Here is a 111,924-nt window from a genome sequence, read left to right on the forward strand (position 1 = left end):
TTATTGTAAGTGAACAAACAAGAGCTGTCAGCGGACAGCGCGCTCGACTATTCTCAGTGCTTGATAGTATAATATAAGCAATGAGTAAAACTTTAACTTTGCAATAAGCATATTCTAAGTCGAAAAGAGGCCATATTTCAGTCAAAATGCTCGATAGAGTTGCCTCCTCCTTTTTACAGACTGGGGTCATGATGGTAAACAAGTATGCAAAATATGAAAGCAATATCTCAATGGACTTTGAAAATATTTGGGGTGGTACGCAAACTTTAACATTTGTGTGACGCTCACGCTAACGCTAACACTCACGCCGATGCCAGGGCGAGTAGGATAGCTCCCCTATTCTTTGAATAGTCGAGCTAAAATGGGATTTGTCAAACAAGAGGGTCATGATGACCCTGGATCGCTCACCTGAGTAATATGAGCTACATGTTTCAAATGTCAAACTGATGATTTTTAGAAATTTTTTCAAAAATTTTCTGATGTACAATCAAGTAACCCCTGGGGCGGGGCCAATTTTATCCCGGGGGTCATGATTTCAACAAAGTTTGTAGAAGTCTACTAGGCAATGTTACATATCGAATATCTAAGATCTAGGCATTCTGGTTTATTTTAAGCAAATTTATGAAGATTTCCCTATGTACAATCAAGTAACCCCTGGGGCTGTGTCAATTTGACCCTGGGGGGTCAAGATTTGAACAAATTTTGTAGAGGTCCACTAGGCAATGCTACATGTCAAATATCTAAGCTCTAGGGCTTTTGGTTTATTTTTAGAATAGAAGATGTACAATTAAGTAACCCCATGGGGCGGGGCCAATTTGAACCCAGGGGTCATGATTTGAAGAAATTTTGTAGAAGTCTACTAGGCAATGCTACAGGTCAAATATCTAAGATCTAGGCCTTCTGGTTTATTTTTTGAAGATTTTCCTATGTAAAATCAAGTGACCCCTGGGGTGGGGTCAATTTTGACTCCTAGGGGTCATGATTTGAACAAAAGTTGTAGAGGTCCACTAGACAATGCTACATGTGAAATATCTAAGCTCTAGGCCTTCTGGTTTATTTTTAAAAAAAAATTGAAGATTTTCATATGTAAAATCAAGTGACCCCTAGGGCGGGGTCAATTTTGACCCCGGGGTCATGATTTGAACAACTTTAGTAGAGGTCCACTAGGCAATGCTACAGGTCAAATATCTAAGCTCTAGGGCTTCTGCTTTTTGAGAAGAAGATTTTTTAAGATTTTCCTATGTAAAATCAAGTGACCCCTGGGGCGGGGTCAATTTTGACCCCGGGGGTCATGATTTGAACAAATTTTGTAGAGGTCCACTAGGCAATGCTACATGTGAAATATCTAAGCTCTAGGCTTTCTGGTTTATTTTTAGAATTTTTTTGAAGATTTTCATATGTAAAATCAAGTGACCCCTGGGGCGGGGTCAATTTTGACCCTGGGGTCATGATTTGAACAACTTCAGTAGAGGTCCACTAGGCAATGCTACATGTCAAATATCTAAGCTCTAGAGCTTCTGGTTTTTGAGAAGATTTTTTAAGATTTTCCTATGTAAAATCAAGTGACCCCTGGGGCGGGGTCAATTTTGACCCCAGGGTCATGATTTGAACAAACTAGGTAGAGGTCCACTAGGCAATGCTTCACACCAAATATCTAAGCTCTAGGGCTTCTGGTTTTTGAGAAGAAGATTTTTAAAGTTTTTCCTTTATGTTGCCATGGCAACCAGTTCTGCATGGAATGCAATTCTTTGAACAATTTTTGTAGAGCTTCACCCAAGGAACATTCCTGTGAAGTTGGGATGAAATTGGCCTAGCGGTTTATGAGATGTCGTTTAAAGTAAAAGTTTACGGACAACGGACGCCGGACGGTGATGACTGGTCAGAATAGCTCACCCTGAGCCTTTGGCTCTGGTGAGCTAAAAAGGCAAAACAGAGTTATTGAACCTGTGCAATGTAAGTCAGTTTATCATCATGAATAAATGTATGAAGTTTAAATCCATTCTCAGGAGTGGCTACTGAGATACTAGCTTACATACATAGTCTTAACCAAATTGGGACACAAAAGATTTTTCTATATTTACTGGATTGCATTACCATACATCTCTATTTGAACAAACCTGAAATAGGATGTTATAATGATGCTACAGACCAAGTTTGCTGAAGATCAATCATGCAATTCATTGATAGAAGTAGTTATGGGGAATTTCTATTTTTATCTCTAGTGGCCCCTAAAAGGGACCAGATGCCCCCTATAATGCTACAAACCAAGTTTGATGAAGATCCATCAAGCTGTTCATGAGAAAAAATTGATTAAAGTAATTTTTATTTTAAGCTCTGGCAGCCCCTAGGTGAAAGCCAAGGTGAACCATTTAACTGTTCCCAATTTTTCAAACTTGGTAGAGGATCTTATAATGATGCTACAGACCAAGTTTAATGAAGATCCATCATCTGATTCACGAGTTGTTGTTCAACAGTATTTCTATTGTTTGCTCTAGCAGCCCCTAAATGGGGCCAAATGCCACCACTTGAGCAAATTGTGGAGAACGTTATAATGATGCTACAGACATAAGTTTGATAAAGATCCATCAAGTGGTTCATGAGAAGAGTTTCTATCTTTAGCTCTGGCAGCCTCTATAAGGGGCCAAGGTGAACCATTTGAATAAACTTGACAAGACAGATAGTTTCAGAGATGTTGCTAATGAAGCTACATGCTTTTGTGGAGTATTATGGAATCTGGCTCCGTTAGGTGACAATGCTGCAGACTTGTGTGGAATATTATTGGATCTAGCTCATCAAGGTGATGATGCTGAGACTTGTGCGGAGTATAACTGGAGCTGGCTTGATTGTGAAGAAAGCTTCAGGCTTATCAGAATCATTCTCTAGTCCACTTCCTGGATAAACCAGAACTAGTTATGAGAAGACATAGTCGTGACCCCAGTTGGGCTCAAACCAACACAGCACTGCCCCCCCCCCCTCGCCACCCACTCTGGGCTGAGCAGCCGACACCTTAAAAGCTTTAAGACCATACACCAGTGTTCTTCAATTGAGCAGAAATCATTTTCAGTCTCACGCTGTTGACTTTAACCTCTGAAAACATAGGCATCATATAGCGACCACAGGCAATCATCCCATTAAGTTTGACAACTGAAGGTCAAAACGTAGTTATTGAGGGGAAACTGTTTTCAGTCTCCAGGTTAGTGACACCTTGATCTAGGGACACCAAAAACAATAGGAGTCATCTATTGTCCACTGGCAATCATCCTATTAAGTTTGGCCATTGTGAAACCAAGTGTTCTCTAGTTATTGATTGGAAACCAAATGGTCTACCGTCCAACAGGCAGACAGACAGACATTGAGCAAAACTATATACCCTGGGGCATAATAAAGTGGGACTGTACAAATAATTGCAACAAACTCTCACCAACAGGCTTTAATGTCTTAACCTTTTATTTCTTTTTCCTCGCAAAACATATAAATCTGATATGATATACAAAAAGAATGCACCGCATTGTTTCCTCTTGTTCTAGAAACAGGCAACTCCGCTCAGTCAGGCAAATGAAAGACCAAATGAAAAAAAAACAATTTCCTCCAAATTTATCACCGGATAAACATTAAGTTTTCAAATACAAATTCTGCTTCACTTAGCAAAATAATCATTTATTAACAAAATAATCATTAAGTTCTATTTTAATGTTTCAAACTATAGATAAGATATTCTAAACCCCAATTTTCCCAAAATTACTAGTATCACGAGACTGGCAAAACCTGGCTACACTGCTGAACTCTCACAATTTTGCGGTAAAGTTTTAAAGCCGGGCCAAGTTTGAGACCCAATGCTGAAAGCACATCTTCTCTTCTCATCAATAACAAGGAAGGTCCATCTATCTCCTGTAAGACAAATGAAGAACTTGCGGTCATTGTTGCATGGTAGGAAAGAGAACTATTCTTAAGAGATACTTATCTAAAGATTTACTTCCATTTTTCAAACAAAAAAAATAGCAACTACACAATTTAGGTCATATGGTGATGTTCTAAGCTTTTGATGGTTGATGAAAACCCTAGGTGCCCTCCCAGGCATTGTTTCAGGCATGAGTGGGCACCTGGCTTGGTAGAACCACTGACCTTCCCCAAGTCAGCAGGATGGCTTCCTCGCATGGAGCGTTTTTGACTTGTATACTTGAGCTACAAGCGTGTTGTCATTCCCAAAAGCTCTCAAGTTAACAATGCACATCGTACAAGAAATACACCACAAAAAGGACAAGACCAAATCTATATGCTCCCACCCTTCATAGTGGGGGCACAAAATGCCCTTGTTTATACATGAGGAAAATGTTAAGTAGACAACTGCCAGTACGATCTAATACATTTCAATTCCTATATTTGTAGTCCCAATACATTTCCTAGCTGATGCATATTAATCCCACCTCAAAGGAAGAGCATTTCAGAAGTCACAATACTCAATTGCTTACGATTCATTACCGAAGTCACGTCTGTCATGTAAAAAATGTACAATTTCACCAGAGTTGCCAATGAAAAGAGTTCACTATGGTATGACATTAGAAAATAGCCAGTCCGACAATGGCCATTAAGTAGATGATTTTGTCAATACTTTAAATGTATAGAACACTGGAGTAAATAAATAAATATGAAAGAAAGAGAAAACAAAATTGTAACAAGAGCTGTTTGTAAATCAAATATGCCCCAATGATGTCCTGTCAGAGGTAACTGGATAAGTGCCATTTTCAGTGTCAAGAATACTGTGACCTTGACCTTTGATATCTAGAAACAAAATAAACAAGGGCAACTTAATGATTATATACAATCATGCTAGAGAAAGTTTGATAGCCAAAAGTCTAAGCATTTTTCAGCAGTACATCTTAAAACAAATTTTTGTCTACCGGTCACATGACATTTGCTAAGTGACATTTTGATCATTCTCAGCAGCAATTAACCTTTACCCTGCTAAATTTCTAAAATGGACTGGTCCATCATTCAATTTTGGCAATACCATTTAATATCCGAAGGGGTGTTCAGTGAAAATTTACTGAATGAATAGCGACTAGTGCAGACCAAAGGCAGAATCGCTTGCTGCCAGCAGGCTAATGGTTAATGTAACAATATTTCATATTATATATATCACAACAGAGAACATACTGAATACGGTACCTGATCTCTGAAAATCTGTGATTGTTCTCTAAACCCATTCTCATCAAAAAACTTGACAACATCGTCTACATTCCAGTTGGAAGCATCAGTATATGTTGTTTTGTCCTCAGTAATGGCAACACCTTGTCCCAGCAGTGACATCTTCATCTCATAACTGCAATCAATCAGAATTATGAGATTGTTTTAAACCCTAACCCTGCTAAATTTCTATAATGAACTTGTCCAGCTTTCAATTTTGACTACCATTAACTGTTAAAAGGGGTGCTTACCAAAAAGATACTGACTGAATGGCAAACAGTGTAGATCATGATCAGACTGCACAGATTTGCAGACTGATCATGATCTACACAGGTCGCAAAGACAGAATCAGTCGTGTCCAGCATGATATGGGTTAAGTAAAATGGCTCTACTTTCCAATCTAACTTTTTCTGCAGGGGAAATAATTCTGAAAGATATACTTTCCATTTAATCTTTATAAACATAAAAAATGCAGTTTGTTTGACATCACTATATACAACTTTCAATTTTGGGGAATTATATTGACTTAGAAAAGCTGGTTATTTCACATTCAATCCTTAAATGGCCACATTTGTTTATAATCATCTTGTCACCATATGAGATATATGAATTTAACAAAATGTCAACTATAGAACACTGACAAAACAGCTTGGTGTGTGAGGACTTATAAAAGCACTTGCTCAGTTCAAATATTGTAAACTAGTTATCACCGAACGTGATTAATACACACATGCCACTCTGACACAGAAAAGGTAAAATGTTATGACTATGACATTTAGCCTTCAAGTGTGACTTCTGCCTTGAATCTAGTGACCTGGGTTGTGCACTCTAAATGTCACCTTGGTTAGGTTGATGACATTTTCTTTGCTTTGGGTTTAACCCCATTTCAGTTATGTAATGGCAGGCAGTAACCCTAACCAGTTTTCCTAATTCTGCAGCAGTAAAATACTGTTCTCTGGAAGTACAATGTAACTGCCAACCTTGCCACATGAATCAGTGACGACGACAAGTATTTTCAGACACAGTATCTTTTAGCGTCACAGAGAACAGGAAATGGTGGTCCGAAGAAAACTGTGTTCTCCTACCTGACAAAAGCATAACGTTGGCCTGTTGGTGACTGTTACAGCAGATCCATTACTAAAGTACCCTGATATATTGAAATGTTAGCAAATATTGTACTTTTATTCTATTTACCACTACTAGATAAACGAAGTGTTTGTTGTAATTTTCTCCATGCATCCATGCATCACTCCTGCAACCTTGTCACTGCAAGTAACCAGCAACATCCCCATACAGGGGCAGTGGTCAAATCACTTCAGACATGCTGTTTCTTTTTTGTTTGTTCTTTTTTCGCAACTATGAAGAAAACTATTAATCTAACCCAAGTAGTCTTACCCAAGCATTTAACTAACAAACCCTGGAATGATTATCTGCAGCTCTGTATATCAGCATATATAATATTCATTCTAAATATTTATGTTTTTATCTTCCTTCTCTTTTTATATGGCTACTGTAAGTACATACTCGAATGTATCACTGGGTTTGGGAGAAGCTGTGGGTGTGACACCTGGTGTAGGTAAACTAGGAGCTCCAACAGTTCCATCTGTATAAAATTAAACGTTAGTACTAGTTAGATAAAGTGGCTTAAAGGTGCAAAATAAAGACAGATGAATAGACATAAATCTTAAAACAAGAGGACCATGATGGTCCTGAATCGCTCACCTATCCCAACATAACCCAGTGTTGAACTGAGTATGACGTCGTTATTTCTATTATTTGACATAGTGACCTAGTTTTTGAGCACATGTGACCAAGATATCATCAAGATAAAAAATTCTGACCAATTTCATGAAGATCCATCGAAAATTATGACCTCAGAGAGGTCACAAGGTTTTTCTATTATTTGACCTAATGACCTAGTTTTTGAAGGCATGTGACCCACTTTTGAACTTGACCTAGATATCATCAAGGTGAACATTCTCACCAATTTTCATGAAGATCTCATGAAAAATATGGCCTCTATAGAGGTCACAAGGTTTTTCTATTTTTCGATCTACTGACCTAGTTTTTACCCGCACATGACCCAGTTTCGAACCTGATCTAGATATCATCAAGCTGAATACTCTCACCAATTTTCATGAAGATCCATTAAGAAATATGGCCCCTAGTGAGGTCACAAGGTTTTTCTATTTTTAGACCTACTGACCTAGTTTTTGACCGCATGTGATCCAGTTTCGAACTTAACCTAGATATCATCAAGGTGAACAGTCTGATTAATTTTCATGAAGATCTCTTGAAAAATATGGCCTCTAGAGAGGTCACAAAGTTTTTCTATTTTTAGACCTACTGACCTAGTTATTGACCGCACGTGACCCAGTTTCGAACTTGACCTAGATATCATCAAGGTAAACATTCTGACTTATTTTCATAAAGATCCCATGAAAAATATGGCCTCTAGAGAGGTCACAAAGTTTTTCTATTTTTAGACCTACTGACCTAGTTTTTGACCACACGTGACCCAGTTTCAAACTTGACCTAGATATCATCAAGGTGAACATTCTGACTAATTTTCATGAAGATCCATTGAGAAATATGGCCTCTAGAGAGGTCACAAGGTTTTTCTATTTTTAGATCTACTGACCTAGTTTTTGACCCCACGTGACCCAGTTTCATTTTTAAACTAGATATCATCAAGGTGAACATTCTGACCAATTTTCATGAAGATCTCATGAAAAATATGGCCTCTAGAGAGGTCACAAGGTTTTTCTATTTTTAGACCTACTGACCTAGTTTTTGACCGCATGTAACCCAGTTTCGAACTTGACCTAGATATCATCAAGATGAACATTCTGACCAACTTTCATAAAGATCCCATGAAAAATATGACCTCTAGAGAGGTCACAAGCAAAAGTTTACGCACGCACGGACGGACGACGGACGCCACGTGATCACAAAAGCTCACCTTGTCACAAACCTTGTCACTTTGTGACAGGTGAGCTAAAAAGACAACACATTTTGAAATATAGTACTAAACATTACGATAGCCATGCAATATTCCCTTGAAATCAATACATGTACAGAGAAACAAATGATTGTTTCTGTATTTTCTTAGACTGACATGGGGGGTCATTTTGTCCTACTTTCGTGTTTATCGCTTTTCCGTAATCGGTCGGAAATTTTAAAATTGTTTCAAACGAATATCCATTTAAGACGCGCAACAAAATAACTGTATTTTCATGATGGCAATTATGCACGACTTGCACGAAAAATATGAGCTGTACAAAATTTAAATTTAAAATTGACAGTGACATATATTAAGCCAAGACAATGTGTTTAATGTCTAAAATCTTATTAAATTAATGTAGCCATGTGTACATAAATAATTGTATTTAGGTAAATTTCAATCATACTTTGTTTCTGCAGTGTAAGATAGTTACTCATTTATATTCTTCAAATTATACTGAAAAGAGATTAACTGAAAAAGTTTACAGACGAAGTTGTAAAAACACTTTTATTTGGGAAGGGCCTGAATTGTCCTTATGAAAACTTGTAGTATAGCTGTATATTACCTGTATTATAAGAATGATTTTCATGAAGTTTTTGTGAGTTACAAAATTGTTGAATTCCATGTGCTAAGTTTGTAAAAATCACATTATCGTTTGGGCATATGATATATTTTGCATCTATTTATAAATTATAGCCTCGTTTCGGAGGGTTCTTCCGAAAAAGTCCGAAGATGCTCGACGGGTTCGTAAGCAGTCGGAAAGCATACTTTCGGTTTGACATAGGCAACAGTTTTTGTTTATTTGTTAGTTATTCTTGAACATATTCATGACTATTTGGTCAGAACCGATGCAGTGGGCCATATTTTCAGTAAAAAGGAAGTCTCAGCTACAAACTCCGGTTTTCATATAATACTCGTTCGGGTTTTAGTAATGGACCTTTAAATGTAGTCGCTTAAATATAACACTTTAATCACTAACTGGTAACATCTCTTCACATAATACAAGATTTAGTATGTATTTACATATGAAAATATAGTCATTCAGTTTTCAATATAAAGATTTTATGACTGATTTACTCTAGGTCAGATCTAACTGCTCAAATAAGTTTTACATGCATAACTTTAAATTCACTTTGAAGTTTGAAAGAAGAAAATGTTTAAGATAAAATACTGTAGATGAACAACAGACCATCCCCCTACACTTAATAGCTCACTGAGAGCAAAGTTCAGATAAGCCCATTTTCATCATAAACTTAAAACTGTGTATATCAAAATTAAGGACATGTACCTGTAGTAAAGCTGGTGGCTGCCTTTTCACTGGATAATGGGCTAAGTTTCTGTCTCTTCAGTTTTGTTGAAGATGTCTGGCCACTCATCTTTCTTTTGTTGCCTTTCCTGGATCAGTAGAATAAAACATTCAAAAATACTTTTGGTTGTTACAGTATAAGCATCTTTTTTGTTCCTTTTTTTTATTTTCAGCCGAGAAGTCAAGTATGCTAGGATAAAGAGGAATTAAGAAATAATAATCATGCAACAGAAAACTGTTTTAACATATCCACAAATACGATAAGGTTATATGGTTGCAGAATAATTTCATCAGGGCATAGCCCGAGTGAATTATACATGAGGCATATAACCTATTCAGATTGTTGAGAGTTGATAAAACATGGTTCTGCTAAATATTATTTGGTTTCTAATATGTCATATAGGTAAACAAGAGGGTCATGATGACCCTATATCACCTTATTAAATTTGGCCTTGGAATCATCAAAATAAACATTCTGACCAAGTTTCATGAAGAAAAGGTCATAAATGTGGCCTCAGTAGTGTTAACAAGCTTTTTCTTTGATTTGAGTAGTGACCTAGTTTTTGACCCCACATGACCTAGTTTCAAATTTGGCCAAAGAATCATTAAGATAAACATTCTTACCAAGTTTCATAAGATCAGGTCATAAATGTGGCCTCAAGAGGGTTAACAAGCTATTCTTTTCATTTAAGTGGTGACCTAGTTTTTGATCCCACATGACCAAGTTTCAAACTTGGCCTAGGAATCATCAAGATAAACATTCTTACCAAGTTTCATGAAGATAGGGTCATTAATATAGCGTCTAGAGTGTAAACAAACTTTTCCTTTGATTTGATGACCCTATATTGCTCACTTGTGAAACTTGGCCTTGGAATGATCAAGATAAACATTCTGACCAAGTTTCATGAAGACAGGGTCATAAATGTGGCCTCTAGGGTGTTAATGAGCTTTTCCTTTGATTTGACCTAGTGACCTAGTTTTTGATCCCACAAGACCCAGTTTCGAACTTGGCCAACAGATCATCAAGATAAACATTCTGTGCAAATTGTATCAATTCAAGGAATAAATGAAACCTATACGGCTGAAAGAGCCAAAATGAAAAGTTTTTCCCCCTTCAGGGACAGTAACTCTAGAACCCATGAGGGAATCTAGCCAGTTTTCAGAAGGAACTGAGGTCTTATTGTGACTTAAGTTGTGTGAAAGTGTGGTTAAAATTGAATGTAAAATGTCACTTCTATCGTGTTCACAAAGTAAAAATTAACAAATTTTGGCTCTTTTATGGGTCAATCAGGGGCTGTATCACCTGAACCTAAGATTGGATCTGACAGATTCATCATGGAATCCAAGATCTATTGTTGTTAAAGATATTTTGCAAGTTTGTATCAAATCAAACCATAAATGAAGTCCCTACACGGCTGCAAAGGCCAAAATTGCAAATTTTGGCCCTTTATGGGGCCATAACTCCGGAACCCATGATGGGATCTGGCCAGTTTTCGAAAAGAACCGAGAAATTATGCCAATACAAGTTGTGTGCAAGTTTTATTTAAATTGATTGCAAAATCGTGTTCACAAGAAATTGTTGATAGGAGACAACGAACAGTCGACAGACGAAGGGCAATCACAAAAGCTCACCTTATAACTATGTGACTGGTGAGCTGAACAGTAGATGAACCAGGGAAGTACTACTTCAAGACGCATGTGTGGTGCCAAATATTGTAGGTTGTCGTGACATCAAGGCGTAACTGTTAAAACACAGTTACGCCTTGATGTCACGACAACCTACAATATTTGGCATCAAGGCGTAACTGTGTTTTAACAGTTACGCCTTGATGTCACGACAACCTACAATATTTGGCACCATACATGCATCTTGAAGTAGTGCTTCCCTGGTTCATCTACTGTTTAGCTCATCTTAACAGTTTTTAATTATGGGAAGTAATGTGTCCCATGGAATAACTTAGCATAGTTGTCTAATGAGTTATTTTTTCCACCTAATAACCTATACTGTGTGTGAATTAAGTGTAACACCATTCCAATATTTCATTTCCATTCTGAAAGGTCTTTCATACATAATAGTAAATCAAATACAGTAGCACTCTTTATGGCACCAGACTGTATGTTTTCAAACTTTTTTACACATTTTCAATTATACATTAAACTCTTTCAAATGAAAAATGTTGCCAAATGCTGCGCATCTAAACAGTTACATTTTCCTGTATGTTATTTCTGCATTGTTCAGCCATTACATAAAACTGCATTTTCCTAACAACTGGATAATGCCAAAAACACATGTGAAGTCGAACAGAAAATGCTGATTACTATTACAGAGCTACTTCCTTAATGCAGACAAAAAAAAAAGAATATAGAGAAACCTTGCTGAGGTCTCCTCCTCCTTTCCGGAACCATCACTTGTAGCTTCAGATTTTGCATCATCTGTAAAATAGTTAAACATTTGTAAATCATGCTACTTACAGTCTTTCCGATTTTCATCTTCCTCCATCTCTGTACTCTCATGAACACAGGTAGTGGAACAGTTGCAATAAATAGCTAAGGCAGTCCAAATGATACTGGTAATCTTTCCTTTATAAATATTTCCATTTACTAAACTAGCCAAATACTTATAAAACTTACAATTTGTCAGTTAAAACTTGCAAATATTTATTTTAGTTGTCAGTTAAAACTTGCAAATATTTATTTACATTGTCAGTTAAAACTTGCAAATATTTATTCCAGAGGATACATTCTGCATGTTTCTATCATTAGTGTTTTGGTTCTTAACAGAGACTACAAACTAATCACTTAAAAGCAAAAATCATATTACGCATTGTATCAAAACTGATTGTTAAGGGTTTAGTACTATTTTTCAACAGTATTTGCAATTATGTAATGGCAGGCATTTCATTTAACTGCCAGTGTTCCAAGATTTTGGGTAACTCCTAACTTCTCCAAAATAAGCAGAGGCGGAATACAAAACGACTTCCGACAAAATGTCTATTATCAAATCGTCAAGTGTGTGTGTTCAGGTTCAACATCTTTTTCATAACATAATCATTTTCAGTCATATAAGCGACCGTGTTTACTTGTAGCAATGAGCACAATGCCCAACTTTACAATGCTGCCTCACTGGAATATCACGCCATAGACACTTGACATGATACCCGACCCAGTCACATTATACTGACACTGGGCTGACCAGTCCTAGTACTATCCTCTTAATGCTGAGCGCCAAGCGAGGAAGCTACTTGTACTATTTTTAAAATCTTTGGTACAACGTGGCCAGGGATCAAACCCATGACCTTCTGTACTTGAAGTGGGTGCTCTACCACAAGGCTATCAAGGCAATCAAATCATTCAAATCGTCAAAGAAAACATACCCCTCTAACAGTGAGAAGATCCACAGACCTTATACATCAACTTGCTTTTAGATACAGGCAATCTACAAGTCACAGGCTGAACACTAGAACTACAAGCTATTCAGACTTGTATTAGCTTTTCCATGCAAAAAACGTACCTTTCTTCTTCATACTTTTGTCATTGCCATCTTTAGCTATTCTTCGTTTACAAGGAGAGCATACCCAACTACCTGAAATGTTAAAATTTGAATTCATTTTTTATTCTGAAGTTTCATTTAAAACTGAGCTTTTAAAATTGATGCACTTTGGGCAATACCCTTCTACTTTCCTAAAGATAAAAGTTAATACAGAATCATCTTTGGTTCATAGGTGTTTGCAATGTAAAACAGTTTTATTCTATGATTTCTACTCATATTTGCTTGCTGGATTTTAGATGTTTCTTCTTCTAGTAATGGCTATAACCATGAACTGATGCAATTAAGCTGAATGACTTGCAGAATTATTTTGCATAAGACTATCATCTACAATCCTTCATAAGGTAACAAAGCTTTTTAAATTAACAACAAGTAATGTCCATTTGACCTTTAAACATGAGCAGTAATCTCCCTTGATCAAACTCTTAGCAAAAGTGCCACTTGTCACAATATACAACTCTTACAGCAAATCAATTTAAACTATAAAATACCCTAATTATCAAGTGGACAATGTCAGTTTTTTTCAATTTTGATAAATTCAAGGGCCATAACTCTAAAGATACTACTTTGATGTGGCTGGTTATTTAAATTGACTTTTGATAGTAATACATCTTCAGTGAAAGTATGGCCGACATAAAAAATACTATAGTTATCAACTATCAGTTTTGACCACTTCAAAGGCAATAATTCTGGAGATACTAATTCGATTTGGCTGGTTCTCAAACTTGACCTAGATTTTATAAAGATACACACTTTGTATAAATTTGGTTAAGCTGTGAGAAAAAATATACTTAGACATTTTTAGCCAGTACATTAACTAATTTTATGTAATTTTGTTACTTTCATTTTTGTCATGGGTGTCCTCTGACAAATAAATATGCCCAATTATGCTTTTCTTCTTTATGAAACTGCATGGAAGCAAGAGTGCTAGAATAAGAAACAAAATTTAATGAAAACCTTTGATTTAAACAGTTATGTTAGGTGCGTGTTTTCGGTGTATGTTTTTTAGTGTACTGTTGTTACTGAGCAGGTACTAATAATTTTTGTAAAGTTTACAAATTCAAGGGCCATAATTCTAGGGGTAATATTCCAAAACTGACTGGTTATCAAACTTAACCTAGATTTTTAAAGACTAATATTGTACATAGTAATTGAGCCAACACTCAATTTTAACCAAGGAAAGTAGCTCTTGAGATACTGGTCTAAACCAGATGTAACTGAACTTGACCTAGATTTTACAGAGATACATAGTTTTGTATAAGTTTAGTTTATACTAATTTATTTTAGGCCTACTGTGAAGCAAGTTCTACAACTTATATTAATCACTCTCGATACCTCATTCTTGATGGAATCCATCGCCACAAGGGTACGAGAGAAGATTAGCCAGTTACCCTTTTAATGCTGAGTGCCAAGCAAGGGAGCTACTGGTACCATTTTTAACGTCTTTGGTACGATGCGGCTGGGTATCGAACCCACAACCTCCTGCACTCGAAGCAGACACTCTACCACTAGGCTATTGAGGCTGTTAATAAGTTTGGTTTTAGTTCCAAGGAAAAAATATTCTACATTTGGCATAGAAGAAACAGTATGTATATGCATGCAAATGTTTACACTGAAGCTTTAAGAAAGGTGAAAGTAGTTTATATACTTGAAACATTTGAGCCGCGCCATGAGAAAACCAACATAGTGGCTTTGCGACCAGCATGGATCCAGACCAGCCTGCGCATCCGCGCAGTCTGGTCAGGATCCATGCTGCTAGCTTTTAAAGCCTATTGGAGTTGGAGAAACTGTAAGCGAACAGCATGGATCCTGACCAGCCTGCGCAGATGCGCAGGCTGGTCTGGATCCATGCTGGTCGCAAAGCCACTATGTTGGTTTTCTCATGACACGGCTCATTTAATACCTTTTGGTTTGTTCGTAACGGCTGGTGTATGACAGGTCATATGGAAGCCCTTATCACAAGCATCACAGAACAGTATCAAATCCTGAAAGTAATCAAACACTCATAGAAATATGAGCCGTGCCATGGGAAAACCAACATAGTGGCTTTGCGACCAGCATGGATCCAGACCAGCCTGCGCATCTGCTGTTCGCTAACAGTTTCTCTAACTGCAGTAGGCTTTAAAAGCGAACAGCATCCATCCTGACCAGACTGCGGGATGCGCAGGCTGGTCTGGATCCATGCTGGACGCAAACCCACTATGTTGGTTTTCTCATGGCACGGCTCAATTATCTTAACAAAGTGCCATTAAATGTTATATGTAAAACATAAGCCTTAATATATAGCTGCTAACATATGCTACATGTACGCACTATTGTGCCTTTGTTTTAAATTGCAGATATATCAACTAAACACTCCTTAAATGAAACAAAGTAGAAAACTTATGTACGAAAAGATTTTTTTTTTGGAGTTCATGCAAAATATACGACAGAATAAGATTGGCAAATCCATTAATCACACTAGCGATTCATGTTTAACAAGAAGATCAGAAACCGTCTAACTGTTCCTGGCCAATGTAACATTGACCTTTGACCTAATGACCTCAAAATCAATAGGGGTCATCTGCTGGTCATGGCCAACCTAACTATCAATTTTCCTGACACTAGGCCCAAGCGTTCTTGATTTATTGCCCGGAAACCATTTTACTGTTCCTGGTCACTGTGACCTTGACCTTTGACATACTGACCTCAAAATCAATAGGGGTCATCTGCTGGTCATGACCAACCTCCCTATAAATTTTCATGACCCTAGGCCTATTATTATTAATATTATTATACCAGACTTATATAGCGCCCTTTTCATGACAAACACGTTCAAAGGCGCTTTACAGCAACTGCAGCCACACAGGGCGCGAAATCATCCTCTACTAGTACAGACACAGAGCGATCTGACCAGAGGGACAGAGTGAGACAAAGCCCCCACAGAGAGATCAGAAATCAGATACAGGCTTGTCCGGCTAACTTAGCCTAGCTCGTTGCGAATAGACAGCCTGGTTCTTTAACCTGCCCAGTGTATAGCACTGATACACGCAAGGATTGCCTGGGTTCCTGACCAGTACACCTCTAGCTGGGTGGGAAACACTGAAAAGCGTTTCTGAAAATTCCTGAGTAGCTGCTGGGGATCGAACCCCGACCTCAGGATTGGAAGGCCAGTGTGCCTAAGCGTTCTTGAGTTATCATCCGGAAACCGTTTCACTGTTCAGGGTCACTGTGACCTTGACCTTTGACATACTGACCTCAAAATCAATAGGGGTCATCTGCTGGTCATGACCAACCTCCCCATCAACTTTCATGATCCTAGGCCCAAGTGTTCTTGAGTTATCATCCGGAAACCGTTTTACTATTCAGGGTCACTGTGACCTTGACCTTTGACATACAGATCTCAAAATCAATAGGGGTCATCTGCTGGTGATGACCAACCTCCCTATCAAGTTTCATGATCCTAGGCCCAAGCATTCTTGAGTTATCATCCGGAAACGGATTGGTCTACATTTCGACTGACAGACTGACATCTGCAAAATAATATACCCCTCCTTCTTCGAAGGGGGGCATAATAATTTGCCAATCCTAATATGTCATTCACTTTGCATGAACTCCGAAAAAAATAGTTTCATTTCTTATATTCACAATATTTTTCCTTTCCAATTATGTATTATAAATTGCACACATTTCAAAGCAGCGTTGTAGCCTTTCCATTTGCTGTTCATACAGAAAGAACATAATTTTCAATGGAAAAGTAAAGGACAAATGTAAACGTAATGCCTTACATCATTTTCAGCCCCATCACAAATACAGCAAGTTTTACAATCCATACATTGCCAGGGAGAGTTCAGGGCCCTTTCTGCTAATTCTTCACTATAATCCATGCATGATGGGTGAACTGGAAAATAAATGTAATATACAGCAATTTGCTAACTTAAATTTATTTATTTTTTGGGGTTTTACGGCGCACCAACACAGTATAGGTTATATGGTGCCAAACAGGACTACAAATTTTGGTTTCACATCTCATTTACATCGAAATAAAAACATGAGGTATGGAATCAAAATTTGCATACCTGCTGGAATCACAGAGTTACAGCGAAACCAAGTGTTAAGACCCTATTAGTCGCCCCTAACGATCATGCTAACTTAAAAATGCCAATAAAAATTCTTTGAAAAACGGCATGTAAAAACCACATTTTGCCTATTTCCAATCAAATGCTCACATTCTTTTATTGTTGTTGGGTTATTATCATTTGGTGATCTTTTCAGTAATAGCTGTGAGCTAGCATGTCATTTTGTGCATTATTTCAGTCACTGCAGCAATATATTTTGTTCTTGTGCATTATTTCAGTAATAGCAATAAGTATACTGTGTTTTGTGTAGTCATAGTTTTTATTCCGTCTAAACAGCTGATCGCATGTATTGACATGCTGCCGTTTGACTATTTTAGGCCCGATAGGGATAGCCAAATTTGGAGCTCTATGTTTTGTGCAAGTATCTTGTGCATTATTTGATTCATAGCAACAAGTATCTTGTGCATTATTTTTCATTCACAGCAACAAGTATCTTGTGTTCTTGTGCATTATTTTATTCACAGCAACAAGTATGTTCTGTTGTGAACTGTTTTATTCATAGCAAGATGTACCGGTATGTTGTGTTCTGTGATGTATTTCAATAATGACAGTGAGTTAACATACATTTTTCGGCAAAGGTATTGCGAATATGTAAACCTGTTCCATATAATTATTTCCATTATGACAGTGAGCTAACTTCTGTTCTTGTGTATTATTTCAGGATGACAAGAGTGTTAACTGGTATTCTTGCACAATATTTCAACTATCTGGATGAGCAACATGAGCTCTCACTTCAGTAACAGCAGTGTACCAAAATGTTCAAACAGTATTGCAGACACCTAAGAGTCCCAGTCTCAAAATGATGTTCAGAGAGTTTTTGGATCTAATAGTTCCTGAACTCAAAAATGTTCTGTATAAAACAGTTAAATTGGATATAACCTCATATGGCAGACCCAAACATCACAAACAGATCACACTTAATGTAAATGACAACTTTCTGGTATCTTAGCAACTTGCCACAAAACAAATTGTTCTTGAAACAGCACTACGGCAAAACTTTCTACTCACACAGGCGGTTCTAACCCACAACCCCAGGCAAATAGCCTGGCACATCACCACAGCACTTCACGTCCAAACTCATGACCTACCTTTAGCACTACAGTCTTTACATGTAAGTAAAGGCTCTTGTTTTCCTTCATGATTAGATTGAGCAGTACAGGAGCAAAAGTCACAAGTGATTTCTCCATTCTTTGAGCCTTCTCGACTGTTGAGTCTGCGTAGCTGAAGAGTGTCCTCAAAGTCCGGTCCATGAGTCTTCTTTATTTTCTGCAGTGTAGACAGAAAAAAATTTCAATTGAATACTGCTAAAACCCATCACAAAATTTACCACTTTTAAATAAGTTTTTCCCTGTAATAGTTTGTGTTCAGACCCTATGTTTCATTCAAAGGAGACAACTCCTGAAGCTGTTGACATTTTACACAATCATGCCCCCTTTTCTCTTAAAAAATTATGGTCCATATACATGTGGCTTTTAGCAAGCCAGAATCCTTGCAAATGACCCAGATCCAGGGCCTTGCCCATGAGGCCTGTGACACCTTTCCCCCCTACCCCCAATTGGCTGAGAAGTGGAATATTTCTGGCAAAGAAATAATATTTTCTCAAAATTTATACCAAAGAATGCACCAGCGGTCACCATTTCATACCTATATTTCAAAATGTCCCTTGACCGTCCCCCTAAAATGAGGGTGTATCCCATACCAAACTCAAAATTTAGACCAAAAAATGCACCAGAGGCCACCATTTTATACCTATATCTTATGTAAAAAAATTCTAGTTAGAAAACCCCCGACACCCCTAACACAAGTGAGCTGCAGAGGGGCCCCCTTCTGAACCTATCCTAACCTGGCGCCATGCACCTCGCTGTTGACACCTTCGTTATACTCTGGTGCCCTCCCAATAAAATATTTCTGGATCCGGGCCCGATTCACCTGCTAACAATAATCTAGTTATCAACTGTTATGTCTGGTGTTTATTCCAAGTAAAGATCACTGGTTATAGTGAAACACTTTATTCTGAAATCGAGTATTATTTCATGCTATCATTAAATGAATACCAATATAATATTGAGGTGAAGATATTCCTTAACTTTAACAAACAGGAAATGTTTATAATTGTGAATAAAGCTAAAATTAATGCTGACCATCTCTTGTTATTTAACATAATAAATAAATTATCTAATAAACATTTTTTTTAAAGTGGCACACTTCTGTGAGGTCAATCGAAGATTATCAGACAAAACTAGAACTGTCACAGGAGTGACTCATACCCCCACCATACGGTCTTGTCACAGAAGAATGGCAACCATAAGGAATCTTAAAAATACTTTGGAGTACTTCATCCTGGGCTTCCACATATAAGTCATACAAGAGCTCGTCGAACACGAAATGCCCCCCTTGATGCATTCAGTAATTGCACAAGGAACAGAAATTATATGCTCACTGTAAACACAAATTCCATTTCAGAACACAAAACTATGCAAGTGGTTCAAATTTGAAGCCTGTAGCTTGAGAAATGTGAAAGTAGGTCACTAGGTCAAAATCAAGGTCAAATTTTATTTTGGAACAAAAAACTATGCATGTGGTCCAAATTTGAAGCCTGTACCATCAAAAATGTGACAGTAGGTCACTAAGTCAATAACAAGGTCAAAGTTTTTTTCAGTACACAAACCTATGCATGTGATCCAAATTTGAAGGCTGTAGGTACAGAAATGTGGAAGTAGGTCACTTGGTCAAGATCCAAGTCAACTCATGTCAAGGTTCATCTTGCCACTCAAAACTATACATGTGGTCCAAATTTGAATGATGTAAGTTATGGACATGAAGATTCTAAGTTTTTCCCTGTATAAGTCTATATGAACCATATGACCTCTGGGGCGGGGCCATATTTGACCCAAGAGGGATAACTTGAACAAACTTGGTAGAGAACCACTAAATGATGCTACATTACAAATTACCAAAGCCATAGTCTTTGTGGTTTGGACAAGAAGATTTTCAAAGTTTTTCCCTATATAAGTATATGTAAACCATGTGACCCCCAAGGCGGAGCCATATTTGACCCTTGGGGAATAATTTGAATAATCGTAGTAGAGGACCACTAGATGATGTCATATACAAAATATCAAAGCCCTAGGCCCTATGGTTTTTCCTATATAAGTCTATATAAACCATGTGACCCTAGGGTAGGGGCCATATTTGACCCCAGGGAAATAATCTGAACAATCTTGGTAGAGGACCACTAGATTGTGCTACATACCAAATATTAAAGCCCTAGGCCCTATGGTTTTGGACAAGAAGATCAGAAACCATTTAACTGTTCCTGGCCAATGTAACCTTGACCTTTGACCTAATGACCTCAAAATCAATAGGGGTCATCTGCTGGTCATGGCCAACCTAACTATCAATTTTCCTGACACTAGGCCCAAGCGTTCTGAGTTATTGCCTGGAAACCATTTTACTGTTCCTGGTCACTGTGACCTTGACCTTTGACATACTGACCTCAAAATCAAAAGGTGGTCATCTGCTGGTCATTACCAACCTCCCTATCAACTTTCGTGATCCTAGGCCTAAGCGTTCTTGAGTTATCATCCGGAAAACGTTTTACTGTTCAGGGTCACTGTGACCTTGACCTTTAACATACTGACCTCAAAATCAATAGGGGTCATCTGCTGGTGATGACAAACCTCCCTATCAACTTTCATGATCCTAGGCCCAAGTGTTCTTGAGTTATCATCCGGAAACCGTTTTACTGTTCAGGGTCACTGTGACCTTGACCTTTAACATACTGACCTTAAAATCAATAGGGGTCATCTGCTGGTCATTACCAACCTCCCTATAAACTTTCGCGACCCTAGGCCTAAGATTTCTTGAGTTATCATCCGGAAACCGTTTTACTGTTCAGATGTCACTGTGACCTTGACCTTTAACATACTGACCTCAAAATCAATAGGGGTCATCTACTGGTCATTACCAACCTCCCTATTAACTTTCGTGACCCTAGGCCTAAGCGTTATTGAGTTATCATCCGGAAACCGTTTTACTGTTCAGGGTCACTGTGACCTTGACCTTTAACATACTGACCTCAAAATCAATAGGGGTCATCTGCTGGTCATAACCAACCTCCCTATAGACTTTCATGATCCTAGGCCCAAGCATTCTTGAGTTATCATCCGGAAACCGTTTCACTGTTCAGGGTCACTGTGACCTTGACCTTTGACATACAGACCTCAAAATCAATAGGGGTCATCTGCTGGTCATAACCAATCTCCCTATCAACTTTCATGATCCTAGGCCCAAGCATTCTTGAGTTATCATCCGGAAACCGTTTTACTATTCAGGGTCACTGTGACCTTGACCTTTGACATACAGACCTCAAAATCAATAGGGGTCATCTGCTGGTGATGACCAACCTCCCTATCAACTTTCATGATCCTAGGCCCAAGCGTTCTTGAGTTATCATCCGGAAACGGATTGGTCTACATTCCAACCGACCGACCGACCCACCGACCGACAGACCGACCGACCGACATCTGCAAAACAATATACCCCTCCTTTTTCAAAGGGGGGCATAACTAGTGTAATACTAGTATAGTAATACTAGTAAATATATTAAATCTCTTATATTAGAGATACACTAAAAGTGAATACAAAAAAGTGTCTTACCAACCCATGTTACCACGGAAAAATGTTTTTACTTTTTACATAGGACTTATAATAAACAAGAGGACCATGATGGTCCTGAATCGCTCACCTGTCCCAACATGACCCAGTTTTGAACTGAGTATGACGTCGTTTTTTTTCTATTATTTGACATAGTGACCTAGTTTTTGAACTCATGTGACCCAGTTTTGAACCTGACCTAGATATCATAAAGATGAACATTCAGACCAACTTTCATACAGATCCCATGAAAAATATGGCCTCTAGAGAGGTCACAAGGTTTTTCTATTGTTTGACCTACTGACCTAGTTATTGATGGCACGTGACCCAGTTTCGAACTTGACCCAGATATCATCAAGGTGAACGTTCTGACCAATTTTCATGAAGATCCATTCAAAAGTATGGCCTCTAGAGAGGTCACAAGGTTTTTCTATTTTTAGACCTAATGAGCTAGTTTTTGACCGTAGCTGACCCAGTTTCAAACTTGACCTAGATATCACCAAGATGAACATTCAGACCAACTTTCATACAGATCCCATGAAAAATATGGCCTCTAGAGAGGTCACAAGGTTTTTCTATTATTTGACCTACTGACCTAGTTTTTGAAGGTACATGACCCAGTTTCAAACTTGACCTAGATATCATCAAGGTGAACATTCTGACCAATTTTCATGAAGATCTTGTGAAAAATATGGCCTCTAGAGAGGTCACAAGGTTTTTCTATTTTTAGACCTACTGACCTAGTTTTTAACCACAGTTGACCCAGTTTCGAACTTGGCCTAGATATCATCAAGATGAACATTCAGACCAATCTTCATACAGATCCCATGAAAAATATGGCCTCTAGAGAGGTCACAAGGTTTTTTTTATTATTTGACCTACTGACCTAGTTACTGAAGGCACATGACCCAGTTTCGAAACTGACCTAGATATCATTAAAGTGAACATTCTGACCAATTTTCCTGAAGATCCATTCAAAAGTATGACCTCTAGAGAGGTCACAAGGTTTTTCTATTTTTAGACCTAATGACCTAGTTTTTGACCGCAGCTGACCCAGTTTCGAACTTGACCTAGATATCATCAAGATAAACATTCAGACCAACTTTCATACAGATCCCATGAAAAATATGGCCTCTAGAGAGGTCACAAGGTTTTTCTATTATTTGACCTACTGACCTAGTTTTTGAAGGCACGTGACCCAGTTTCGAACTTGACCTAGATATCATCAAGGTAAACATTTTGACCAATTTTCATGAAGATCTTTTGAAAAATATGGCCTCTAGAGAGGTCACAAGGTTTTTCTATTTTTCGACCTACTGACCTAGTTTTTGAGCGCACGTGACCCAGTTTCGAACTTGACCTAGATATCATCAAGATAAACATTCTGACCAACTTTCATAAAGATCCCATGAAAAATGTGACCTCTAGAGAGGTCACAAGCAAAAGTTTACGCACGGACGCACGGACGCACGGACGCACGGACGGACGCACGGACGACGGACGACGGACGCTGCGTGATCACAAAAGCTCACACTGTCACTTTGTGACATGTGAGCTAAAAAGTTAGAAAAATACCTAAAATATTGAAAATCTAAAAATAGGATTTCTAAAAATAGACTAATTCCTGGAATTTAAGGGGAAGAAACTCGGTACAAAGGTTAAAACAAGAGGACCATGATGGTCCTGAATCGCTCACCTCTTCCCACATGACCCAGTTTTGAGTATGACGTCATTTTTTCTATAATTTGACATAGTGACCTAGTTTTTCAGCTCATGTGACCCAGTTTTGAACTTGACCTAGATATTATCAAGATAAAAATTCTGACCAATTTTCATGAAGATCCATTGAAAAATATGGTCTCTAGAGAGGTCACAACGTTTTTCTATTATTTGACCTATTGACCTAGTTTTCGAAGGTACATGACCCTGTTTTGACCTTTATCTAGATATCATCATGGTGAACATTCTCACTAATTTTCATGAAGATCTCATGAAAAACATGGCCTCTAGAGAGGTCACAAGGTTTTTCTATTTTTACACCTACTGGCCTAGTTTTTGACCGCACGTGACCCAGTTTCGAAACTGACCTAGATATCATCAAGGTGAACATTCAGATCAATTTTCATGAAGATCCATTGAAAAATATGGCCTCTAGAGAGGTCAAAAGATTTTAATAATTTTAGACCTACTGACCTAGTTTTTGACCGCATGTGACCCAGTTTCGAACTTGACCTAGATATCATCAAGATGAACATTCAGACCAACTTTCATACAGATCCCATGAAAAGTATGGCCTCTAGAGAGGTCACAAGGTTTTTTTATTATTTGACCTACTGACCTAGTTTTTTAAGGCACGTGACCCAGTTTCAAACATGATCTAGATATCATCAAGGTGAACATCCTGACCAATTTTTATGGAGATCCATTCACATGTATGGCCTCTAGAGGGGTCACAAGGTTTTTCTATTTTTAGACCTACTGACCTAGTTTTTGACCGCACATGACCCTGTTTCGAACTTGACCTAGATATCATCAAGATGAACATTCAGACCAATTTTCATACAGATCCCATGAAAAATATGGCCTTTAGAGAGGTCACAAAGTTTTTCCATTATCTGACCTACTGACCTAGTTTTTGACCGCACATGACCCACTTTCGAACTTGACCTAGATATCATCAAGACGAACATTCAGACCAACTTTCATACAGATCCCATGAAAAATATGGCCTCTAGAGAGGTCACAAGGTTTTTCTATTATTTGACCTACTGACCTAGTTTTTGAAGGCACGTGACTCACTTTCGAACTTGACCTAGATATCATCAAGGTGAACATTCTGACCAACTTTCATGAAGATCTCATGAAATATATGGCCTCTAGAGAGGTCACAAAGTTTTTCTATTTTTAGACCTACTGACTTAGTTTTTGACCGCACGTGACCCAGTTTCAAACTTGACTTAGATATCATCAAGATGAACATTTAGACCAACTTTCATACAGATCCCATGAAAAGTATGGCCTTTACAGAGGTCACAACGTTTTTCTATTATTTGACCTACGGACCTAGTTTTTGACGGCACGTGACCTAGTTTCGAACTTGACCTAGATATCATCAAGGTGAATGTTCTGACCAATTTTCATGAAGATCCCATGAAAAATATGGCCTCTAGAGAGGTCACAAGGTTTTTCTATTTTTAGACCTACTGACCTAGTTTTTGATGGCACGTGACCCAGTTTCGAACTTGACCTAGATATCATCAGATGAATGTTCTGACCAATTTTCATGAAGATCTTGTGAAATATATGGCCTCTAGAGAGGTCACAAGGTTTTTCTATTTTTAGACCTACTGACCTAGTTTTTTATGGCACGTGACCCAGTTTCAAACTTGACCTAGATATCATCAAGGTGAACATTCTGACCAATTTTCATGAAGATCTTGTGAAATATATGGCCTCTAGAGAGGTCACAAGGTTTTTCTATTTTTAGACCTACTGACCTAGTTTTTGATGGCACGTGACCCAGTTTCGAACTTGACCTAGATATCATCAAGATGAACATTCTGACCAATTTTCATAAAGATCCCATGAAAAATGTGACCTCTAGAGTGGTCACAAGCAAAAGTTTACGGACGGACGCACGCACGCACGGACGACGGACACCGCGCGATCACAAAAGCTCACCTTGTCACTTTGTGACAGGTGAGCTAAAAAGGTTACTTCCCTTTGGCTCTAAGCCAATCAGAATGAGATATAGTGAAAATATATCAAAATTAACCTTAAATTCTAGGTAAAAGGGGACACAATTCAAGAAAAATAGTGTAAGAGTTATGCACCTTGTGTCACATGATGTGGGTGATGAGGTGGAACATCTATTTTAAGTCTGAATCAAATCCATTCAGTAGTAATTGAGATATAGTGAAAATACATCTAAATTAACCTTAAATTCTAAGTAAAAAGGGGCATAATTCATGAAAAACAGTGTCAGAGTTATGCACCTTGTGTCACATGATGTGGGTGATGAGGTGGAACATCTATTTTAAGTTTGAATCAAATCCATTTTTTAATAATTGAGATATAGTGAAAATACATCAAAATCAACCTTAAATTTAAAGTAAAAGGGGACATAATTCATAAACAAGAGGACCATGATGGTCCTGAATCGCTCACCTCTTCCCACATGACCCAGTTTTGAGTATGACGTCGTTTTTTTCTATTATTTGACATAGAGACCTAGTTTTTGGGCTCATGTGACCCAGTTTTAAACTTGACCTAGATATTATCAAGATAAAAATTCTGACCAATTTTCATGAAGATCCGTTGAAAAATATGGTCTCTAGAGAGGTCACAAGGTTTTTCTATTATTTGACCTATTGACCTAGTTTTCGAAGGTACATGACCCTGTTTTGAACTTTACCTAGATATCATCAAGGTGAACATTCTCAATAATTTTTATGAAGATCTCATGAAAAATATGGCCTCTAGAAAGGTCACAAGGTTTTTCTATTTTTATACCTACTGGCCTAGTTTTTGGCCGCACGTGACCCAGTTTCAAAACTGACCTAGATATCATCAAGGTGAACATTCAGATCAATTTTCATGAAGATCCATTGAAAAATATGGCCTCTAGAGAGGTCAAAAGATTTAATAATTTTAGACCTACTGACCTAGTTTTTGACCGCAGTTGACCCAGTTTAAAACTTGACCTAGATATCATCAAGATGAACATTCAGACCAACTTTCATACAGATCCCATGAAAAGTATGGCCTCTAGAGAGGTCACAAGGTTTTTTTATTATTTGACCTACTGACCTAGTTTTTTACGGCACGTGACCCAGTTTCAAACTTGACTTCTAAAGATATCATCAAGGTGAACATTCTGACCAATCTTCATGAAGATCTTGTGAAATATATGGCCTCTAGAAAGGTCACAAGGTTTTTCTATTTATAGACCTACTGACCTAGTTTTTGATCGCACATGACCCTGTTTCGAACTTGACCTAGATATCATCAAGATGAACATTCAGACCAATTTTCATACAGATCCCATGAAAAATATGGTCTTAAGAGAGGTCACAAGGTTTTTCTATTATTTGACCTACTGACCTAGTTTTTGATGGCACGTGACCCACTTTCGAACCTGACCTAGATATCATTAAGATTAACATTCTGACCAATTTTCATGAAGATCTCATGAAATATATGGCCTCTAGAGAGGTCACAAGGTTTTTCTATTTATAGACCTACTGACCTAGTTTTTGACCGCACATGACCCACTTTCGAACTTGACCTAGATATCATCAAGATGAACATTCAGACCAACTTTCATACAGATCCCTTGAAAAATATGGCCTTTAGAGAGGTCACAAGGTTTATCTATTATTTGACCTACTGACCTAGTTTTTGACGGCACATGACCCAGTTTCGAACTTGACCTAGATATCATCAAGGTGAAAATTCTGACCAATCTTCATGAAGATCTTGTGAAATATATGGCCTCTAGAGAGGTCACAAGGTTTCTCTATTTTTAGACCTACTGACCTAGTTTTTGACAGCACGTGACCCAGTTTCGAACTTGACCTAGATATCATCAAGGTGAACATTCTGACCAACTTTCATAAAGAATCCATGAAAAATGTGACCTCTTGAGTGGTCACAAGCAAAAGTTTACGGACGGACGCACGGACGGACGGACGACGGACACCGCGCGATCACAAAAGCTCACCTTGTCACTTTGTGACAGGTGAGCTAAAAATTTATGTCAGAGTTAAGCACCTTATGTCACATCATCTGGGTGATGAGGTGGAACAACTATTTTAAGTTTGAATCAAATCCATTTAGTAATAACTGAGATATAGTGAAAATACAACAAAATTAACCTTAAATTCTAAGTAAAAGGGGACATAATTCATGAAAACTTGGTGTCAGAGTTATGCACCTTGTGTCACATGATGTGGGCACATGATGTGGGTGATGAGGTGGAACATCTGTTTTAAGTTTGAATCAAATCCATTCAGTAGTAACTGAGATAAAGTGAAAATACATCAAAATCAACCTTAAATTCTAAGTAAAAAGGGGCATAATTCATAAAAAAAAATGGTGTCAGAGTTATGCACCTTATGTCACATGATGTGGGTGATGAGGTGGAACATCCATTTTAAGTTTGAATCAAATCCATTTAGTAATAACTGAGATATAGTGAAAATACAACAAAATTAACCTTAAATTCTAAGTAAAAGGGGACATAATTCATGAAAACTTGGTGTCAAGAGTTATGCACCTTGTGTCACATGATGTGGGTGATAAGGTGGAACATGTAGTTTGAATCAAATCCATTTGGTAATAACTGAGATAATAGATTTCGGGACGTGACGTGACGGGACGGGACGGGACGGGACGCGATGGGACGCGACAAAACTGACTCCTATATACCCCTCTCAAACATGTTTGGTGGGGGTATAATAACCAAAGCTAAGACAAGATAATCTTTTTGGTAGCCAGACTACTGTTTCAAAATCTAGATGTTTGTTTTGCACTTGTTGTTTTTAAAAATAACAGCTGTCACAGAACAGTAAAGGTTGACATTAACTGCCTTGTCACTTAAGAAAGTTAAATACATTTGAATGAATAAAGAAGTTAAACTAGAATGTGTCTTTAGGACACAGGGTGTGCCCCCCACTGGTACATATGTCACAAATAAGGGGTAATGATTCAAATGTTTGTTGTCTTAAGGGGATATAGCCTCAACAAAATTTTATATAAAGGATTCGTTATTCTAGCATGTCTAGGCCATATACTTTTTGAGTTATGAGCATCACAACCAAAAAATCAACTATTTTGGCTATTTCAAGGGCCATAACTCTGTAATTAGCATTAAGATTCTCAAGAGAATGCCAAGTGTGCAAGGTCACACCATAATCAAGACTCATGCAGGGTTTCATGAATTTACTTCAAATACTTTTTTGTGCTAGGTGAAAATGTGCATTTTTGACTATTTTAGGGGCCATAACTTAAACAAGAGCTGTCTGATGACAGCGCGCTCGACTATTCGAAGAATTGATTGAAGAATGGTGTCAAAATATTTCCACGGATATTCAGACAAAAGAAATAAATAGATTAGACAAACAATGTTCCTGTATTACTTTGATTTCGATAAGTCTTGCACTAAATGGCAATATATGAGCCAATTTCAAAGTCCAAAAAGGGCCATAATTCAGTCAAAATAGATATGTACTCTTGCCTACAGATGGAAATCATAATGATAAACAAGTGTTCAAAGTTTAAAAGCCATATGTCAAATAGTTTTGACAAAACATGGACTTGTATGGAAACAGAACCAATTTCAAAGTCCAAAATGGGCCATAATTCAGCCAAAATAGATGACAGAGTTATGTTCTCTTTCCTACAGAATAGAGACTATTATACTAAACAAGTGATAAAAGTTTCAAAGCCATATGTCAAACACTTTACAAAAAATATGAACTGGTACGAAAAACTTAACCAAGATTTCTCAGTCAAAAAGGGCCATAATTCAGCCAAAATCCTTGATGGAGTTATGTACTCTTGCCTATAACTGGACATGGTGATGGTAAACAGATGTTGAAAGTTTCAAAGCTTTATCTCAAAAGACTTTGTCAAAATATGAACTGGTACGAAATATTAACCCAGATTTCTAAGTCAAAAAGGGCTATAATTCAGCCAAAATCCTTGATGGAGTTATGTACTCTTGCCTATAACTGGACATGGTGATGGTAACCAAGTGTTGAAAGTTTAAAAGCTTTATCTCAAAAGACTTTGTCAAAATATGAACTTGTACGAAAAACTTAACCATGATTTCTAAGTCAAAAGGGGCCATAATTCAGTCAAAATCCTTGATAGAGTTATGTGCTCTTGCCTATAACTGGACATGGTGATGGTAAACAAGTGTTGAAAGTTTCAAAGCTTTATCTCAAAAGACTTTGTCAAAATGTGGACTGGTACGAAATATTAACCCAGATTTCTAAGTCAAAAAGGGCCATAATTCAGCCAAAATCCTTGATGGAGTTATGTGCTCTTGCCTATAACTGGACATGGTGATTGTAACCAAGTGTTGAAAGTTTCAAAGCTTTATTTCAAAAGACTTTGTCAAAATATGAACTTGTACGAAAAACTTAACCATGATTTCTAAGTCAAAAGGGGCCATAATTCAGTCAAAATCCTTGATGGAGTTATGTGCTCTTGCCTATAACTGGACATGGTGATGGTAAACAAGTGTTGAAAGTTTCAAAGCTTTATCTCAAAAGACTTTGTCAAGATGTGGACTGGTACGAAATATTAACCCAGATTTCTAAGTCAAAAAGGGCCATAATTCAGCCAAAATCCTTGATGGAGTTATGTGCTCTTGCCTATAACTGGACATGGTGATGGTAAACAAGTGTTGAAAGTTTCAAAGCTTTATCTCAAAAGACTTTGTCAAAATGTGGACTGGTACGAAAAACTTAACCCAAGGTGTGACGCCGACGCCGACGCCATGGTGAGTAGGATAGCTCTACTTATTCTTCGAATAGTCGAGCTAAAAATAAGAGGTGGAGCCAGACGAAAAATAGAAGGTGCAAAAGTTCACATCATGATAAAGACCCATGCAAGTTTTCATCAATTTATATCAAATACTCTTTGAGCTATGCACGTCATTAGGTGAAAATGTGCATATTTAACTATTTCAGGGGCCATAACTTTAAAAATAAGAGGTGGAGCCAGACGAAAAATAGAAGGTGAAAAAGTTCACATCATGATAAAGACCCATGCAAGTTTTCATCAATTTATATCAAATACTTTTTGAGCTAGGTGCGTCACAAGGTGAAAATGTGCATATTTAACTATTTCAAGGGCCTTAACTCTAGAAATTGGGGGCAGAGCCAGACTAAAAATAGGAGGTGCACAAGTTCATATCATCATAAAGACTCGTGCAAGGTTTAATCAATTTATATGAAATGCATTTTGAGCTAGGCCCGTCATCAGGTGAAAATGTGCATTTTTGACTATTTCAGGGGCCATAACTTTAAAAATAAGAGGTGGAGCCAGACGAAAAATAAAAGGTGCAAAAATTCACATCATGATAAAGACCCATGCAAGTTTTCATCAATTTATATCAAATACTTTTTGAGCTAGATGCGTCACAATGTGAAAATGTGCATTTTTAACCATTTCAAGGGCCTTAACTCTAGCAATTGGGGGCAGAGCCAGACTAAAAATAGGAGGTGCACAAGTTCATATCATCATAAAGACTCATGCAAGGTTTAATCAATTTATATGAAACGTATTTTGAGCTAGGCGCGTCACTAGGTGAAAATATGCATTTTTTTTACTATTTCAGGTGCAATAACTCCGGAAACAGAGGGCGGAGCCAGACGAAAAATAGGAGGTGCGCAAGTTCATATCCTGATTAAGACTCATGCAAAGTTTCCTGAAACTATATCAAATAATTTTTGAGCTAGGCGCGTCACGAACTTCAGACGGACAGACACACGGATAAGACTCAATCTATATATGCCCCCAATGCCCCCACCACTCATTTGGGGGGGGGGGGCACAAAAAAGCTTATTTTGTAAAACTGCAAACTGGAGTTTTGGAACATGTGCAATGCATGTCAGATCATCTTTGTGAACAAGTGTGACACTAGCTTACATGTACATACAAAAACTTAACCAAAAATTGCTAAGCTGAAAAGGGGGGGGGGGGGGGGTAATTTTGTAAAATTGCAACAGACCATCTCAGTGAACAAGTGCGTCAACTTTCAACCCATTCCAATTAGTTGGTACTGAGGTACCAACTTACATACAATGAAAAACCACTAAAATCTGTTAAGTCAAAATAGGGCATACTTTTGCAACATTAGAGGGCCAAAGTGGTCCTAAGTAGCTCACCTGACCTTGTCTATTTGATCTTGAATACAAGTATGACTTGTACAATTATGACACACTGAATAATGAATGGTAATATCTGTGTTTCCAGCACACAAAAACATGAAACAGGTCAAGTGCCCCCAATTAAACAATTTTGAGGGAGGCCCTTAAAAGTTAAAATGATTGTATATATCAATTTTTATGGAAATCATTTACGCAGTTCATGAGAAGATTGAAGTAAATTTTTTTCCTGTTTTTAGCTCAAGCACCCCCTGAAAGGGGCCAAGTGTCCCCATTTGAACAAATCTGAGGACCTTAAAATAACACCACAGACCATGTCTGATAAAGATCTATCAAGTGGTTCATGAGAAGAAGTCGTTTAGAGGTATTTCTACTTTCAGTTCTAGCAGCCCCAAAGTGTTAAGGTGCCCACATTTGAACAAATTTGATAAAGGACCTTACAATGGTGCTACAGACCAAGTTTGATGAAGATCCATCAAGCAGTTCGAAAGAAGTTGTTTAAAGGTAATTCTATTTTTATCTCTAATGGCCTCTAAAAGGGTCAAGTGCCCACTTCTGAACAAACATGAAAGAGGACCTTTCAATGATACTATAGACCAAGTGTAATGAGGATCCATCAAGCAGCTCACGATAACAGGTGTTTTTTTTTTCAGCTTATTTAATAATAATTTACTTCCTCTAACGTAACATTTCATCTAGACTTCTTATATGTCAATATCAAATTGTCTAGGCACAATTACGTCAGAAAATAACAACATTACAGCATTTTTTAAACAGCGACAGAGACTTCGCATCCATAAGCAGCAGCATTTTTAAACTGACATAATTAAATATTGATAAGATTCTGCTATTGACATACTTAATTCATAAACTAACTGATTACTTAGGATAGTTAGACACTTCCTATATAATATTAAAGTAAAGACCAGTAAAAGGAGTCTGTAGTATTTGATTTGATAAAGTTATGCTTGTTCCTAATCCTCATATCATACCAGTATACCATATATCCAGTAATATAACTGCAGATTTCTTAGTTTTGAGATTACTATCGTATGGGTTATACCATAAATTTAGAAGTTTTAATACCAATACCTACGACTATGAAATTAAAAAAAGCTGCAGAACACATAAAAATCCCCAAATTAAGAAATCTGCCATTAAATTATTTAATATATTTCATGATTTATTAACATTATATTAGTATTATATAAATAACCGTGAAATAAATTTGTAAAAATAGACTGCGGTTTACATACTCTTCCGCCATTCTCTGTAAAAAACCATTTGTTCCCGAATATGGATGTAGGGTATGGGGATTAGAAACAACCTAAAGTTATCACCCGACAGATTTCAAACACAATTTCTCATTAAATTTCAGTACGGTTGCTTTTCAGTTCAAAGACGCTATAGTGCATTTAAATCTGAACCCAGATTTTCTAGCTAGGTAATTCAGTCTTTTTTAATTCAGTTTTGTATTTACTGATCATGCAGCAAGAAATTGGTTACAACTAAAATAATTACAAATTTACAAACTATAGGAGTAATGACCTTTCGTTTTGATAATGGTCGTCCTCGCTTAGGATCGTCTGTATCATTTGATTCATCAATTTCTTCACTTGCATTTATAGTGTCACTTAGTGCAGTTTGTTTGGAAGCCTTGGGCTTATGTTTCAATGTTTTTGGTGAAGCATTTGGTTTTAATTCTTTTGCTTTTTGACCACTTGGAAGACTATCTGTTAAAACATAACAGTGGTCAGAAAGCTTTGTCACCCGCTTTGCATCAATTTCTCTTAATAAAGCTGTATGTAGTCTCAGTTTTACAAGCCTTGTGTCTGGGTTTTTAGAGATGAGCCACTGTTCCAACTCTGTAAACGTTACCCCATCCCCAGTTTGCTTTGTTATTGTTTTAATTGCCTGGATAATTCTGTGACTTGTGGTATGTTTTGCCGGCTCACTAGGCTGATTTGAACGGTTACCATCAGCGGAAGCATGACGCCTGTAACTAATGTTGCCTTTAAAATGTACTTTAAGTATTTTCCCTTCGTTTACAAGGGCCTCTAAACTTTCTTTACTTTCTTTAGAAGTCAGGCCGTGAAAACGTTCTAGCATGCGGCTGATTCGCTCGAAGTCTGGACGAGCTTTCCTCTGTCTTAACAAATCAACCGTTTCTAACACCCATTCTTTACGCTTTCCTGCTAATAATGCCATAGCTGATTCTGCGTTAGATCTACATTTAATGAATATTTAAAACTATTAACGTTAGGTTTTGTTTGCTACTTTTGCGAAATGAACTTCCGCTTTACGTGCGCATGCGTGCGGAAATTCAATCGTGTTGCATTGTGGGTTTCAATTTCAAAAATAAACCTGGTTTCCGACTTATTCTAAATACGGGTACCAATCTAATTAACAAATGCAGACTTACTTCCCTTATATTGAAATACTCCATTTGTAGACCTTGAAGAGAAGACGATTGTTTTTCACAAAGAAACAAGTATACAAAGTACATTACAATGAATTATGCTCGGTTTCTTAATAAAATCAGTCAGGCAAGACAGCCATCTCCAATCAGAGTCTTAAGTAAGTAAATTACTAAAGGAAATGACTATAGGAATCCGGTAACCGTGCAGGGCTGTCATGGCAGTTCAGAGGTCCGGTAATTAATATGAACACTAAATAAGAACGGTATTTATGTCACGGTACGGACATTGTCACGTTAGGGGAGAAGATGTGTCACGCAGCCGGTTAGCTTGGTTGGTAGAGCACTCGCCCTATAAACGAGGGGTCCTCGGTTTGAGCCCCGGACTGACTGCACATTTTTCGCACTGTGACATTTGGCACCCAAAGTGGAGCCATGCCATGCTTGCTTAGTCAGTCTTACGACGCAATCAACATTATCAGGCCCCAGAAAAGTCACAAATTAGCTATATAGCTAAATCTAGCTACATATATCTAGAAATAGCTATAAAACCAATAACAATTGTTTAACATATGTGTATATTAAATGTAAAATAATTATTATCCCATTCAAATGGTTTATGAGACAGAAGACAATCACAAAAAATGGAGATCTATGCAGTTTCAGTTTCAATACATGTTGCGAATTTCTGCGATTAGTCATTCATAAATTTGTCTTATATACTACCATAATTATCACAAGTGAAAAATTCAGTGATGATTTATTGCAAAATACTGCCACAGTTATTGAAAATGTGACTACAAAGATCTTGGATTTGTGTTATTGTCTTTCATCTTATAAACCTTTTGGACGTAATTATGACAATTTTGCATCTTGTTTTCACATATTTTGCATTATTGGTATTGGTTTTATAGCTACTTCTAGCTATATATAGCTAGATTTAGCTATATAGCTAATTTGTGACTTTTCTGGGACCTGATTATGTACATCCAGAACTCGAGAATGAGTTTCCACTTTGTGGGGGTGTAATAATGTCACAGTTCGGACTTGGTCACGTTAGGGGAGAAGATATATTTCAGGCAGCCAGTTATACCTCAGTCGGTAGAGCAATCGTCCTGTAAGCAAGGGGTCCCCTGTTCGAGTTCCAGACTAACTGCACATTTTTCTCACCCTGTGACATTTGGCACCCGACATGGGACTGTGGCATGCTTGCTTGGAGCCTTAGTCAGTCTTTTGATGCTTGCAGTATTATGAACCTTCAGAATTAGAGGATGAATTTCCAATTTGTGGGGGTGTATGTCACAGTGCGGACTTGGTCATGTTAGAGGAGAAGATCAGTCAAGATGTGTCAGGCAGCTGGTAGGCTCATGTAGTTAGGAGAGCACACGTCCTGTAAGCGAGGGGTTCCAGGTTCAAGACGAAGATTGACTGCACATTTTTCTCACCCTGTGACATTTACAAAGAGGAGACATTAATTTATCTTAAAAACAGAAGATGTTGTCATTTTAAATATATTGTAAGCGACTGCTTGAGTAAAGTACTAAATAAATATTTTTTAAACGGTGACTACCGGAAATGGCTGTTAAAACTTCATATTCAATATCCCTCGAACCCGAGTAAAAGCTCATTTATATATAAATAAATAAGATATTTACAAAAAGCAATAATGCATTGTGACTGTTTGTAATATAGCTTATATTTTCTTGTTTATAGCAATTATAAGACTATGGATTAGATGTACAGGGATATTTTTAAGATGTAAGGGATGGTACCCGTTCATACAAGATGGAGTAAATGCATCACAAATTACTGTTTTGGGAAAAATGAATGAAACACCTTGTTTGTTATTCCCAGCCTCTGTGATGCTGCCGAAATTAATCATCGCCTTTTGCTATGTCAGACTTTGGTGGCACATCTTGGACAAAGCAGACCATGGGACAACCCAGACCAGACAATCCGTAACATATTTGGGACAACCCAGATTATGTTTCAGAAAGACCTGGACCATGTTTCTTAAGTTCTATACCACAACCTTTTACCAAATACATGTTTCTTAATGTTTCAGAATAACTAGTACAGCTGAAGATGAACACTGTTCATTTTTAGTAAACCTTTGTTATTCCCCCTTCGTGGAAGGTGGGGTATATTGTTTTGCAGATGTTTGTAGGCCGGTCCTTGGTCCATAGACCAATTGGTTTCCAGATGATAACTCAAGAACGCTTGGGCCAAGGATCATGAAACTTAATAGGGAGGTTTGTCATGACCAGCAGATAACCCCTAACAATTTTGAAGTCAGTAGGTCAAAGGTCTAGGTCACAGTGACCAGGAACATTTAAACTGTTTCCTGATGATAACTTGAGACTGCTTGGGCATAAGATCATAAAAGTTAATAGGGAGGTTGATCATAACCAGCAGATGCCCCTATTGATTTTGGGGTCAGTAGTTCAAGGTCACATTGACCTAGAACAGTAGAACATTTTTTGCCAGATAACTAGAGAATGCTTTGGTCGTAGATTACATTTGATATAGAGTTTACTTAAACTGATAAATGACCCATAATTATTGATTTGATACCAGTATGTCAAACACACAGCACACAGTGACCAGATAATTTCTTTTCCTTGTGCAATTGCTGAATGCATCAAGGGGGGCGCATTTCGTGTTTTACGCGCTCTTGTTATAGGTCAAAGTTATGGACAAGCATTAAACACTCAGTCAATAAAAATAAGTTTTAATTATGATTTTTTTAAGTTTCGAAGAAATCCATCACTTGACCAACATCTGATTAACCATTTTTACAAAGCACAATAAATGAGAAAAGATCCATGATTGAATTGTCACCCCTTTGATATAGCTAAAATGCAACATAGATTATTGACTTATCTCCCTGTTAATATCGCTAAATATACAACACCAATTAAATATATAATTAAAGATACATTTGTCTCACCTTTAAACACATGAAAAGACCAACATAACTGCATTTTAACTGCATTTTAGCAAGTAAATATGCTTAGTAAACACACTATTTTAAAGAATTTAATTACAATGAAAGGATTCTAAACCCTCATCGAAAATACATATATTGAATGATTGTTTATTAGACTATTTCAAACTAAATGGAGGTCTAGAACTTTCAAAAAAAAAAAGGTCTAGGTTGGCTTTAAACATGGTCCAGGTTTTCCCAATATGGTTCTGGTTGTCCCTAATATAGTGCGGGTTGTCTGGTCCAGGTTGTCCTATGGTCTGGGTTGTTCCTGATTCTCTGCAACCACTATCTATTACAAATACTCTTTATTTCCAAAGGACTAGGGTCCTATGGAATAATCATCTACGAGGTATTCCCTTCCAACTCTTGAGCAGTTCAGTTCTGGCAGAAGCAACATTGATCATGCTTCACTACAACCTTGTTATTTGTCTCTGTTTTTAGCTCAACTGAGCAGGAAGTGCTCAAGGTGAGCTTTTGTGATCGCCCTGTGTCCATCGTCAGTCGTCTGTCCATCGTCATTGTCAACAATTTGACTGTTAACACTCTAGAGGTCACAATTTTGGCCCAATCTTAATGAAACTTGGTCAGAATGTTACTCTCAATTAAATCTTGGGTGAATTTGATATTAGGTCATCTGGGGTCAAAAACTAGGTCAACAGGTCAAATCAAAGGAAAAGCTTGTTAACACTCTAGAGGTCACAATTTTGGCCAAATCTTAATGAAACTTGGTCAGAATGTTACCCTCAATAAAATCTTGAACGAGTTTGATATTGGGTCATCTGAGATCAAAAACTAGGTCACCAGGTGAAATCAAAGGAAAAGCTTGTTAACACTCTAGAGGTCACAATTTTGGCCCAATCTTAATGAAACTTGGTCAGAATATTGCCCTCAATAAAATCTTATACTAGATCGATATTAGGTCATCTAGGATAAAAAACTAGGTCACCAGGTCAAATCTAAAGAAAAGCTTGTTAATACTGTAGAGGCCACATTTATGACTTTATCTTCATGAAACCTAATCAGAATGTTAATCTTGATGATCTCAAGGCCCAGTTTGACACTGGGTCATGTAGGGTCAAAAACTAGGTCACCAGGTCAAATCAAAGAAAAAGCTAGTTAACCCTGTAGAGACCACATTTATGGCCATATCTTAATGAAATTTGGTCAGAATGTTAATCTTGATGATCTATAGGTCAAGTTCAAATCTGGGTCAGTAGGGGTCAAAAACTAGGTCACTAGGTCAAATCAAAGGAAAAGCTTGTTAACTCTTTAGAGGCCACATTTATGACTGTATCTTCATGAAACTTAGTCAGAATGTTAATCTTGATGTTCTTTAGGTCAAGTTCAAATCTGGGTCATATGGGGTCAAAAGCTAGGTCACCGGTTCATATCAAAGGAAAAGCTAGTGAACACTTTAGATGCCACATTTATGACCATATCTTAATGAAACTTGGTCAGAATGTTAATCTTGATAATCCATAGTTCATGTTCAAATCTAGATCAGGTGGGTTAAAAAACTAGGTCACTAGGCCAAATCAAAGGAAAAGCTTGTTAACACTGTAGAAGCCACATTTATGACTGTATCTTCATGAAACTTGGTCAGAATGTTAATCATAATGATCTTAAGGTCAAGTTCAAATCTGGGTCTTGCAGGATCAAAATCTAGGTCACTGGGTCAAATCAAAGGAAAAGCTTGTTAACAGTCTAGAGGCCATATTTATGACTGTATCTTAATAAAACTTAGTCAAAATGTTAATCTTGATGATCTTTAGGTCAAGTTTGAATCTGGGTCATGTGGGATAAAAAAACTAGGTCACCGGGTCAAATCGAAGGAAAAGCTAGTTAACACTTTTAAGGCCACATTTATGACCATATCTTAATGAAACTTGGTCAAAATGTTAATCTTGATGATCTTTAGGTCATTAGGTCAGGTGAGCGATACAGGGCCTTCATGGCCCTCTTGTTCTTTTGTTTATTTTGGGTTCAACACCATTTTTCAACAGTATTTCATTCATGTAACGGTGGGCAGTTAACCTAAACGGTGTTCCTGGGTTCTGTACCAGTACAAACCTGTTCTCCGCAAGTAACTGCCAACTTCCCCACATAAATCAGAGGTGGAAGTTGAATGATTTCAGACACAGTGTCTTTTATCAAATCGTCACGCAGAACATACGCCCTGTCCAGGGTTCAAACTCATGACCCAGTGATCCGTAGACCAATGCTCTCCCTACTGAGCTAAGCGGATGGGCTCTCTGTTTTTTCTCTTTTAAATTACTAGCACATTTTGCATTCCTTTTATTTGGCCCAATTTTCTTTACTTTCTACTGTCTTTATGGCTTGATGTGCATGAAAATGTCTACACCCCAGTAAAGGATTAGACAATAATGAAAGATAGATAGGAGCTCTTGCTCTTTAGCAGTCCCTATAATAATAGTAGTTCAAATGATATTGAATGTTGAACTGTATGATTCAAGTACATATATGTGTATCTTTTACAGCTGCTATTCTTCAGCAAAGTAAACCATCAATGATTTCAATGGCTGGAGGCATGCCTAATGTTCGTACATTTCCGATTGAATCCGCATCCTTGAAGTTAAGGTAATGCTCACCTTTAAATGACACATTGTTAGCTTTACTATTTGAATATTTGAGTAAGCTGTTCCAAAATTTCCAAATGTAATAGAGATAATTCCCAAGCAAGAAAGTGATAACCACAGTTTCAGTATAAACAATAATTATGTACATATTATTCACATAGCAACTTCGGACTGACTGTTTTTATAAGGAGATATGTAATAATTTCTGTTATTATCTGCATGTTTAAAGAACAAATACGTTTGTACAGTGCATTGTGTGTTTATGTTTCTTTTGAAGTGATGGTACACAGCTAGAGATGGATTCTGAACTTATGAAGAAAGCTCTGCAGTACACTCAGACACCGGGGTAAGTTATGACCAGCGTGCAATAGACTCAGAACCCATTGTAAGCTATGGCAAGCCCTGCATTATACTCAAACGTCAATGTAAGCTATGACCAGCTCAGCAATACACTTAGACATCATGGTAAGCTATGACAAGCTTTGCAATACACTCAGCCATCAATGTAAGCTATGAAAAGCTCTGCAATATACTCAGACATCAGGGTAAGCTATCAAAAACTGTGCAATATACTCAGACATTAGTGTAAGCTATGAAAAGCTCTGCAATATACTCAGACATCAGGGTAAGCTATCAAAAACTGTGCAATACACTCAGACATCAATGTAAGCTATGAAAAGCTCTGCAATATACTCAGACATCAGGGTAAGCTATCAAAAGCTCTGCAATACACTCAGACATCAGGGTAAGCTATCAAAAACTGTGCAGTATACTCAGACATTAGTGTAAGCTATGAAAAGCTCTGCAATATACTCAGACATCAGGGTAAGCTATCAAAAACTGTGCAGTATACTCAGACATTAGTGTAAGCTATGAAAAGCTCTGCAATGTACTCAGACATCAGGGTAAGCTATCAAAAACTGTGCAGTATACTCAGACATTAGTGTAAGCTATGAAAAGCTCTGCAATACACTCAGACATCAGGGTAAACTATCAAAAACTGTGCAATACACTCAGACATCAGGGTAAGCTATCAAAAACTGTGCAGTGTACTCAGACATTAGTGTAAGCTATGAAAAGCTCTGCAATACACTCAGACATCAGGGTAAGCTATCAAAAACTGTGCAGTATACTCAGACATTAGTGTAAGCTATGAAAAGCTCTGCAATACACTCAGACATCAGGGTAAACTATCAAAAACTGTGCAATACACTCAGACATCAGGGTAAGCTATCAAAAACTGTGCAGTGTACTCAGACATTAGTGTAAGCTATGAAAAGCTCTGCAATACACTCAGACATCAGGGTAAGCTATCAAAAACTGTGCAGTATACTCAGACATTAGTGTAAGCTATGAAAAGCTTTGCAATACACTCAGACATCAGTGTAAGCTATGAAAAGCTCTGCAATACACTCAGACATCAGGGTAAGCTATCAAAAACTGTGCAATACACTCAGACATCAGGGTAAGCTATGAAAAGCTCTGCAATACACTCAAGACATCAGGGTAAGCTATCAAAAACTGTGCAATATACTCAGACATTAGTGTAAGCTATGAAAAGCTCTGCAATACACTCAGACATCAGTGTAAGCTATAAAAAGCTCTGCAATACACTCAGACATCAGGGTAAGCTATCAAAAACTGTGCAATACACTCAGACATTAGTGTAAGCTATGAAAAGCTCTGCAATACACTCAGACATCAGGGTAAGCAATAAAAAACTGTGCAGTATACTCAGACATTAGTGTAAGCTATGAAAAGCTCTGCAAAATACTCAGACATCAGGGTAAACTATCAAAAACTGTGCAATATACTCAGACATCAGGGTGAGCTATAGAAAGCTGTACAATACACTCAGACACCATGGTAAGCTATGACCAGTCCTGCAATACATTCAGACACCAGGGTAGGCTATGACAAGCTTTGCTACACATTACAGTCAAACCCTAGCGTAAGTTATGGCCTTCTCTGCAATATATCAGACACCAGGGCAAGCTTTGCAATACACTTAGACACTAGCATAAGTTATGATCAGCTCTCCAGTACACTCAGACACAAGGGTAAATTATTACAAGCTCTGATATACATTTCAGTGTAAGTTATGACCAACTTTTCAATACACTCAGACACCAGGGTATGTTATCATGTGTAGTATTATGTTTGATAACATTAGGAGTATTCTTAAATCTGTACTAAGGACTGAGTGCTTTACCATTAAACAATGAAGCAAGTTATGAGTCTTACCTAAACTTGTTTGAAGATGTTTGCTTGTACTATGAATTTTGGTTGCTGAGTCTTTTTTTATATGCCCAATTTGTAAAAAAAATGGGACATATTATGTGATGCCATCATGGCGTGTGCATCTGTGGATCCATCTTCCCATCCATCCTTCATAATTCATGTCCATAGCATAACTTTATAACCTTTAAAGGTATTGACTTTAATCTTAGCATATAGGTTGATGGCGTTGAGATGATGTGCAAAGCCCTTGAAGCGGCTCTGGTCAAAGGTCAGGGTCACAAAAATATTTAGCTAAAAGGTCAAAACTCTCCATTACATTTTGTACCATGCAAGATATTGACATCAAACTTAAGGTGTAGGTTGGTGAATCTGCCCATCATATCTTGTGTCCAGAGCATACTGGTAACTTAAAAACTGTTTAAGATATTGACTTGAACCTTTGAATATAGGCAGGTGGTGATGAGACGATGTGCAGACTGCAACACTCTAAATTACACGCCACTCAGCCACTTGCTTCCGTCCTCTTCTGATATAACACTTTGGGCTTATATTGCCCCACTTGGCAGAGCTCTTGTTTTTAAAAATATCTTTCAATAACAGATTTGTATGAAACTTACATTATTTTTTATACCCCAGAGTTCCAGATTTAGTGAACTGGGTGAAAGGCTTACAAGAACGTGTCCACAATCCACCAGCGCAAGGTAGTGGAGGAGAAAATTGGGATCTCCTCATAACAAATGGAAGTCAGGATGGCATATGTAAGGTAAATTTGATTCCCCAAAGAGAAAATAGAATCTTTATTTTATCTAATACTAAATGTCATTTTATCATTAATGAGGTAAATTTACCTTTCAGAAGAAAAATGTGGGGTCTTCTCATCATGTCAGTCAGTGTGGTATTGATCAGGGGTAAATTTTCTGTCAAGAAAAATGGGATCTTCTTATTAGTCAGAATGGCATGCGAACATGGGTCTGAATAACTTGTGAAGACCAGTCTAAATGGCTTGTCAACACCAGTCTGGATGCCTTTTGAACACCAGTCTGAATGGCTTGAGAACACCAGTCTGAATGGTTTTGTGGACATCAGTCTGAATGTCTTGTGAACACCATTCTGAGTAACATGTGAACACCAGTCTGAGTGCCTTTTGTATACCCATCAGAATGGCATGAAAACACTAGTCTTGATGCCTTGTGTACACCAGTCAGAATGCCTTATGAACACCATTCAGAACGGCTTCTGAACACCAGCTAGCCTGTTTTGATGTGGCTTCACTTAAGTCTTATGTGATGTTATATTTTAGTTCAAGTTTTCAAAAACACCAAACAAGTAATATAAATACACTATTTTAACAGAGATGTCTGTTTCTGTAATAATGGTTTATGAGGTAGGTGACCTGTATCAGTCAAGTTTCATGTGTGATAAATGCTTGAAAGTGAAAGTTCTCTGCTGTCCATCAAAAAGTAATGAGATAATCTTTTTCAGTCGTTTGAAGCAATGGTTTCACCTGGAGACAAAGTTCTTGTAGAAACACCATCATATCCAGGTACATTGGCCATAGTGAGTATCTCTGCTCCATCTGAAATACTAACCCTCTGCTACTTAGTGGTTTCATTTATTTAACATTCTGCATATAAACAATTCTTAAGCCCTAAAATTATGCTGATAGATGTTATAGTGAATTGACTTTTTAGCTGCTCTGAGCACATAATCTTTAGGTCAAATTCCAATCTGGGTCATGTGGGGTTAGTAGGTTAGTTAAAAGGAAAATCTTGACACTCTATAGAGACCAGATTTTAAGTTTGAAACTCATGAGAAATGGTCAGAATGTTTGTTTTGATGAAATCTAGGTCAAGTTTGAATATAGGTCATCAGGGATCAACAGTTAGGTCACCCTGTCAAATCAAAGACAATCTCTGTGTGCAGTAGGAGCTGCATTTTTGACTGGATGTTAATGAAATTTAATCAGAATGATCTTCTTGGGGAAATCTTAGTTAAGACCCAATATGGGTCTAACTAGGTCACCTGGGCCCGTATTCATAAAGCTCCTAAGGAGAAAACGTAGGAAAATCCTTAACTTTGTAAAATTTCCTAAACAACATAGCATAAAAGAAAAGGGTAAACTTTATAAGATTTATTGATAATCTTCATTACTATGCCAGACTCTATGAGACAATATTGTTAGACATTCCAAATATCTTGACGATTGTCCACAAAATGCTTTGGAACTTTTCCCTAAGTTAGTCCCTTAGGGAAATTTTTCCCTTAGAAGCTTTATGAATACGGGCCCTGGTCAAGTCAATCAAGTCAAAGGAAAACCTTGTATATTCAATAGGGGCTGCATTTTTCATTTGATGTGCATGTAACTTGGTCAAAATGTTTGTCTCTATGAAATCTCGTGGGGTCAAAAACTAGGTCACCAGGTCAAATCAAAGAAAAAGTTTGTTTACACTCTAGGGACCACATTTTTTTATTTAATCTTCATAAAACTTGGTTAGAATGTTTATCATGAAGAATTGTATGATTTGGAATCTGGGTCACATGGGGTTAAAAAAATAGGTCACTAGGTCAAATCAAAAGAAAAGCTTGTTTACACTCTAGAAGCCATTTATTTGCTACAATCTTCACGAAACTTTGTCAGAATGTTTTTAGCTCACCTGCTTAAAGGTGAGCTTTTGTGATCGCCCTGTGTCTGTCGTCGTTCGTCAGTCGTTGTCAACAATTTGGCTGTTAACATTCTAGAGGTCACAGTTTTGGCCCAATCCTAATGAAACTTGGTCAGAATGTTACTCTCAATAAAATCTTGGATGATTTCGATATTGGGTCATCTGGGGTCAAAAACTAGGTCACCAGGCCAAATCAAATGAAAAGCTTGGTAACACTCTAGAGGTCACAATTTTGACCCAATCTTAATGAAACTTGGTCAGAATGTTACCCTCAATAAAATCTTGGACGAGTTTGATGTTGGATCATCTGGGATCAAAAACTAGGTCACCAGGCCAAATCAAATGAAAAGCTTGTTAACACTCTAGAGGTCACAATTTTGACCCAATCTTAATGAAACTTGGTCAGAATGTTACCCTCAATAAAATCTTGGACAAGTTCGATATCGGATCATCTGGGTCAAAAACTAGGTCACCAGGTCAAATCGAAGGAAAAGTTTGTTAACACTCTAGAGGTCACAATTTTGACCCAATCTTAATGAAACTTGGTCAGAGTGTTACCCTCAATAAAATCTTGGATGAGTTTGATATTGTGTCATCTGGGATCAAAAACTAGGTCACTAGGCCAAATCAAATGAAAAGCTTGTTAACACTCTAGAGGGCACAATTTTGAACCAATCTTAATGAAACTTGGTCAGAATGTTACCCTCAATAAAATCTTGGGTGAGAACGCTATTGGGTCATCTGGGGTCAAAAACTAGGTCACCAGGTCAAATCAAAGGAAAAGCTTTTTAACACTGTAGAGGCCACATTTATGACTGTATCTTCATGAAACTTGGTCAGAATGTTAATCTTGATGATCTCAAGGCCCAGTTTAAATCAGGGTCATGTAGGATTAAAAACTAGGTCACCAGGTCAAATCAAAGGAAAAGCTAGTTTTCACTGTAGAGGCCACATTTATGATCATAACTTAATGAAACTTGGTCAGAATGTTAATCTTGATGATCTGTAGGTCACTTTCAAATCTGGGTCAGGTGGGGTCAAAAACTAGGTCACTAGGTCAAATCAAAGGAAAAGCTTGTTAACAGTCTAGAGGTCACAATTTTGGCCCAATCTTAATGAACTTGGTCAGAATGTTACCCTCAATACAATCTTTGACGAGTTTGATATTTTGTCATCTGGGATCAAAAACTAGGTCACCAGGTCAAATCAAATGAAAAGCTTGTTAACACTGTAGAGGCCACATTTATGACTGTATCTTCATGAAACTTAGTCAGAATGTTAATCTTGATGATCTTTAGGTCAAGTTCTTATCTGTGTTATGTGGGGTCAAAAACTAGGTCACCAGGTAAAATCAAAGGAAAAGCTAGTCAACACTTTAGAGGCCACATTTATGACCATATCTTAATGAAACTTGGTCAGAATGTTACCCTCAATACAATCTTGGACAAGTTTGATATTTTATCATCTGGGATCAAAAACTAGGTCACCAGGTCAAATCAAAGGAAAAGCTTGTTAACACTGTAGAGGCCACATTTATGACTGTATCTTCATGAAACTTAGTCAGAATGTTAATCTTGATGATCTTTAGGTCAACTTCGTATCTGTATTATGTAGAATGTTTGTCTGCATGAAATATCGTATGAATTTTTATCTTGGTCATGTGGGGTCAAAAACTAGGTCACCAGGTCAAATCAAAGAATAAGCTTGTTTACACCCTAGGGGGCACATTTTTTATTCTATCTTCATAAATTTTGGTCAGAATGTTTGTTATCATCAAGTCTTGGACAAGTTCGTATCTGGGTCATGTGGGGTCAAAAACTAGGTCACTAGGTCAAATCAAAGAAAATGTTTGTTTACACTCAAGATGCCACGTTTTTTGGTCCAATCTTACTGAAAATTGGTCAGAATATTTGTTTCCTTGAATCACTAGGTAAAACATGTTTACACTGTTATGGTGTGTTACACAGGTGAGCGACCTAGGGCCATCTTGGCCCTCTTGTTACTGGTTGTAGGGAAAAATCAAGACCACTTTTCTGTGGTGCAACATGCATGTTACATCAATTTTTTAGGTGTATTTTGGGCTATCTCTACCTGGTAAAGAGTTTTTTTGTTGACTTATATTATTTTTTTTTTGTAGGATTAATTTCCTTTTGTTGTTACTATAAATAACTTATATGATAGCTTTTTTTATAATTGGCCAAAATCATTCCATATGAAAACAACTGCAGGTTTTTATATAATTATGCAAATTTTAATCCAAGTGTTTTGTTATAACATACTTGATATATAGTACAAAATGTTTATACATTATTGACAGATATCAGTTCATTATGTTATACTGCTGTAGAGAAACTTAGGTGCTTTCCAGTAGGGGACTTTGTATTGCATGGCAATTCTTTGTTCACTTGTTTTAATGTAAAAGGGCTATAGATTCTATTTTAAGGTTTTCATTTGTTAATCGAGAGCCAAAACAAGACAAATATATTTCTTCACTCACTCCTGATTTTCTGAAAAAAAAAAAAAAATTTAAAATTATTTCGCTTGCCACCTCAATTTTTAGCTCATCAGAGCACAAAGTGTTCAAGGTGAGCTATTGTGACCGGTCATTGTCCGGTGTCCGTGGACGTGCGTTGTCCGTCAACATTTGCCTTGTGAACACTCTAGAGACCACATTTTTGACCCAATCTTTATGAAACTTGGTCAGAATGTTTGTCTTGATGATCTCAAGGTCAAATTTGAAACTGGGTCATGTGGGGTCAAAAACTAGGTCAGTAGGTCAAATCATAGGAAAAGCTTGTGAACACTCTAGAGACCACATTTTTGACCCAGTCTTTATGAAACTTAGTCAGAATGTTATTCATGATGATCTCTAGGTCAAGTTTGAAACTGGGTCATGTGGATTCAAAAACTAGGTCAGTAGGTCAGATCAAAGGAAAAGCTTGTGAACACTCTAGAGACCACATTTGTGATCCAATCTTTATGAAACTTGGTCAGAATGTTTGTCTTGATGGTCTCTAGGTCAAGTTCGAAACTGGGTCATGTGGGTTCAAAATCTAGGTCAGTAGGTCAGATTAATGGAAAAGCTTGTGAACACTCTAGAGACCACATTTTTGAACCAATCTTTATGAAAAATGGTCAGAACGTTAGTCTTGATGATCTCTAGGTCAAGTTCGAAACTGGGTCTTGTGAGATCACAAACTAGGTCAGTAGGTTAGATCAAAGGAAAAGCTTGTGAACACTCTAGAGACCACATTTTTGACCCAGTCTTTATGAAACTTGGTCAGAATGTTTGTCTTGATGATCTCTAGGTCGGGTTCGAAACTGGGTCATGTGGGATCAAAAACTAGGTCAGTAGGTCAGATCAATGGGAAAGCTTGTGAACACTCTAGAGACCACATTTTTGACCCAATCTTTATGAAACATGGTCAGAATGTTTGTCTTGATGATCTCTAGGTCAAGTTCGAAACTGGGTCATTTGGGTCAAAAACTAGGTCACCTGGTCAAATCAGAGGAAAAGCTTGTGAACACTTTAGAGGCCACATTTGTGACTCAATCGTTATGAAACTGGGTCAGAATGTTTGTCTTCATCATTTCTAGGTCAAGTATGAATCTGGGTTATGTGGGGTCAAAAACTAGGTCACTAGGCCAGATCAAAGGAAATTCTTTTCAACACTCTAGAGACCACAATTTAAGTTTGAAACTCATGGGAATTAGTCAGAATGTTTGTTTTGATAATCTATAGGTCAAGTTCGAATCTGGGTCATATGGGGTCAAAAACTAGGTCACCGGTCAGATCAAAGGAAATTCTTTTCAACACTCTAGAGACCACAATTTAAGTTTGAAACTCATGGGAATTAGTCAGAATGTTTGTCTTGATGATCTTTAGGTCAAGTTCAACTCTTTGTCATGTGGGGTCAAAAACTAGGCCAGTAGGCCAGATCAACTCTGGTGAGCGATATATAGGGCCATCATGGCCCTCTTGTTTCAGAAAAAATTCTGATGAACAACTTACCAATTTGGTGTGGCCTAATCTAGAAAATCCCTATCAAACATCTTTACCTTGGCTAAATATATAAACTAACTGTGTAGACTGCAATCACAATTAAATGTCTATAAAGTGACAACCATTTGTTTCAAACAAACTTCCAGATTTTAGTGGCCTAACATTACTTTGCATGTAAGTATTGAAGCCTTACACTCTAACGTTCATACTCACAAACATGTTTATTTTATCATTCCATAAATGATCTGTGATAATTGTTCATATATTCAAAATGAAATTTGGGCATAATATATCTTTAATATTTTATAGATGATGTTCTCTTTATTCAAAATAACATATAATGCTAAATAATTATGTATTTGGGCATAATATATCTTTAATATTGAATAAATGATGTTCCCTTTATCAAAATCATAATTATGTATGTGTACAATGTAAACTACAAAAAACCCTCACTTTTAGCATCAAAAACAAACAACTCTGATCAGTCATTTGAAGATCAAGATAGATTTAGTTCTAAAAAGAATCAGAAGCTTGTGTTACGGTGTATGAATCATGGTCTTGTTTGAACTCTCATCTAAGAACATAGTGCAGCTTAGTGTTTTTCACTGATTAATATTGCTATTCTATTTGATACACTTTTATTTCATCACTTTCAAATCCAATATATAGTCTGTTGTCAGTACTTGAATAGGTGATTGCGTAAGCATACACATCCTCTAAAAGTATTTGAATCTTTTTACAGTCCTCAGTTAGTTGATGGATACTGTCTGAACTTATAACATATACCAAACCTTCACTGTCTACTGTTATATCTTCTGGTGATTCCAGGTCATCTTCCTTGTAGATGGCCTTGACCTGACCATCAAAGGTCATACTTCTAACAGTGTTTTCTCTGTGACTTGCCAGATAGATGGTTTCATTGCTAGGACTTACTGCTATACTATTAGTTGAATACTCGGTGTTGATTGTTGTCAGGGTCTTTCCTTGCATGTCAGTGATACTAACTTTTGTGTTATATGTGTTAAACATAAAGAAATTTCCTCTTCTGTAAGCTAAGCAATGATAGGATTCATCAATGTCTATCCCATGGCCTTTACTGAGGGAACCAGACATTGACACTGACAAAAACTGGATTTTTCTCTGACAGTTAGATGATATTAACACTGCAACTTGATTGTCATTCACAGCAGTTATGTGCCAAACATTGTCACAGTTCATATTCATTTCATATTTTACTTTCATATTTCTTGTGTCAATCATTTTAACTGACTTGTTTGTGCCATCAAGTACAGCAAGGTAGTGGTTTTGTAACACTGCAAGTCCATAAATAAGTCCCTCTTCTTCATCATTGTCAGTACCTATATTTATCTGTGACACAAATTTTGCAGTCAACAGTCTACATATTTCAGTTGTGTTCTTTAACACTTCTTTTAGTTGTGTTGAAGGTCTTAAGACATACCTTTGTATTTTGCTCCCATCTCTTAACTTTTCAAATTCTTCGTCAACAATATCCATTTTTTGTTTATAGTTTTTGATAGCTATAAATAATTCACAGGTCTGTCCATTTTTCTGTTTTATGTCAATAGTAGTTTTCATTTGAGTAATATCATCACCAATTGATTTACATGTGGATTGGGCTGTTTTCAAATTTTTCTTGTTATTTTTATCAATATTTTCAATTCTTCTTTCCATCTCTGCCTCAAGATGGTCAAAGATCTTGTTTATTTCTTCACGCTGCTTTTTCAGCTCTGCTTTTGCCTTCCTTTTCATTTCGTCTGTTTCAGTTATATTTGAACTGAGTTTTTTCTTTCTTTCATTAATTGATTCTAGCATGTTGTCGAGCTTGTTTATAAATTCTTTGAAATCTTCACTTTGTTCTAGATCCTTGGCAATGTTAGGTATGTGGTCAACATTTTCACACTGACGATGATTGATAGTGATGCAAGCATGGCAACCAAGTTTGTCACATGACTTGCAGAAATACTCTATAATCTTTGTCTGGTGAATACCGCACTTTTCTTGGCAAACATCTCTGGTGACAGCTTTTGTTATATCTACAGGCATTTTATCTTTGTCTTGAAGCACATGATGCCTGAAGGCTTTATACCTTGCGTGGTTCTTGTAACATAGTCCACACAGGTACTCTGAACAGTCCACACAAAATCCTTCAGCTTCAATTTGTTTACCACCATTCATACAAGGTTCACAGTAAATAGCCTTCAGTTCATCAGAGGCTGCAGTCACTGATCTGCTATAATCTTTAGATGTTGCCATTTTAATGATTTTCCAGTTATGTTCAATAAGACGTCCTTAATCACTTAAATTCTCCCAGCATGCAATATTATGTCCCAAGTTTTTATCAGTGTTTATCACAAAAGTTACAGATTACAAAGATACTAAGTCCAATGATTTATTTCTTCTTGATAACATTAAATTTCAAAGTTTGTGTTTATCTTTTTTTCCCCTCCTAATATTTCTCATTCAGTTTTAGTTTTCAATTTTACTTCCTTATGAGCAATTCATGGGTCTGTGCATGTCATTGAAATACTTTGTTCTAAAACCATAACCTGTTTATAGGTATTGATTTTTAAAGGTATGGTATTTGTAGTAGGTTTAAACAAGTTCAAATATACCGCTAAATTTTTTGCCAGTGCCGATAGATTAAATGTCAGTACATACAATCTTAATATTTGATATGAGTTGTTGTTCCATTATCTTCCATACTCCTTGAAGGATATTTTTATCTTAGAGAAACCTTAGAGTTATTGCCCTTGATTTAATGAAAAATCCATGTCTGCAGCCATTTCTCAGTAATAAGCTGGTAGAATTTCATGAAACTTGACATAAATATGAACCAACATACTTCGATGATGCCTGTCATTATTTTTAACTCACCTGAGCAAGAAGTGCTCAAAGGTGAGCTTTTGTGATCGCCCTGTGTCCGTCTCCGTCGTCGTCTGTCGTCAACAATTTGACTGTTAACACTCTAGAGGTCACAATTTTGGCCCAATCATAATGAAACTTGGTCAGAATGTTAACCTCAATAAAATCTTGGATGAGTTCGATATTGGGTCATCTGGGTCAAAAACTAGGTCACCAGGTCAAATCAAAGGAAAAGCTTGTTAACACTTTAGAGGTCACAATTTTGGTCCAATCTTAATGAAACTTGGTCAGAATGTTAACCTCAATAAAATCTTGGATGAATTTGATATTGGGTCATTTGGGGTCAAAAACTAGGTCACCAGGTCAAATCAAATGAAAAGCTTGTTAACACTGTAGAGGTCACAATTTTGGCCCAGTCTTAATGAAACTTGGTCAGAATGTTACCCTCAATAAAATCTTGGACGAGTTAGATATTGGGTCATCTGGGGTCAAAAACTAGGTCACCAGGTCAGATCAAAGGAAAAGCTTGTTAACACTCTAGAGGTCACAATTTTGGCCCAATCTTAATGAAACTTGGTCAGAATGTTACTATTAATGAAATCTTGGACGAGTTTGATACTGGGTCATCTGGGGTCAAAAACTAGGTCACCAGGTCAAATCAAAGGAAAAGCTTGTTAACACTGTAGAGGTCACATTTATGACTGTATCTTCATGAAACTTGGTCAGAATGTTAATCTTGATGATCCATAGGTCAAGTTCGAATCTAGGTCAGGTGGGGTCAAAAACTAGGTCACCAGGTTAAATCAAAGGAAAAGCTTGTTAACACTCTAGAGGTCACAATTTTGGCCCAGTCTTAATGAAACTTGGTCAGAATGATCTTGATGATCTCAAGGTCTATTTTTAATCTGGGTCATGTAGGGTCAAAAACTAGGTCACTAGGTCAAATCAAAGGAAAAGCTAGTTAACACTCTAGAGGCCACATTTATGACCATATCTTAATGAAACTTGGCCAGAATGTTAATCTTGATGGTCCATAGGTTAATCTTGATGATCCATAGGTCAAGTTCGAATCCAGGTCAGGTGGGATCAAAAACTAGGTCACCAGGATAAATCAAAGGAAAAGCTTGTTAACACTTTAGAGGTCACAATTTTGGCCCAATCTTAATGAAACTTGGTCAGAATGTTACCCTCAATAAAATCTTGGATGAGATTGATATTGGGTCATCTGGGATCAAAAACTAGGTCACTAGGTTTAATCAAAGGAAAAGCTTGTTAACACTGTAGTGGCCACATTTATGACCATATCTGAATGAAACTTGGTCATAATGTTAATCTTGATGATCTATAGGTCTAGTTTAAATCTGGGTCAGGTGGGTTTAAAAACTAGGTCACTAGGTCAGATCAAAGGAAAAGTTTTTTTAACACTCTAGAGGCCACATTTATGACTGTATCTTCATGAACCTTTATCAGAATGTTAATCTTGATGATCTTTAGGTCAAGTTTGAATCTGGGTCATGTGGGGGCAAAAACTAGGTCACCGGGTCAAATCAGAGGAAAAGCTAGTTAACACTTTAGAGGCTACATTTATGACCATATCTTAATGAAACTTGGTCAGAATGTTGATCTTGATGATCTTTAGGTCAATAGGTCAGGTGAGCAATACAGGGCCTTCATGGCCCTCTTGTTTTTTCAATTGGTCAATTTTCCTTAGAGTTATTGCCCTTTAATTGTTTAAAAATCTACAGATTTGTACATAACAAACCAACCAATTGGTAGAATTTCATTAATTTCATTAAACTTCTTTCAATCTTTTCCATGAAAATTTATTATAAACATGTGAAGTTTTGTACCCACACCTGGTCACCACCTTGCCTTGGTCACATTGTCGCTATTGTGATCGCTCACCGTCCAGCGTCCGGCCATCCGTACATCGTCCGTCCGTCCACACTTTCCTTTAAACAACATCTCCTCCTAAACCACCAGGCCAATTTTGATGAAACTTCACAGGGATGTTCCATGGATGGTCCTCTTTAAAAAAATTTCAAAGAATTGAATTCCATACTGAACTCTGGTTGCCATGGCAACCGAAAGGAAAAACTTTAATAATCTTCTTCTCAAAAACCAGAAGCCCTAGAGCTTAGATATTTGGTGTAAAGCATTGCTTAGTGGACCTCTACCAAATTTGTTCAAATCTTGACCCCGGGATCAAAATTGACCCGGCCCCAGGGGTCACTTGATTTTACATAGGAAAATCTTAAAAAATCTTCTTCTCAAAAAACAGAAGCCCTAGAGCTTAGATATTTGACATGTAGCATTGCCTAATGGACTTCTACTAAAGTTGTTCAAATCATGACCCCGGGGTCAAAATTGACACCGCCCCAGGGGTCACTTGATTTTACATAGGAAAATCTTCAAAAAATTTCTAAAAATAAACCTGAAGGCCTAGAGCTTAGATATTTGACATGTAGCATTGCCTAGTGGACCTCTACAAAATTTGTTCAAATCATGACCTCTGGGTCAAAATTGACCCCGCCCCAGGGGTCACTTGATTTTACATAGGAAAATCTTCAAAAAATTTCTAAAAATAAACCAGAATCCCTAGATCTTAGATATATGACATGTAGCATTGCCTAGTAGACTACTACAAAATTTATTCAAATCATCACCCCCAGGGTCAAGTTGACCCCGCCCCATGGGGTTTCTTGATTTTACATAGGAAAATCTTTAAAAAATTTCTAAAAATAAACCAGAAGGCCTAGAGCTTAGATATTTGACCTGTAGCATTGTCTAGTGGACCTCTACAAAATTTGTTCAAATCATGACCCCTGACCCCGCCCCAGGGGTCACTTGATTTTACATAGGAAAATCTTCAAAAAATTTCAAAAAATAAACCAGAAGGCCTAGATCTTAGATATTTGACTTGTAGCATTGCCTAGTAGACTTCTACAAAATTTGTTCAAATCATGATCCCCGGGGTCAAATTGACCCTGCCCCATGGGGTTTCTTGATTGTACATAGAAAAATCTTCAAAATGTTCTAAAAATAAACCAGAAGGCCTAGAGCTTAATTATTTGACATGTAGCATTGCCTAGTAGTCCTCTACAAAATTTGTTCAAAACGTGACCCCCATGGTCAAAATTGACCCCGCCCCAGGGGTCACTTGATTTTACATAGGAAAATCTTCAAAAATTTTCTAAAAATAAACCAGAATGCCTAGAGCTTAGATATTTGACATGTAGCATTGCGTAGTGGACCTCTACAAAATTTGTTCAAACCATGACCCCCCGGGGTCAAAATTGACCCCGCCCCAGGGGTCACTTGATTTTACGTAGGAAAATCTTCAAAAATTGTCTAAAAATAAACCAGAAGGCCTAGGTCTTAGATATTTGACATGTGGCATTGCCTAGTAGACTTCTACAAAATTTATTCAAGTCTTGACCCCCAGGATCAAATTGACCCAGCCTCATGGGGTTACTTGATTGTACATAGAAAAATCTCCAAAATTTTCTAAAAAAAACCCAGAAGGCCTAGAGCTTAGATATTTGACCTGTAGCATTGCCTAGTGGACCTCTACAAAAATTGTTCAAATCTTGACCCCTCAGGGTCAAATTGACACAGCCCCAGGCTGACTTGATTGTACATAGGGAAATCTTCATAAATTTGCTAAAAATAAACCAGAAGGCCTAGATCTTAGATATTTGATATGTAATATTGCCTAGTAGACTTCTACAAACTTTGTTCAAATCATGACCTCGGGGTAAAATTGGCCCTGCCCCAGGGGTTACTTGATTGTACATCAGAAAATCTTCCAAAAAAATTCTAAAAATCATCAGTTTGACATTTGAAACATGTAGCTCATATTACTCTGGTGAGCGATCCAGGGTCATCATGACCCTCTTGTTTATTAAACTTGAGCTGTATGTTTATTTCAACAAGACTGTACAACACCAATGTTACATTATTGTGCCAACTCAAGGTCAAGGTCACCACTTAAGAGGTACCAGTTCAAAGAATTTACTTGTTTTAGACTGACTGCAGATACTATAATCACACATCATTAATTACTCAAAGGCTCAGGGTAAACTGTTAGTATAGGTGGATACTTTCTTTAGACATCAGATGGTGAACACTTTTGTTTAAAAAAATCTAAACTTTTTGATTGATCTTCACAAAACTTAGACTTTAGCTTCTTGCATGTATTCCTCTTAAATTGTAAACTGGTTTTCCTTCAACATCAAAGCTAAAAAGTTGCGATATGACCTATAATTGTGTTGATGCAATGTTAAACCAAACAAAAACAAAAAAACTTTTCCCTTTATATATAGTAGATCTAGAAATTTTAAAAATCTAATACTGTATGAAACTGCTGGCCCAATTTTTAAACAGTTTCACACAAAAGGTCCTTGTGTGACCTTCTACAAAGTTTGTTCATATTAGTTTGATTTGTAATAAAACATGGCTGCCAATGTGGGGTGGGGGTTGTCTCTTCTTTCCAGCATGTATTAATTGGATAATCGTAAGAGGTGACTAATAGGGTCTTAACACTTGGTTTTGCAGTAACTCTGTGATTCCAGCAGGTATGCAAATTTTTGATTCCATACCTCATGTTTTTATTTCGAGGTAAATGAGATGTGGAACCAAAATTTGTAGTCCTGTTTGGCGCTGTATAACCTATACTGTGTTGGTGCGCCGTAAAACCCAAATAAATAAATGGAAACTTTAAAAAGGTTCTGTCAGAACTAGCAGTCCCTATTTTAGAATAATTTTTCACGAAATGTTTTTTTGATATTTGCATGTGATATCAGGTTTTGACTGTCTATCTTATTTGTTCAAATTATTGTAGGTTAAAAAAATGGCCAGGCCCATGCGTGTGACATGTATATAATGTAGGCTAATATAAAGGAAACTTTGAATATCATCTATATCGATAATAGCTAGAGCCTGGTATTTATAAAAACCTATTTAAACTCTGTACTTGTACCATTATTACTTTATAGAAACACACTTAAAGCCTTTTACACAGGTGAGCTCTTTAGGGTCAGTGACCCTTTTGTGTAGCCATTTATCAGTCTTTTTAGCTCACCTGAGCCAAAGGCTCATGGTGAGCTTTTGTGACCACTCAATGTCCCTCGTGCGACGTCAGTCGTCTGACCGTCAACATTTCCTAAAAAATCTTCTTCTTGAAAACCACTGGGCAGAATTACACCAAACTTTACAGGAATGATCCTTGGGTGGCCCCCTTTCAAAATTATTCAAAGAATTGAATTCCATGCAGAAATCTGGTTGCCATGGCAACCAAAAGGAAAACCTTTAAAAATCTTTTTGTCCAAAACTGCAGGGCATAGAGCCTTGATATTTTGCGTGTGACATCATCTGATGGGCCTCTATGATGATTGTTCAAATTGTTCCCCTGAGGTGAAAAGAGGCCCCACCCCGGGGATCTAAAGTTTTACATAGACTTGTATAGGAAAAAACTTTAAAAATCTTCTTGTCTAAAACCACAGGACCTTAGAGGCCTTTGATATTTGTTATGTAGTATAGTAGTCGCAACTTGACTGCAATGGTTGACCTTAGGCTGATTATTCATATCGATTATTTCATTGTAGAAATATGGGGTACTTTGAGTAGCCGTCAATTTTAAATTTATGAATGCAAAGAGCTGAAGCGTTTTACGTCACTCCTTTTCAATAATAGGTTGTATCTAATTATGTATTATAATACAAAGGTCAACCATCGGGGTCAAGTTGCGTCCACTATATTGCCTTGTGGTCCTCTACCAAAATTGTTCAAATTATAACCCTGGGGTAAAAAGAGGCCCTGCCCCCGGGGGTCTCAAGTTTTACTCATATAGGAAAAAACTTTAAAAATCTTCTTGCCTGAAACTGCAAGGCTTAGGCTTTTGATATTTGGTATGTTACATTGCTTTGTGGTCCTCTACCAAAATTGTTCAAATTTTTCCCCTGGGGTGAAAAGAGGCCCTGCCGTGGGGGTCCCAAATTTAAAATTGACTTATATAGGGAAAAAATCTTTTTGTCTGAAAGTTCAAAGATTAGTCTAAGTGCAATTAGTAGTCACTTGACTGTGACCTTGACCTACTTTCTTGTTTTTTAAGATACCGCCTTGAAATTTGGATGACACGTACAGTTTTGCACACTGATCTTAAAACTGACTTTCAGTGACCATGAATGTGACCTACTGACCTACTTTCTAATATTTTAGCATCAGTTTGCCATTTTAAACATGTGGCTCATATTTCTCAGGTGAGTGATTCAGGGTCATCATGACCCTCTTGTATTGGTTCAAGTGATAATCTGTACCGTAGATTAAGTGGCTTTTACCTATAAGAAATAGACACATTGTTTACTAGTATGCATTATGCTTTCATATGAGGACAGACATAACTAAAACACTGTACATTTAGGGCAGTATTTGGTGAGTTTAGTCCACTATTGATATTTTTATCCCCCGACGAAAGTCGGAGGGATATAGTTTTGGCGTTGTCCGTCCGTCTTTCCGTCCGTCCGAAGCCATATCTATGAAATGGTTGGGAATATTTTTTTAAAACTTCATATACATGTTCACCACTATGAGTTCTTGCGGCCCGTTTCAGTCAGATTGCCCAAGTAACACCAGTGTTATGGCCCTTAGAAGTTTCTAGTGTTAACTTAATAGGGTACTATAAATATGGCAATTTCTGCATCATAACTTTTGATATATTTGACCTAGAACTATGAAACTTAAACAGAATTTAGATCACCATAATGTGGTTGTGTACACACAATTTCGTTCAGATTTATTTGTAAATTAAGAGTTATTGCCCTTTAATTGTATAAAAATCCACATATTTGTACATAACAAACTTACCATTTGGTAGAATTTCATTAAATTTCTTTCATTCTTTTCCATGAACATTTATTGTAAACATGTGAAGTTGTGTACTCACACCTGGTCACCCCCTTACCTTGATCACACCCCTCCCCCCCCCGACACCCCCCCCCCCCCAAAAAAAAATAAATTAAAAAAAAATCCTTATTTTAGATTTTTTTCAAACAAACTTCATATACATGTTCATCACTATGAGGTTATGGGGCCCATCAAGTTTCAGACAGATTGCCCAAGTAACACCAGAGCTATGGCCCTTAGAAGTTTCTAGTATTAACTATATAGGGTACTATAGATATGGCAATTTCTGCATCATAACTTTTGATATATTTGACCTTGAACTATGAAACTTTAACAGAATTTAGAGCTCTATAATGTGGTTGTGCACACACAATTTTGTACGAATTTCTTTTGTAACTTCAGAGTTATTGCCCTTTAATTGTCTAAAAATCCACATATTTGTACATAACAAACTTACCATTTGGCAGAATTTCATTAAATTTCCACACCTGGTCACCCACTTGCCTTGGTCACACACCCTCCCCCTCAACCCCCCCTCCCCCCAACAAAAAATTATTTTTTTTTTTCCATTTCTTATTTTAGATTTTTTTCAAACCTTCCATGATTATTTATTAACATGCAAGTTTTACCATTCCCCCACCTCACTCCTCCACCCAGTCATGCCCACCACTGATCATGCATCCTCTGCCCCCCCCCCCCCCCCCCCCCCCCTTCACCATCACCCTTTTACCCTTTTTTATGCTCCCGAAGGGAGGCATATAGTTTTTGAACCGTCTGTCTGTCCGTCGGTCTGTCGGTCTGTCGGTCTGTCAGTCTGTCGGTCCGTCCGCAATTTTCGTGTCCGGTCCATATCTTTGTCATCGATGGATGGATTTTCAAATAACTTGGCATGAATGTGTACCACAGTAAGACGACGTGCAGTGCGCAAGACCCAGGTCCGTAGCTCAAAGGTCAAGGTCACACTTAGACATTAAAGGATAGTGCATTGATGGGCCTGTCTGGTCCATATCTTTGTCATCGATGGATGGATTTTCAAATAACTTGGCATGAATGTGTACCACAGTAAGACGACGTGCAGTGCGCAAGACCCAGGTCCGTAGCTCAAAGGTCAAGGTCACACTTAGACGTTAAAGGATAGTGCATTGATGGGCGTGTCCGGTCCATATCTTTGTCATCGATGGATGGATTTTCAAATAACTTGGCATGAATGTGTACCACTGTAAGACGACGTGCAGTGCGCAAGACCCAGGTCCGTAGCTCAAAGGTCAAGGTCACACTTAGACGTTAAAGATCATTTTTCATGAGAGTGCATTGATGGGCATGTCCGGTCCATATCTTTGTCATTCATGCATGGATTTTAAAATAACTATGCATGAATGTGTGACACAGTAAGACGATGTGTCGCGCGCAAGACCCAGCTCCGTAGGTCAAAGGTCCTAAACTCTTAACATCGGCCATAACTATTCATTCAAAGTGCCTTCGGGGGCATGTGTCATCCTACGGAGACGGCTCTTGTTTTTTTTTCATTTTTAATTTTCCATCAATATTTATAATCAACATGTGAAAGTTTGTTTCCTCTCCCGTTTCCCCGCTCCCCCACCCTCTAAAGAAAAAAATTACATACATATATCTTTATATATACATATATCTATTTCCATTCCTTTTTTATTTTTATTTACAATGTTCAAACCTTCAACATGTTAAGTTGTGACTGCACAAACCTTGCCCTCAGTCATGTTCAAGATATCTTACCTGTGTTCTCTTAAGGACATCTATTCTTTTAAGTTCAAATGTACATGTTAAACAGCAACACCTGGTGCCAAAGCACTCAAAGACAATATTTCGTTCCAGTTAAACTTCAAGCTCACATTTCAGTTAACTGCATTTAATTTTAAAAGCTAAGCTTATTACAGTAAGCATATCCTATTCAAAATAAATTCTTTAGTCAGGATCAAAGTATCATACATTTATTATGTACTCTTTAATTAAACATTTGTTTTCTGTTAAAATTGATTTTGACTAGTGACATTATTTGCTTCTTATTAACATCCTTTCACTTTTTGCTGGATATATCTTTTTGCCATTCCTCACCACAAACCCTTTCAGCGGGGGATACCAATTCATCGAATTTGCTTGTTTTTCTTTATTTTGTTAGGTTTAGAGTTACTGTACACCAACACAGTTTTAGTCACTTGTCTTCACCTTTGTTGACTCGATTGAGTTAAAATCTGTTATGTGAGAGTCATTCGTTATGTTTTCAGCTGGTTGGTAATCCTTCCCAGAATCTGCCTGTGCCGGAAACAATGTCTACAGGCACATTTGGGTCTCAGTCCACTATTGATATTTGTTTCTTTATTTTGTTGGTTGAGAGTTACACCAACACAGTTTTAGGTTATGTGGGATTTTTCAAGCTTTTTGGTGATTGAGGAAGCCCCCAAGTGCCTCTTCAGGCATTATTTCGTTATAGATGGGCACCTGGGTAGAACCACCGACCTTCTGTAAGCCAGCTAGATAGCTTTCTCTCATGAAGAATTCTACATCCAAAAGAGAAGTTTCAAACTCACATCAGTGAGGGACAAGTATTTCAAAGATAGCAACCGTAACTGCTTGGCCATTGAGGCCCCTCCTCCACTTCTAAAGATAGGAACTCACCATATGGCAGTGTGTGTGACAGTGTGAATTCAAACAACGTTATTGGGACTCATTTTAGATACGTATTATATTTTTGTAAATTCCAGCTAAAGCCCATGGATTGTGAGTTAATACCTGTGAACTCAGACAAGAATGGACTTGACCCTAGTGACCTTGAAAGAGTGATGTCACAATGGGCTGTATCAGACTGCGATATTCCTAAACTATTATATTTAATTCCAAATGGAGGGAACCCTACAGGGCACGGATTGACAGAAGAAAGGAAAAGAAAGATATACAGTATTGCTCAAAAGTACAATCTCCTTATTTTGGAAGATGATCCTTATTTTTACTTACAATTTAATGAGGTATATTATCTTTATGATTTTTACATTTAATGTCGCCTTTTATAGAGACAGAAGAGATTAATAAAGTAAATACATCCTAGTTTTACTTTAGAAAGATCTACTACAAAATATGTTATTTATATTAGGGGAACCAACTAGTGTATGCTGCATAGGCAACAAACTAGCATACTGTAAAATCATTCAATTTCGTGGGCATGAAATTTCGTCATTTTGGTCAAAACCACAATTTCGTGAGGATATGAATTCATGAATTTCAACTTTTGAACATAAAATGGATTAGAATTTTATTTGTTCATTGAGATTAAATTTAGTGGATTTACTTAACCACAAAATCCAGGAAAATTAGTCCTCCCACAAATATCAATGATTTCACAGTATGCATATTGACAGGTTTTGCAAATTTCTAAAGTAGTCTATTAAGTTTAAGGAACACAGACAACTTTTAAGCTATCTCTTAGACCAGTTAATATACAATATATGAGCCACGCAATGAGAAAATCAACATAGTGCTTTTGTGGCCAGCATGGATCCAGACCAGCCTGCGTATCCGCGCAGTCTGGTCAGGATCCATACTGTTCGCTTTCAAAGCCTATTGGAATTAGAAAAACCTTTAGCGAACAGCATGGATCCTGACCAGACTGTGTGGATGCGCAGGCTGGTCTGGATCCATGTTGGTCGCAAAGCCACTATGTTGGTTTTCTCATAGCATGGCTCAATTATATCTGATGTTTTTGAATAAGAAACAAATGAAGATTGAATCAATACTGGCTTGTGATATGTCATGGTGTAAACTTGCTTACTTTGAAGAGGGAACTGTTTTAGACCTTCGTCAGCTAAAACCATTATATCAAGAATATGGTCTAATGAACCATATATCAAGAATATGGTCTGATGAATTATTAAAAAATTATTTTCTTTTTTCTTGAGTTAAAAAAAACTAACTTTTGTTGGGTTAATTGTCAAACCAACATAATTTTAGGCTGTGTGGTGAGTTTCCACCTTTTGGTGGTGGAGGTAGACCTCATGTACATTAATTTGGGCGCATACCAGCACCTGGGTAGCACCACAAACCTTCCATTAACAAGCTTGATGTCTTCCTCACATGAAAGAATACTACACATGAAGCAAGGTTTCAAACACAGCGAGAGGCAAGTGGTTAGAAGTCAGCAGCATTAACCACTCAGCCATAGATACTCCAGATAATAACTAATTAAATGAGCCGTGCCGTGAGAAAACCAACATAGTGGGTTTGCGACCAGCATGGATCCAGACCAGCCTGCGCATCCGCGCAGTCTGGTCAGGATCCATGCTGTTCGCTTTTAAAGCCTACTGCAATTAGAGAAACTGTTAGCGAACAGCATGGATCCTGACCAGACTGCGCGGATGCGCAGGCTGGTCTGGATCCATGCTGGTCGCAAACCCACTATGTTGATTTTTTCACGGCACGGCTCAAATATACTGTTGTTTTTCCAACACTGTTTCCTGTCCATTTTCCTCAGTGTGTTTCCATTGTACATGACAACAGTTGACAGGATTGTTTTCTAAGCTACCTTGTTTTACTATTTCAGCCATATGTTCCAAGTTTTATGTCGCTAGATGTAGACGGTAGAGTTTTAAGATTTGACTCGTTCTCAAAACTTATTTCATCAGGGTAAGTATCTTGATTTGATACATGTAAAAACTTCTGGTATTTACTTCTAAAAGATAGTAAAGGTTGGTTTTAAAATAGTAGATTTACATATATTTGCATGTTTGTTTTAACAAAACCATTAAGCCCACCTGCTTAGCTCAATAGGGAGAATACAGATTGCAGATGGTGAGTTTGAATGGGCCGGGCGTATGTACTCTGTGACTATTTGATAAAAGACAGTTATGTCCGAATTCACTCCATCTACGATTCATGAAGGAAAGTTGGCAATTATTTGCAGAGAACAGGTTTGTACTGGTTCAGAATCCAGGGACACTGGTTAGGTTAACTGCCCTTGTTAGCAGCATGACTTTGTAATCTTTGAAACAGACATTTATATTCTTTTAGGTCAGGGTCACTAAATTGTACAAAAATCTTCCATTCTCTAAAGCAGGTATATTCCTAAAGGACTCTTGTTTGATTAGTAGAAGTTATTTGGGTAACTGTTCATCTTTCTTATCTAGGTACAAATGGAACACGTGCCCGTAATCAACATCATTCTAGATTTGAAATTAAAGGCTTTCACTTTTAAAAATGCAAACTGTTCTTTTTGGTTTGTCATTGTTAAAAATGTGCATACTCGTATTACTGTAAACATTGCAGGAGCATGTGTTTAATAGCCACAAAGTTTCAGTTATACTAAACTTTTATGAAAAAAGTTATTGCAAATTGAATTTTTTGATCCTGTTAAGTCCATATATCGGACTTTAAATGTTGATGCATACTTACTCTGAGCTCAGACATGTAACGTCATAGTATTTATGTACATTTACATAACAAGTGTTGTACACCTGTACAAACCCGCCCACTTAGCTCAATAGGGAGAGCGCGGATCTACGGATTGCGGATCATGAGTTCGATCCTCGGGCAGGCGTTATGTTCTCCATGACGATTTGATGACTTTATTAAAAAGAGATTGTGTTTGAAATCATTTGTCCCCCACCTCTGATTCGTGTGGGGAAGTTGGTAGTTACTTGTGGAGATCTGGTTTGTACTGGTACAGAATCCAGGAACACTGGTTAGGTTAACTGCCCACCATTACATAACTAAAACTCTGTTGAAAAAATGGTGTTAAACTTAAAACAAACAAACAAACAGAACACATGTACAAAAGTATTTCCAGACCTGTCTTTCTAATCGGTATTACTTGTTACACACACATGTTTTTCAGGATGAGAGTTGGTTCAGTGACAGGACCTAATCCTATTCTAGACAGAATAGCATTACACATGCAGGCTTCTGTCATGCATGCGAGCTGTCTGTCTCAGGTGAGTCACCATTATTCCTTCATACTTCATGAGAATTAAACTTCCTGTTTCTGAAGTATTAGGACATATAGGTGAACATTTCCTCTTGGTGTGTTGATTTCCCTGAAATTTTAATTAAGAAATAATATTTAGCAGAACCTTGTTTAATATATCGAGCTAATCCGAAGAGGTTATACGCCTGCAGAATAATGTATTGAGGGTGTAGCTCAAGTGAATTATACACAGGATGTATTTAACTGATTGGTTTTGGCTTGATATATTAATCATTTCTATTCTAGTATGACTTTTATGTAAGCATGTAGATGAAATAGGGAAGAACTATTTCATGGCACATGCATGGTGCCATATATGTAAGCTGGTAGCTCAGTACCCACTGATGGGAATAAATGGAAACCTCATACATTTGTTCACTGTCGTTATCTGACATGCATTGTACAGGTTCCATAACTCTGCTTTGCATTTTTACAAAATTATGCCCCTTTTTTGACATAGCAATTTTTGGTTTAATTTGTATGTAAGCTGGTAGCTCAGTACCCACTTACGTGAATGAATTGAAACTTCACACACTTGTTCACATGTTATTAACTGGCATGCATTGTACAAGTTCCATAACTCTGTATTGCATTTTTACAAAATTATGCCCCTTTTTTGACATAGCAATTTTTGGTTTAATTTGTATGTAAGCTGGTAGCTCAGTACCCACTTACGGGAATGAATTGAAACTTCACACACTTGTTCACATGTTATTAACTGGCATGCATTGTACAAGTTCCATAACTCTGTATTGCATTTTTACAAAATTGTGCCCCTTTTTCCACTTATATAGATGTCATTTATAAGGCTGTTGAATAATTGAGCATTTTTGTCCTAAGACAGCTCTTGTTCAGGGCAAGTGTGTAATCTTCAGATAAGCTTCCTTAAAGTTAGAAATAAATAATTTTAAGAAAACAAGTGACAGCTATCTATGCATGCTGAATTTGATCATTTAGATTAAAACGTGCTGTTTTTCAGATGGTGTTACTGCAAATATTGAATGAGTGGGGATATGAAGGTTTTGATCAACATGTTGAAATTGTCACAGAGTTTTATAGACAGAAGAAAAATATCTGTTTGAAAGCTGCTGAGAAACATCTAACAGGTGCGGTTTCACTGGTTGACGGTGCAGATGGAGATATCTGACTCTTGTAGAAACTGTTTAGGTGGTAACAAGGCTCTGCAGAGTTACCGCAAAACAGATACCCGAGAACCAGATATTTCCATCTGCAACATTAATTTAGTGAAAGATTCTTTTTCTTGCATGCCGTATTCTTTAATTAATATTCTAACACGATGCGCAACAATTGCTATATAAACATATAGTGAAATCGCCTATACATGAATCTACGATAAAATATGGTTGGCTGTTACATTTCACCCCCCTATGATTGTAACATAAGAGATTCTACTTCAGTTCCATTACATACGAATTATTTCAGGGCCAAACGGTTGAAAACAGCATTTCAAAAACATAAATATAATAAAAAGTCATACTGACTTATGTGTAGGTCAGTAAAACACGTTCTGATCTCTACGAGCGAATTCAATTAGCTCAATTATGATTCAGCGGTGACGTCATAAATGTATGACACAGGGTCAACACGCCTAATTTGATGATTCTGTTCATAATTAGTTTGCGAGCTGTTAGATTACTAATTTATGAATACTTCTCAAAATTCTGATAAAAAAGAAACAAATATCTATACGTTCCATTGGCTATGCAACACTTTCTAACCATAGGGGGTAAATTGTAACAGCATATGACCCGAATGACGTATTACGCCTAAAATGTAGTACTGTAAAATGCGAATTATTTGCGTTAGAATCGAAATAATAAATATGTTCCAATAATTTTATCAATGAATAAAACATGGGCAGTCGTTTGGATGTGAATAATTAAATCACTCGTGCTACGCACTCGTGATTTAATTATTACGCATCCAAACTCCTGCCCATATTTTATTAACTGATAAAATATAGGAACATATTTATTATTTCTTAAGTAGAAATGAAGAAAATGAAAGCTTTTTTTAGTAGTCTTTTATTATAGAATCGCATGAATTTGCACATTCATAAATTGCAGCCCCCAAGTCATCTTTACACCCTGGGGTGTAAGAATAGTTTTTCTAGCACCGGCATAAACATGGGAAAATTCTGCCCGGCATGCAAGAATAAGCTATACTTTACTGAAACACAACTGTCATCTGCAGTATCTTTGCCCATTAGTTTCTTTGGTGTTTCAAATTTCTGCAATTTAAAAAAAAGACAGGCTTTAATTTTTTTTAGCTCACTAGAGCACAAAGTGCTCAAGGTGAGCTATTATGACCAGTTATTGTCCGGCATCCTTCAGCATCCCATTTGCCTTGTGAACACTGGAGGCCACATTTGTGACCAAATCTTGATGAAACTTGGTCAGAATGTTAGTTTTAATGATCTCTAGGTCAAGTTTGAAACTGGGTCATGTGGGTTCAGAAACTAGGTCAGTACTCCATATCAAAGGCAAAGCTTGTGAACACTCTAGAGGCTGCAATTGTGACCAGATATTTATGATACTTGGACAGAATGCTTGTCTTGATGATTTCTAGGTCAAGTTCAAATCTTGGTCATGTGGGGTCAAAAACTAGGTCACCTGGTCAAATCAAAAGAAAAGCTTGTGAATACTTTTGAGGCCATAGTTGTGATTCAATCTTTATGAAACTTGGTCAGAATGTTTGTCTTGCTGATTTCTAGGTAAAGTTTGAAACTGGGTCGTGTGGAATCAAAAACTAGGTCACTAGGCCAGATTAGAGGAAAATCTTGTCAACACACTAGAGACCACAATTTAAGTTTGAAACTCATGAGAATTAGTCAGAATGTTTGTCTTGATAATTTATAGGTCAAGTTCAAAGCTGGGTCATGTGGGTCAAAAACTAGGTCACCCAGTCAAATCAAAGGAAAATCTTGTGAACACTCTAGAGGCCACAGTTATGACTCAGTCTTTATGAAACTTTGCAAGAATGTTTATTTTGATGATTTCTAGGTCAGGTTTGAAACTGGGTCATGTTGGGTCAAAAACTAGGTCAGTAGGCTAGATCAAAGGAAAAGCTTGTGAACACTCAAGAGACCACAGTTGTGACTCAATCTCTATGAAACTTGGTCAGAATGTTTGTCTTAATGAGCTCTAGGTCAGATTTGAAACTGGGTCATGTGGGGAAAAGAACTAGGTCAGTATGCCAGATCAAAGGAAAAGCTTGTGAACACTCTAGAGGCCACAGTTGTGACCCAATATTTATGACACTTGGTCAGAATGTTTGCCTTGATGATCTCAAGATCAGTTATGAAACTGGGTCATGTGGAGTCAAAAACTAGGTCAGTAGGCCAGATCAAAGGAAAAGCTTTCGAACACTATAGGCCACATTTGTGACCCAATATTTATAAAACTTTGTCAGAATATTTGTATTGATGATTTCTAGGTCAAGTTTGAAACTGGGTCATATAGGGTCAAAAACTAGGTCACCTGGTCAAATCAAAGGAAAAGCTTGTGAACACTAGAGGTCGCAGTTGTGACTCGATCTTTATGAAACTTGGTCAGCATGTTGGTCTTGATAATCTTTAGGTCAAATTCGAAACTGAATAATGTGGGGTCAAAAACTATGCTAATTTTTCCTGAATAGTTATATGGAATATTGAAAATGTTCTTTATGTAAATCTGAAGGCCATTTTTTAAAGTAGTTTGGCAGAAGCATTTCAATGGCTGTTGAACAAAAATTATGTGATTGTTATTAGCCTGTTGTTGGCCTATTGTTTTCAGGGTTTTTTTCATTGTTGATTTTCACATGTGGCTTCACTTTGGTTTCCTTGTTGCACTTAGGCTTCAAACAATGGAGTTTCAATCCTGTATCCTTGTGGTTAGGTTTTTCCATCCAAGTGACTGCCAAACCATAGATACTTAAAAGTTAATTTGTTAACAGATACTAGTATTCAAGTGACTGACTAGTGAAATTTGTCAAGTAAATTTTCAAGAAAAGCAACCATTTTCTTCCATGTTCATATTAATGTATGTTTCAGTTATAATTCATTTTCCAGTTTAGCATGTGGGAGTTGGGACTTGTCAGATGGAAATTACTGTTTTCTTCAAATGACTTCTTCTCCAGAAATATCTGATCTTTAAACTTTCTCAAGTAGTAGGGATTGCATGCTGTGGCCTTTGTCTTTTAAAGGTGGTTAATCAGATTTCGGTTAACTAAATGAATTTTGTTCAAAACCTTTTTTTTTTTTTTTTTTTTTTGACGCCCCATATGGGTAACCCCGTTTATTCCTTTACATACATGAAACAATAACATACACATAATACTATAATCCAGTGTATATAAGCAATGCAATAAAATGAAACAATACAATGAATAAATACAAGTTTCAGTTTTTCAATCTTATTTAATAAATATGTATCGATTCAATTATAATATTCCATATGTATGTAAAAGGAAAGTTGTTTTTTTTTAAAAAAGGAAGATGTGATGCTGATTGATGAAAAAGGAAGGGGATAAATAAGAGAAGAAGAAAAAAGGGGATCGTTTCCATTTAAATTGAAAAACTGTATTCGATTCGGATTTTGTTCAAAAGTTAACCAATTGATCATTTACACTTATTTCTGTTAAGTTGTTATTACATGCAGGAAGGTCTAAATTATAATAATACGTCAGATTTTCACTTGAAGTATTTTTAAACTTTGATTTTCCTGTCCTGGTTGCAGAAAGTGTTATTTTAGCAGAAGTATAAATTTTAAACACACACTTTTCCTCAGTTGTCAAAGATTTGTATTGACAAAATATATTTTGCCAAAACTCATTAGAAATTCAAGTTTATTAAAGTCCTTGTCTGTCTTGGTTGTGCAACCAAGATAGATTGAAAATAAATATATTCTGAAGCTACACGCTAATAGTTCTAAAACTTTTAGCGCTTTTAAACACTTGTATTAAAGGGAGATAATTACAAAATTTCATAAAAAGTAAAAAATTGTACATTTTTATAAGGGGTCTAACTCTGTATAATGGGTTGTTTTGTTCCTTAAATAAATGTCTTAACAGAATATATTAAAACTGAGAAATGTCAGAAAAGGTTGCTCAAATGTGATTGATCACCTTAATCTACCCATTCATTATTAGGATGAACAACTGAATTTCTTCCGTTTAATATACAAATTTCAATATAAGATGTATATCTGGCATTTTAGAAATCAGAAAATAAGCAAAAGTTTGCACAGTAAAATGCTGACTATCTATCGTGTTTCAAAAACTTCCCAGACTCCTTTGTTCAACTTTGGTTTTTACCATGAAATGAAAACTATAGGTATAATTCTGATATAAGTAGTTTTCTACCAAAGATCACTTTCACAAAATTTTTAGCAAAATTTTAAGGACTAAAATTACTGTATTAAGAAGATTGGCTACATCACTTTCACTTTTAATTTCCTGTGATTTATCTTTGAGGGATGTTACAGATGTAATGCAATTTCCAGTGTGCCACAATTTTATGTATGAGCTATGTATAATTTTGACAATTTCTTTGTTTTAAAAACTTTATAATATTAACATTAAATGAGAGGGCTGATGGGCGGCTGCCCCTGCACCAACTATTAGAGTGATGGAGCCAGTATATGATTTGCTGCACCCCCAACATTTTCAGTGTTGTTATAGCATCTCATCTTCTGGGATCATGGAGTTCATTCAATATCTATGTAATGTAATTCCCAAGAAGCTGGTGCCTGGGGACGTGAGGGCTGTTTCACTTTCCATTACCCCTCGCAAACAGACTCATTCAAACTAAGTGCTTGTTTGCATTCTGTGTTTCTAAAGGATCTTCAGATTTTATTAAGTATCAGAACAGGAATTTTTTAAATGCCATGTGGTGGCCATAAAAAGTCTCCCAGGGCCTCCTTAGCCGAGTGGTTAAAGTCGCTGACTGGTAAGTTTGAGCTTCACTTAGAATGTTAATTCTACTTAGAATATTCAATTCTTCTTGTAAGGAAGCCAAAAGGTCAAGGACACAGTGACTTGGAACAGTTAAACTGTTTCCGGATGATAACTTGAGAACGCTTGGACCTAGGATCACGAAACCTAATAGGGAGGTTGATCATGACCAGCAGATTACCCCAATCAATTTTGAGGACAGAAGGTCAAAGGTCAAGGTCACATACATGCAGAACAGTAGATTTTTTTTTTGCTAAATAACTAGAGAATGCTTTGGTTTAAGATCACATTTGATACATAGGTCACTTATAACTGGTAATTGACCCATTATTATTTATTTGAGGTCAGGATGTCAAATGTCCAGTGCTTAGTTACCAAATGATTTCTGTTCCTTGTGCAGTTACTGAATGCATCAAGGGGGGAGCATTTCATGTTCTACAAACTCTAACAGTTTGAAACACCACTTGTATGACTTGCTTGTAAAATAGTTTCATAAGATAATTGTTCAGCCTTATTTATTCCGCACATTTTATAGAAGCTTGACAGAAACTTTTACAGCTCGTTTTTGGAATATCAGGTTTCTTCTCATCCATCTCAAAAGTAAGTGTACACATTAAATTTTAGAAAGTTTTTTTTTTTCTTATAATAATGTATAATAATCACATTTTTATTTTACCATTATCTGTTATAATGTTATAGTTATATTTATATTGACGCTCGGGTACATTGTGTATTTCTTTATGTTGAACCTCTTCTGTTGTTAAATACAAATGAGCCGCGCCATGAGAAAACCAACATAGTGGCTTTGCGACCAGCATGGATCCAGACCAGCCTGCACATCCGCGCAGTCTGGTCAGGATCCATGCTTTTCGCTTTCAAAGTCTATAGCAATTAGAGAAACCGTTAGCGAACAGCATGAATCCTGACCAGACTGCACGGATGTCTGGATTCATGCTGGTCGCAAAGCCACTATGTTGGATTTCTCATGGCGCGATTCAAATAAATGTAGTAAATGTAATTAAATGATATTTTGTGTTATGTCTGCTTTCCACAAAACATGTCCAAAAACTCATAAATGTGTTTAATGTTTACTGAAAATTCTTATGTATAATCTGTTGGTTATTGAGCTCTATTTTAAATGATTTCAGAATGTTTCAAGCTCCTGGTCATTCCGAAAGATTATCATTGAAATTATCAGAAGCACTCGGTGATATTGATGTGAATAAGAGAACAGTACTGAAGAGGAGAAGGATGTTGTTGTTGTATGAATCTGTATTTAAGGTTAAGGAGATACTAACAGGAGAAAAGTGGTCCACTTATTATTTTGGAAGTCAGGTGGAAGGTTCAACAACTCCAGGACTAAAGTCAGACTTAGATATACTCCACTGCAACACTTCCTACAATGTGATACAGGATTGGAGTATGTGGCAACCAGGTATGGGGAATCTTCTAATGACCAAAGATGAAACCACATCTCCGGGCTACTGTCTTCTCCAATATCTGAGAACTGATGAACCATCTCCTTGCACCTGTAATTACCATAGGACACAGCAAGGTTTTCTTGCAGATGGAAGAGGAAGAACATTTGTCAACCATTTTTACACTGACAAAGATAAGTTTTATGTTGTAAATGGTCCAGCACATTTATTTCCAGTACTAGAAAATGGTTGTGTTGTAAATGGCCCAGCATTTACAATTCAAGGATATGATACTTTCTCAGCTATTGATGAAGTTAGAGCCTATCAATGTAAAACTTGGCCTAAAGAAGCCCAACTCTGGCTATCAAAGCAAGGCATAGGAGGGTGGCCCACAGACGAAATAAAGAGATACTGTGAGACTACAGGGTGTTTTGTTGTACCAGTAGGCAGTAAGCATGGAGTTGATGAAGAACTTGAATGGAGAATATCTACTTCCAAAGCAGAAAGATGTCTGATGTTTTGTTTGAACATCACACAGATAAGATGTTACATCTTGATGAAGATGATTCTTAAAACAGTTATCAGTCGACAGTGTGAAGGTGCCATTTCTAGCTTCATGTGTAAAAATGTTTTATTTCATTGTGTACACACTACACATTTAAATCGATGGCAGGAGCACAATTTACTTGCATGTTTAAAATTTTGCTTGGTGTCATTGCAGAACTGTGTTAGACAAGTAAATTGTCCACATTTCATAATACCTGAAAACAACTTGATGGCTGGGAGGATTTCTTTTCCAGTCCAACAACAGCTTCTTACAATCCTGGAAACCATCATACAAGATGAAGTCAGGGCATTAATGGATATTCCTGTTGATGACCTTGGCATGAGATTTCAGAGGAAGATGAACATGTTAGCAGTGTATCCATGTGGTTGTTATTACCACTCCTCAGCTGATAGGTCTTCTAAGGCTTTAACAATTTTAATATATCAATTTTTTCAAATGGTACGGAAAGTATTTTATTACATAATAATCAAACTTGTTAGAAATGAAATGGTGCCTGTTCTGCTTTTCAATGTACTGTCCATTTTGGTTAAAACATATTGCACAGCAGAATCTGATATATGGCAGAAATCAGTGTGCAGACTTTTAGCTCTGCAGTTTTGCTCTTCCCTTGGATCTGTGATGGCATCCAGAGACTCTGATGCTGGCAATTCTGTATCCCACTTGGCACTTGCTTTGTTTTCAGCAGGATTGAACTCCGATGTGTCATCTAGCAGGCTGAAATTTGCATCTGCATTATACTGTGCAGGAGAAACAGAAAAGACAGAGTATGTTCTTAGTTATGTTGGTGAAAAGTTTGACTTACATGTTGTTACACCTGTGTGTGGGTGCAACAAAAGTTACACATTAACCCTAACACAAGGATTTATCAATAAATGTGATACAGGCAATGAAGAACTTGTAAAAGATATTGCAGCTTTTTGTGTTGTGTTCATGCGTTGTGAAATCAACTGTGTCCCCCAAGAATTGCGATATGAAATGTTTCGATCTACACAAGAAGACTTGCTACAGAGGGATGAAGATGATGACTGGATGGATAGTGCAGTGGTGGATTCACTCCCTTACCTTTACTTCTTACAGTACAAGACTTACAGACACCTTCAGAGAGGAGCAGATCAACAGCGGGCCCTTTTACAACTTGCCACTACAATCGATACCAATCCAGACCTCGCACACAGAGAAACAGCGCTGAATTTACTGGGACAATGTTTTGAACAGGAGAACAGATACGACGCTGCTCTTTGCTGCTATATAAAGTCTCGCAATATACGTCCAAGAAACAATGCTGCAAACATTCATATATGTAAACTGCTGAGTACAATTTCTCTCAGGAGAAGGATACCATAAAAAAAAAACAGATGATACGTGAATCAAAGCATGATATTGCAACAACAAACAGATGAACTGGGAAATGTTAAGCTTCTTGATTAACTACCTTCAGTTTTACTTTATACAGTTAATACAAATATATATGAGCCACACTATAAAAAAACCAACATAGTGCATTTGCGACCAACATGGATCCTGACCAGCCTGTGCGGTCAGGATCCATGTTGTTCGCTTTCAAAGCCTATTGCAATTAGGGAAACCATTAGCGAACAGCATGGATCCTGACCAGACTATGCGGATGCGCAGGCTGGTCTGGATCCATGCTGGTGGCAAACGCACTATGTTGGTTTTCTCATGGCTCGGCTCATATACAGTAGCGTTACTACAAATAGTATTTTAACCATTCATTGAAGGGTACATTTATATATTTACTAAGATATTTTAAAGTACAAAGTATCTTTTATTTAATAAATGTTTGTAAAATAAGAAGTGAACAAATGGCAATAAAAATTAATGTAATTATTTATGAAAATATTTTTGTGGTCTGTAAATTATGTAGAAAAGCTATTTTGTTTGTCACACAGTACAAATTGTAAGAGATATATTTGTATATTATACTTGTAAAATGTAAACGTAATAGTTTCAGATGCTATAATTGTTTTTTGTTGATTTTTTCTTCCACTTTGCTTTAAGAACATGGATTTCATCTTAAATTACTAAGGCAATTTCAACCAAATGAAAGAACTATTTCCAGAATTACCAGTATCAAATTCCTTTAATCTTGTTGGGTTTAAAGTCACACTGGCACAATTTAGGTCATATGGCGACCTTTCCAGCTTTTTAACTCACCTGAGCACAAAGTGCTCAGGGTGAGCTATTGTGATCGCTCACCATCCAGCGTCCGTCCGGTGTCAGTCTGTCCACACTTCCATTTAAACAACATCTCCTAAAGCACCAGGCTAATTTTGATGAAACTTCACAGAGATATTCCTTGGATAGTTCTCCTTAAAATTAGTCAAAAAATGGAATTCTATATAGAACAGCCATGGCAACCAAAAGGAAAAACTTTTAAAAAATCTTCTTGTCCAAAACCACAAGGCATAGAACTTTGATATTTGGCATGTGACATCATCTAATGGTCCTCTGTGAAGTTGTTCGAATTCTTCCCCTGGGGTGAAATGAGGCCCTGTCCCAGGTGTCACAAATTTTACATAGACTTTTATAGGAAAAAACCTTTAAAATCTTCTTGTCTGAAACCACAAGACATAGGCCTTTGATATTTGTTAATATGTAGCATTGTCTTGTGGTCCTCTAACAAGATTGTTAAAATTATTACCCTGGGATGATTGTCTGAAACTGCAAGGCCTAGGTTTTTGATATTTGGTATGTTGCATTTCCTAGTGGACCTGTACCAAAATTATTCAAATTATGCCTCAGAAGAGAGAAGAGGCCCAACCCAGGGGTCACAAGTTTTACATAGACTTATATAGGATTTTTTAAAAATCTTCTTGTCTAGAACCACAAGACCTAGGCCTTTGACATTTGGTATGTAGCATTGCCTTGTTATCCTCTAACAAGATTTTTAGCTCATCTGAGCACAAAGTGCTCAGGGTGAGGTATTGTGATCGCTCACCATCCAGCGTCCGTTGCATGTCGGTCTGTCAGTCGTCCATCCACACTTTCCTTTAAACAACATCTCCTCCTAAACCAACTGGCCAATTCTGATGAAACTTCACAGGGATGTTCCTTGGGTGGTCCCCTTTCAAAATTGTTCAAATAATTGAATTCCATGCAGAACTCTGGTTGCCATGGCAACTGAAAGGAAAAACTTTAAAAATCTTCTTCTCAAAAACCAGTAGCCCTAGAGCTTAGATATTTGGTGTGAAGCATTGCCTAGTGGACCTCTACCAATTCGGTTCAAATCATGACCCTGGAGTCAAAATTGACCCCGCCCCAGGGGTCACTTGATTTTACATAGATTTCTACAGGAAAATCTTCAAAATTTAAAAAAAAAATAAACCAGAAGGCCTAGAGCTTAGATATTTGACATGTAGCATTGCCTAGTGAACCTCTACAAAATTGTTCAAATCATGACCCCCAGGGTCAAAATTACCCCTGACCCAGGGGTGACCTGAATTTACATAGGAAAATCTTAAAAAAAATTCTAAAAATAAACCAGAAGGCCTAGGTCTTAGATATTTGACATGTAGCTTTGCCTAGTAGACTTCTACAAATTTTTTTCAAATCATGACCCCCAGGGTCAAATTGACCCCGCCCCATAGGGTTACTTGATTGTACATAGAAAAATCTTCAAAATTTTCTAAAAATAAACCAGAAGGCCTAGAGCTTAGATATTTGACATGTAGCATTGCCTAGTGGACCTCTACAAAGTTTATTTAAATCTTGACCCCCCCCCCCCCCCTCCCCCCCCGTGGTCAAATTGACCCAGCCCCAGGGGTTACTTGATTGTACATAGAGAAATCTTCATAAATTTGCTAAAAATAAACCAGAAGGCCTATGTCTTAGATATTTGATATGTAATATTGTTAGTAGACTTCTACAAACTTTGTTCAAATCATGACCCCCGGGATAAAATTGGCCCCGCCCCAGGGGTTACTTGATTGTACATCGGAAAATCTTCCAAAAAACTTCTAAAAATCATCCGTTTGACATTTGAAACATGTAGCTCATATTACTCAGGTGAGCGATCCAGGGTCATCATGACCCTCTTGTTAAATTATTACCCTGGGGTGAAAAGAGGCCTTGTGCCGGGTGTTACAAGTTTTACATAGACTTTTATAGAAATAAAACTTTAAAAATCTTCTTGTCTAAGAGTTCAAGGCCTAGGCTTTTGATATTTGGTATGCAGCATTGCTTAGTTGTTTTCTAACAAGATCGTTCAAATTATAACCCTGGGGTGAAAGAAGGCCCTGCCCCAGGGGTCACTTTTTATTAGCTCACCTGTCACAAAGTGACCAGGTGAGCTTTTGTGACCGCTTGATGTCCGTCGTCAGTCGTGCGTTGTCCGTCAACAATTTTTAAAAAAATGTTCCTCTTGAAAACCACTGGGCAGCATTACACCAAACTTCACAGGAATGATCCTTGGGTGGCCCCCTTTCAAAATTGTTCAAAGAATTTAATTCCATACAGAACTCTGGTTGCCATGGCAACCGAAAGGAAAGACTTTAAAAATCTTCTTCTCAAAAACCAGAGCCCTAGAGCTTAGATATTTGGTGTGAAGCATTGCCTAGTGGACCTCTACTAAAATTGTTCAAATCATGACCCCGGGGTCAAAATTGACCCTGCCCCAGGGGTCACTTGATTTTACAGAGGAAAGTCTTCAAAAAATTTCTAAAAATAAACCAGGAGACCTAGAGCTTAGATATTTCACAAGTAGCATTGCCTAGTGGACCTCTACAAAATTTGTTCAAATCATGACCCCGCCCCTGGGGTCACTTGATTTTACATAGGAAAATCTTAAAATATTTTCTCAAAAAACAGAAGCCCTAGAGCTTAGATATTTGACATGTAGCATTGCCTAGTGGATCTCTACTAAAGTTGTTCAAATCATGACCCCGGGGTCAATTTTGACCCCGCCCTATGGGTCACTTGATTTTACATAGGAAAACCTTCAAAATTTTCTTAAAGTAAACCAGAAAGCCTATGGCCCAGGTATTTCACTTGTAGCATCGCCTAGTGGAACTCTACAACATTTGTTCAAATCATGACCACTGGGGTCAAAATTGACCCCGCCCCAGGGGTCACTTGATTTTACATAGGAAAATCTTCAAAAAAAATTTTGAAAATAAACCAGAAGGCCTAGATCTTAGATATTTGACATGTAGCATTGCCTAGTAGACTTCTACAAAATTTGTTCAAATCATGACCCCCAGGGTCAAATTGACCCCTACCCCATGGGGTTACTTGATTGTACATAGAAAAATCTTCAAAATTTTCTAAAAATAAACCAGAAGGCCTAGAGCTTAGATATTTGACATGAAGCATTGTCTAGTGGACCTCTACAAAATTTGTTCAAATCTTGACCCCCCCCTCCCTCCTCCCAGGGTCAAATTAACCCAGCCCCAGGGATTACTTGATTGTACATAGGGAAATCTTCATAAATTTGCTAAAAATCAACCAGAAGGCCTAGACCTTAGATATTTGATAGATAACATTGCCTAGTAGACTTATAAAAATTTGTTCAAATCATGACCCTCCCCAGGTAAAATTAGCCCTGACCCATTGGTTACTTGATTGAACATCGGAAAATCTTCCAAAAAAAATTCTAAAAACCATCAGTTTGACATTTGAAACATGTAGCTCATATTACTCAGGTGAGCTGTCCAGGGTCATCATGACTCTCTTGTATGAGTTATGCAGGAAAAAATACTTCAAAAATGATCTGATCATATTTCCTAGACGGTTTAATTATGTACCCCCATATTGTTTTTGCCCTGTCCGTCCTTCTGTCCGAGCCCATGAATGAACATTTCTTGGGTACAGAAAACAATAGGTAACGGTAGATTCTATTCATTCCGTAGTGTTTATTGGGTACTTTTTGTCGCATATTGGGTACTTTTTAACAAAAGAAATACCCAATAAAGGTCCATCTGTGGGAGCGTCCGTCCGTCACACTTCATTTCCGATCAATAACTGGAGAACCATTTGATCTAGAACCTTCAAAGGGTTGTAGGGCTGCTGGAGTAGACGACCCCTATTGTTCTTGGGGTCATTCCGTCAAAGGTCAAGGTCACAGGGGCCAGAATATTGAAAACCATTTCCGATCAATAACTGGAGAACCTCTCGACCCAGAATGTTGAAACTTCATAGGATGATTGTTCCTGCAAAGTAAATGACCCCTATTGTTTTTGGGGTCACTCTGTTAAAGGTCAAGGTCACAGGGGCCTGAACATTGATAACCATTTCTGATCAATCACTTGAGAACCTCTTGATCCAGAATGTTGAAACTTCATAGGATGATTGAACATGCAGAGTAGATGACCCCTATCGATTTTGGGGTCACTCTGTTAAAGGTCAAGGTTACAGGAGCCTAAACATGGAAAACAATTTCCATTCAATAACTTGAGAACAACTTGACCCAGAATGTTGAAACTTCATAGGATGATTGAACATGCAGAGTAGATGACCCCTATTGATTTTTGGGTCAGTCTATTAAAGGTCAAGGTCACAGGGGCCTGGTCATGTAAAATCATTTCCGGAAAATAACTTGAGAACCACTTGACCTAGAATGTTGAAACTTAATAGGATGATTGGACATGCAGAGTAGATGACCCCTATTTATTTTGGGGTCACTTGGTCAAAGGTCAAGGTCACAGGAGCCTGAACAGTGACATGAGAACCACTAGGCCAAGAGGGTTGAAACTTAGCGGGATGAATGGACATGCCAAGTAGATGATCCCTATTGCAGCCAACCATTAGTGTCTCTTTGACTTTCAGTCCTGACCCCTATTGACTTCTTATCTATAGGACTTTGCATTGGGGGAGACATGCGCTGATGTATGCGATAGAGGCTGTACTTTTCAACTGATCTTCATGAAATTTTGTCAGAATGATCACCTTGATGAAATCTAGGCCAAGTTTGAATATGGGTCATCTTGGTTCAAAAAGTAGGTCACTAGGTCAAATCAAAGAAAACCCTTGTATATGCGATAGAGGCTGTACCTTTCAATTGACCTTCAGATCTTCATGAAATTTGGTCAGAATGATTGCCTTGATGAAATCTAGGTCAAGTTCGATTACGGGTCATTTGGGGTCAAAAAGTAGGTCACTAGGTCAAATCAAAAGAAAACCTTGTGTATGCGATAGAGGCTATATTTTTCAGTTGATCTTCCTGAAATTAAGTCAGAATAATTTCCTTGATGAAATCTAGGTAGAATAGATGAATATGGGTCATGTGGGATTAAAAACTAGGTCAAATCAAAGAAAATACTTGTTTATACAGTCCTCGTCTGATAACTTCGGAGTGACTATTTGGACGAGTCCAAGTCAGAGGGGGGAGGGGGGGGTCATCGATAATTATCATAATCTAAGTGCACACTTTTATATTATATTACTAGCTGGTATGCTTACTTTGAAGTAAAAGATTAGTACCGGCCGTAGAGCATCAGCCTTACATGTGCGATTCTTTTTATTTCCATTGTCGCGTTGGTTCGAATCCCACTGTGATTTATACTTTTATTTATTTTTTGTTTTTTATTAGCTCACCTGTCACATAGTGACAAGGTGAGCTTTTGTGATCACGCAGCGTCCGTCGTCTGTGCGTCCGTCCGTCCGTAAACTTTTGCTTGTGACCACTCTAGAGGTCACATTTTTTGTGGGATCTTTATGAAAGTTGGTCAGAATGTTCATCTTGATGATATCTAGGTCAAGTTCGAAACTGGGTCACGTGCCATCAAAAACTAGATCAGTAGGTATAAAAATAGAAAAACCTTGTGACCTCTCTAGAGGCCATATATTTCATAAGATCTTCATGAAAATTGGTCAGAATGTTCACCTTGATGATATCTAGGTCAAGTTCGAAACTGGGTCACGTGCCGTCAAAAACTAGGTCAGTAGGTCTAAAAATAGAAAAACCTTGTGACCTCTCTAGAGGCCATATATTTCATAAGATCTTCATGTTAATTGGTCAGAATGTTCATCTTGATGATGTCTAGATCAAATTCGAAACTGGGTCATGTGCCATCAAAAACTAGGTTAGTAGGTCTAAAAATAGAAAAACCTTGTGACCTCTCTAGAGGCCATATATTTCATGAGATCTTCATGAAAATTGGTCAGAATGTTCACCTTGATGATATCTAGGTCAAGTTCGAAAGTGGGTCACGTGTCTTCAAAAAGTAGGTCAGTAGGTCAAATAATAGAAAAACCTTGTGACCTCTCTAGAGGCCATATTTTTCATGGGATCTGTATGAAAGTTGGTCTGAATGTTTATCTTGATGATATCTAGGTCAAGTTTGAAAGTGGGTCACGTGCGGTCAAAAACTAGGTCATTAGGTCAAATAATAGAAAAACCTTGTGACCTCTCTAAAGGCCATATTTTTCACGGGATCTGTATGAAAGTTGGTCTGAATGTTCATCTTGATGATATCTAGGTCAAGTTTGAAACAGGGTCATGTGTGGTCAAAAACTAGGTCAGTAGGTCTAAAAATAGAAAAACCTTGTGACCTCTCTAGAGGCCATACTTTTGAATGGATCTCCATAAAAATTGGTCAGAATGTTCATCTTGATGATATCTAGGTCAAGTTCGAAAGTGGGTCACGTGCCTTCAAAAAGTAGGTCAGTAGGTCAAATAATGAAAAAACGTTGTGACCTCTCTTGAGGCCATACTTTTCATGGGATCTGTATGAAAGTTGGTCTGAATGTTTATCTTGATGATATATAGGTCAAGTTTGAAACTAGATCAACTGCGATCAAAAACTAGGTCAGTAGGTCTTGAAATAGAAAAACCTTGTGACCTCTCTAGAGGCCATACCCTTGAATGGATCTTCATGAAAATTGGTCAGAATGTTCACCTTGATGATATCTAGGTCAAGTTTGAAACTGGGCCACGTGCCTTAAAAAACTAGGTCAGTAGGTCAAATAATAAAAAAACCTTGTGACCTCTCTAGAGGCCATACTTTTCATGGGATCTGTATGAAAGTTGGTCTGAATGTTCATCTTGATGATATCTAGGTCAAGTTTGAAACTGGGTCAACTGCGGTCAAAAACTAGGTCAGTAGGTCTAAAATTATTAAAATCTTTTGACCTCTATAGAGGCCATATTTTTCAATGGATCTTCATGAAAATTGATCTGAATGGTCACCTTGAAGATATCTAGGTCAGTTTCGAAACTGGGTCGGGTGCGGTCAAAAACTAGGCCAGTAGGTATAAAAATAGAAAAACCTTGTGACCTCTCTAGAGGCCATATTTTTCATGAGATCTTCATGAAAATTAGTGAGAATTTTCAACTTGATGACATCTACATAAAGTTCAAAACAGGGTCACGTACCTTCGAAAACTAGGTCAATAGGTCAAATAATAGAAAAACCTTGTGACCTCTTTAGAGACCATATTTTTCAATGGATCTTCATGAAAATTGGTCAGAATTTTTATCTTGATAATATTTAGGTCAAGTTCAAAACTGGGTCACATGAGCTCAAAAACTAGGTCACTCTGTCAAATAATAGAAAAAAACGACGTTCATACTCAAAACTGGGTCATGTGGGAAGAGGTGAGCGATTCAGGACCATCATGGTCCTCTTGTTAAGTTTTAATTACATTTTTTTTCAAAGACAATTGAAAATATTCAAAATGCAGAAATAAAGCACTACGGTATACAATGACGAACTGAAATATGGAGAAATGATGTTGCTTGAAATAACCTGCAGAATATTTTGTAGTATGCATTTATCATCATTCGTATACTGAACAATGTTTTTCTTTGCAACAACAGACATGGACGCCTCTGACATGTTGACTACGCAAATACGGGCAATATACCAGAGAGGAATTTAACCTGCACGAAATTTCCGAGTGTTTTCATGACTTTGCGTTCATAATACGTTGTGTTTACACAGAGCTGATGGCTGGTCACCTTTAAATAGAAATTAATTTAATAATATTTCTATCTAAATATATTAATATATTCCAAGAAAAATGAATGATTATGGTGGTTACCCTGAAAGTGAGAGAGAAAAAAACAACACTTACCTAGATTCGAACCTACGGCCCGCATACTTTGACGTTTCAAACATCAATGCTTAACAACTGAACTACAGGGACTGACAGACCTGTTGCAATAAATTATACCCAATATTATTGTTTATGTAAGCTGCTTTACCTATTTTGTTAGTTTTATAAGTCCAGAAAACATAAACGAACATGACATCACTCCAAAGTTATCAGACACAGACTGTACTCAAGATTTTTGCTCCAATTTTAATAATAATTGGTCAGAATATTTTTATCCATGTAATCACTAGGTCAAACATGTTTACACTATTATGGTGTGTTATGGTGTGTTTCTCAGGTGAGCGACCTAGAGCCATCTTGGCCCTCTTGTTTCATTTCTCCTTTCTTTTCTTTGACAATGTACACTGTATATGAATATAAGAGATATACAAAACATTTGAAAGGAAGGCAAAAGAGTCGGTTACATTAGTATCACAGCCTATCCCTAAGAAGTTAACATAAAGAGAATCAGATGAGTTTATATCAAGAGCAAGGCTTGTATTGCATATTGGGCCAGTCTGGCTAAGGTAACTGTTACTTGAAAATTGGGAAAAAAATTATCTATTTACAATATGTGCAAAGATAGAGATAATGAAATGAATCTTAAGCTATACTAGTATTTCAACCTTAAACATGCTAAATTTCTAAAATGGACTGGTCTGTCATTAAATTTGGGCGGTACCATTCATTATTTAAAGGCGTGTTCAATGAAAATTTACAGACTGAATAGTGAACAGTGCAGACCATGATCAGCCAGCTACCAACAGGCTAAAGGTTAAGATCATGGTTAGGAATGCATATGGGACCATCAGGTTCAAGGTTGCTACTAAAAATGTTTGTTAATTAACAGGAAGGATGCCACTTAGATGCAGCTTCATTTCTTCAGAATGAAATTTGGTCTGAAAAAAAATGTTTTCATGAAATGTCTATGTCTCCTGTTGGTATGGTACAAGCTTGTTTATTGTAAACATATTTAAGGTCTGGCTGAGTGGAATGAACCATCAGGTGGAATGTTTCTGTGGCTCAAGCTCAATGTAAAGGATACATATGAACTGATTACGGTGAAGGCACGAGAGAGAGATGTCCTCTTTGTTCCGGGTAATGCATTTCAGGTGGATGCTACACAGCCGTGTCAGTATGTGAGGGCTTCTTATTCATTGTGTAGTGAAGAACAAATGAATACGGTAATTTCTTTGCTTTATTATACCACTGTTAACAAAGATATATACTGGAGTCACCATGTTGGTGCATCCATGCATGTGTCAGTCTGTGTACCTGTGATAACTTGTTTAAGGAAGGTAGGATTTAGTTCATTTTTGGTAGACAGATTTATAATCATAATTATGATACAATCTACTATGTTATGCCAGGTTTATAACCCCTTTATATCCAATGACTTTTGAAAGGATCAATTAACTGAATTCAAGGATTATGAAATCATTATAAGGATCTCTCCCAATTTTGTTCAAATCCGTTTTAGGGGTCGCTAGAGCCAGAATTAGAAATAGCTTTAAAAAAAAAAACTTTATCTCTTGAACTGCTTAAAGGATGTTAAACAAACTTGGTCTGTAGCATCATTATAAGGTCCTCTCCCACGTTTGTTCAAGTGGAGGCACAAGGCCCCTTATAGGGGCTGCCTAGAGCCAAAATTAAATATACCTTTAAACAACTCATGAACTGCTTGGATTTTCATTAAACTTAGTCTGTAACATCATTATTAGGTCCTCTCCCAAGTTTGTTCAAATTGGGGCTCTTTCAGACTTTGTCTCTTATCCAAGTTTTTACAATTAAAACTGTTTTGATAGGTATACTGTAAATTTGATAACATCTGACATGGTTTTATTCTATTAATATCTGTGAACAGCAAGACCTGCAAATTTAACTGCTGTTTGGAATATTAACTAGCATTATCTCCTAAATTTAACTTGACTTTGAGTGTTCCATTCTTCTACTGATGCTGTCCCTTCATCCTTTTTTCCACATTTGGTACAAAACAAAATAGGCAATATGGCAGATATCAAAGTAGCTCAGTCTTAGCGGGTGTCTAGAACTGCTGGATATGGTATCTTCCACCAGTTTCCACTTTTGGAAATCACATGATCAAAATTATCTCTAAATCAAAGTAATTTTATGTCAGTAATATGAGATAATATTGAAGCAAGTGTTGCTTCAAATCTAAAATATAGCCTGTCTCATGGCAATATAGATTTATTCTAAAATATAGCCTGTCTCATGGCAACATAGATTTATTCTAAAATATAGCCTGTCTCATGGCAACATAGATTTATTCTAAAATATAGCCTGTCTCATGGCAATATAGATTTATTCTAAAATATAGCCTGTCTCATGGCAATATAGATTTATTCTAAAACTACATAGATTTCAATCACAGTCACATAGCTGATTATTTGGAACACTTCAAGGAACCATGACTTCTTATTATCATAAGTGTTCATAATTACAAGGAAATTTATCATCAGTGTAAAGTACATAATTGTTTAACAGCTTTCATTAGCCAGATGTTAGGTTTTGTTTAAATTTCCTATTGTATCATGGTAGGATATTTATTAATGTTGATTGTTCTTCAAAATATCACTTTGGTTTAGAGATTATTTTGATCACACTGTTTCACATGACACAAAGGCAAAAGAGTAGCACCCATCTGTAAAAGGGTTCAACACTAAACATGCTGTTTGTCACAAAACAGTTTGGTCATATCCTCTTCTTTTAACACTAGATGAAAGAAGTGTGTTCTTTTAACCTTTCACAGTTATAATTGAGCCATGCCATGGGAAAACCAACATAGTGGCTTTGCGATCAGCATGGATCCAGACCAGCCTGCGCATCCGCGCAGTCTGGTCAGGATCCATGCTGTTCGCTTTCAAAGCCTATTGGAATTAGAGAAACTGTTAGCGAACAGCATGGATCCTGACCAGACTGCGCAGATGCGCAGGCTGGTCTGGATCCATGCTGGTCGCAAACCCACTATGTTGGTTTTCTCATGGCACGGCTCAGTTATAAGTTTTGATATTTTACTTTGTTCTTATTCCAGGCATTTGAAAGGCTTGCAGGTTTGATAAAGGAGGAGCAGTCTAGTTAGAACGGCACTCCAACATGAACTGTGATATAGTTGAGGGTTTACCACTTTCATGAAAAAAAAGATATAACTAGAACAAGTACAAAGAGATGTAATTGGAAGAAAGTACATACAGATATAATTTGAAAAAAAATACACAGATATATAATTGGAAAAAATGTTCATACTGGTACTGATATACTTTGTGTCAAAGTAGGTCAAGAGTGTACAGATGTTTCAGGGAATTTTTTGTGTTGTCATAAACTGATGTTTCATTGAAAATTTTATGCTTTTAGTATTGCAGTTAACAAATGTTTCAGAGAAATCATTATGCCTTCAGTATTCTCGTTGACAGAAGATTCAGGGAAATTTTTATGCCTTTAAAATTGTCGTTATTGTATAAAATGATTATGTTTTACCTTATATAGTGAAGACTTCCTTGATTTTGTGGAGATCAGGTTTTTCAGTCACTAATTTTGACTTCCAAACCACACAATGGGTATTACATAGTTCTACATATTGTTATCATCTTTGTATATGATTTTTTGAGTTATTTCATAAAAAATAATGATAAGAAAATTGTAGAAGTTCTTAGAAAAAAAGTTATTTTTCGAAATTGTAATTCAGCCTCATTTTTATAGTAGGAAAAATACATATTTAACATATAATTGACATTCTTAAAGATTAAAACTTTATAAAGATCCTAATACCACCTTCAGATTGTATTTAATATCAGGATCGGACGAATGCAAAATGAAGCCCGATTTGAAAAAAAACACTGTTACGGATTAGGTGATTCGAACACTAGTTATTGTCTTATTTATGAATATGTTTTGAAATGTCTAATGTTTAAAGAGAAATTAGCAGAAACATTGTTACAGAACTAAGGTGAATGAAACAACGAGTAACTATTTCATATATTGCAATGTTGTGAAAAGAATATTATACAAATGTACCTTATATAAAAGTACTGCAGTATTGTTTGATAATAAAGTATATAAATGATGTACTCAGAATGTTGAAATATCTTTTTATGATTGTTTTATTCTTTGTTACTGTATAACATACAAAGTTAGCTTTTGTTGTCTGTATAGTTATTGCATTATTTTAACCTTCAGCCTGCTGGCGGCAAGTGGTTCTGCCTTTGCGACCAGAGCAGACCAAGATCAGCCTGCTGGCGGCAAGTGGTTCTGCCTTTGCGACCAGAGCAGACCAAGATCAGCCTGCTGGCGGCAAGTGATTCGGCCTTTACGACCAGAGCAGACTGCACTGTTCGCTCGCTATTCAGTCAGTAAATTTTCAGCGAACACCCCTTTGAATGATAAATGATACTGCCCAAATTGAATGATAGACCAGTCCATTTTAGAAATTTAGCAGTGTAAAGGTTTAAATTAATTTGTAGACTACAGCTTTATCAGTACGTTACTAAATTTTGTGTTGTTCAGGTTGAGCTATTTATTAGTCTTGGCAGATGGTCCAGTGTTTCTTTTAACATTTTGTCCATGTTTATACTCATTTTGCCAGACCCATAGACAGTTGATAAAGTTCCTTTTATCAGGCATTTATAAATTCATGTTAAATACCGGAAGTATATATGTTTCTATTTTATACATGATATTATAAATGTGTTATTGGTCTCAAAAAACTATAATAGTGTATAAGTTTTTCTAAACTAGTTGGAGCTTAGCTAATTACATAATAAAATCTACCTCCATTATAAGCATTTATTAATGACTGAAGGAGGGTCACATTTTCAATATTTATGCACCCCTTTGAAGAAAGTGGGGTATATTGTTTTGCAGATGTTGGTCGATAGGTCAGTCGGTCGGTTTGTCTGTCCGTAGACCAATCTGTTTCTGGATGATAACTCAAGAACGCTTTGGCCTAAGATCATGAAAGTTGATAGGGTGGTTGGTCATGACCAGCAGATGACTTCTATTGATTTTGAGGTCAGTAGGTCAAAGTCACAGTGACCCAGGACAGTTAAATGGTTTCCGGATGATAACTCGAGAACGCTTGGGCCTAGGATCATAAAAGTTGATAGGGAGGTTGGTCATGACCAGCAGATGACCCCTAGCAATTTTGAGGTCAGTAGAATAAAGGTCAAGGTCACAGTGACCCGGAACAGTTAAACCATTTCTGGACGATAACTTGAGAACACTTGGGCCTGGGATCATGAAAGTTGATAGAGGTTGATCATGAAAGCAGATGACCCCTAATGATTTTGAGGTCAGTAGGTCAAAGGTCAAGTTCACAGCGAAATGGAACAGTTAAACCATTTCTGGAGGATAATTTGAGAACACTTGGGCCTAGGATCACAAAACTTTATAGGGAAGTTGATCATGACCAGCAGATGATCCCTATTGATTTTAAGGTCACAGTGACTAGGAACAATTAAACCATTTCCAGATGATAACTTGAGAATGAATGGGCCTAAGATGAAGAAACTTAATAGGGAGGTTGATCATGACCAGCAGATGACCCTTACTGATTTTGCAGTCAGTAGGTCAAAGGTCAACGTCATGTTGACCCAGAACAGTGCACAGTGACCAAATCATTTCTGTTCCTTGTGCAAGTACTGAATGCATTAAGTGGGGCATATCATTTTTACTAACTCGAAGAACATTTCAGATTTCAAAAAGATCCAAGATATTTTGATAGTAGACATCTTCTTGTCAGTTTCTGTCATCCAAGATTTTTTTTTTCAATGTTTATTTCAATTTGTTCCAGTCTTTTTGAAAGTAAAAAAAAAGAACATCTCAACATAGAAATAGATATACAAACAATGTATCAGATAGTTTCAGTAAGGTTTATTCCAAATAAAAAGAGCACTTTTGAACATAAAATGAAATTTATTTGCTACAGAATCAGTGTGAAGCTAGTAGAGTAACTGTAATTTGACTTTCTATTTGGATCTTGGGTAATGTTAAGACAAATTAAATACAAAAGCTTGCTGTGTAAATATATTATGTATCTATAGTCATGGTTTTTATTCTGCCCCATCCAGACAGCTGATGGCATGCTGCAGTTTGATCGAGGCCCAGTAGGGGTAATCAGATTCAGAGCTGTTTGTATAGATCTAATATTGGTACTGAAGTAGCATAACTACCCCTTGCTGTTGTGTCATGATTTGTTTTTGATTTTTTTTTATAATTTTTCACATTTATTTTGAAGTGATGAGATGAATAAAAATATAATTTATTACAACTTTTGGTCATTGTAATTTTCTTCCTTTTTCTTTGATATTTTTACTCAAGTTTTGGAGGATAAAATATATGTTTATATTTTTAGCTCACTTGAACCAAAGGTTCAGGGTGAGCTATTAGTATAGGTGGATGTGGATAATCTGGCCTCCATCATCCGGCGTCCACATTTTCATGTAAACATCTTCTCTGAAATTACTGGTCAGAATAACACCACATTTGGTCTATAGCATACTGGTGAGGTCTTCTATCAAGTTTGTTCAAATGGGGGCATTAGCCCCTTTTAGGGGCTGCTAGTGCTGAAAAAATAGAAAAACCTTTAAACAACTTCTTTTTATGAATTGCTAGATAGATCTTCATCAAACTTGGTCTGTAGCATTATTTTAAGGTCCTTTCCCAAATTTGTTCAAATGGGGGCACTTGTCCCCTTTTAGGGGCCACTAGAGTTAAAAATAGAAATACCTTTAAACAACTTATCTTGAACTGCTTGATGGACTTCAAACTTGGTCTGTAGAATCATTATATGGTTCTCTCACAAATTTGATCAAATTTGGGCACTTGGTCCCTTATAGGGGCCACTAGAGCTAATAATAGAAATACCTTTAAAGTTTTCTTCTCATGAACCACTTCATGGATCTGCATTAAACTTTGTGTGTAGCATAATTATATGGTCCTCTCCCAAATTTATTCAAAGGGGGGAGTGGGGTGGGGGACACTAGAGCTTAAAATAGAAATAAAACTAGCTAACTGTAATAATGCCTATTGAATAAGGAGAAAACTGCTGAACAGTGTACTGTTCTACTGAGTAAGAATTAATTCTTTTGAGTAAGCATAAATTACATACTTCTATATGAGAAACTTTAAAAATCAAGACCAAGTTGTGTGGGGGAGGGTGTGCTTGGCCCCTTTTAAAGGGCCGCTAGAGTTAAAAATAGAAATGCCTTTTAATGACTTCTTCTCTTGAACTGATTGATGTCTGGAGCATCATTATAAGTTTCTTTACCTTGTTTGTTCAATTGGGGGGCTCTCTAGACCTTGAAAAGAAATACCTTTAAAGTATTTCTTCTCATGAACCTCATAATGGATCTTCATCAAACTTGGTCTGTAACATCATTATAAGGTCTGATGCTAAATTTGTTCAAAGGGGCCACATGGGCTCTTTTAGGGGCCATTAAAGTTAAAATAGAAATACTTTTGAATGATTTCTTGTGATGGTTATGCATTTTTGGTGTATGACTGCAAAATATAGAAAAAAACCTTTAAATAACTTTTGTTTTTAATGAACAGTTTGAAGGATGTTCACCAAACCTAGTTTGGAGCAAAGTCAGATGGTTAAGGTTTTCTTCAGGGGAGCAACTTAGGCCCATTTGGGCCTCTTGTTAAAAATATTTTGAATCCCGTTAGTAGAGCTATTTTCTTGATGCAACTGTGCTATTGCTGCAGTAAACCACATCATATGAGGTAAAAGTGAACAGTTACTGCAATATATCTACATTACATGAGGTAAAAGTGAACAGTTACTGCAATTTCTGCATTTACAGGAAATAATAGTGGATAGTGCTTTACACCAGGTAACTATATAGCTGCTTTACATGAGGTTGAAGTAGGCAGTTACTGTAGTACCCACATTACACATACTGTAGTATCCACATTACACAAGGTTGAAGTAGGCAGTTACTGTAGTATCCACATTACACATACTGTAGTATCCACATTACACAAGGTTGAAGTAGGCAGTTGCTGCAGTACCCACATTACACGAGGTTGAAGTAGGCAGTTGCTGCAGTACCCACATTACACGAGGTTGAAGTAGGCAGTTGCTGCAGTATCCACATTACACGAGGTTGAAGTAGGCAGTTGCTGCAGTACCCACATTACACGAGGTTGAAGTAGGCAGTTGCAGCAGTACCCACATTACACGAGGTTGAAGTAGGCAGTTGCTGCAGTACCCACATTACATGAGGTTGAAGTAGGCATTTGCTGCAGTACCCACATTACACGAGGCTGAAGTAGGCAGTTGCTGCAGTACCCACATTACACGAGGCTGAAGTAGGCAGTTGCTGCAGTACCCACATTACACGAGGCTGAAGTAGACAGTTGCTGCAGTATCCACATTACACGAGGCTGAAGTAGACAGTTGCTGCAGTATCCACATTACATGAAGTAGACAGTTGCTGCAGTATCCACATTACACGAGGCTGAGGTAGCCAGTTGCTGCAGTATTCACATTACACGAGGCTGAGGTAGACAGTTGCTGCAGTATCCACATTACATGACGCTAAGTAGACAGTTGCTGCAGTATTCACATTACATGAAGCTAGGTAGACAGTTGCTGCAGTATCCACATTGCACGAGGCTGAGGTAGACAGTTGCTGCAGTATCCACATTACATGAAGCTAGGTAGACAGTTGCTGCAGTATCCACATTACATGAAGCTGAAGTAGACAGTTACTGCAGTATTCACATTACATGAGGCTGAAGTAGGCAGTTGCTGCAGTATTCACATTGCACGAGGCTGAGGTAGACAGTTGCTGCAGTATCCACATTACATGAAGCTAAGTAGACAGTTACTGCAGTATTCACATTACATGAGGCTGAAGAAGGCAGTTGTTGTAGTATCCACATTACACAAGGCTGAAATAGACAGTTACTGCAGTATCCACATTACATGAGGCTGAAGTAGACAGTTACTGCAGTATCCACATTACATGAGGCTGAAGTAGGCAGTTGTTGTAGTATCCACATTACACAAGGCTGAAATAGACAGTTACTGCAGTATCCACATTACATGAGGCTGAAGTAGACAGTTACTGCAGTATTCACATTACACGAGGCTGAGGTAGACAGTTGCTGCAGTATCCACATTACATGAGGCTGAAGTAGACAGTTACTGCAGTATCCACATTACATGAAGCTAAGTAGACAGTTACTGCAGTATCCACATTACATGAGGCTGAAGTAGACAGTTACTGCAGTATTCACATTACACGAGGCTGAGGTAGACAGTTGCTGCAGTATCCACATTACATGAGGCTGAAGTAGACAGTTACTGCAGTATTCACATTACATGAGGCTGAAGTAGACAGTTACTGCAGTATTCACATTGCACGAGGCTGAGGTAGACAGTTGCTGCAGTATCCACATTACATGAAGCTAATTAGACAGTTACTGCAGTATCCACATAACATGAGGCTGAAGTAGACAGTTACTGCAGTATTCACATTACACGAGGCTGAGGTAGACAGTTGCTGCAGTATCCACATTACATGAAGCTAAGTAGACAGTTACTGCAGTATCCACATTACATGAGGCTGAAGTAGACAGTTACTGCAGTATTCACATTACACGAGGCTGAGGTAGACAGTTGCTGCAGTATCCACATTACATGAAGCTAAGTAGACAGTTGCTGCAGTATCCACATTACATGAGGCTGAAGTAGACAGTTACTGCAGTACTCACATTACATGAGGCTGAAGTAGACAGTTACTGCAGTATTCACATTGCACGAGGCTGAGGTAGACAGTTGCTGCAGTATCCACATTACATGAAGCTAAGTAGACAGTTGCTGCAGTATCCACATTACATGAGGCTGAAGTAGACAGTTACTGCAGTATTCACATTACACGAGGCTGAGGTAGACAGTTGCTGCAGTATCCACATTACATGAAGCTAAGTAGACAGTTACTGCAGTATCCACATTACATGAGGCTGAAGTAGACAGTTACTGCAGTATTCACATTACATGAGGCTGAAGTAGACAGTTACTGCAGTATTCACATTACACGAGGCTGAGGTAGACAGTTGCTGCAGTATCCACATTACATGAAGCTAAGTAGACAGTTGCTGCAGTATTCACATTACATGAGGCTGAAGTAGGCAGTTGTAGTATTCACATTACATGAGGCTGAAGTAGGCAGTTGTAGTATTCACATTACAGGAGGCTGAAGTAGACAGCTGGCTACTGAATTGTCTGTCTTTCATTAAGTATATTAGACAGCCTGCATTATCTCGGTTGCACAAGGCTTTGTTGCAATATCCACATTACATGAGATTAAAGCAGACAGCTACTAAGATGTCTGTTTTACATGAGGTGAAGCTTTCTACTTGATTACCTGGGTCAAATGATCACCTTACCAAGACGATGTGCAGAACTCATGAGTCAGCCAAGCCGGCTCAAGGTCAAGGTCACAACTTAGGATCAAAGGTTTGAGCCTTCCATTTTGTGTCCACTCTGTATCTCCTAAACCCCTTGAAAAATTTTCATCAAACTTTGGTTAAATGATCACCTCATCAAGAACTCCTGATTCAGCCATGTAAACTCAAGGTCAAGGTCATAACTCAAGGTCAAAGGTTTGAGCTCTGTTTCTCCTAAACCCCTTGAAGGATTTTCATGAATCTTTGGTCAAATGATCACCTCATCAGGACGATGTGCAGAATTCACGAGTCAGCAATGTCAGTTCAAGGTCAAGGTCACAGCTCAAGATCAAAGGTTTACCCTTTCACTATCCAAAACAGTGGCGGGGGATTTAGCTGTCTTTCAGACTGCCTTGTTACCATAATATTATGCACTGTAGTAGCCACATTTTCCATCTTGTCTTCATAAACCTAGGTCAGAATATTTACCTTTTTATGTCTAGATCAAATTTATAACTGTGTCAACTGGGGTCAAAAACTTTAAAATGATAGAAAAAAAAACTTTATATAGAATACAGACAAAAAATCTTAAAGACGTATTTTCTACTTTATCTGCATGAAACTGGGTGAGAATGATTGTCTAAATCTGTGTCAAGTTCGAAAATTTTTGATCTGAGGTCAACAGAAAAAAACTTGTGTGTCCATACTTGTGCTCAAACTGCCTGTCATTCTACATCATAAGTTGCTTGTTGATAATACAACACTAAATAAACTTTAATATTACCTTTGATTAGGGATAGGGGTTGGGGTAAGGACATTGTAAAACTTCATCAAGAAACACATGACGAAAAAACTGAAAGAGATGTTTTTAGGAAGGTAGTGGTTTGTTGGGGTGGTAGGAGGGGTTAAATCCCAAATAAAATCCCATGTGCACAACATCATTTGCTAAACAACAATCTTACAAAAGTTTCATGACTCCGGGTCAAATATGTCATAACATCCAAAGGACAAAATTTTAATGTACTGAATGCATATTTAAGTGTGTCAAGGGTCATAATTATGGTTTTGCAGAATGAACACACGCTTCCCCCCCCCCCCCCCCCTCCCCCAACATTGTTCCATTACTCGAGGTATATATATTTTTTAATCTTTCAGTTTATTTTATCTTGTGTTTCATGATGATTTTAAGTGGTATCCATACCCACATCTAGCCCTACCTGATGACAAGGTAATATAAATGCCAAGAAGTAACGTACGATGGTACAGTGACAGGAAATGTAGGTCGCCAATGCCCTACTGACACACATTTAGTAAGTCCATGTAGTTGAAAATTACTTCTAACTCTTATACAAAAAACCGATTCTGTTTTGCCTACGAAAAACATATTGTGTTTGCCTACAGAAAAAGGATCGTGTTTACAAAACATAAACAGATTGCGTTTGACTTATGGAATACAGACTGTATTTGACCTACAAGAGGTAGACAGTCTTTGACCTTTGACAAGGAAGATACTGTAGACCTACAAAACACAGATGTGTTTGACCTACAGATTGTGTCGACAGTCTTCAGCATGCAGACACTACAGCAGGTAATTAATGGCATGGCTAAGCTTAAAACAAAGTAAAGATGTTAAAGAGAAAAAAGTTAATAGCGTAAGAAAAATCCATCGTGTTAATTATCATAGCATACACTTTAAAATGTTTGAAAATTTCACATAAAATCAACACTCGCATTGGAATGAAGTGAGAGTGAAAAAGCAGTCACAAAAGTCCAACAGTAAAGCCACGTACAAAGAAGGCAGTCACTGACTCGTGCAGCAATTTCCCGTCCACAGTAGCTGTTCTTTGAACAGTGTTAAACTGCGCAGTGCCACTACATCGTTTCAACTAGTAGTATGCCGTCTTTGAATGTCCAAAACTTGATGAATCTTGTGACTTGGTGGTGAAAATTCTGGTCATATTTAGGCAAACGTTAGATTGTTAGGTGACCTATATAAATGAGCTATAAGTTAATATTTTGCGTTAAATGTTCGTTTTCATATGTTTTCAACAAACGCCGTAATGTACGTGATATACGTCAGCGACCTTATTTATGCTGCTTTCTTTGAAAACAAAGATGTTTTTGTAGGGATAACGCATGTTTTTTCGTGTTGTAACATCATGAGGGATTGGTTGGTGCCCGAGCATAAACGTGTAAAAAGCTAATAAACGAATAAATTATTAAACTTCCATGAAACGCGTGGGAACGTCTGTGTTGTTTTTTCACGTTGACGTCTTTTCCTTTTGAAATATCCATTTTGGGGCCGTAATGTGTTTACACTTTCCTAAGGAACGCGCATATATAAAATGGCGTTTAAACAGCACGTGAGCGCGAGAATCACTCTGTTAACACACGTTTTCTCTTCTGTTAAAACACCCCCAAATAGTGACAAGAGCATCACTTTTATGCTAGAATGGCTGAAAGTACTGCTCCCAATCCAGATCCCAGAATAAATATCTGGAGAACTAATTTAAGTATCCACCACGAAATGATTCACTCGCAACCAGTTACAATTCCCTATGTAATTGGGTCTGCAAACATACTTTGAGTCTCGGGCATTGACTTGTCGCAAATGATCTTCAGTTATTTGCTACAATAATTTACCTCCTTTCTTATGTAGTTTGTTAATCCCCCGCCACAAGTGGTGGTGTGTGTGTGTGTGGGGGGGGGGGGGGGGGGGGGGGGGGGGGGGGGGGGGGGGGGGGGGTTATATGAATGGTCTCCGTCCGTCCTTCCGTCCTTCCGTAACATTTTGTGTCCGCTCTGTATCTCCTAAACCCCTTGAAGATTTTCTTGAAACTTGGATCAACTGATCACCTCATCAAGACGATGTGCAGAACCCATGAGTCAGCCATGTCGGCTCAATGTCAATGTCACAACTCAAGGTCAAATGTTTGAGCCTACCATTTCATGTCCGCTCTGTATCTCCTAAACCTCTTGAAGGATAATTATGAAACTTGGGTCAAATGATCACCTCATCAAGACGATGTGCAGAACCCATGAGTCAGCCATGTTGGTTCAAGGTCAAGGTCACAACTCAAGGTCAAAGGTTTGAGCCTTCCATTTGTGTCCACTCTATATCTCCTAAACCCCTAGAAGGATTTTCATCAAACTTGGGTCAAATGATCACCTCATCAAGAACTCATGAGTCAACTCAAGGTCAAGGTCACAACTCAAGGTCAAAGGTTTGAGCTCTGTATCTCCTAAGCCCCTTGAAGGATTTTCTTGAAACTTGAGTCAAATGATCACCCCATCTAGACGGTGTGCAGAATTCATGGGTCAACCATGTCAGTTCAAGGTCAGGTCACAGCTGAAGGTTAAAGGTTTACCCTTTCACTATCCATACCAGTTGCGGGGATTTAGCTGTCTTTCAGACTGCCTTGTTGATTTGAAAGTCGTGTTGAGCTGATGTACCTTACTTTTTTCTCAACTATGTCCCATACTTTCAGAACAAATTACGGCTCCTGATTAAAATTCCTTACTATAGCAAACATTTGTCTTTATGTCGGTAAGTCATACGAGAAAATGAACTTAATAAACGCCAATGATACCTTTTGGCGGATTTTTGGAGCGTTTCCTTAATTCCATCAATACATGTGTTGATTACCAGCCAAATATTCGTGCATACAATGTATGTACGAATATTTGGCTGTATGTACGAATATTTGGCTGGTAATCAACTAATTTAAAAATAAATATTATAACCGAGCTCATTAATAGTCTGGATTGGATTACCTGCCCCTTATCTGCTACAGGCTTTTTCGTAGTGATATATGGAATGGGTTTTTAGCTTAAAAACTCGACACTATATTGATGGTTTTTTGATTTCGGGCCGTCGTTCCGCTTGAAGAGGGGCAAAAAAACCGGGCACCCCAAATATAAAAAAAACCCGTTTTGGCGGGGTTTGTCATTTGGGCGCTTTTAAAGGGACGCCCAAAACCCCAAAATTTTTCGTTAATATGCCAAATTTTCCTTATTTTACATATCGAAAACTTTTAAATTTGTCGTTTTTTTAAATTTCGTCCCTTAAAACGCCGCCAACCCCCGAAAAAAAGAAAAACTATTTTGTTGCTAAGCCACACTCTATGCCCAAAAAGGATAGGGGTGGTAAAGGTGTCGGCAGCTAAACCTCGGGCTGTTTTTTTCGAGTCCTATGGGGGTCCCCCAACCCCCCCAAACCCCCTTCTCATATCCAAAAGAACTGTTTTTTTTTTTTTTTTTTTTTTTTTTTTCGGGAAAGGGGGGGCTCGAGCGTGTTTCCCCAAATAATTTTGTTAGAGCTTTCATCACAATAAAGCTAAAAAAAAAAATTTAAATTTAACTTTTTTAATAAGTTTTAAAAAAGACCTAAAACTTTTTTTCCAAACCCCTTTGACCCGTATTTTTCCTCTAAAATGTGACGATTTTTCAGTCGAAAATGTACTTGAATTCCCCTTTTTCCTTTCGATGTGACCTCGTCTATCACTGGAACCTATGTCCGTGTGTGTGTTCGTTTTTTCTTTTTTTAAATTTCATTTTTTTAAAGGGGCCCGGCCCGCCCATAAAGCCTTAACTGATTTCCCCCCTCCTGTGTGGGTTTACGGAAACCTTTGTAGCCTTTTTTGGGGGAAATGTTAAAAAATTTTTTAAAAGTAAAAAGACAGTAAAAGAGGGGCAGGAAACTACAATCCCAAAAAGCTTTCCGGGGCTTTAGCGTGGCCAGGTGAAAAGCATATACCCCAACCCAGCCAATCGTTACTTTGAAAAACCCGGGATCAGTAACAAACCTGACAATGGACCTGACCCAAAAAAAAAAATTTATTTCCTTCCTCTGGGGAAAAATAAAAACATTACCAATTCCTTGTTTTATCTCTGAAAACAGTCTTGAAAACATTTTTGGTCCCCATAAATGATAAATTTAAAATTTTTTTGGACAAACACATAAGGAAATTCTGACCGAACTGAGCTGTCCCGCGGGTGCTAAAGGATCAGGGACTGAAAAAAAGGGCAGAAACCGAAACGCTTCGGATTTTTCTTCTTTTTTTCTTTTTTAAATCTTTTTTTAAAGGAAAGAGCCCCTTATTCGTTTAAATTTATCTTAAAAAAAAAGCTGTTTGTATTGTCGGCATTTTAGTCCCAAACTAAGCAGCGACTTTTTTATTTTTTTCCTTTTATCATTTCAAAAAATTTATCTAATTCATTTTGCCTAAACCTCTTTTTAGGGGGGCAGAAAACCTCTCGAAAAGGGGGGTTTTTAAAGGCAGTATTTTTTTGACAAAAAAAAGGCAAAACCTAAAACGCGAAAACCCCCCCCCCCCCCCCCGTTCGTGTGTTTGCTTATGAAGAAAAAAAGTTCAAAGACAACCAACCAAATTTCGGGATTACGAAAAATCTTAGAACTGAGAAAAATAACTGGCATTCAAAATTTTAAATATTTGGCATATACTTTTTGGGCAATTCGCATGTATCCCGGAAAATTTTCAAAGGTGGTCATTTTTTTTTAAAATTTTTTTTCCTGAATCAAAAATTAAAAATGCTGTTTTTTTGGGGATTTGTTTTAAAGGGTATTCTAAAAATAAAATTTCCCTGTTTCCCCAAAAAGCCCCCCTTTTACTTAATAAAATTAAATCGAAAATGATATTCCAAAAACCTCGTTTTTTTTTCCCCGGGGTTTTTCCCCTGGTGATTTACATCTTTTTCCCAGTATTTGAACCGATGGCGATGGTACTGTTTCACAGTGAAAGTAGGTTGGTTTGAATTTTAAAACCCAAACAAAAAATGTTATTGTTTTGGGACAGGAAATTTTCAAAAGAATAAAAAAAAGCACAGAAACTGGCACAAAACTATAGATTAAAAAGTCGGAGGGTTGTTATTTTTAATAGAAATTTTAAAATTCCCACAATAAATTTTAAAAAAAACTATTATACCACTTCGCGGGCTATTTTATCGTGCCATACCCCAGACACGTTTTTTAACCCCGAGGAAAAACCTGGGGGCGTGGGGGGCATGCCAGCCGTTCGAAGCCCCGCCAAATTTTTCCCCCCGGGAATTTTCTGGTGCTTTTTCGGGGAGCACTCTCAAAATGTGAAAATACACATTTAAAAATCGTCCTTTTACCCTATTTCTCACAGTCACTTTCAAAACTTTCATATTTTAAGAAAAAAAAATTTTATTGATAACACGAAAATCATCATTAAAAGGGACAGCAACAGGGCTTTTTAAATTCGGGTTTCTAGTAGTTAAATAGTTTTTATTTTTTTAAAACCCAGAGGGCGTAGGACGGGAGGGCCCCTCGTCCGTGATGGGGGGGGGGGAAGGGGTCGGGGTGGGGGGTTTCCCCCCACAAAAAAACTTTTTAAAATATAGGCATGACATATCTCTTTTTTTTTTGTTGTTGTTTTTTTTTTTTGGGGGGGGGGGGGGGGGGGGGGGGGGGGGGGGGGGGGTTGGGGGGGGGGGGGGGGGGGGGGGGGGGGGGGGGGGGGGGGGGGGGGGGGGGGGGGGGGGGGAGGAATTTGTCGTTGTTCCCTTTTAAATTTTTGAGGTACTAAAGGGGGAGAACCTTTTCTTTTTAAGGGGGGTTTTTTGGGCCAAATTTTTTTTTTGAAAAATTTTGAACAAAGATATGAAATGAGGGCCCCTATTTGGTCCCTTTTCGGCCCTAATGTTTAGGTATTTTGGGAAGAAACCACCTTTTTTGGGGGGGCCGGGGGTTTAAATTTCAAAAAACATGCCTCGGGTTATTTTGGGGTTGGCCCAAAAATTTTTTAAGGTGTGGGGGGGGGGAAACCCCCTTTGGTTTTTTTCTCCCTCTAAAAAATTTTAAAATACAAGAAATAAAAGGGTGGGCCTATGATGCATTTTGGTCAAAATTTTGAGGTACTTTTTGGGGGGAAAACCCTATTTTAGGAGATTTAGGAGTCTCTCCCCAGGGGAAAGTTTTTGAAATACAGGTATAAAATGGGGGCCTTTGGGTGTTTTGTTTTGGTCTAAATTTTAAGTTTTGGGAAAGGGGGTTTCCCCCAAATTTTTTAGTGGGGTCAGTGGGCTTTCTTCCCTGGAAAAAAATTTTGGGAAATCAGTATAAAATGGTGGCCTTTGTATGGGGGCATTTTTTGGTCAAAATTTTGAGGTACTGTAAAGGCAACCCTCATTCTTGTGTGCCCGGGGGGCACCCCCCCTGGAAAAATTTGAATTACTGCATGAAATGGGGGTTTCCCCGGGGCCCCCCATTTCTCGGGCCAAAACTTGGGGAAGGGGGGGGAAGGGGCAAGGACCTATTTGGGTCCGGCCCTGGATCTGGGCCGGGCCGGGGCAACAAAGGACGGCTAGGATTTCTGTCTCACCTTGCCTCAGATGTCATGAGGCAAATGAATTTTTGAATTTCTAAGGGTGTTAATATACTTTTTTAAATTTTTTATAATGAATTTTCATTGTTTGACAGGCCGTTTTTTTCCCCTCCTTTTTTATTTTTGGCTCCTAAAATTTTAACCGAGGAAACTCCCCTGGGTTTTGCCTCGTGTGGCTAGGGCCCGCGGTTTTTTCAAAACATGAAAACCACGGGAGGGGATCCAAAATATGTTTCCCCAAAAATGGGCCCCGCTTAAATTTCAATTTCCATTTTTGATAAATTTTTTGCAAAATTTATTTTCAGTAAAATACCGCTTCACGGGGGAAAATTTTTTTCCTTTTTTATCATTTCTAAAAAATACAGGTAAGGGATGACGTGGGGGTTAATGCATACTGGGTTTCACTCCCACCCGCAAATTTTTTTGGAAAAAACAAGGCCATTTTCCGCAAAATTAAATCACAAAAAAAAAAACCTAAACCCTTTTTTTCGGGAAAATTTTTATCACATATTATTTCCCGGAAGCAAAACATTTAAATTTTTAAGCGGGGGCCCTTTTGGGAATACATATTTTGGGATCCCCCCCCCCCTTGTTACATGTTTTGAAAAAAACCAGCGCCAAACCACACTGAGGAAAACCAAAGGCATTTCCCCTGGGTTTAAAAATTTTGAGGACCCCAAAAATAAAAAGGAGTAAAAAGAGGCCTGTCACACCATAAAATTCATTTATAAAAGTTAAAAAAAGTTATTAACACCATTAGAATAATCAAATATCATTTGCCCCCATGACATAAATTGAGGAAAGGGTGAGACAGAAACCCCTAGAGTTTTACATATTTTGGGCCCCCTCATGTGTAATCTCAAAGGGACTTTAAAAATTTTTTCGGGGGGGAAGGGGGGTTTTCATGCATAGCCCTGAATATATTTTGACGGGTTATACTTGACGGGAATCCCATCCCCTTGGGGTCCATGAAAAAAATTGTATCTTGTAGTAAATTTGCCACATTTTTTGAATATCATTTTCACATGATCACTATATTTTTAAAAAAGGGTATTTCCAATGAAAAAAATAATTTAAAATTTGATTTTTTTGTAAATTTTCCATTTTTTCCAAATTTTCAAATAGATCACCTATTTTTTTGCAGCGGTTTTTGAGATTAAAAACCCAATTTTTTTCGGGGGCCTCCAGACTTAGAAAATCCCAAAAATGCACCCCTTTTCTGGGTTTTATTCGTAAGGGAAATAAATGATATTCAGAATCCCTGTGAAAAATTATGCAAACAAGTGAAATTTTTCCCAAAATTTTATAAGAAAAAGGACCATGGGGCCCAAAATTTACCCCGTAATTTGGTAGGGGTTTGGCTTCAAAAAAAAAAAATGTCTATATTTTTAAAAAACTCGAAATTTCCCCAATGAAACTTGGCAATGTTTGGTATTAAAATTTTTTAATAAAAAAAGAGATGAAAAGGGTTTTTAATGACATTAATTTGTTTAAAAACATTTTTTTTAAACCCCAAATTAAGAAGGTATCCCGGGATAAATTTAGACAGGGGGGGTCGAATAAAACCCGCTCATGTAGGCGTTTATTTAATGAAAGATACTTAAATGGGCGAAAAAGAACATGAAAAGTACGCGCATGGGCGAAAAGGATACTCTTGAACTAAGTTTTAATGCCTTGATTTCTCACAGAAAAACGCTTTTTTCCCCCAAAAGAAAAAGTGTTTTAGTTTCACCCTTAAAAACCTTAATTTTTCAAAGGGCACCCTTTTTCAAATTTTCCAATGACGTTTTTTTATCTGCAAAATTTTTCTTTACAAATTGATTAGTTTTCTTAAGATCTTTTAAAGGTCTTTTTAAAAGAAAATGGGGAACGATGCCTATTTTTTTCGTAACATTTTTTTTAATAAAAACGATTTTTGGGCGGGAATGAATCCCAAAATGGTTTGAATTAACAGACTGAAAGGGGCAATTCACCGTTTTTTTTTCGGGAATTTAACGGCGGGGAATCGGTCATTTTTTTGGGATAGATTTTTCAAGTGTTTTAAAGGTCCCCTTTTCCCTTTAAATAGTTTGGGGGGAGCCATAAAGAAAATCCGAAAATCCTCTTTAAACCGGGTTTTTTGCAGCCCCGTGACCCTTTCTGCTCCTGCTTTACCTGAAAGTTGGGTTTTTTTGAAGCATGCCTTTCGTTCGAGAAAGGAGGGGAAAATTTTAAGGGAAACCCAAAAGGGCCCCCCCACAAAATTTTTGCAGGGTTAAAAAAATACCTTTTCTTTGGGTTTAATTAACTATATTTTTAAAAATCCCCCAAAATATAAAGACCAACGTGGGAAATTTGAAAAAAAATTTGTTTTATTACCCCTATCTAAGACTTACGCTGAAAGATATTTGCCCTTTAAAAAAGGGGGGTTTTAAGAAAACTTTTTTGGCATATTTTTCTTTTTATATTGTAAACCCTAAAATTGTATTTTCGTCAAAATTACAAAAAGTGATCCAATTTCTTGAAACAAATTTTTTATTTTGTTTTCCCCTAAAAAAGAATGATCGTCCCAAAAAACAAGGAAAAAAAGGGGAGTTAACCTTTCATGAAAGGGAGGGCCCCAAAAAATTTTTTAAAAAAATAAGATTTTTTTTATTTATAAAATTACATGGGCGTTTTTTTCTATTATTATGTCTTTTTGTTTTATTTCGTATCAAGAAAATTTCAAAAAACCTAAAATCCAAAATTTTTCCATTTCATATGCGTTACCTTTAAGAACATAAAAACCCATTTTTTGCATTTTTTTTTTTTAAATGGAAATTTTAAAAGCGGTTATTTCACCTACTTGATAAATTTTTAATTTAAAATTTTTAAAATAGTTTCTTTTTTGGGTTAAAAAAAAATTTAAATATGTTTTAACTATTTAAAATTTTTATACCAGTAATTCTTACTAATAGCACAGTGCATAATAAAAAAAAAAGTCATGGGCCCAAGAATGAATATTTTAACAATGGTTAGCTTAGAGAAGGGATTAGAAGTTTTAAACTTAATTAATGATTTTTTTAAAATTGTTTTTTTTAATTTGGGGAAAAGTAGGTGCAATTTTACTATAAAAATTTAAAATCTTTTTATGAGGGGTTTTTTTTAAAATTTGTTTAAAATTTTTTTCTGTTAGAAAACTTCTTAACCCCCCAGATTTGGTTAGTTTTTAGGGGAAAAAAAACCACAGTAAAAAAATTGTTTTTGACTGTTATTTTCCCTTTTTAGATATTTAAAAAAGGTTTTAGGGTTTAAAAAGGGGTTTTTTTGGCGTGGTAAAAAGGGGTTTTTGGTCCCTTTTCAACTTTTTTGGGCACAATGGGCCTTTCTAGGGCTCTTGCCCTATGGCCCTTAAAAACCTTCTATTTTCCCATACGGTTACAATTAATTTTATTTTTTTGAAAAAAAGCAAAAAAATGAATTCATACCCTTTTTCCAATTTTTTTTAGTCAATTGTAAGAAAGGATATTATTTTTTTAAAATTTTTTCCTTTTTGGGGAAAAGTTTACCTTTATTTAAAATTCATTGGTTAAAACCTCCCTATAGCTCGAATAAATTTGGGGGATTTCTTTGTTTTTTGGGGTAGTGAGTTTTGATTTAAAAAAAGTAAAATTTCAGTGATTTTGATTGAAAAGGGGTTTTCGATTTTAAAAACTCACCCCTTTTGGGTTGGGGAAACCTTGCTTGTGGTGCAAAAACTCTGGGGTTGAGGAAGCCATCATTTTGGAGGGGTTTGCTTGAAAAAATTTGCATGGAGGGGTTTAACCGGGGAAATTTTTCCTTTAAAACCATTTAGGGGGGCACCTGAGGTTTTCCTTTTTCCCATGCATTTTGGGGGCACCTGGAGCCCTTTCCTTTAGCCCTTTTTCATAAGGGGCACCGGGGGTTCCCCCTTTAAACCCCCATCCCTGGAGGGGGCACCTGAGGTCTTCTCTTATATGCTTTGGGGGGCCCTTTTGATGTTTTCCTCTTGTACCATGTATGGGAGGGGAAAGGGCCTTTAAAGAAAACCCCCCCCCCCCCCCCCCCCCCCCCCCCCCCCCCCCCCCCCCCCGAAAATTTGAAAATTTAAATTTAATTTTCTCTTAGAAAAATTCTTTTGAAAAACGAGTCAATTTTAGTTTGTGCCCTGTTTTTTTTGTAGTTGTTTTTTGATTTTTTTAAAAACCAAAATTTTTTTTTTAAAAAACCGTTTTTTAAATTTCATGGAACGGGGTTTTTTTGTTATAGGTGGGCCCTGATTTTTAAAAAATGTGTGCCCCCCCTCCCCGCCCCCACTTAAAAATGCTTTTTACTGCCAGACGGGCCCCCTGGTTTTTTCCTCTTTAAACCCGAAAAAACTGGAAAATCATTTTAAATGCACATTTTCCCGTCAATGTTTTTTTTTAAAAAAAAAAACACCCCAAATGTCACTGTCCGGGAATGAAAACCTTAATGCCCTAATATTTTATCACCTACCTTTCCCAAACAAAAATTTTAGTTAAAGTGAAATTAATGTTAAGGGAAAATTTAAACTTATTTTTCCTTTAAAAAAAAAAAAATTCCCAAAAACCCCAAAAAATTTTTTGCAGCTTCTTGAAGCCCGTCCCTTAACAAGTGCCATATTATTTCAAAATCTGCCCAAAAAAGTAGTTTTTTATTGGAAAATTGGGGAAAATTTACCCCGAGTTTCCCCCCTTTTTAAAAAAAACATGAAAATGTACTCAAATTTTGAAACCCCTTTCTAAAAGCAATTTTTTTATAAGAAAACATAATATTTTTTTACAATTTTCACAAAAAACAAATAAAAGTAAGGGTGGTTTTAAATGAAGTAAAAAATCTTAAAAAAAAACTTTGAAAAAATTTAAACAAATTCCTTGAAAAACCCGTACAAAAGTGATGAATTGTTCTTCCACCTTATAAAAACCTTTTTTCTACCGGGGACTAACAAAATACCGGAAATTTTGGTTTTTTTTAACCCATATTTGCGGGGAAGTTTTTAGTGATTTGGTATCATTTTCTTTTCTTTTTAAAAAAATGCCCAAAAAAACACTTTAAAACTTAAAGATGGGTTACTCTAAGTGAAAGAAAAAAAAAAGGGGAATTTTAAATTTTGGGTGGCAAAAATTGGAAACAAAAACTGTGGTTTGAAAAAAAATGAAATGGAACGGACTGAAAAACATAGTTTGACCCTGATATGCTTCTAAACCAGTTAGACCCCAGATTTTTTGTTTTTTCTCTTTTTTTTTTTTTCTTTTAGTTTTGTGGGTTTTTTTTTGGATTTTGGGTTTTTTGGGTTTGAAACCCCAAATCAGAAAATGCCTGTTCATTTATTACTTTTAGGGAAGGGAAATTTTAAAAAATAATGGAAAAGGGAAAATTTCTTGGAAGCCAGCACCCCAAACCCGCCTCAAAAACCAGCATTTTTCAAAGTAACCCACAACAATAAATATCAAAAAACTAATTTTTTAGAAAAGAATATCATTTAGTGCTGGTTTGTGGGCGGGATTTAAAAACTTTTGACACATCAGTATTTTTCCCTCCCTTCTTTATTTTTTCGGGGGATGCCAAAACATGTTCAAGCCAAAAAGAACTGTTTTGAGCCTAATAAAAAAATTTTACATATCTAACAAAAAATCTTTTTTAAACCCCTTTCACTGTTAAAATTTTAAAAAAAAAACTTGTCCCCCTTTCAATTAGAACGTACCATTAACTTTTAAAAGGGATGTTTACCCCCAATTTTTACTGGGGGAATGGCGAACAGTGCAGGGTCATGATTAGCAGCACGAATATGCAGGTTGATCATGATCTCCCCTGGGCGCAAAAACAGAAATTTAAACAAAGTTCAGCCTGGGGGAAAGGCCGGCAAGTTGGAAGGGGACTTGAACAAAGTTGGACTGTACTATATTTCGCTGAACAATTTTTTAAGTTAATATAAAAAAAATTTTTTTGGACATTCAATATCAAAAGTTTAAACCCAAACAGCAACATTTTTAATTAAAGATACATGATTTTTCTTTTTGGGAAAAAATTAAACTTCAAAAAATGTGTGGGAATTTTAAGGGTATTTTGGCTTTTTTTTTTAACAAAATTCGCTCATCCGACTTTGCCTGTTTTACCTTAATTGGTTTTGACAGTTTAGATCCTAGATGGTTTTGAAAATGTAGGTTTTTGTGCCTTTAAACTTTTTCAATTTAAAAGAGCGAAAACCCTGTTAAAACCAAACGGGTTTCCAAGGGCTGGACCCAGATTTTGGGCCCAAAAAAGATTTTCTATTAAAACTGAAAATTTTGTAATTACCCCCTTTTTTAACATGAATGTTTTTTCCATTTTCTTAAACCCACATTTGGCCCTATGCATTTATCTTGGCAATGCAGTTTAAAATTTGGGAAAAAGAATATGGTATACTCTTTATAAAAATTATTTTCAGAGAACGAATATCAAGCTGGGGCTTTGTTAGAAAATACAAAATTTCTTAAAAATATATAAAATTTTTTTCTTGACGTTTTCCCTTTTGGCCCCAATTGTTTAACAAACACATCTTTTTTAAATAAAATTTTTTTAATATTGGAATTTTAAAAACAAAAAAGGGCTTTCCTTTTTTTAATAGATTCAAGGGTTTTAACAATACAAGTACTATCAAAATGATCCAAAATACAAATACACCACAAAAAATCACTATTGTATGACCCGTTGGGCCATGACTCTACAAGGCCAGGATTTTTTCTGGCCCATTGTGAAAGGTTAATTTTCTTCACCAAATAAGCAGGGGCCCCGTAGTTTCTAAATAGGGAAAATGGGGGAAAAAGAACAACCCGTATTATTGGGTTTAAAAAATGGTTTTTTTTTTTTCTTTCTGCGGCTGGAAAAAGGGGACTAAGGAAACACTTTTTCCCCTTTTTCCCGTTTTTCCCCTTATATTTTTTCCCTTTCTTGCGAGTTGTAATAATAAGTCCAAAGAAAACCAAGGGGAAAAAAATTCAAAGCAAACTATTTTAAAAGACACGCTTATTTATTTTTCCCAAAAAAAAGAAATTTATTTTAGAATTTAAAGAATTGAAAAAGATCAGTGATAGGCGATATATTTTCAGTTGTTTCATTTAAAACCACCCAAAAACATTTTTTTTGGTTGGCCCCCAACTTTTTTTCCCCGTTTCTTTTTGTTTTCCCTTTGGGGGCATTTTACTTTTTCCACATTTTACATGATTTCTGTTTTGTAGGGAAAGGGGGTTGTTTGGGTTTTTAAAAATCCAAATTTCCCGGGGATTCTTTTCCATTGTAGAAATTAAAAACAGGGATTTCCCTTTTTTTAAACAATTAAACATGAAAATTTTTATATAAACATTTTCATCTGTGCAAAATCTTTTTTTAATAAAACATTCAAAATTTTTAAAAACAGAATACATAATATCTAAAAATTAACAAAAAGGGTTAAAACCACTATTATCAATTTTTCATTGGGTTTTTTTCTAGTTCAAAAAATTTTTTTTTTTCCAAAATGCTCCCTGTAATCTACAGTTCAAGGGGTTTTTTTAAAAAAAATGTGTGAATGGGGAATAAATATCCCAGAACCACCCGGGGCTGTGACTTGATCAATTTTTCAGGGGTAATAACTTTATTTGATAAAGGGGCGATCCCCCAGAATTTTAGGGGATGTCAAACCCGATTTTTACAGACCGGGGATTTTTTTGAGTAAAAAAGGGAACATAATGATACAAAAATTTTTTATTGGGCCCTTTAGGAGTTATCTCATGTGAACCCCAAAAAAAAAGGGTCTGAACCCCAAAAAAAGGGACAAAAAATGGAAAAACAAAATTTTTTATTGGCCTCGGGGGTTATTTCCCCCCGGGGAACAAAAACATTTAGGGTTGAAAACACAGGGCGGGTGACTGAAAAAGGACGTGCGTTTTTCCCGCCAAAATGCCCTTTTATATGTAACGTAAAATGCCCTTTCGATTTCCCCCCAAAAAATTTGGATTATAGATGAAAGAAATTTTTTTGATTTAGTCCATTTTGTTATATTCCAATTACAAATTTTTGCATTTTTTTATTTTATCGAGTTTAAATTAAAAAACAGTTTTTAAAAACGACCTGGGAAAAAAAAAAATACAAAAGTAGTAACATTGTTTAGGGGCGGGATGAAAACATTTGATTTTTTTCTAATGGTATTGGGGAAAACTGAATTTCATTTTAAAACGGTAGGGATAAAATTTTTTCAAAAAAAAACAAAGGTCTTTGGTTTTCAATTTAGAACAGATGACCCGGGGTTTTCCCCTTTGGGTTACCGCTTTTTTCCCTTTCCCCCGAAAAGAAAACAGACAGATTTGAAAAAACGGCTCCCGCGAAAAAAAGAAACCCGGGATGTTTTCTCAATTTCGCAGTGTTAGTCTAAGAAAAAACTTGTTGGCCCCCCAAGGGATAAGAATTTAATTTATGTTTTATAGTAAGTTTCCATCATGCCCAGTGATATGTGCGAAAGGGATAATAAATTGGGGCGCATGTAACACCCTAAAAGTAATTTTTTATGTGGGGCCAAGTATTTGATATTTCGTGACACGAAAATAAATAAAAACTTTTCGCACGTTTTAGCATGACCAAAAAAAATCCATGCCCCCCTCTGTTATTTTTTTAACTACATGTATAAAACATTCCCCCCGGTTTTTTTGAAATTTTTTGTTTCAGGAAAAAAAAGAGAAAAAACACCACCCGTATATTTTGCCTTATTTCAAAGGGGTATTTTTTAAAAGTGGGGAAAAAGGCCCTAGCTAGTCCCGGGGGGGCCCCTTTCGATGAATGGATTTATCAGGAATGAAAATTTGAAAATTTATTTTTTATAAGTTTTTAAGAAAAATGCCCTTTTGGGAAGTTTCAATAAAGACAACCCGGGTTTGGGGGATTTGCGGACGCGAGTCGGGTCCCGGGCAGGCTTTTTTTCTCCGTGACGATTTGATAGGGGGTTTGTGTGATTTTAATCATTCATCTCCATTCATAATCATGTGGGGGAAATTGCGACCACTTGCCGGGAAACAGGGTTTTTAACTGGGACGGGAAACCCGGAACCTGGGTTTAAATTAATACCCGTTGAAAAAACCCCGGTTTTTAAAAAACAAACCAAAAAAAAATACAATCCAACCCACAAAAAGTTATTAAAAAAAAAATTATAAGATGACCCCGTCTTTCGAATTTTTTTAGATATTTTTAAAAAAACAAATATTGCTTAAACTAAATTTTGTTTTTTTAAAAGGTTTAAAACGATTTTTTCTTTTTCATTTTAAAAAATTTTCCCCACCGGAAAAGACCCTGTCAGTGACATTAATTGACTCAACATACATTTATTTGAAAATTGGGACGGGGGGATTTTAAACGGAGTATTTTTTAAAAAATTTATGAAAACAATTTGGGGTTGTTGACTTATATTTTCATACGTCACAAAATAGAAATAAAAAAAAACATGTTTATAACTTTATCACAGACATACAGTAAAAGAATAATTGACTAATTATAGAAATAACGCGGTTAAATAGTTTAAAATATTTTAACTCGCGGCTAAAAATCTAAAATCTAAATATGGTTTGCAACTCACCATCAAAGAATAGTACTTTCATTGCCAGCTTTCATAGCCAAATCGCTGGCTTATCGATGAAATTGTCTCCCTTGAAAATACGCTATCGGCGTTATCGATTTCTCGATCAGATTGATTTTGCTACTATAGAGATATATAGGAAATGATTTTTTAAATTGTAATAACTTTTTCATTTTTTAAGCCACATAATTTATCCACATATGTGCACAAACTTTAATCTTTCATTATTATAATGATGTAAAAAGTTTTGTGATTTAATATCATCTTAATGCTTCCCTGCTCGTTATAAAATTGATACTATCACTCCCTATTCCCATAATAGAATACACGAGGAAAAGAGCCATTTTTCATAAATAACCATTTTTCAAATAGAAATTTCGTATTTTATAATTTAAGTACAAAATTTATCCACATATGTGCACAAACTACAAAGTATGAAGATTTAAATGGTGTTTTTAAAAATGAAATTTATTATGATCTTAATGCTTCCCTGATCAATTTAAATCAGTCATGTTTTAGTAAAAAACATTTTCTGGCCATTCAGCGTATTACATAGACCTATTACATGTATTTAGTATACTGCTGGTCAATGTTTGTTTTTCTTTCTGGTTTTGATTTTTTTTTCATCTACAAATTTTATATTCTTTTTTTAATGAATTATTTAATTTCTTTATTTTTTGCTATGTTTAATCATTAACGGGACAATTACAGGTGCAACCAATTACGGCAAAAGAAATTTATCATGCATTTTGAAAACTGAAAATAATGCGACAAATTGAAAGAATGAGCTAGTACGATATGATTCGAACAAATTGGATGAAATAGAATCGTTAAAATGTCAGCAAATAATAATGACTTGTTGTCCGAAATGGTCTATAATTTTAGTTACTCAATAAAAACGAACAGTGAACTTTCCCTTACAAGTGCGTTTTATTTATACATTTACTAAATGCTTACGGGGAATATGTTTTGAAAACACGGCATTTAAGCGTAGTTTTAACCAGTGTCTGTTACAATTTGCGGGAAACCACAGGCTGTCGTTTTTGACAGAAAAAAAAGTTTTACAGAATTTGTTGGGAATCGATCTCGCATACCACTGACACCAGGCATAAAATTTCATTTCAACCGTCGTGCGTACCGGTTGCGTCACTGAGACCTGTACTGTATACAAACTACGTCATAATTTTTACATAAAATAACTATCTACATGTGTCTTCTAGTTGCGGTGTGCATGAGTTATCTTTCTTGTCTCTATAACATTTATGTAAACAATAACAATTTTTTTTTAATTACACTTTATTCTTTCTTTTAAAATGCCGCTTAAATAAAATCAACTTGAATATAATCCCGAAATACAGTTCAAGTAGATCTAAAACATGTAACTGATCATTAAAATGTCTAGATCTACTTTCAGTTTCACTTTTGCATAAAACTCGTCTCTAAACATTTAATTTTCTTATAAAAACAACTCTTGGGTATCAGTTTCATGATTAGAACAAAACTCCCGCGTATCTGTTTGATGCTCGGTTGCTTAGAGATGAGCACGTTATCCTGTTTCCTTCAAAGAAAAATGAGGCTAAAAATTGTGAAAAAAAGTGGAAATTCAATATGAGCCGGACCGAGTGTCAAGCTGATTTTTTCTGAAAATGTATATTTTAGTAACCTTATTTTCTCAGCAAAACTTCAGCTTGACACCAGCTCTGGCTCACAATGAAATTCGAGCATGTAGTGTGTAAATCGCGTGTAAAAACGGTAAAAGTCACGGACCTCGAGTATTTTAAAGGTCTGAGTCGTACAAATAACTTGGTTTTGAAGTTTTTAAAAGTCATAGTTTTAACGATTATGATCTTCTTTTTTGTTTTAGACAGTTAAAATTTCAATTATGGAGTTTTCATATTCTAATCATTTAGGGGGCCATTTCGCATACCTTATCATATTCCGTCCTTTAATTCATCATTTATGGCGCAAATATGTTACAAGAATGTATCAGGGATATCAAGGAAGTGGTAATGTTGTATTTTTCCCCGAGAGCGTACTGGAAATTTTTTTTTCTGAGTCACATCATTGTTTACGTGCTATTTTCGCATGGTTTTCCAGGGTAATTGAAAAAAAGTGCTTAGATCTGCGGGAAATTGAGTAGCAACGAGTATTCCGCAATGTCGGGAGCACATCTTG

General features: G+C 36.9%; 3 protein-coding genes across 4 annotated transcripts; 2 read left to right on the forward strand and 1 right to left on the reverse strand.

Moving 5' to 3' along the window:
• Positions 1–3,422: 3,422 nt before the first annotated feature.
• LOC123524556 (uncharacterized) lies at positions 3,423–34,031 on the reverse strand. 2 transcript variants are annotated; one of them, XM_045302838.2, is made up of 10 exons: positions 33,263–34,031; positions 18,248–18,425; positions 16,809–16,921; positions 14,945–15,026; positions 13,006–13,077; positions 11,867–11,927; positions 9,477–9,583; positions 6,709–6,787; positions 5,167–5,320; positions 3,423–3,888 (listed from the first exon to the last, which is right to left on the reverse strand). In XM_045302838.2, the coding sequence occupies exons 1-10, from the start codon at positions 33,920–33,922 to the stop codon at positions 3,748–3,750; spliced, it is 1,647 nt and encodes a 548-aa protein (XP_045158773.2). In that variant the 5' UTR covers positions 33,923–34,031; the 3' UTR covers positions 3,423–3,747. The 2 variants fall into 2 exon arrangements, with proteins under 2 accessions (XP_045158773.2, XP_045158772.2); XM_045302837.2 differs by lacking the exon at positions 3,423–3,888 and adding an exon at positions 4,352–4,779.
• A 101-nt stretch (positions 34,032–34,132) lies between these two features.
• On the forward strand, positions 34,133–88,672 carry LOC123524555 (kynurenine/alpha-aminoadipate aminotransferase, mitochondrial-like). The gene is made up of 11 exons (XM_045302836.2): positions 34,133–34,291; positions 39,618–39,717; positions 39,994–40,062; positions 42,594–42,720; positions 43,440–43,514; positions 61,151–61,411; positions 62,980–63,062; positions 64,270–64,366; positions 65,378–65,504; positions 83,368–83,573; positions 85,442–88,672. Exons 1-11 carry the CDS (start codon positions 34,225–34,227, stop codon positions 85,487–85,489), a joined length of 1,260 nt encoding a protein of 419 aa, XP_045158771.2. The 5' UTR covers positions 34,133–34,224; the 3' UTR covers positions 85,490–88,672.
• On the forward strand, positions 70,777–74,301 carry LOC123524553 (uncharacterized). Its single transcript, XM_045302834.2, has 2 exons — positions 70,777–70,950; positions 71,499–74,301. Exon 2 carries the CDS (start codon positions 71,500–71,502, stop codon positions 73,678–73,680), a length of 2,181 nt encoding a protein of 726 aa, XP_045158769.2. The 5' UTR covers positions 70,777–70,950; position 71,499; the 3' UTR covers positions 73,681–74,301.
• Positions 88,673–111,924: the final 23,252 nt, after the last annotated feature.

Source organism: Mercenaria mercenaria, chromosome 3 (assembly GCF_021730395.1).
Source record: "Mercenaria mercenaria strain notata chromosome 3, MADL_Memer_1, whole genome shotgun sequence".
In the NCBI taxonomy this organism is placed as follows: Eukaryota; Metazoa; Mollusca; class Bivalvia; order Venerida; family Veneridae; genus Mercenaria; species Mercenaria mercenaria.

Coding starts and splice junctions, on each gene's coding strand:
- LOC123524555 (XM_045302836.2), top strand. CDS start 34,225: ATGAATTATGCTCGGTTTCTTAATAAAATCAGTCAGGCAAGACAGCCA. Junction 65,505..83,367: donor TGCTGAGAAACATCTAACAG/GTGCGGTTTCAC, acceptor AACATATTTAAG/GTCTGGCTGAGTGGAATGAA. Junction 83,574..85,441: donor GTGAAGAACAAATGAATACG/GTAATTTCTTTG, acceptor TTCTTATTCCAG/GCATTTGAAAGGCTTGCAGG.
- LOC123524553 (XM_045302834.2), top strand. CDS start 71,500: ATGTTTCAAGCTCCTGGTCATTCCGAAAGATTATCATTGAAATTATCA.
- LOC123524556 (XM_045302837.2), bottom strand. CDS start 33,922: ATGGCATTATTAGCAGGAAAGCGTAAAGAATGGGTGTTAGAAACGGTT. Junction 18,426..33,262: donor GACCATTATCAAAACGAAAG/GTCATTACTCCT, acceptor TCTACACTGCAG/AAAATAAAGAAGACTCATGG. Junction 9,584..11,866: donor GAGGAGGAGACCTCAGCAAG/GTTTCTCTATAT, acceptor CTACTGATCCAG/GAAAGGCAACAAAAGAAAGA.